Consider the following 101,408-nt stretch of genomic DNA (forward strand, 5'->3'; position numbering starts at 1 on the left):
CCCTACTTACAACCATTCGACTTACGCAAATTGGTACATACAAGCATTTTTTTTCGGAATGTCAAAAAATATCCAGACATTGCTGTAAGTTAGATTTTGTATGGTGTGGATGTTTTTCAGAGTAGAGGACAGTACTGTAGTGCTTCTTTCTGCCGCTACCGGCGTCTGGTGGCCCAGAGAAGAAATCCGGCTTCTACTTCCTGGTTCGTGTGTAAACATAACAACATGTACTTTATCGCTAGCGCGCTAAAAACATTGAGATTTTTATTATATCTTGTGAATCCATTCAATATGGTTGGTGTAAAGTGTAACGAAGAGGCGAGTTGTTTGTTTTGAAACAAAAGTGGAATAGATAGATAGATAGATAGATAGATAGATAGATACTTTATTCATCCCCGAAGGGAAATTCACTTTTCCAGCAGCATCCCTAAGCTGAGAACAATCGAAAATAACTGAGAACAATCGAAAAATAACACGGGAGCTGCAAGCTTGATGCGGTTGAGAAAATGGTTGGATCTCTTTTTTTTCGCCTAACTCTTCCAAAAGTAAGTTAAACTTTATTTATCTTTATAGTCAAGTCAAGTCATGTTTATTTGTATAGCCCTCAATCACAAGGATTCTCAAAGGCCTTCACAGACCATAGAATAGTACTATGCTTTATCATTCAGCCTGATTTGTAACGTTAGAGAGCTTATTATTTTATTAAATGTTTATTTTTTAGTACAAAACAATACAGATTACTTATAAAAGCCTTCAACATACTCATATAAACCTTAAACATACAAAATATAGCACTGAAGCAGCTTACGAACGATCGTAATTAGGGCAGCGTCTGTATACTAAAACCATGTGGGTTACTAAACTTAAAAAAAAAACATTAATTTTAAAAACGAAAAATATTGAAAAATAAACAACTTCTCTCTATGCTTCATCACTCTACCTCTCTCTCTTAAAGTGCCGCGCTAGATTCTTAAAAACGTTCTGCTGCTGTGGTTTATGGCCCAATTTATAAGTCATCAAAATGACGTACGGCCTTAAAACGTTCCTGTCAAATGAAAAATTCAGTTATGGAAAATTGTCAGTTATCGTGAGCTCTGCAGAGACAGAAATATTAAAGATTAAACTGTTTGTACAGTCTTGCTTAGATTTTGCAACAAAAGACAGGCTTTAGTTATTACTATAAATCAACTCTTTTCCTCCCGAGTCCTCACAAAAACAATATGAAATTTCGGGTTTGCTTTGGGCTCGGTCCTTCTAATCATTTTAATTGGGGGTCAGGACGGGTCTGGATTTTAGTAAAGGTCGGTCGGGCTGGATTTTCTTTAGGCCCAATCTTACCTCTGAGCCAGTGGTAATACTGCCACCTAGTGTCGCCAATGAACACCGGTGAGCTTTAATTTTACCAAGAAAAATGCTGGTCTTTGATCCTTTTGCACTGTTATGCAAGCATCATGACAAACATAGTCATCCATCGTCGTCCTTGTCATAACAACAATAAGAATATACAAAAGATGGATACAGAAGTGTTACAAACGCAAAAACAAATGAAAAAAAAAGAATTGAAGTTACCACAATAAGACATGCTTCAAAGCGGTTATGTTTGGCAAAAGCGCAGTTTTGCTGTCGGATTAAAAACCTTACAGTGAAAAAAGTCGTGCCCCCTCCAGGAATACAAAGCACAGTATTTAGTCACACAAAATCAACTTCGTCTCCCCGATTTTCATCTGCACCCAAAACAAACTGTCGAGGCTTAAACCGGCAGGGCAGCATTGGCGACCATTGTGTTGTGAAAGCTACCGGTGCTCCTCAAAGAGCATAAATGAAAATATAGATTTCAAATACAGCCATCTTCAAAACATCCGTGGTTGTCTTTCGTCATCAAAAGGTCGTCGTTTCAAAGTTAACGCGCCGCGCTGCCAGAATGACAGACAAAAATAAATACTTTGTGTCTTTTTTTTCTCTTACATGATCTTTGAAAACAAAGAAGCAGTAGACTGAAGGTTGTGTGGCTTTTTGCCACAATATAACACATGACATGTCCTGCCTTGCTTTTAGGAAATACTATACTCTTTGGTCAATATAGTCCTCCGTGTCTTATCCGTGTATGAATTCACAAATATGCATTTACATACACACTTATTATCGTGTAGTAAACTGGATATTTGTGCACGCTCTTTATGTATGAAGTTTCTCATAAAGGACTTTTTGCACAATACATTTGAAGTGAAAATAAATAGTGTTTAATTCGATTCCTAGTACCTCTTCTGAATTCATGTAAAAGCAAAACGAAGAAGTAAAGAAAAGTAGCCTTATGTACAGCGTTAAATAGTCTTTTGACACAGGCTAAAAGGCGTTTGTTTGAGAAACAGACTTTGCATCTTCCAAGAAGCCCGACAGAGGTAAGAAAAACCTTTCAGTTAGTTGTCGATGGCCGTCGGTCCGGGACGTTTTCTCTCCTGCGCTCAAAGTCCAAAACACGAAAGCCCCCCCCCCATCCTTGCTCGGGATTCAAGTAATGGCGTTTGGAGTCACCTTCCCTATTTGCTCACCCTGCGAGTCCTCGCTCGGTGGTGCTGTGTCCCTGCAGGAGCCGCTTCCTGTGGCCGCAAGCGCTAACTGTTGGGTGGGCCCTCGTTGAGGAAGTAGGTTGTCATTTCCCCTTTCCCTTTGACCTTGACCACGCCACGGCACTCCAGCACGTAGCCTTTGCTTACCAGGACCTGGTGGAGGTCAGTTGTTACCTGAGGAGCCCCAAAAATGAAGCAGAAGTAAATCATGCTGAAATATGAATAAAAGATATATAAGAATAGATCATGGCTTCAGGTGAGCATACAGTGGAACCTCGATTATCGAACGCCTCTCAGTTCGAACAAATCAGAGTCCGACCAAAGATTTTGAGAAATTCTTGCTTCGCTGTTCGGTCAAAAAATCGGAGTTCGAACGCCGGTAATGCGTGAGTGCGTACGCTAGGGTGCGATGCTGAGCGGCGTACGGGTGTAGATCGCTCTTTTCGTGACCAACTGTTATCGCGTGCGAACGTGCTTCGTTTTGCTTTCGCTTTTAATATAGGTGTACTAAGTGTTTTAGCCCCTAATTATGCCTCCGAAGAAAGTCAGTGCAAGCAGCAAAGTTGCTACAGGTGAAAAAAGAAAAGTAGTGCGTACAACTATTGCATTTAAGAAAGAAATAATAGCACCACCGTCCATCTGCGCCTTCTGCTGACCACCACAATGGTAAGAAATCCTATTCATTTCTTTATCCTTTTATTTTAATTTTTACACATTCATGTTAGCGTAATCTTTCGTACGGAGGATTACGATAACGCGAACGTATGATTAGCCTGGGTTAGCTTTGAGTTTACGTTAAACATTCAGTAAACATTCAGGGTGTTGGAACAGAGCCCAACATTCAGGGTGTTGGAACGGAGCCCCCTTTCCAATGAACCGCTCACCACTTGTTGTGGAGACCCGGGTGCTAAATGACTTGTAAACGACCTGATTTTTTTATTTTTACACGTTCATGTTAGCGTAATCTTTTGTACGGAAGATTACGATAACGCGAACGTACGATTAGCCTGGGTTAGCTTTAAGTTTACGTTAAACATTCAAGGTAAACATTCAGGGTGTTGGAACGGATTAAAACAATTTACATTATTTTTAATGGGAAAAATGATTTCGGTGATCGAACAAATCGTTTTTCGAACAGGGTTCTGGAACTAAGAACCGAGGTTCTACTGTATTAGGGGGCAGGATCAGATTATGCACTGGTCACATGTGCGGTTTTTATAAAAACGGTTTTTTTCTTTACTTCATGACTGTAAATTTTCACAGATACTCTTTTGTAGATATATATTTTTGATGTATTTCATTTAAATTCCTCATTGCTTTGTGGATCAGTCGATCGTTTCTGATGTGTGGGGTCAGACTTGTCATGATTACTTATTAATGGTTACCTGATTGGTTCCCCCTCCTATTTATGCTCAGTGCTCTCACTCGCCCTTTGTCAGCCCGTCGGCGAACCTCTGCTTTTGCAAGGCAAGCACTTTTGACTCTGACTCACGTCCGTCCCGTGTTTTCATCCGTATGACACTCGTCTGTTCCTGATTCCCAGTTTATCTCCGGCTATGACCCATTTTTGACCAACGATCACGTTCTGATCTGCCGTCCCGGCTAACGAGAAATTTTTGACCACCGACCACGCTCTGATCCCCCGCTATCGACACGTTTTTCCCGTTTCACCACGCTACGATCTCCCGCTCCGGGAGATCCACTTCCGCATTCCGATCCCGTGAGCGTCTTGCTTCCTTCATCCAGCGAGCACTGGATCGCTGGCGATTGTTTTTCCTCAATATCTCAATAAACTTGTGAGTAAATGTTACGCATCTGGGTCCTCTTTCTGTTCTGGTCCTGACAAGACTCGCGGTGTTTTCAGTTTTACTCTGTTTTGGATACGAGTAGAGCTCGGATGCTCGACTCAGCATTTTTATCAAAGAGGAACTAAGCTACTGTTAAATTATTTACCACACACACAACAATATTTTGCTTTTCATTCACCCCCTCTTCTGGTAATTGGTTTTTCACTTCATTGTTTCTTTAAAAGTAGGTGCACCGTTTGAGGTGCCCTTATAAAAGTTGTGTTAACAATGTGTTAACAATGCCCAACTGAGTCCAAAGAGCCCTTTTGCTTTATTTTCAACTGTGCCTATTTGCGAATAGCTTTCTATTAGTAAATCTGTTGAGGGTGGAACACATTAGGTAGGAGGAACGAGGAATGCGGGGGACTGCTGGTGCCATGCTTGTCCCCATTTTTCTTTTTTGTTTCTACTTGTTAGTGTGGCATGAAAATGGTGCAAGTAAGAGATGCCTTCAGTCCAAAACCCAACCCAAACCGCAAGAAAGGTGAACAAAGAATTTCACATACTTGCATGTGCATCATGACTGAACTGAATAAGGCTGCAATGATGACACAAGCCAGGAGATGGCAGAAGTGAGTAAAAAGTGCCAAATTCCTTTTAAAGTATTTTTGAATTTTAAATATTTCCTCACGCGTGGGGGAGGTCCCTGCTTTTGTAGCGAGTAGTTTGCTGGCTGATAGGAGCAGAAAAATGTTTGAAACTCTTTGCTGGCTGTCTGTAGCAATCCCTATCAGTGGCTGAATTTCCCTTTCTTCCCATTGCTCTCATGATTAGTTTTTATTGATTGCACCTATTTCCGAGTAGAAGACAGTGCTGTAGTGCTTCTTTCCGCCGCTACCGGCGTATGGCGCAGTGAGAGCTCACCCAGCATCCACCCGGAAGCAATGTTCCCTCTAATTTTCCACGGGTCTGAGCGTTCACACAAAGTCGGTGAGCAACGCTTGAAACAACAGTGAGCAACCATAATCCTACGTTTGGCAAGAAAATTAATGATCAAACATGTCCAAAACTTGACATCAAGTTACATTTTTCTGAGTTTCCGGCAATGCTAAATTATTTTTCTCTTTTGAATAAATTGACTCATGTACTATTGCAAAGGGCAGCACGGCGGCGCAGTGGTTAGCGCATGTGCGGCACAGTTCATGTCATGGGAACCTCCTGCGTGGGTTCAAATCCAGCTCCAGACTTCCTGTGCGGAGTTTGTATGTTCTCCTCCCACATTCCAAAAACATGCAATTCAGGTGAATTGGCCGGTCCAAATTGTCCCTGGGTGTGAATGGGCGAATGAGTTGTCTGTCCCTGTGTGCCCTGCGATTGGCTGGCAACCAGTTCAAGGTGTCCCCTGCCCACTGCCCGATGATTGCTGGGATGGGCTCCAGCACCCCCGCGACCCTACTGAGGATAAGCGGTGCAGCTAATGAGATAATGACGATTGCAAAGGTTGTACGGCCTACAAACGTCGTTTGTTCTTACAATTCTTTCACAAGATATCCATTTCTTTTTATTTCCTGATATATTTTGTCGCATAATATTAACATTTTTGGGGGCTTATTTAGTCGGTTGTAAGATACAGAACTGTACTTACTCAGAGTTTTTAGTGGAAGTACAATGTTGGCAACAAAATTCACTCGAGATAATTGGAAATTATTTGAATGCAACACAAACTTTTTCTTCTTTTTCCGTGTTTTTTTTTTAAATTACTTCAAAAAAAAATCTCATTGTGTTTGTTTTTACCGAGCTGTTACTTTTTTCTTTTGATTCTCTATTTACTCTTTTCCCTACATTTCTTTCTTTTCTTTTTTTCTCAGCTTTTCACTACTTTTTCATTTTTGTATTTTTTTCTTTTTTGTTCTATTCCCCCCTTCTTTTATGTCATTTTGTGCATAGTTTTACATATTTTTTGGTCATGTTGGGATCAAAGAAGCAAAAACAACCCCAAGAGCCGTTTAGGACCCGAAAGAGCCGGTTCCTTTTAGTGAGCCGAGCTGAAAAAGCCGGTTCTCGACCAACTCTACTAACTTTACTCAACTTCGTTCTACTCTGACTCGACTTCAAAATACCGCATTTAGGACACAACGTCAGGGGAACCCTTGTATTTTTACCTTCATGCACTGTAACTTTGACTTAAGTCGCTTCTTAATTAGTAATTTTGAGCCCTCATTTTTGTGCGCTGGCTCGATTTTCTTGTGCGTCGAGAATGTGCGAGCAGTGCGCAATTGCGCACACGCGCAGCTTAGAGGGAACACTGCCCGGAAGTAAAAAAATCCGCTTCCTCTTTCTAGTTTGTATGTAAACATACAATGCTACGTCAAAAAGTGTTCTAATAGCTTTCTTTGGTCCTTGAATACAATTATTCTCCTGAGAAAATCCTGTTGAACAAAACTATAAAAACTGACAGACATCTTATTCTTTTTTGTAGCAACAATTCTCAAATCTTTACAAAAAAGGACCCTTGACTGGTTATGAGCCAATCACAGGGTACATGTGCGACCCATTCTCAAGGTTTCTTCATTTTTCTCATGCTGAGGTTTGTCAGGGGATGGCATAATGCTAGTCTGTGCAGCCCTCAGAGACTTTTCATGATTAAGGGCTAAACAAATAAATTTGACTTGACTTCACCACATAAATAAGTATCAATCAACGTGAATGAAATAAAGATTCAGATGACCCACCTGTATGCAGTCTGGTACACCTGTGCTGTCCATTCGACTAGCCACATTGACCGTGTTTCCCCAAATATCATATTGGGGCTTTCGAGCACCGATCACGCCTGCTACCACCGGTCCAATATTCAAACCTAAGTATCGAATGAAGGGGAAAAAAATTAGCTGCTCTGCTATTGTTAAGAAACAATAAGTTTTGTTGTTCTTACCTATCTTCATCTGGAAGTTGTTAAAGGAATGCTCATTGATGTATTTCATTTGCTCCCTCAGTCTCATGGCGTAATCAGCCAGTGCAGTAATGTGGGTTCGGCCCTCCTTGTCATAAGTGGAGTCATTGAGTCCGGAGGCAGCCATGTAGGTAGAGCCGATGGTCTTGATCTTCTCTAGCTGTCTGTATTTCTCCTCACTGATAATCTGTGAATAAAGGGAACACAAAATCAGTTTGCTGTGCTACCGGATCTCGGAGTAAACTCAAATACAGTCATACCTCTATACAGACGCTCCCCTACTTACGACCATTTGAGTTACGGGAGACACGAACATTGTCGAAAAATATCCGGACATTGCTGTAAGTTATATTTTGTGCACCTTTTTCCAAGTAGTGTCATGATTACTGATGTGATTCACCTGTCAATCCCCTGTTGTCAGTCCGTCTGGGAACCTCGGTGTATACGAGGAAAGCCTTTTTCTACCCTGACTCCCACCTGTCCCGTTTTTGCTCCTGTCTGTCTCCGGCTACGACGTGTTTTGATCCTGACCACGTCTGCTCTCACGTTCTGGCTTACGACTCGTTTCCGACCCCGACCACACTTTGCTCTCCCAGTCCCAGCTACCGACCAGTTTTTCCGTCCCTGACACCGCCATCGCTCGCTACGGAAGATCCACTTCCATGTTCGGATCACAGAACGAATCCGAGAGCGACTTGCCTCCCGCTTCCAGCGAACACTGGATCGTGGGCGCAGCGTCACGCAATTGGGTCCTGTTTTCGTTCTGGTCCTGACAAGTAGAGGACATTACTGTAGTGCTTCTTTCCGCCGCTACCGGCAAGTGGTGCTGTGAGAGCCCACCCGGTATCCACCCCGAAGAAGAAATCCGGCTTCCTCTTCCTAGTTCGTGTGTAAACATACGACTGTATACTGTATATCCAGCGCGCTAAGAACTTTGACATTTTATCACTTAATAACTCGTGCATCCATTCAATATGGTTGGTGTAAAGTGTAACGTAGAGGTGCACCGTTTCTTTTGAGATGAAAGTGGAATAAGAACGCTTGATGCGGTTGAGAAAATATTCGGATCGCTTTTTTTCGGCCACTTTCTACCACAAAGGAGGAAGGCGCGTAACTCTTGAAGCTCATTTTCCAAAAGTAAGTTTAACTTAATTTTATCTTTATAGAGCATATTATTTCATTAAATGTTCATTTTTTTAGTACAAAACAATACCGGTTACTTATACAAGCCTTAAACATACTTATATAAACCTTAAACAGTCATTCCTTACAAAATATAGCACTGAAGCAATTTACGAACAAAGTCAACTTAAGAACGATCGTCCGGAATATATCTCGTTCGTAAGTAGGGCAGCGTCTGTGTACGAGCACCTCTAGATGCAAGCACTTTGATATACGAACGTTTTTAGAACTAAAATCTTGTTCGACATGCGAGTGAAAATCCAAGCTACCGCTCACCACTCGAGACTGCTCCCCACCAGCATAAGGTCCTCCCAGTTAGCCCATTCACTTCCCGCTATCAGTTATATCAAGCAACAAGTTTGTTTCCATTGTACTGTATCTCCTTTTTGGGGCTTTTTTTCATGACCTTAACCATGAATTCCGGAAAAGAAAATGGTAAGGTGTTTTCCGAGAAAAAAAAGAGTACGTCAATTGTAACAAATCAGGAAATAATAGACGCACAGTAGTGTTCGTGTGAGTGACCTAAATAAGCAGGGTAACCTGTCAACATCTACTTTTTGCACGCTTAGAAAACCGACCAAGGGGTAACTGTTCTTTCAAAATTGCGTACAATTATTCCTGACAAGAGAGGAAGACTTTTGTTAATGTAGATACACGACAAGGACCTAGCGGGAGATTACGTCACATAAAGCATAAGTGGCTGTCTGTTTGGACCTACAACTAGAGGCAGGTACAACCGAAATGGATTTCAAACCCAGCCAAGGCTGGTTTGAGAAATTTAAGAAGAAGAGTGGCATACAGGGGTGGCCAACCCGGCCCTCGAGAGCCGCATGTCCTGCATGTGTTTGGAGTCTCTGCTCCAATGCAGGTGATACCACTCACCTGGATCATTATCAAGCTGACCTGGTTGGCCACCCCTGGTTTTGGATGGGGGAGCAGCGAGTGAAGATTACAAAGGTGCGGATGAGTTTACGCAGCACTTCGCTTCAATAAAATGCAATAAGAAAAGTAAAAACGGTATGCCGTAAAAAAATGTTGTGTGTACGTTCATTTAGAGTTCCAGTAACTTTAATCTTTATGACCGTATTTTCCGCAATATTAGGCGCACCTAAAAGCCTTTGATAGCTGACCAGGCCTTGTAATACAGTGCGCCTTATGGATCAATATTGAGTCGCAATAGGTCTCGCAACTATGGTAAGCATCCGCCGACTCGATCTTTAAAATGTTCAGTGCATGCTGGGATACATTGGGATTTTTTTTCCGGCACTAATGCGTGTTTTGAATGTAAACATTTTACACGGTTGGACTCACGACACTCACGGATGTAAGGAGACAGGTTGCGTATGATCATCAAATTGTGAGCTACCCCAGGTTTTTAATTTTTGGGTATCCTGTTTCAGACTGATGGTGCTGATTCTGTGGTGAATATATTTTTAAATGGTCAGGACATATCTCAGGAGTTTAAGCTTTCCAATGATATGTGCCATGATGTATTTCAGTGACTGGTAACATCTTACAGACACCGTGTTTGAGACATCTATTTGAACCACAACGGTTAAATAAAGTTTGACTGACCTATCCGACCGTTCCTATTGTAGCGCCTTATAGTACGGTGCGCCTTATGTATGGAAAATATATAACAATAAAAATTGTCATTATTACCCGATTACATTTTTTTTAAACAAAGATTTACCGCACTCCAAACTTTCGTCAGCTCTCTAGGGTTCACGTGGATGCTTTTGGGAGGCTTTTTGCGGGTGCGCCTTATAATCCAGGGCGCATTATAGTGCAGAAAATACGGGATATACATTAAGTGCTTACGTATCATCAGCAGTCTCTCTTGCTGCGTCATTGTGCCCGTACCACACTTACACCTCCGTTACTGTCAGGACCAGAACTGAAACAGGACCCACTTGCGTGACGTTTACCACAAGTTTTATTGAAAGAGAGCAGCGCGGGACGCAAATCGCTCTCGTACTCGGATTGTGATCCGAACACGGAAGTGGATCTTCCGTAGTGAGCGATGGCGGTGTCAGGGGCGGAAAACTGGTCGGTAGACATGGTTGGGGTCGGAAACGAGTCGTAAGCCAGAACGGGAGAGTAGACGTAGTCGGGAACAAAAAGGGGTCGTAAGCCGGGACAGGAGAGCAGGGATCAAAACGGCTTGTAGCCGGAGACAAACAGGAGCATAAACGGGACAGTCGTCATGGTCGAAAAAGGCTTGCCTTATATACACGGAGATTCACAGACGGACTGACAACAGGGGATTGACAGGACTGGGTTCAAATACAGACTGGGAGCCAATCAGAACCCGTGGCAGTTGGTGCCAAATGAGCGGGCACAGCTGAGTCACATCAGTAATCATGACAGTTTCATCGGCTGTAGTTAATGCATTTTATTTCGCTGATATCATCTTATTAATCTTATTACTTTAATGTGTTTTCAGTGATCAGGAAAATGTGATTTATAGCTCTCTAGGGTTAACATGGATGCTTTTGGGAGGCTCAGGAACTGTCATGATCCGGAACTGGATCGGTACCCTTTTATTTTACGGAAAATGGGGACGTTAGGCAGCAGTCTGGCGTGGAATGATAGGAAGCCAGAGGCCGACGAGATCTATACCAATCGCCCGAGCAGATATCGGACAGATTGGGTTGATACTGGACAGGACGGGACAGACCGGATTGAAATTAAAGAGGACCAACTAGACGGGAACGAAACAAGAAACCGATATTAAACAGGACAAAATAAAGGGGAACAACACCGGAACGGAAATACCAACAGGGAACAGGACCGAGACAAAATCACATCTTACGGGGCAGAGGGTCGTTGACAGACTGACTAAAGGTGAGTGTGAGCACTGAGCTTAAATAGAAGGAAAGCCCATCCGTCAACGAGCCGCAGCTGGCGCCACACAGGTCGGGGCCAATTGGGCGCCCTGGCAACCATGAGAGGAACTGATTATTTGATTTTTAATCATCTCATATGGTAAAAATTTGCTCATCAATCTATTTGAGATACAAATTAGGCTCGTATTTAGAGGGACCAATGTATTGCAGATTCCTGCACCTCGTCAAAGTCGGCAATGATCTCGTTGAGAAGACGCAGACACTCCACTCCTTCGTTGTTGGCCTCCAGTTCAACGTAGAACTCGGAAAAATTGCTTATGGAGGCAAACATGACCGCCACGCACTCGCAGGACTGGTAGTAGAGCTCGTCATTACGCCGCTCGCGTGCCAAGAAGTGAGCGGCCACATCTTTCGGCAGAATATTGTGCAGGAGGCGACGATTATAGGCTTGGAGTTCCTCCATCTCCTCCTTTTCTTCAGTGGCCTGAAAATTGAAGTCCTATCATTACTAACATTCAATTTTCATATTTGCGTTTGGAACGTTTCACAATTTTTTCTTTCACAATCTACACAAGTCGACTGGAGACTCAATGGGAATGCATTTGAGACACAGACTGGTGACATTCTTAAATGTGTACCGTAAATTCCGGGCTATAGAGCGCACCTGATTATAAGCCGCACCCACCACATTTTAAGAGGAAAACCGATTTTGTGCTTACACAAGCCGCACCTGTATATAAGCCGCATGCGCCCGCATTAAAAAATGTAACACAAACACAAAATTAACCCAAACCCAACTTTAAGTCCCGCGATTGAAACTGAATGACCTTCATTAAAGCACACAGTCCGAAATTCAGAGTCGGCAAAATGAACGGAAAATGATACCGGTACTTAAGGTTTGATGCAGACCTACATATACATATTAAATAAAAACGAATTCAAGGTACGAACAACCATAACAGGGAACTCGGAGCCCTTCACAGTGTGAGTCGGGAGGAGTAGTTTCCCAGTTGAATTTAATTGTTTTGATTGTCATTGATGACAATATAGTGCACATTGTTACCTCCAAAAAGCAAAACTATTGCTGTGAAAGGCTCAACATAAGAACCCAGTGTTCTCGTTTGCCTGCGTCCCTGCGTCCTAGACGCATCATTTTTGCTCGGGACGCATCGTCTCAAATCAATGTGCGTCCCCGGGATGCAACTTTTTTGACACAAAATTGTCATTATTACCCGATCACTTTTTTTTAACAAAGATTTACCGCACTCCAAACTTTTCGTCAGGCAGATCCGGCAGATGTTGTTTTGGTCTCGCGGTTCGAGTTTTCGTCAGCACGCCGATCTCGAGTTGTGTAGTGAAAAGTCCGTCTATTTTTAGAGAGAACTCATTAAAAAGAGCCGGCTCTCAAACGGCTCACTTGCTTTGATGCATTATGTTACGAATTATGATGTTGTATAAAGAAGTTAAGAAAAAAAGGAAGTATAAAATGAGAAAATGAAAAAAAGACAGGTTTGTGGTTATCCCTTTAATCGGTATATTACCGACAATAATTTGATGCAGAAAATGAGTTAATAATTTGATGATTAAAACTGAATGAATGTATAGATTTTTATTATATATTTGTCGCCGATTTTACAATTTCAACCTCGATAACACAAAATTTTGAGGACCCATAGATCTCTGTTGGGACCCATAGATTTTTGAGTATGCGAGTCCCCGGGACCCATCACTTTTCAGAGGTAAAATGAACACTGAGAATAAGAATAATAAGTAATAATAATAAGTTTCCGTAATTTGTATTCTTCCTTGTGCTTTGTATCACTAGTTTTTGGTTGCACTACACAATACAGCGACATCAAGTGGTCAAATATGAAACAATGTTGCTTTAAAAACATATGGTTGCTGCCATTTCAAAAATACATACCTCTATTTTCTTTATTTCGCTTTTTGGTGGGGTCAATTTTGCACCTTTTTTATTGTAAACAATAAAAAACTTTTTTTAAATTATTAAAAAAATGGAGATATGTATGATGCTGGTGTATAGCACAAAACATGCTTTATTTTGCGTTCTGTCTGTTGTTCTGTGATTCTACGTATTTATATATCTTTGACTGTTGCTGTTGAATGTTGCTAATAGTTGAATTAATTTGTCTTAATTGTTGTTGATGTCTATGTACTATGTACTATTATTTTTTGACACTCCAAGATAAACATGTAATAAAGACAAGTTATTTCAAGTACCAAGAAGAAATCCGCAGGTTCGAGGGCGTTCTCCATTTGTGGTATGTTCTGCTATCTAAGATTCGATCCGGAGTCTCAGTCTAAGTGTTTAAATATATACTTGGCGCAGTGAGAGCTCACCCAGCATCCACCCGGAAGCAATGTTCCCTGTAATTTTCCTTACGGGTCTGAGCGTTCACACAAAGTCGGTGAGCAGCGCTTGAAACAACAGTGAGCAACCATAATCCCAAGTGTGGCAAGATAATTCATTATCAAACATGTCCAAAACTTGACATCAAGTTACATTTTGCTGAGTTTCCGGCAATGCAAAATTATTTTTCTCTTTTGAATGAATTGACAAATGTACTATTGCAAAGGTTGTACGGCCTACAAACGTCGTTTGTTCTTACAACTCTTTCACAAGATATCCATTTCTTTTTATTTCCTGATATATTTTGTCACATAATATTAACATTTTTGGGGCTTATTTAGTCGGTTGTAAGATACAGAACTGTACTTAATCATATTTTTTTGTGGAAGTAAAATGTTGGCAACAAGAATCACTTGATATAATTGGAAATTATTTGAATGCAACACAAACCTTTTCTTCTTTTTTCCGTGTTTTTTTTCCCTACTTTTTTTTAATTCCTTTAAAAAAAAGTCTCATTGTGTTTATTTTTTCCGAGCTGTTACTTTTTTCTTTTTGTTCTCTATTTACTTTTTCCCTACATTTCTTTCTTTTCTTTTTTTCTAAATTTGTCCTTCTTTTTTCTCTTCCTTTTGTTTCTTTTTTTCTCAGCTTTTCACTACTTTTTCATTTTGGTATTTTTTTCTTTTTTGTTCCTTAAAGTCATTTTGTGCATAATTTTACATAATATTTGGTCATGTTGGGATTAAAGAAGCAAAAACAACCCGAAGAGCCGTTTAAGACCCGAAAGAAGCCGGTTCCACAACAAACTCTACTAACTTTACTCAACTTCGTTCTCCTTCGACTCGACTTCAAAATACCGCATTTAGGACACAACGTCAGGGGAACCCGTGTATTTTTACCTTCATGCACTGAAACTTTGACTTAAGTCGCTTCTTAAGTAGTAATTTTGAGCCCTCATTTTTGTGCGCTGGCTAGATTTTCTTGTGCGCTGAGAATGTGCGAGCAGTGCGCAATTGCTATGTTGTAGTTTAAGGGTCTCCACAAGGGTGCCCCTAAAGACAGCTGAGGTGACTGCGGACCTGTTCAGAAAATAGCTCAGCAGTGCTGCGTCCTTGTAATTTTCTCGTAAATTGATTTTTTGGTGGTTGACTAAGTATATTTAACCCTACTCCCATGTTGCTCAGTGCATGCATTCTGAGCTATCGCACCAGCACTTGGACCTGGCTAATGCCATGTTTTACAACAGGGGTCGGAAACCTATGTCTCGTGAGCCATATATGGCTCTTTTTATGAGTACATTTGGCTAGGAGATAAAAAATGAAATTGTGCAATTTCTAAATATGATGCTCCATGTGGTGCTAATTAGCACACATGCAAAGCCAATTAAATGTTAGTGCAACTAAGGTTCGGTCAAGTATATAAAGGACACAATTTTACCTACAGTCTACAGTCAAGGTGTCACACCAACGGGGTCATTGTGGCTGTAAATCGCTAAATAATCTTTTGTATGGAAGCTCATGAAACAATCTATGTGCATTGTTGAGACACTTTATGATGAAAAGCCACAGATCACGCTTTAACCAGAAAAAACGTTTGACCAATTAGCTCCAGCAATGAACGGAGTACAATTTGATTGGGTGAGCGTTGGGAATGGGCGGAGTAATAGAATTCTTCCTTTCTCAGCACTGAAGATAGATACGTTGGTATCATTGTTTGCAGTATTTTGTGACATTTTTACAAAAGAACTTTGCTAACACCTTGTTTTGAAACCATTATTAAGGACAAAATGACTCTTAAGTAACTGCAGGAGGGAGACCAATTTAGTGCAGTATATTTATATTGCTATGTGACAGAGGCTGTGGCATAATTATTATTTCACAGATTTTATCAATTCGTCTGACTTGACACACTAAAATAATCAGGTTTGAGCGTGCATGCTGCAGGACACGCTAGTGCGCTCATCAAGGTGTGTGCTTGGCAGCATTGTCGGACATTGCTTAGTTAGCCAAAATCATCACCCATCCTTCCTCCTCCCGAGTCCTAACAATTAAAATGTGAAAATATGGGTTTTCTTTGGGCTTGGTCCCTTAAATCAAGTTAACTGGTCGGGCTTGGGATGGTTCAGGCTTTTAGACTGCGGGTCGGGTCGGGCTGAATTTTTTAGGACCGATCTTATTTCTAGGCTATACAAATAAACATGACTTTTTCCAGCACACAGTAATACCTGCAATTTCCACAGGAAGTCAAGGCGTGCTGTCGATTCGACCTGTTGAGCATGAAGGTACAACGCCAGCACGAAGACGGTGAGGATGACGGGCGTCATCACCCTCAGGGACACTTTGGTCACAACAAATGGGCTGCAAACAGGTAGCCATGTTACAAGGAAGCATGTTACACTCATCATGAAAAAGCGGATTTGCTGTATCTCACCACTGGTTTGTAGTTTCATTGAAACTCGACCTAATTTAAGAAGAAGAAAAAAGAAAAAGAAAATGAGTCTTGCGATATTAAAAAAATGCTTGTTTCACAGGGTTAATACTTACCATTGGGTGCTTGTTTCATTTAGATCGCTGCAACAAAAACATGTACATAATATAAAATTATTAGATGATATGTATTCACAAAATAGTTGGGATTTAAATGTAGATTTTAGTATAAAAATCTATAACTGTACTGGAGTAACAAGCAAAAGAATGAAGCCCTCTTCCTTATGTAGGACCGATCCTGTCATATGTAGAAGTAAATGTATAAATGAATAAATACTTACAAATACATGACATAAAAATACATGAACTCATTCATAAATCATGTAATACCTATTTATAACATATATGCCTTTTTTTCCATTTTTTGTATACCTTTGTCTTTCATTCATTTTGGTATTTTCTTTATCATGTGTTTTGTCATTTATTACGATATTTATTTTGATATTTATTAATTTTGTCATCTATTTCGTCATTTATTTATTTTGGTATTCATTTTGTCATGTATATTGTTGCATATTTTTCCGATTGGGCAGCACGGCGGCGCAGTGGTTAGCGTGTGTGGCACAGTTCTGAGGTTGTGGGAACCTCCTGCGTGGGTTCAAATCCAGCTCCCGACCTTACTGTGCGGAGTTTGTATGTTCTCCCCGTGCTTGCGTGGGTTTCCTCCGGGCACTCTGGTTTCCTCCCACATTCCAAAGACATGCATTTCAGTTGAATTGGCCGGTCCAGATTGTCCCTAGGTGTGACTGAGCGATTGAGTTGTCTGTCCTTGTGTGCCCTGTGATTGGCTGGCAACCAGTTCAGGGTGTCCCCTGCCCACTGCCCGATGATTGCTGGGATGGGCTCCAGCCCCCCCGTGACCCTACTGAGGATAAGTGGTGCAGCTGATGAGATGAGATGAGATGAGAAGAAATGAGATTTTTCCAAGTACTTTGTGCTTATTTTGTCATTTATTTTTGTATTCTTTTTGTCACATATTTTGTTGTGTATTAGGTCGTGTATAGTTTGTCATTTATTTCAGTATTTATTTCTTGTTCTATTTTTTTGTGTGTTTTGACATTTTTTTGTCTTATTTTAATTTAAGGATTCATTTTGTCATGTATTTGTCAATGGCAATGCAATTTGTTTTGCATTTTGTCATTTATTTATTTCAGTTTTTATTTTGTCATGTATTTTATGTAGGGCGGCAGTATTTTGTTATGTAGGGCGAAGTGGAAAACTCCAGTAAATTAAATACTTTTAATGATTTGGACTGAAGAAATAGGATATCGGTATGATCACAGTATCCTGCCTTGTGTATAATTCTTATTGCTCGTTTTTGGAATACAAAAAGAGGATGGGGTGAACTTTTGGAATTATTGCCCCAAATTTCTGCAAAGTACGTTAAGTGTGGCAAAACTAAAGAACAATATAATAAGTACAGTGCGTTATAATTTAAAAATCAAAACCTATCTGGCCCTATGTGAAACAATAGCCCCCTAAACCTAATAACAGCTTGGGCCACCTTTAGCTGCGAGAACAGAAATCAAAAGTTTACGATAATTAATAATGAGTCTTTCACAAAGCTGTGAAGGGATTTTAGCCCACTCTTCTTTGCAATAGTGTTTGTAGGGTTTTCTTCCGGTTTAAGGTCACAACACAGCATCTCAATTGGATTTAAATTTCGGACTTCAAAACTGGATTTTGTATGTGTGTTATTAAAATCAGGGCAGTCACGGCAGCGCAGTGGTTAGCGCGTGTGCGGCACAGTTCTGAGGTCATGGATTCAAATCCAGCTACCGGACTTCCTGTGCGGATGTTCTCCCCGTGCTTGCGTGGGATTCCTCCGGGCACTCCGGTTTCCTCCCACATTCCAAAAACATGCATTTCAGGTGAATTGGCCGGTCCAGATTGTCCCTAGGTGTGACTGAGCGAGTGAGTTGTCTGTCCCTGTGTGCCCTGCGACTGGCTGGCTACCAGTTCAGGGTGTCCCCTGCCCACTGCCCGGAGATAGCTGGGATGGGCTCCGGCACCCCCGCGACCCTACTGAGGACAAGCGGTGCAGATAATGGATGGATGGATGGATGTTTTTGTATGTGTTTGTCTTGCTGTCGGTCACCCCTCTTGAGGGCTATGACCAGGGCAGATAGATAGATAGATAGAATGCCCTCGTTGTATGTGAATAAGATTAAGGAGATATAAATATATTTTTTGTCTCCTAATTTTTTGTCTATTGAAGTGTGAGTCAACAGAGAGTGTTTCCAAAGACGATTACAGTGTACAGGCATGCACTAAACTACCGTATTTTCCGCACTATAAGGCGCACCTAAAAGCCTTTATTTTTTTCAAAAGCTGACCATGCGCCTTAAAATACAGTGCGCCTTATTTATGGAACAAAATTAATTCGCAAAGTCTTGCAACTAACTTGCCGCCGCCGACTAGATTTTCCCCCGAACGCCAAGTAGTCCGCGGTGTATGCTGGGATTTATTTCATTGGCTAACCAATGTGTCAATCATCATTTGAATGGATCACTATTGGCTAAAGTTATTCGGAGGTCAAGGGAAGGATCCTTTTTATCATTTACAGGCTGGCATTGGCTTGAACGGCAAAACAAAGCCTGCAATCGGCCAAAAAAGACGTGTCAATCATCAGTTGAATCGATCACTATTGGCTAAAGTTATTCGGAGGTCAAGGGGCGGATCCTTTTTATCATTTACAGGCTGGCATTGGCTTAAACGGCAAAACAAAGCCTGCAATTGGCCGAAAAAGATGAATGCGTATAGCACGTGGCTGACGGCATACAGAAAGCATTTTTTTCTATTCTGTATTTGTAACTATTTTATGCTCCTGGATTTACTACCCTCACGGATATAAGAGGACAATGGCTGCACATTATTATGAACACAACGACTTCGGTGAGCTACTCCGGGTTTTATATTGTCCCTGTATCTTGTTTCAGACTGAACTCGATGTTTCTGTGATAAGCGGTGCAGATAATGGATAGAATGGATTGTCTATTTTTAAATTAAACTCAATTCCAAGTGTTTATTGTCAAATGCACAGTAAAGTTGCTAGCGAAAAAGAAAATAGAAACTAAGGAATGGTTGGCATTTCTTAAATCCCAAGACTTCCGAATGATGGAACGATGCATTTGAGTGACATCGTACGGACACCGCATCCGCACGTGTTCTCGACACGTATTTGCGTCTTTGCAAGCTTTGGGAATGTTAAGGGGTAATAAGTTGGACTGAACTATCTGACTGTTTTGTCCACGTTCCCATTGTAGCACCTTATAATCCGGTGCGTCTTATGTATGTCAAAAATAGGACCAAAAACTATTTTTTCGGGGTGCGCCCTATAACCTGGTGCGCCTTATAGTGCGGAAAATACGGTAATTAAATTTCAGGTGAATTGGCCGGTCCAGATTGTCCCTAGGTGTGAATGAGCGAGTGAGTTGTCTGTCCCTGTGTGCCCTGCGACTGGCTGGCTACCAGTTCAGGGTGTCCCCTGCCCACTGCCCGGAGATAGCTGGGATGGGCTCCGGCACCCCCGCAACCGTACTGAGGATAAGCGGTACAGATAATGGATGGATGGATGGATGGATGTAAAACCTATGCGAGTGATAAATAAATGCAGAAAAACAGAAATCAGGTAAGGGGCAAATACTTGGGCATACGGCGGGATTGGTCCTTTTCATTCCCTTGTATGGCACTTACATGGCATTGGAGGTGACAAAGAGGTCGGCGTTGTCGAAGAGTGCTACTTGTGGCCACTCGACCAGCAGCAGGAAGGTGAGCTGGATGAGCAGCATCAGAGCCAACTTGCCGATGCTGCTGATCTGCAGGAACACTGAGCAGGCCAGTAGCGTCAGCAGCACGCTGTAGCTGAAGTACTGCCGCAAAAGAGCAGAGCTTCATCAGCTCAGCCATGCAAATGTGACATTTTCTCACACGCCGAAATCCGGGGCTCACCTCGGGAAATGGGCAGGAGGGGCCTTGACTGGGGCAAGACTCGAGACCCCCTTCAAAAGACACATTCAATAGGCGGATCACGCAGGGCGTCACCATAGCCGCCGAAGAGTTGGACTTCTCCGCCACACACTCCGCTAAGCTTCTGGTGTCACAAGCAAACTACAACCAAAGACACAAATGATTCCAGCGTGGCAGCTTTCTTTTTGAGGTGCGGCGTGTTTGGACCTTACCATATTGACGAAGGCAGAAATGAAAACGAGAATAATGCTAAACACTCCAACGAGAGTGCTGTTGGTACGCGACTGGACAATCTTCTTTGAAACTGTCTGCATTGCAGCAGGAAAGACCTGTCAGACAAACAAAAACCGACATGTCACATAAAATTCGTAGCAGAGAAAACGCATGAGGGTTAACTTCTTAAAGTAAACTGTATTCCAAGGCAGACAACTCTGAAAAGTTGCCTGCCCAGCCATAAAGTTGCCTGCCCCATTTTTCACAACTTAAAACACAATTAGACGATTCATCGCAAAAAAAAACATTGTTGCAAAGTATTAAGGATTGATAATCAGAATATATAACAGAACAACACTTTAAAATAATGTTTATTATAAATCTACTTATAACATTCATTGGATGTATATGACCTGTGTTTACTCATCTTCATTCATGCAATGTTTACGTTGCGTCGTCTGCTACAAACCACGTGAACTCCTCTTTCCACGATGCTTTCAATGTACGTTCACGTTTTGTAGCGTCATCAATTTTGTTAGCTTCTTTTGAATCTTTCTTCTGCGGCTGAGGTTTTGGCTTGATTCCCAACCTCTTATCGATTTTTTTTTGTTCATTGTGCGTCTACTTTGGAAAATGATATGCAAATGAGCGACCTTATAAAGCTCGGGAAAGTCCGGAAGCACAAAGTTATTGGATGCAGGCTTCTGATTGGGTGCAGAGTATGCAAATTGGCAAACGAACGGAAATTTCCAAACCGAACAAAGATTTCGGAATCGGAATAAAGCAAACGTTTGACTTTATTTTTATTTTCTTGAAAAAGTTGTCGGCCACCCGGGCGGAGACGTTTTGTCAGTTATACCCCCGATGTAAAAGATGCAAGACCCGGGTATACAGTATTTTGAATAACCACATTAGAGCTCTACTACCTTGATGCAAGAGTATATGGCACAGATGAAAAGGATGTTGGCCAGGATAATGAATATACTGATGTACATCCCCAGCATGACAGGAGTGCTGCAAAAAACAGAAAAGAAGATGTATCGTTATAAATCTCATTTTGATTGCCATTGGCTGTGTTGTTGTTGTTACCATTTATTTACTATCATATTGATTTAAATTTTATTTATTTTCATTGCGATCAAACAATAAGTGTTATGATGCAATAGTTACAAGATATTATGCATAATGAATTGGCTATTTCATAAACTTCTGAGTAAAAATTGCATCAGTTGTTGGGGTAAAGACGCATAAATACTTAGCTATAGAAAACATTAGCCATCACATTATGAAATAGTCTTTTATTTTGCTTAATTCAATTCAAAACCTGGATAATTGAAGCTTAACATATAACATTCTAAGGAAAATACTTTTGGGGTTGACTGATTACCGATGTGAATCACCTGTGCCCGCTTCTTTGGCGCCAACTGCCTCGGACTCTGATTGGCTTCCTGTCCCTATTTAAACCCACTCCTATTCGTCCCCTTTTGTCAGTCCGTCTGCGAACCTCAGTTAACACTAGGCAAGCCTTTTTCGACCCTGACTCCCACCTATTTTTTTGCTCCCTGGCTTCGACCCATTTTTGATCCTGATCACGTTTACTCTTCCGTCCCGGCTTTCGACCTCTTTTTGTCCCCGATCACGTCTACTCTTCTCTCTTGGCTTACAACTCGCTTCCGACCCCGACCACGTTTTTGCTCTCCTGGCCCGGCTACTGACCCGTTTTTCTGTTCCCGCCACCCCTTTTGCTCGCCACGGAAGATCCGCTTCCGCCTTTAGAGCGACCTGCTTCCCGCGTCCAGCAATCACCGGATCGTGGGCCCAACCCTTTCTCTTTCTTCCAATAAAACTTGTGAGAAACGCAACGTAATTGGGTCCTGTCTCCGTTCTGGTCTTGACACTAGTTTCATTTGCAGTGTGTTTAAATTGTGTCTATACAACTCTGGCATAACAAACAAAAACAGAATCCGTTTATTTCTGAAGATAAACACTCATATCTAATGTCAACATTTGTAAACCTCTCTTGAGACGGGTAAAAGTAAAGCAAACCAGTATGTTTATTTTAAGAGGTCTGCTCTAGGCCTCGCTCTAATCTGCATCTCACTGGATTTGGTGAATGGGAATGAACATGATGAGATTTTCTTTAGGATTGACAAAATTACAAATAGTACGCATTGGATAATTTAAATGAACATGCTATATACTTACTGTGGAAAAATAACAATCTGTATGAAAGATATAAAGCAGAATACTAGCAGAGTGCAAGCCACATAGCCACCAAATCGATCGTCCACCTTCTTGGAATACTGAAAAACAAAAAAAAATTGTTATGAGGAAGTGTGATTTAAAGATAATTAATTGCAGTATTTATTCGTGTATAACACTTTTTTTACCTAATAAAAAACTCACATTGTGCGTGCGCGCAATACATTAAGTTTCACGGTTCATCCCCGTATTAAGCTATCATGGAGTGAGGTAACAACTAAAAGGTGCCACAAGTTGGTTGACTCTATGTCACACAGATGTCAAGTCGGGTTAAGTCACATTTATTTGTATAGCCCTTAATCACAAAAATGTCTCAAAGGGCTGCACAGGATTACAATGACACCATCACCTGATCTTTAACCAACATTTGGGCAAGGAAAAACTCAAAACCTACAGCGTGAGGAAAAAAGAAACCTTGAAAAGGGGCCTCACAAGTGGTAATCCCCCTTCCAGGATGACCAGGGTGGAATAGATTTAGCATTGGGTAACAGTACACAAACATAGTGCAGTGATGTGAAGCAGTTATAAAAAAATGTGGTCTTGAACAATGTTCCCTATAATTTTCCACGGGTCTGAGCGTTCACACAAAGTCGGTGAGCAATGCTTGAAATGACAGTAAGCAACAGCAATCCCAAGTGTGGCAACTAAATCAATATCAAACATGTCCAAAACTTGACATCATTTTGCTGAATTTCCTGCAATGCAAAATTATCTTTTCACTTTTGAATGAATTGACTAATGTACGATTGCAAAAGTTGTAAGGCCTACAAACGTCATTTGTTTTTACAACAATTCTTTCACAAGATTTCCATTTCTTTTTGTTCCTGGTATCTTTTGTCACATAGTACAAACATTTTTGGGGGCTTATTCAGTTGGTTGCACGATACAGAACTGTATTTAAACACATTTTTTAGTGGAAGTACAATGTTGGCAACAAGATTGACTTCGTATAATTGGAAATTATTTGAATGCAACACAAACTTCTTCTTTTTCCCCGTTTTTTTCTAAAAAAATGTAATTCCTTTAAAAAAAAAATCTCGTTGTGTTTATGTTTTCCTAGCTGTTACTTTTTTTCTTTTCGATCTCTATTTCCTTTTTTTTCCTTTGTTTCTTTGTTTTCTTTTTTTCTGGCTTTTTTTCTGAATTTTTCCTTCTTTTTTCTCTTCTTTTTGTTTCTTTTTTCCTCAGGTTTTCTCTACTTTTTCATTTTGGTATTTTTTCGTTTTTGTTCTATTTCCACCCTTCCTTTGAGTCATTTTGTGCACAATTTTACATAATATTTGGTCGTGTCGGCATTAAAGAAGCAAAAACAAACTGAAGAGTCATTTGGGACCTGAAAGAGACGGTTCTTTTCAGTGAGCCGAGCCGAAGAAGCCGGTTCCTCGAAAAACTCTACTGACTTTACTCAACTTCGTTCTACTTCGACATTGACTTCAAAATACCGCATTTAGGACACAACGTCAGGGGAACCCGTGTATTTTAACCTTCATGCACTGTAACTTTGACTTAAATCGCTTCTCAATTAGCAATTTCGAGCCCTGATTTTTTTTAAACTGGCTAGATTTTCTTGTGAGCGGAAAAGCTCTGGGTAGTGCGCAATTGTGCACACACGCAGCTTAGAGTGAACATTGCGCTGGATAGATTTTCTTATGCGCTGAGAATGTGCGGGGAGTGCGCGATTGTGCACGCGCGCAGTTTAGAGGGAACATTGGTCATGAACCTAAATATTAGGATTACTAAATTCTACCTTTTTTTTGGAAATACAAAATAATTCTGAGTTAGTACAGTCAACAGAAGACACTGTTATTTTTTTTAAACACACCCCTTTGAACTATTTGCCCAATTGCACAGTCTTCAGAGAGCTCCTATTATGAGGTCATGGTATTGTTTGCTTTTTAAGAATATACTGCATCTACCGTTAACTTGTTTGGCATGTAAATATAAAAAATATACTAAAACCTGAGCTATTCTGGTTAGTCACATTGCACAGCTATTATTTTGAACAGCACTGTACAATGCTTGGTTTGTGCTGAGAATGTCATGTCCAGCATGGTCGCCGTGGCGACCGGCTGGCCCCGCCCCCTGGGCACCGGCTGTAGCAGATCGCCTAATTTGCGTGTGTGCTTCTTAAGGAGGGTTTTGGGTCTTGCCGGTGGCTGGTTCATTGCGTTTTCTGTTCTGCATTAATCTGTTCTGTTTGACTTGAGGAAACCTGTGTTTGCCTGTTCTGAGTAAAAGCCTGTTTTGTGAGTATTCCTAGTCTAAGTTCCTGTTTGCCTGTAAGCCTGTTTTTGTTTTGTTTTGTCCCTGAGTGTTGGACAACTTTTATTTTGCTAAATAAAAGTAACTGGTCGTTACGCGATCGAGTTCATCCTTCCTGCCTCCTGCCTCCGATCTGGTCCGGTCTCGTGACAGAGAAAAAGTAAAACCTAATTTTTTAGCATTTTTTAATTAAAAATCGGGGTGCTGAAAAGTGCAATATACACAAATAGATAAAGGTATGTTAAAAAGAAGGGCATCTGACCTTCTTCTCCAAACTTGAAGTTTGAAAGGTGAGAAGGAACTTTTTAACGTGATCTTTTCTAAGCTGATCGATACTGCGAGCGTCGATGGCTCGTCCAAGGAATTCATCCACCTCGTCCTCCGGGTTCATGGCCTCCTGAACCCCGCGGCTGAAAATCATACATAGTATGAGACGAGAAAAATAATGCAAACGCAAATTTGCAAGACTTACTTGTCTTTAGTGGAGGTTTCATCAATGCCCTAAATAAAAAACAGAAAAAAATAACTAAAGGTGAGAAAATGACTTTGGAAAAGCCTAGACACATTGAGGATACTTGTCATGATAACCGAATGGAATCACCTGTGCCCGCACATTTGGCATCTGATTGGCTCCCTGTCCCTATTTAAACCCAGTCCTGCCACTCTCCTGTTGTCAGACCGTCAACGAACCTCTGCCCCGCAAGACTTGGGTTTTGACTCGGTCCTGTTTCCTGTTGGTATTTCCTGTCCAGTATTGTTCCCGTTTATTTTGTCCTGTTTAATATCGTTTTACAGTTTAGTTCCCGTCTAGTTTGTCCTATTGAATTTCGATATCCTGTTTTTGTTCCCGTTTATTTTGTCCTGTTTAATGTCGGTTTCCTGTTTCGTTCCGGTCTAGTTTGTCCTATTCAATTTAGATATCCTGTTTTTGTTCCCGTTTATTTTGTCCTGTTTAATATCGTTTTTCAGGGCAGCATAGCGGCGCAGTGGTTAGCGCATGTGCAGCACAGTTCATGTCTTGGGAACCTCCTGCGTGGGTTCAAATGCAGCTCCAGACTTTCTGTCCGGAGTTTGTATGTTCTCCCTGTGCTTGCGTGGGTTTCCTCCGGGCACTCCGGTTTCCTCCCACATTCCAAAAAACATGCATTTCAGGTGAATTGGCCGGTCCAAATTATCCCTAAGTGTGAATGAGCGAGTGAGTTGTCTGTCCCCGTGTGCTCTGCGATTGGCTGGCAACCAGTTCAGAGTGTCCCCTGCCCACTGCCCGATGATTGCTGGGATGGGCTCCAGCACCCTCGAGACCCTCCTGAGGATAAGCGGTGTAGCTGATGAGATGAGATGAGAATATCGGTTTCCAGTTTCGTTCCCGTCTAGTTTGTCCTATTCAGTTTTGATATCCTGTTTTTGTTCCCGTTTATTTTGTCCTGTTGAATATCGGTTTCCTGTTTCATTCCCGTCTAGTTTGTCCTGTTTAATTTCGATGTCCAGTTTTGATATCAATCCTGTCCCGTCCTGTCCGGTATTGACACAATCTGTCCGATATCTGCTCAGGCAATTGGTATCGATCTCGTCAGGCCTCTGTCTTCCTGTCATTCTACGCCAGACTTCTTAACGTGCATGACTCCCCATTTCCCGTAAGATAAAAGCTCGTGTGAGAAACGTCACGCATCTGGGTCCTTATCCTGTTCCGGTTCATGACAATACTAGACTACTGTAAAATACCACTAGATCTATAGTCATGAATATATAAACTTTTCAGTTATATTAGTATTCACATTATTCATTTGGTTTTAGTTCATACACTTCATGATTATCTGTGTACTTGAGTGAGGCGTTTACTTATGGTTTTATGTCTGAACTCTCAAATGTCCCATGTCTTTATACCTTAAAAATATTGCCCCACGAGTTTCACGATGCTTTTTCAGGCAAACATGCTTTTTGGAAATATTCCAGAGTATATTCTGTCGTTTTTTTATTGATTTTATCTGTGTTTTGTTGTAATTTAGAAGATCTCAACGGAACTACCGAAATCCCTTGCCGTATCGCAATTTACTTACAGCTTCGCTCCTTCGTGGACTTTGATCGCGCATCGTGTTCTGCATTCTGATTGGCTAAACAGAGGATGACGCTTTCAATCGGCTACAAAGTTAGACTTCTCGACCCGCTAAACTTGCTCTGGAGTCACATGCGGGTCTTTGGCGCTCCCTAGTGGCCCACTGGCGCTTATTCCAATATGCTTGATAATGGAAAAATATAGGGGTTGCTGTAGGACAGAAGTCGTTTTCCACCCCCCTTTTGGTGCCTGCAAAGTATTGTGTAAAGTATATTGGATCGCACCCTTAGTCTATACAGTTGAGCTATAAAACGGAAAAATTAAATAAAAAATTTAAAGTTGAAAGTATAGAAGTTATTTGTTAAAAAAACGTTCATAAAGTACATAATTTTTATTTATTAAACAAATACTAGCTGCAGCTTGTTGACAGATTGGCTTCCCTTCTATTTAAGCTCAGTGCTCTCACTCTCCCTTTGTCAGTCCATCAACGAGCCTCTGCCCGCCAAGATGTGGGTTTTGACTCTGTCCGGTTTCCTGCCTGCGTTTCCTGTCTGGTATCGTTCCCGTCTATTTTTATCCTGTTTATTATTCTCTCCAGTTTTCATTAACGTCTAGTTCGTCCTGTTTAATTTTGATATCCTGTTTCAATATCAATCATGTCTGTCCTGTCCTTTTTGTCCTGTATCTGCTCGGGCAATTGGCATCGATCTCGTCGGTCTCTGGCTTCCTGTCATTCCACGCCAGACTGCTGCCTAACGTGCATGACTCCCCATTACCCGTAAAATAAAAGGCTTGTGTGAGAATGTCACGCATTTGGGTTCTCCTCCTGTTAACTTGAGCCTGTTAATTGGGTTTGTTCTTGAGTAATAAACAAATAACAAGAGATTACTTTTGCTTCAGTTTGAGAGTTTGCATTAACACGAAAGTAGTCAGTTGAGACTGTTGGTAAAATACTGACCATTTGTCTGAATACTTTGGAATCTTTGGCCCTGGAGAAAGTTCTGTCGGGGACCCAGCGTCGCATCAGCGCCTCATTTGAGTTGGCTCTCGTTCTCTGCATCTTCGCCATCATCGCTTTTTCTTCCTTCTGCTCCGACAGAAAAACAAGAGGGCTTTACCAACTGTTAGCATACTGAGAATAGGGGTGGGCGATGTGATGATATTAAATCGTGAAGGACTTCAATGAGATGGTGATTTCTGAAAATTGAAAGATCATTTTCAGTCTTAGTCTCTAGGGCCTACTGCATTCTGTTCTGGCAGTTCCTGGCTTGGAATCAGCGCATATGTTCGCAAACGCAGCCGCATCAGCAAATAGCAATGGTTTGTTGGCTGGTTTCATTTTAGCCGCTAGCATTTTTTCAATGTTAAAACATTTTTAGCAGGTAATGCAAGGGTTAACTACAGATGCCAGCATTGTGGACACTGCATCCGGAAATTTTAATGTAAAACCATGCAAATTTTATTTAAAAAATATACTTTTGAATCCTGTTCAAACATTTTCTGTCAAATGTTTTTCTTTAAGAAAAACATGAAAGTAAAGTGATAATTCAGTCCGGCTTAAATACTTAAAGGGACGGTGTGTAATATCCAGTGCTTCATAATGGTACAAAAAACTCTCATTGATTTGAATACAGGCAAAAATACATGAAATATCATACCAATGTTAATTTTTATAAAGAAAATCATAGTTCAAGAAATTTGTGTTTCATTGACATGGTGCAATCCCCACATAGAAGTCGCCGCCAGATTTGTCCGGCATTTGGCTGCTATGCTGTGCTATGTGGCACTGTTTTTTTATCCACATTAGCAGTGTCTGAAACTCATGACAAAATTTACAGGACACCAGGGCAGACAACTCTAAAAAATAGCCTGCCCGGCCATAAAGTTGTCTGCCCCATTTTTTCACAACTTGAAACGCAATAAGACGACTAATCACAAAAAAAACCATTGTTGCAAAGTATTAAGGATTGATAATCAGAATATATAACAGAACAAAACTTTCAAATTAAGTTTATTATAAATCTACTTATAACATTCATTGCATGTATATGACATTGCCGTTTTCCATCTGCCATCAGTATGTACCTGTATTTACTCATCTTCATTAATGCAATGTTTGCGTTGCGTCGTCTGCTACAAGCCACGTGAACTCCTCTTTCTACGATGCTTTTAATGTACGTTTACATTTTGTAGCGTCATAAATTTTGTTAGCTTCTTTTGAATATTTCTTCTGGGGCTGAGGTTTTGGCTTGATTCCTAACCACTTCTCCATTTTTCTTGTGTTCTCTGTGCGTCTATTTTGGAAAATGATATGCAAATGCACGACCTTATAACGTTCGGGAGAGTCCGGAAGCACGAAGTTATTTGATGCAGACTTCTGATTGGCTGCCGAGTGTGCAACTTGCCAAACGAACCGAAATTTTCAAACCAAAAGAAGAGTTCGAAATCGGAATAAAGCAAACGTTTGATTTGAAAGAAAAAAAAAAAAAAAAAAAACGAAAGATTGTTTTTTTTTTTTTTAAAAGTTGCCAGGCCCCCGGGCGGAAATATTTTGTAAGTTGTACGCCCGACGTAAAAGATGTTTGCCCCATTATTTCAGACACTGACATTAGACAGAACAGTGCCACAAAGTGGTCAAATATTACACACTGGAGCTTTTTAGAATCGTGATAAACTCGGAATTTTGTTTTTAAAAACAATCACGGTATGACACATATGCCCACCCCAAAATGCAAGGCATTACTTTAATAATTTTGCCCATCATTAATGCTATGAGTCAGGGGTTATTGACTAATATCTGTGTCTGAAATAACGTCTTCCCGGATGCACGGGGCATGCATCTTTTACGTAGGGCGTACAACTTACAAAACGTCTCAGCCCGGCTGGCCGACAACTATTTCAAGAAAAAAACAAAACAAAACAAAAAAAAACCCGAAAGATTATCTAAAATCAAACGTTTGCTTTATTCCAATTTCAAAATGTTCATTCCGTTTGGAAATTTCGGTTCGTTTGGCAATTTGCATACTCGGCAGCCAATCAGAAGCCTGCATCGAATAACTTCGTGCTTCTGGACTTTCCCCAGCTTTTCAAGGTCGCTCATTTGCATATCATTTTCCAAAGTAGACTCACAGAGGACACAAGAAAAATGGAGAAGTGGTTAGGAATCAAGCCAAAACCTCAGCCCCAGAAGAAAGATTCAAAAGAAGCTAACAAAATTTATGATGCTATGAAACGTACATAAAAGCATCTTGGAAAGAGGAGTTCACGTGGCTTGTAGCAGATGACGCAACGCAAACATTGCATGAATGAAGATGAGTAAATACAGGTACATACTGATGACAGATGGAAAACAGCGATGTCATATACATGCAATGATTGCGATAAGTAGATTTATAATAAACTTAATTTCAAAGTGTTGTTTTGTTATATATTCTCATTATCAATCCTTAATACATTGCAACTTTTTTTTTTTTTCTGCGATTAGTCCTCTTATGAAATTATCTGCATTTATATAGCACTTTTCAAGTCAATGACTTCCCAAAGCGCTTTACATTGTGCTTCACATTTCCCAATAGCGGTTGTGATCTCTGCAGCCATGTAAGGCGCTAACCTGCTTATTGGGGGTATTGGGGGTTCAGTGTCTTACCCAAGGACACTTCGGCATGTAACACGGACAAGCCGGGATTCGAACTGGGATCCCTTAATCCTAAAACGATCGCTCTACCTCCTGAGCTACTGCCGCTCAAGTTGTGAAAAATGGGGCAGGCAAGTTTATGGCTGAGCAGGCAACTTTTCAGAGTTGTCTGCCCTGCTGTCCGGTAAATTTTTGTCATGAGTTTCAGACACTGCTAATATGTTCCAAAAATAACATATTAGTGATTGGCTGTTATAATTTTCTCTGAAATTTGACACCTTATTTTATTTTTTTGCCCTCTGTCTGTTTGACTTTGACACCCCTGGTGTAAATCAATGGAAAGGTCTTTACGACATGAACAAACTGAAAGCTGTTATATATCTTAAGACCTCTCTACAACATCTCCTGCACCCAGGGTTGGGTAGGGTTACTTTAACTTGATTACTATCAATTACTTTTGAATTACTCCAATACCAAATATGCTAATAAAAGACAAAAGAAACTAAATATGGATAAAATGACTAAATTTTGTGCAGGCTTACAGTGACGGAATACATGTAACGGCAAAAATGATGTTGGCAAGCTGTTTGGATTTATTTTCATTTTGTTTCTGTCGCATTTTATGTTAGTCCTGCCGGAGATCAAAGAGATCAAAGCCAGGAGAGAAAGCTTACCACGTGTTGTGAGTCATCATTTTATTCATATTTAGTTTCTTTTGTTTTTTATTAGCATATTTTGGTATTGGAGTAATCCAAAAGTAATTGAAAGTAATCAAGTTAAAGTAACCCTACCCAACCCTGCCTGTACCATATGTTAACAATACAACTTTTGCACACCCCATTGAGCTGCTTTCAAGCACTGACCCGTTTTTGGCTGCAGCCAAGGACCAGAAAGGTCTCGATGCTGTTCTCCTTTAGATACGCATTGCGCTCTCCTCCAAAGCCCGGCTCCACTTCGTAGTCCCCATTAAGATACTGCAAGGTGGCCTTGGTGATGTGGATGCGTCTAAGAAAAAGGGGAATAAGGATCAGGTTTCCTAAACAAAGCAAATGGTGATTATTCCGGCTACCCTGCTTTTCCTCCCGCTTCCATGTGATTTGCCAGCGTGACATCGTTCGACCACACGTCAAACTGCCACTTCCTGAGTCCTAAGACACCGCAGTGGACACGTCCGCTGTGGATGCCGACACGCATGTTGACGTTAACTCCCGTGACCTCGCGCACGAGCCTGAGGATGCAAAGACGAGAAGGTCAACGGGATTCGTTTCCCCGCTGCGAAATAAAAACAAGTGCGGAGATGGGGCTCTGTACTCACGAGATGGCCTCGATCATGTCCACGCCCATTTCTACGCAACAGTGGGCGTGGTCCGCTCGCGGTTCAGGAAGCCCAGACACACAATAGTAACAATCACCCAAAATTTTAATACGCAGACAGTGGTTTTCCTGAAAAAATGAGAAAAAAAACCTTTAAACATACTGTACACATTCACAAAAATCACATTTCTAATCCGTGGGCAAGAATCTGTTGACATGTCCCTATTTGTATTAGCGCAATACATCAAATGAATTTGATTATTCGAAATTTTAAGATTGAAAATGTACTAATTTAAGACAATCCTTATTTACGTAGTGTAATATAATTATTAACCACTAATTTGAAGTTCTGCAAAGGCTAATAATAACAATTCCTTTAAATTATCTTTACATTTAAAATGAGTTACTGTAGTCTGAACTTTTTTCCCAGGATGCTTTTTAATACAGACGCTCCCCTACTTACGACCATTCCGAAAAACGGTAGATACGAACATTTTTTTGAGATGTTGAAAACTATCCGGACCTTGCTGTAAGTTAGATTTTGTAATGTGTGCACCTTTTTCCGAGCACAGGACGGTACTGCAGTGCTTCTTTCCGTCGCTACCGGCACGTGGCGCTGTTTTTCAACACAAGGATACTGCTGGAAGTGCGAATTTCCCTATGGGGATAAATAAAGTATCTATCTATCTAACTATCTATCTATATCAAGTGTTTCTTTGAGTTTTATACTGCATGTTATGCAGTCAAATACAGTTTAATTGCAGGTCTGAAAGGTCATTTATTTATTTCTAATTTCTCTTTTGTGGGATAGGGTTATGTTTTCCTGTTTTGATGTCAAATATATCTTTAGCAGCTTCGACTTCAGCCTATTCCCTTTGGGAAAATGTTCATCTGCTATATCATTGTATTGGCACAGCTGGTTTTGTGCAAATATTCCGTTGCTTGTTTTTGTTAATTAGTTGTTGCCGTGGTTTTTTTGTGCTGTGTTCATACATAAAGCCACGGACAAATATTTAGCAGACTACTATTCCTACCACCCTACGTGAATTGAATTACTACGATAACACTCTACCATGATATTATGACCGAGTTAACACAGACAGAATTAGGGATGTCTGATAATACCGCTTTTTTCAGACCGACACGAGTTTTCAACAATACTGTAATACAAATCGTGGATAGCGATGAGTACATTTATAATATGGGAATTAAAACAGAGACTTATTGATCCAACATAAATGTGACTAATAACTGTTTTCTGGTTCAGTGATCCTTCGCTATAATGAGGTTTAATTTTCCCCGTTTCACTTCTTCACGATTTTGCTGACTTGCTAAAAAGTACCAAAGATAGTAGTTTATGTTCATGAATAAATACATATTTACATTACAGTACTTTTATTTGTTAAAGGACTGCTTGGGCTTGTGAAAACGTTTTGTTCTTTGATCGCATTGTATTTTATTGAATAATTATTGAAATAAGAAATAAAGGTTACTAGTTTACGGATTTCACCTATCACGGATTCAATTTGGAACCTGACCTTGCGATAAACAAAGGATTACAGTATTTTATTTTCGATATTCAAAAAAAAAGGATTTTAGACACACAATCGAAATAATTTCTAAAAAATACATCAACCAGTTTTTAGAAATATTGCCTGATATCCGAATAAATAGTATTCATACAAGACCATCCATGGAAAAATATATATTTTGAAATTACCATTATTTAGACATCAGTCTATATAATGGTAATTTTTAGAAATTGTTTCTAGGACAGGAGAGGACAGGAGAAAAGAAAAGAAAAGAAAAAAGAAGAAAAGAAAAAAGAGAAGCAAAGAGAAAAGAGAAGAAAAAAGAGAAGAGAAGACAAAAAGAGAAGAGCAGAGAAGAGAAGAGAAGAAAAAAGAGAAGAGCAGAGAAGAAAAGAGAAGAAAAAAGAGAAGAGAATAGAAGAGAAAGGAAGAGAAGAAAAGAGAAGAGAAAAAAGGAAAAGAAAAGAATAGAAAAGAAAACAAAAGAGAAGAGAAGAGAAGAGAAGGTCTTTATTGTCGTTACACAAAGTGTCAATGAAATTCAAAGCTGCCCCATATAGTGCACATATACACATAGAATTTAAAGGGACATAAAATTTAAAAGTAACATATAATTTAAAAGGAGGGCAATTACCAATATTTTTAAAAAAATTATAATAATCCACTCCTCACTAAATGTGAAATTATTCTAGGCTTTGTAAAAACAGACGTAAACTTTAAAATGTTTCGGCTAAGAACCAAGTGAGTGAGGAGCATTACCGAAGCCAGCTTGTCGAAACGGGCGAAGAGTTCATTAAGTGTCATGACCAATTCCTGAGCCGTGCACTGTGAAGCCAGGCTGGTAAAACCCTCGATGTCAGCAAAAAGAATACTGAGGACACAAACATATGTGGTACTGTTAACATTCGAGTTTAGCAGGAAACATCAGGTTTGAAAAAATGTAGGCTGGAGCATTGGAAACTCACAAATGTATATTATAGACATGGGATTGGGAACCTTTTTGACTCAAAGTGTCATGTTTACTGATGAGAATCACCTGTGCCCGCTCCTTTGGCGCCAACTGCCTCAGACTCTGATTGGCTCTCTGTCCCTATTTAAACCCACTCTTTTCTGTCACCTGTTGTCAGTCCGTCTGCGAACCTCACTGAATACTAGACAAGCCTTTTTGACCCTGATTCCCACCTGTCCCGTTTTTGCTCCCGTTTGTCTCCGGCTACAACCCGTGTTGATCTTGACCACGTTTTTTCTCTCCAGTCCCAGCTATCGACCTGTTTTTCCGTCCCCGACACCGCCATCGATCGCCACGGAAGTCCCAGAGCGACCTGCTTCCTGCTCCCAACGATCACACGATCTTGGGTGCAACCCTTTCCTGTCTTCCAATAAAACTGTGAGAAACGTAACGCCATTGGTTCCTGTTTCCGTTCTGGTCCTGACACAAAGTGCTAATAAGGAAATTATGAAGATTTTTTTTCTTTTTTTCCTTGCATATTCTTTCGCTCAGTGACATTCAATGGTTTAAATATAAAAAATGATTATATGAAATAAGAATAATGCCTGGGCACGTGTCCCATATCAACAAATGTCCGACTTAAAACTTGGCTCAGATAAGTTTATTCTCTTAAAACCTTTGGACACCTGCAAAGGAGATTGCACGGGATGCCTTTCTGATATTTTGATTATCATATCTTACTGTTTTCGGTTGTTTTGACTGTTCTCACTGTCTACCTTGTTGTCATTATCGGCCCATCCTGTTGCGGTTCTCTGAGTTGGTTTCGTAACCTCGGAGATTTAACAAAAAGAAAGGGTTCAAGGGAGGGCTTTTAGAACAGGTTTTCCTATCTGAGGTTTGTGCTCTTTTCTGTTCTTCTTGCAAGTTCAAAATTCATTGATGTCTTCTCTCCTTATTTTGAGTGTCCAATAAACTATAACCGTATCAATATGAACAGTCAAGATGAACCTCAACAATCTTAAAGGGACACACTTGAATTATGTTGGCAAAAAAATAGACTAATTCCTCCTCTAGAAGGGCCTCATAATTCTTTTCAGGCGTCACTGCAGTGATTTGTATTTACAGTGCATGCCTTGTGGAAAAGGGCAGCTTGCCGTTTTCCTCTGTGCCCCGCACATTTGAGGAAATTGACAACCAAACCCCAATTTATAGTACATGTTTGATACTTGACGCCATTGGCGCTGCGCCATTTTCCTCCAAAAAGTTCCCTTTAAACACCTGATGCCATAGGCAAAATGCCGATCGCCAGAGGCATTAAGCGTGGTTAGTTTTAGACTGATACATTAAACAACAAATTATATAAATTTATTACAGTTCGGGGTCCAAGTCGAGTCATGTTTACTTGTATATCCCTTTATCACAAGGAGTCTCAAATGGCTGCACAGACCACAGATTATTGCAAACTACAGACTATTGTTACACAATCCCCTGATCTAACACCAACATCAGGGCAAGGAAAAACTCAAAATCTCAAAATGAGGTTCATGAAGAAACATTGAGAAGAGACCGCACATGAGGTAATCCCCCTTCCAGGAAGACCAGAATGCAACGGATGTTGCAATGACAAATAATAAACAGATATTATCAACGTGAAAATATAGGTTATTCATAAGCTATCAAATAGAATGAAGAGTAAATTTGCCTTCAATAGCAAATGACTGCAGTACATTGGCTAGGTGCTGTAACTGAATATGTACCAAGGTTCTTCGTCTTTGGGGATTTTCCTTCTTTGGCGGATGCTTATTAAGTATTCTCTCACTTGTGTTAAACAGGCTGCACTCCACTAAGCCTCGCTATCCTCTCTCTTTCATTATTTTGTTATCCATCATATCAGACCATCTGTCACGTCTTGCATCATCATGCAAAAAGGCTAAATCAATCAAGGAAAAGGAAAGGGAATAACGTCTTCACGTTTCGGGACTGACCTGACATTGTCGTGTTTCTGGATGTAGATCTTATGAAACATCATGTCTTCCTTCTTGGCATTGATGTCAGCCTTCATCTCCATGGCAACATGCCTTGGCAGCACTGAGAGCAACAGACGTTCCTGGGAAACATGTAAAAAAAAAAATGAAACAAAGTGCAGACTGCATCACACTCTGGTCATCTCTGACGGACAGTTTGGGTTTTCAAAAATGAATATGAATGACAAGGGCTCATTTGGGACCACTGTGCTGTAAGTTCAGGTTTTTAGTGTGGACCACAGATAATCATTGGAAAATTCTGACATACAGTGGCTTCCGAAAATATTTGGCCCCCTTGAACTTTGTGACCTTTTGCCACATTTCAGACTTCAAACATCAAGATATAAAACTGTAGGTTCATGTGAAGCATCAACAATAAGTGGGATACAATCATGAAGTGGAACACACTTTATTGGAAATTTAAAAAAAAAAATTAACGAATAAAAAACAAAAAAAGCGGGTTTTGTAAAATTATTCAGCCCGTTTACTTTCAGTGCAGCAAACTCTGTCCAGTGAGGATCTCTGAATGATTCAATGTTGATCTAAATGACTAACGATGATAAATGGAATCCACCTGTGTGTAATCAAGTCTCTGTATGTATGCACCTGCACTGTGATGGTATCAGAGGTCTGTTTAAAGCGCAGAGAGCATCATGAAGAACGAGGAACAAACCAGGCAGGTCCGAGATACTGTTGTGGAGAAAATAAAGCTGGATTTGGGTACAAGAACAAAAACCCCAAGCTTTAAACATCCCAAGGAGCACTGTGCAAGCCATAATAATGAAATGGCAGGAGTATCAGACCACTGCAAATCTACCAAGATCGGGTCGTCCCCCTAAACCTTCAGCTCATACAAGGAGAAAACTGAGATGCAGCCAAGAGTTCCTTGATCACTCTTGATGAACTGCAGAGGTCTACAGCCGAAGTGGGAGAATCGGTCTATCGGACAACAATCAGTCGTATACTGCACAAATGTGGCCTTTATGGAAGAGCGGCAAGAAGGAAGCCATTTCTTAAAGATATCCATAAAAATTGTTGTTTAAAGTGCCACAAGCCACCATGGAGACACACCAAACATGTGGAAGAAGGTGCTCTGGTCAGATGAGACCAAAATCGAACTTTTTGGCAACAATGCAAGATGTTATGTTTGGCCTAAAAGCAGCACAGCTCATCACCCTCAACACACCATCCCCACAGTCAAACATGGCGGTGGCTGTATCATGGTTTGGGCCTGCCTTTCTTCAGCAGGGACAGGGAAGATGGTTAAAATTCATTGGAAGATGGATGGGGCCAAATACAGGACTATTCTGGAAGAAAACCTGATGGTGTCCGCAAAAGACCTGAGACTGAGAAGGAGATTTGTCTTGAAACAAGACAATGATCCAAAACATAAAGCAAAAGCTACAATGAAATGGTTCACCAAAAAACATATCAAGGTGTTAGAATGGCCAAGTCAAAGTCCAGACCTCAATCCAATTGAGAATCTGTGGAAAGAACTGAAAACTGTTGTTCACAAACGCTTTCCATCCAACCTCACTGAGCTTGAGGTCTTTTGCAAGGAGGAATGGGCAAAAATATCAGTTTCTTGATGTGCAAAACTGATAGAGACATACCCCAAGCGACTTGTAGCTGTAATCGCAGCAAAAGGTGGCGCTACAAAGCATTAACTCAATGGGGATGAATAATTTTGCACACCCACTTTTTCGTTTTTTATTTGTTAAAAAAGTTTTAAATTGCCAATAAAGTGTGTTCCACTTCATGATTGTGTCCCACTTGTTGTTGATGCCTCACAAGAAATTACAGTTTTATATTTTTATGTTTGATGTCTGAAAATTATGTGACCCAATTCAGAGCTGGGTCGAATCTAACAGGAATCTTGCTGAGTCTTGTTTCGATGTATTAGCTAAAATGGGAGACTCGAGACTTCAGTACTCGGGCTGCTGAATTTATGACTTGTGACGTGATCACCAAAGCCTTCTTCTTTAATGTAAACCCAAGTAGATTTAAATGTCATACCAAAACATTATTAACGCATTAACACAGGATCAGAAATGTTAAACTTGGTATCCTAGTAAGCGCACTAAGTCCCAATACTCAAAAACAATGAACTCTAAGACAGGTGCAACATACGTCGGTTTACAACAGCAAACGTTGTATAATGAGTCTTATTTTCCTCTTTTTTTTAATTATTATTTTACTCTGGTGAATAAAGTACCGTAAATTCCGGACTAGAGAGCGCACCTGATTATAAGCCGCACCCACCACAATTTAAGAAGATAACCGCTTTTGTACTTACACAAGCCGCATCTGTACATAAGCTGCATGCGACATGTAACACAGTCACAAAATTATCCCAAACCCGACTTTGAGTCCCGCGATTATAACTGAATATAAAGTACACAATTTAAAAACCACAGCCGGCAAAATTAACGGAAAATGATACCGGTACTTAAGGTTTGATGCGGACCTGCAGAGTCCGGGTCCCGTTGAAAGTAAAGTAAAAAAAATGTATATTTCCAAAGGTAAGGGAAAAATATATATCCACTATTGTCCGCTGCGTCCACAAACACGTCTCACCTTTATTCCACTTCCCCTCAGCCCCCGTTGTTTTAGCCCCTTCTTTTTGATTCGCCCGTGGTAAACATATCAGAATAAGTCTCTAAAATAAATACATTACAAAAATATACAATTGCAAACACATATTATACATGGTTACACATATTTACAAAGAAAGAGGGTACACCGAGAGAGTTTTCAAAGCTTTAATAATAACTTTTATCCCAAACCGTGCCTGTGAAGGGTAGCAAAACGCTACTAGAAACACGCTCGCAACACAGTAAACGGGTCTGTTAAAAAAAATATATGGTACTTGTAGAAATCACAGTAAACCGTCCTCTTTTTCCTCCATATATCTGATGTCATCAAAGTCGTCTTCCCCAGTATGGGTAAGAGTCTTTGTCATATAGAAGTCGCCCCCACGCTCCCTTATTCAGAATCACGCTAGCAACACACTCGCAAAGTAAAGTTTACGTGCAGTAGCCCTGTTTCCTTCTTTATCGGACTGCTCGATTGCTTTTAGCTTGAAAGCTGCGTCATGTGCCTTTCTTATTGCAATTTACATGGTGAGAATATGTCTACACTAATTTAAATTGTGCACAAGCTAAGAAGTTGCAGTCTTCCTCGGCGCATATATTCCACCGGTCTAAATCTTACCTTTTGTACTCGAGCGCCGCTGGCGACTGTTAGAAAAATTACATAAATTGGCCGCATCGCTGAATAAGCCGCAGGGTTGAACGTTTGGGAAAAAAGTAGCGTCTTATAGTCCGGAATTTACGGTAAACACAATATCTCACAAATTGGATTGTTTTTTTGTTTTTTTAAACAAGACACCTTGATCATCAAAATCTGCAAATGATAAATACAAAAAAAGAAAGCTCATATTCACAGTTTCAACGCGTACAACACGTAATTGTCAAGACCTGAACAATGGGTAGACCCAATCGCGTAACGTTTCTCACAGGTTTATTGAGATATAAGGGAAAGGCAGCGCCCGCGATCCGGTGCTCGCTGGACGCGGGTAGTAAGCTGCTCGCAGAATCGGAACATGTTCCGAATGCGGAAGTGGCTCTTCCGGAACGGGAGATCGTAGTGTCGTAGATGGAAAAAGAGGTCGATAGACGGGACAGGAGAGCAAAACGTGGTCAGGATCAAAAACGAGTCGTAGCCGGAGACAAACGGGGAAATCAGGAACGGACGGGTGGAAAAAAGCGGGGCCGACGGGAGTCAGAGTCAAAATTCTTGTCTTGCAGAAACAGAGGTTCATTGACGGACTGACCACAGGCGAGTGAAAGGACTGGGCTTAAAAAGGACGGGGAACCAATCAGGAAGCCAGCAGCGGCTGGCGCCAAACGAGCGGGCACAGGTGATGTTAATCAGTCATCATGACAGTAATACAGCAACGATGTAGCTTCAGCGAAATAAAAATTCAAGGGGTGCAAATTGCGTAGGGAAAATGTGCAAGTTTATTGACTTGAAGTGTTGTGTGTGCATGAATGAATAAACGTCATGGAATTTTGAAAAGTTGAGTAAATGCTAACTTTCAAAATCTATGAAAAAATAACATAATTGAACATTATTTAAGCATAAATGAAAAATTGGTTTTAATATCCTCCACACTAATCATGCAATGCAAATCAGTGTATCTGGCATCGTGGGTAAAATTAGTGAGACAATGAGATAAAAACGAATGCATTTTCATGTGTCATCTGTTTAACTGGTGGTCTAGTGATAAAGTCTCTGCGCTCTCACTGCTGCGACCTGGGTTTGATTCCCCTTGCATTCAAAGTTATGGAATTTAGATCAGCCCACATTTATTGACTTATCAAGCATTGCACTAATTCATACCATGAGTGTATGAAGAGCCAATGGTTATACATGAATTAACACAGTCTTGTCTCAATTTTATGCGTTTTATGTATGAAATTTATAGGACAAAGCACTATTTTTTGAGGGTGTACCTCATAAAAAAAAAGTTTATTATTTTTGTCTAAACATTTTTCAGGCAATATATCCTTTTATCTATCGTAGGGCGGCATTAGCTCAGGAGGTTAGAGGGCTCGTCTTGGGATCAAGAGATCGCAGGTATGTTTCCCGGCTCCTCCACGTTATATGTTGAAGTGTCCTTGGGCAAGACACTGAATCCCTAATGCCCCCAATAAGCAGGTTGGCGCCTTGCATGGCTGCACGGCCGCTATTGGTGTGTGAGTGTGTGTGAAAGGGTAAGTGTGAAGCACATTGTAAAGCGCTTTGGGAAGTCTTCATTGACTTGAAAAGCGCTATAGAAATGCAGACCATTTACCATTTATAAAACATTTTTTAAAAAGCCATAATAATCACCTGTTGCTGGTTCTCCCTCTGCAGATGTAGTCTGGCCTGGATATAACCTCTCGTCTCCTGGAAGGCTTGTCTCTGAGATACCTCGGCTGGGTAGTGCGTGCAGATTCCGATGATATTGGTGCAAAGAAAAATGAGGACGTTTGCACTCACCTATAGAGACAAAAGTTTTTCAATCAGTATTAACTCGGTATTCCCCAATTCTTCTGAGCACACTTAAAAAAAATCCTGAGGTAAACTGTCAATTGAAAAAGTGTAATAATAAATTCCCCAGATTAGTTTCATTCTTTTAAAAGCTTAAAATATTAACACATCAACCATCCTTTCAGTCATCATCCTTCCGATCTCCTCTTTCTTCCACTCAGTCGCTTTACTTCCACATCCTCTCACATTTAGTGACCCTATAACTAGGGTTTGCGAGACCTTTCGGTCTTCCGCCCCACTTTCTTTGCCTTGCTGTCTCTTAGGGGGTAGAGATAGAGAGGAGAGAATCCCCAGTCCCCTCGCTCCTTCCACTTTAATCGCCTCTTATGACACGCAGCGGACCACGGTGGGAGAATTCTCTTACCTCTCACGAGGAGAGGAGATATTAGATAATATTACAGTGTAATGATAGACCACTAGATGTTGCTTTATTGTGCAGTGCAACCAAACACAAATGCTGCAGAGCACAACGAATATTATAAACTCAAAAAGACCAAACCGCACCATTGTCTTCTCATTTTTTTTAGCCTAGACTTTTAGAAAGTTTTTGGGGACCTGTAGCAGTAAGATGGCGGACAATCACGTCAGTTCCCTCTAGGTGAGCCTCATGATAGTTCATGTATTTTTCCTTTTTATTCAAAAGAATATTGTTTTTTTCCCAATGAATTAAGTTTTTTACCACAAGGAGGCCTCCCTTTAAAATCAGCAAAGTTATGTGAAAGATTTTTACTTTATTTGATATATTTTATTATTCCTGAAGTGCAATCTTGGACAGCTTTAGCAAACAAAATAAGTTATTAAATATACTCTCCTACCTCATGGGCAGATAATTAGGATACAACAAGAAAAATAAAGTAGTCATCTGCTGCCACCTACTAAAATGGTTGAAAGTTATAGTTACTTGGCTGCATTGTTCCCTCTAAGGTGCCGGACCTGAGCAAAGGCCCGACCTGAGCAAAGGCCCGACCACCAGCGGACCCCACCTCCATGCCTGGCTCCAGAAGGGGGCCCCGGGAACCCGCGAAATTGTGAACCAATGTTTTTTCTCTACATAAGGGATCTTCTTATCTACGTTTTGTCTGGCCCCTCACCTAGAACCTGTTTTCCATAGCTCCTTGGATCATTGGGACACACAAACTCCTCCACCACAATAGGTTAAATATGTTATGACCAAAAGAACATGATCCCGGATACAAGTGGCTGAAGTTTCCTCCGCAGGGTGTCTGGGATCTCCCTTAGAGATAAGGTGAGAAGCTCAGTCATCAGGGAGGGACTCTGTGTAGAGCCACTGCTCCCCCACATTCAGAGATGCCAGTTGAGGTGGCTCGGGCATCTGATAAGGATGCCTCCTGGACACCTCCCTCGGGAGGTGTTCCGGGCATGTCCCACCGGCAGGAGGCCCCGGAGGCGACCCAGGAAACGCTGGAGAGACAACGTCTCTAGGCTGGCCTGGGAACGCCTTGAGATCCCGTCGGATGGGCTGGAGGAAGTGGCTGGGGATAGGGACATCTGGGCTTCCCTGTTAAGGCTGCTGCCCCTGTGACCTGGCCCCGGATAAGCGGAAGACGATGGAAGGATAAATGGAGGTTAAATATCGCAAGTGTTCTACTCTGGATGCAAAAATTGTCAACTGGATGCCAAAGATAGAAAAAAATGTTTACAGGTTCACTTATATACCGTATATTCCGGACTCTAAGCCGCTACTTTTTTCCCAAAGTTCAACCCTGCGGCTTATTCAGTGATGCGGCCAATTTATGTAATTTTTCTAACGGCTGCTAGCGGCGCTCGAGTACAAAAGGTAAGATTTAGACCCCTGGAATATATGCGCCGAGGAAGACTGCAACTTCTTAGCTTGTGTACAAATTAAATTAGCGTAAACTTACCCTCATCATGCAAATTGCAAAAAAAGCACATGACGCAGCTTTCAAGCTAAAAGCAATCGAGCAATCCGATAAAGAAGGAAACAGAACAAACAGCACGTAAACTTTACTTTGCGAGCGTGTTGCTAGCGTGTTTTGGATCATGTTTTAGAATAAGGGAGCGTGGGACGACATCTATATGACAAAGTTTCTTTCCGATACTGAGGAAGACAACTTTGATAGCGTCAATTATAAGGAAGAAGATGAGGACGGTTTACCATGATTTATAAAAGTACGGTATATTTTTTTAACAGACCCGTTTTCTGTTTAGCGAGCGTGTTGCTAGTAGCGTGTTGCTACCTGTCACAGTCACGGTTTGGGATGAAAGTTATATTATTATTTTTAAAGCTTTGAAAACTCTCTCGGTGTACCGTCTTTCTTTGTAAATATGTGTAACCATGTATAATATGTATTTGCAACTGTATATTTTTGTAATGTATTTACTTTAGAGACTTATTCTGATATGTTTTCCACGGGCGAATCAAAAAGAAGGGGCGAAAACAATGGGGGCTGACGGGAAGTGGAGTAAAGGTGAGACATGTTTGTGGACGCTGTGGACAATAGTGGATATATATTTTACCCACCCTTACCTTTGAAAATATGGACTTTTTTTACTTTACTTTCAACGGGACCCGGATCGGGTTTGGGTCACTTTTGTGATTGTGTTTCATGTTTTAATGTGGGCGCATGCGGCTTATATACGGGTGCGGCTTGTATACGTATAAAAGCAGTTTTCCTCTTCAAATGTGGTGGGTGCGGCTTATAATCAGGTGCGCTCTATAGTCCGGAATTTACGGTAATATCTTCCAGACACATTGTTTTTGAAACCATGGCACTTTTGATGTATCGGATTCCTTTGTATTCAATTTGTTAATTATCTATACAAATAGCCTTTGAAATTTGAGCAGCCAAAGTATGGTATCAAATTTCCATTGCATCGCTAGTAAAGCATCATTTCCTCGACATATCGTCTTCATGTTTGCAGAATAAACGTGATACTCCCCATTCAACAATCTACATGAAAGGCTGATAAAGATTAAAGAACTAAAAATAATGAAGGGGGTGGCTGTCCAGATGCACACTGGAGAAACAAACATTATCAAAGACGTTCTGCCACTCTGGCCCGTATCATGTCAATTCAAAGTTAAACAAAACAAAAATGGGAATCTCTATGCTTGAACGTGAGAATAACATTCTTTGCCATGAAAATAAAAATATACACAAATGTTGTTTGTGGCGTATTCACACTTCACAATAACATCTAGGTAGAAAGGGAAAAAAATGTATTCAAGTACAGTGGAACCTCGGTTCTCGACCATAATCAGTTCCAGAACCCTGTTCGAAAACCGATTTGTTCGATCACGGAAATTATTTTTCCCATTAGAAATAATGTAAATCGTTTTAATCCGTTCCAACACCCTGAATGTTTACCTTGAATGTTTAACGTAAACATAAAGCTAACCCAGGCTAATCGTACGTTCGCGTTATCGGAATCTTCCGTACGAAAGATTACGCTAACATGAACGTGTAAAAATAAAAAAATCAGGTCATTTAGCACCCGGGTCTCCACAACAAGTGGTGAGCGGTTCATTGGAAAGGGGGCTGCGTCCCAACACCCTGAATGTTGGGCTCCGTTCCAACACCCTGAATGTTTACCGTAAACATAAAGCTAACCCAGGCTAATCGTACGTTTGCGTTATCGTAATCTTCCGTACGAAAGATTATGCAAACATGAACGTACGCACTCACGCGTTACCGGCGTTCGAACTCCGATTTTTTGACCGAACAGCAAAGCAAGAATTTCTCGAAATTTTTGGTTGGACTCCGATTTCCGAGGTTCCGCTGTATACCTTTTTATGCCAGAAACTAGGACAGTATCTTTTAAGTAAGTGAATACAGTAATCAGTCCTTTTTCGCTGAAGTTACTCCCAAAAAACAAACCTGCGCAGGTAAAATTCATGACATAGTAACCTAATATTTTTAAACTATTATCATACAATTAAATACTCTTCAATATATTGAAATCAAAGATGAAAACCTTGTCATGAACCAGAGCCGGGTTCAGGACCCAAACGTGTGACGATATTCAAACAAGCCTTTTATTTTACGGGAAATGGGGAGTCATGGACATTAGGCAGCAGTCTGGCGTGAAATGATAGGAAGCCAGAGGCCGACGAAATCGATACCAATTGCCCGAGTTGATATCGGACAGATGGGGTCGATACCGGACAGGACAGGACAGACAGGATAGATAGTGAAACGGGATATCGAAAATAAACAGGACAACCTGACGAGAACGAAAATTGGGGAAAATAATAAACAGGACAAAAAAAGACGGGAAAGAAACTGGAAAACAATATTAATCGGGACAAAAATAAACGGGAACAATACCAGACAGGGGATACAAACAACAAACAGGACCGAGTCAAAAGCCACGTCTTGCGGGGCAGAGGGCCGTTGACGGACTGACAAAGGAAAAATGACAGCACTGAGCTTAAATAGACGGAAACCCAATCTGTCAATGAGTCGCAGCTGGCGGCACATTTGTTGAACAAATAAAAGTACTGTGTAAGATTTATATTTTTTTTTCCCGCATATGTTTCAATATTTTAGTCATTTTATACCTTTTTTTGCATTCATCAAATGTTTCAAACATCAACGCTGCAATTTATAATTGCAATATTTTGAAAGACCACATCAAAATTGTCTTTATATTGTAACATGCCGTAAACGCAAAAAGATGAGAAATCAGGACATTTTATATACAGAGATATGTAGAATGTTGTGGTGATTCATAATTCACAGTTATATTAGAAAAAGAAAATGCAACAAGTATTTTTTAAAGAATAAGTTTATAATATACTCTTTAAAAACTGATTGTGTTCAAATTGAGCGTTTTAACAGGTATTGAAGTAAGTATTTATACTATTGTGTCATGATTACTGATGTGACTCAGCTGCTTTGGCGCCAACTGCCGCAGGTTCTGATTGGCTCCCGATCAGTATTTACATCCAGTCCTGTCTGTCCCCTTTTTACAGTCGGTCTGCAAACCTCAGTTAACAATAGGCAAGCCTTTTTCAACCCTGAATCCCATCCGTCCCGTTTTTGCTCCCGTCTGTTCCCCTGCTTTGACCCGTTTTTGATCCTGACCATGTCTACTCTCCCGTCCTGGCTTTCGACCTCCTTTAGTCCCAGACCACATCTTCTCTCCTATTCTGGCTTACGACTCGCTTCCAACCCCGACCATGTTTTTGCTCTTCTGTCCCGGCTACTGACCCGTTTTTCCGTCCCCGACACCGCCAATCCCAGTATCAGAGCAACCTGCTTCCCACATCCAGCAATCCCCGGATCGTGGACACAACCCTTTCTCTTTCTCAGTAGCCTAGATGGTAGTGTGCCCGCTTTGAGACTGGGAGGTCGCTGGTTCGCGCCTCAGCCGAGTCTTACCTAATTGGTAAAATGGCGGCGCCCTCTGTTGGCTGCGGCTGCATCGGCTCGCTACAACGGGTCAGGTGTATCGACATTTCGTTCTGTGTACATTGTTACAAAGAATGACAATACAAAGGAAATTATTATTATTATTATTATTATATTAATACTTGTAAGAAACGCAACGCAAGTGGGTCCTGTCTCCATTCTGGTCCTGACACTATTGAGTCTACCGGGTAGAACTATAATAGGTGTAATTTAGATTATACATTTTTTAAAAAGGTAATCAATAATGTAAATTACCTATAGACGATTTTACAAGACAATTTATGATTAAAATATAAACTGTAACTGTTCTGTAGCTTTTTTTGGGTTTCAGTGTTGTAACTATATTACATTAAATAACCTCTGTGAGGACAAGCAAAGCATAAAATGGACGAATGAATCATCAACTGTACTCCCAGAACCTTAAGAGTTCAAATGTGGTGAACAAAAAAACCCAAAACTTGGTCTTAAAAACGTTTATGAATCAATCCTTCTAACAAAGATTCAAACATTGATCTAACACACAGGTGTCCAACAGGCAGCCCGCGGGCCAGATCAGGCCCGCTAAGGGATTGAATCCGGCCCGCGAGACAACACTCAGAGAAGCGCAAGAGATAAACAAGCTGCAGGTTGAAATATGTCAACTTGATGTTGCCAAAGCCAGGTGCCTCGAACAAAGACACTGTACTTGTATTTATTTCTCTCTCTCTCTCTCCCTCTCTCTCTCTCTGTCGCTCTCTTTATTTTCCACCCCTTTTCTCCCTCTCTGTGTCTCTCTTTTTCTCTTCCTTTGTTGCTCTTTGTCTCTTTCTCTCTCTGTGTCTTTTAACCTCTTTTGCTCTAACTTCCTTTTTTCCTTTACTCTCTTTTCTCTTTCTCTCTTCATACCCTTCGTGCTTTCTTTTCTCTTTTCTCTCCTATTTCTCTTTGGATTTCTTTCTTCCTCTCCCTTTATATTCCCCCTCTCTCAGGAGTTTCTATCTTTTGTTACTCACGCTCTCTCCCTCTCTCTCTTTTTCTTTCTTTGTCCTGCCCTGTCTCCTTTTCCCTCCCTCTTTCTTTTATTTCTTTATCTCCTTATTTTCTCTTTGATCTACTAGTCCGGCCCCCGACAGAATGTTTGTTCTATCGTGTGGCCCCCCGAGTTAAAATGAGTTTGACACCCCTGATCCAACACAACAGAAAATAGTTCGCTACAAGAAACGTACCGTAAATTCCGGAATATAAGCCACTACTTTTTTCCCAAACCTTCAACCCTGCGGCTTATTCAGTGATGCTGCCAATTTATGTAATTTTTCTAACAGTCGCCAGCGGCGCTCGAGTACAAAAGGTAAGAATTAGACCGGTATATGCGCCGAAGAAGACTGCAACTTCTTAGCTTGTGCACAAATTAAATTAGCGTAGACATATCCTCACCATTCAAATTGTAAAAAGAAAGGCACATGACGGAGCTTTCAAGCTAAAAGCAAACGAGCAGTCCGATAAAGAAGGAAACAGAGCTACTGCACGTAAACTTCACTTTGCGAGCGTGTTGCTAGCGTGTTTTTGAATAAGGGAGCGTGGGACGACGTCTATATGACAAAGTCTCTTTCCCGTACTGGGCAAGACGACTTTGATGACGTCAGTTATAAAGGGGAAGATGAGGACGATTTACCGTGGTTTCTACAAGTACGGTATGTTTTTTTAACAGACCCATTTGCTGTGTTGCGAGCGTGTTTCTAGTAGCATTTTGCTACCCTTCACAGGCACCGTTTGGGATGAAAGTTATATTATTAAAGCTTTGAAAACTCTCTCGGTGTACCGTCTTTCTTTGTAAATATGTGTAACCGATGTATAATATGTATTTGCACCTGTATATTTTTGTAATGTATTTATTTGAGATACTTATTCTGATATGTTTTGCGATTTAAAAAAGAGGGGCGGAGCAAACGCGGGCTGACGAGAAGTGGGGTAAAGAGAGACCTGTTGTCGCGGCGGACAATAGTCGATATATATTTTTCCCACCCTTACCTTTGGAAATATAGACTTTTTTTCCTTGGATTAGGCAGGCACCCGGACTCTGCAGGTCTGCATCAAACGTACCGGAATCATTTTCCATTCATTTTGCTGGCTATTGTTTTTGGACTGTGTACTTTATATTCAGTTACAATCGCGGGACTTAAAAACGGGTTTGGGCTAATTTTGTGATTGTATTACATGTTTTAATGTGGGCGCATGCGGCTAATATACAGGTGCGGCTTGTGTAAGTACAATATCGGTTTTCCTCTTAAAATGTGGTGGGTGCGGCTTATAATCAGGTGCGCTCTATAGTCCGGAATTTACGGTAATACTTTGTTGGCTAAAGGTCACCCAACATGAGTGGAGAAGGAGAAAGGGTAAAAAAAATAGAACATAGAGGATGAAGTTGATGACAGCTATCAAGTGGCAATAAGCAGGATGTAGAAGGAAAAAGAGAGGGAAAAAAACAGCATGAATGAGTGATATCTGCAGAGGACAGATTTAGGCCGCAGTGACATGAGGCAGATGGCGCTCACTTCTGCTTACATTTGACTCGCTCTTCAAGCAAAACACAACAACTAGGAGACCAAGAGTGCTTTTGTCTGTTTTATGCAGGTAGCTTGCTGCAAAAGATAAAAACAACAAAAAATGTTTTCGTTTCTGGCAGGCCTCCCCTTTGGAAGAAGAAATCCCCCCTCCCCCTGAAAGATCACATAATATTGGTGGGGACAAAACAACAATTGCTTCTCCTCGTATTTCTTGAAAATAATAATAATTTTGTTTACGTGGTTATCATATTTCTGCTTTCCATTTTGCATCACTTTAAACCATGGGACCCATTGTAAAAAAAATCAGTAAAAACAATACAGTATTGTATCACTGACTCTCAAAGTTTTAACAAAGCACACAATATGCCAAACTGAACTACGCAAGGGAAAGGCTTTGAAGGAAGTAGCTCAGCCAATAACTTACCTGTATTGTGTCAATGCCATGAACCAAATCAATGGCAGAAAAGCCTTTTATAAAACACCATCCGATTGTCACGACAAGAACAGAATCAGGACCCAAATGCGTAACGTTAACCACAAGTTTATTGAAAGAAAGAGGAAGGGCAGCGCCAGCGATCCGGTGCTCGCTGGACGCGTGAAGCAAGCCGCTCACAGAATCGGATGGTGTTCCGAATATGGAAGTGGATCTTCCGGAGCGGGAAATGGCGGATTCGAGGACGGAAAAACAGGCCCATAGCTGGGAAAGGAGAGCAAAAACGTGGTCGGGGTCAAAAAACTGGTCTTAGCCGGAGACAAACAGGGAGATCAGGACCGGACGGGTGAAAAAACGGGTGCAAAAAGCGGGACTGACGGGAGTCAGAGTCAAAGTGCTTGCCTTGTAGAAACAGAAGTTCGCTGACGGACTGACAACAGGAGAGTGAAAGGATTGGGCTTAAAAAGGACAGGGAACCAATCAGGTAGCCCGCAGCGGCTGGCGGCAAACGAGCGGCCACAGGTGATACTAATCAGTCATCATGACACCGATACCAAACAGGCAACCTATAGACGTAACTCGTCATATGGACAAACACTGCATTTTTATTCCTCCTCTCCACCGTCCATCTGCGCCTTCTGCTGACCACCAGAAAAGGTAAAAAATCATTTTCTTTATCCTTTTTTTATTTTTACACGTTCATGTTAGCGTAATCTTCCGTACGAAAGATTACGCTAACGCGAACGTACGATTAGCCTGGGTGACATTTATGTTATTTGTGTCTTAAAGGTAAACAAAGGTAAACATTCAGGGTGTTGGAACGGATTAAAACGATTTACATTATTTGTAATGGGGAAAATGATTTCTGTGTTCGAACAAATCGCTTTTCGAACAGGGTTCTAGAACGGATTATGGTCGAGAACCGAGGTTCCACTGTATATGGAATATTACATAATTACGTCACAAAAGTAGATGCTATTTCCACTGGATATAGCCGGACGGCCTACTGACCAGTCGGGACAAGACCAAAGCCTAATCCTTACATATCAAAATGGCTTTATGTAAGTGCTGTTCTTATCTAGGCAGAATAAGGGGGCATTGAAGCAATTCATTGTATATTAAAATGCATTGTTTCCACGAAAAGCCTCAATCTACAAAATTTAGGTTTAATCAGAGATCAACTCACAGAGGCCAAAGACATAAAATACACATTCTCTGGCGTCAAAGCTTTTGATTCCTTATTCTGGACATGAGGGGTGACGGTTGGTAATGGATTTTTTTTTCATGCGCTTGTTCATGAACCTTTGTCTATGGCTTTGGTAAGGAGGGGTTTCAATTAGACCTAAGATTTATGGCCCGAGCCCGAACCCAAACCCGAACCCGAGGCAATTTCGGGCCGGGTCGGGCCTGAAATGTCAGTCATACGGTCGGGTCGGGTCGGGTTCGGTCCTGCTTTTTTTTTTTTTTTTTTTTTTTTTTTTTTTTTAAATTAATTAATAATTATAAATATATGTTCATTAAAAATATATACTTAAACTATGTATGGATACTAGACCAAGGAATACTTGTTGTTGACTTTTCCATCCGCATTAACAAACGCATTTTGTAAAATACGATCGCGCTTTATTGTTTAAATAAACGCGTTATATAGACTAGAATCTCCCAATTATTATAATTAGCTCGCTTTATTTTGTTTTAAAGCGTATTATATAGAATACGATCGCTTTTGTCGGAAGCGTACATTGACGTTGGTGACATTTTCATCCGCGTTAAAAAACGCAATTTGTAGAATACGATCGCGCTTTATTGTTTAAATAAACGCGTTATATAGACTAGGATCTCCCAATTGTTATAATTAGCTCGCTTTATTGTTTTAATAAGCGTTTTATATAGAATACGATCAGGGGGAGGGGGAATTTGCATAGGAGTCGGAAAAGGGCACAACACGTCAACACCCCCTCAATGAAAGTGCTGCGCTAAAATCTTAAGGACGTACTACTACTGCTGCTGTGGATTATGGCCCAATGATCAAGTCGTCAAAATGACGGACGCCCTTAAATGTTTTCGCTACCTCAAAAAAAAAAACCCGTCAATGACAGATTGTCGCTTAATGTAACATCTGCAGTGCAGACACAGAAATATAAAAGATGTAAATGTTTATACAGTTTTATTTAACTTAGGCCTAGATGTTGTAACAAAAGGCAGAGTTTAATTTGTTATCATAAATCACCCCTCCTTATAAATAAAATATGTAATTTCGGGCCCCTTTCGGGCCGGGCCAGCAAATCCAGTTAATTAGTCGGGCTCGGTCTGGGTCGGGTTTAATACCCCTCGGGCCTGCGTCGGGCTCGGGTGCTTTTTTTTGGCCCGATCTTACCTCTAGTTTCAATAAACTAAATGAAAGTTTCAAGCATTTAATCAAACGCTTGGATTGGAAACACAAACATCCTTTTTATGCAATCCGTTTGTTCTTCACATGGTCCATCATATTTCGGAGCCGTTCCGGAACGCATCGTTCACTAAGTCCGTGCCCTTTTTTTCCCCCTCTTTTGTCGCCAAGCACACATACAGCAGGTGTTTGGACAATAAGGCTTGTCATGGCAGCAGGGTTGGGTAGGGTTACTTTAACTTGATCACTTTCAATTACTTTTGGATTACTCCAATACCAAATATTCTAATAAAAGACAAAAGAAACTAAATATGAATAAAATTACTAAATTTTGTGCAGGCTTGGGGAGTAACGGAATACATGGAACGGCAAAAATGATGTTGACAAGCTGTTCGGATTTATTTTCATTTTGTTTCTGCCGCATTTTATGTTAGTTTTGCCGGAAATCAAAGAGATCAAAGCCAGGAGAGAAAGCTTACCACGTGTTGTGAGTCATCATTTTATTCATATTTAGTTTCTTTTGTCTTTTATTAGCATATTTGGTATTGGAGTAATCCAAAAGTAATTGAAAGTAATCCAGTTAAAGTAACCCTACCCAAACCTGCATGGCAGCATATCAAATCTAATGTTCAGCAAAGAAGTGATGTAAATTTATTAGAACAAGAATAGACTTTATTGTCATTGATCACAGTGTAGTTTACATTGTTTACAACAAAATTAGACGTCTCTCCAGGGTAAACAAGTAATAACGGACATTAAATAAAGCCAAACAGTGGGGAGGGCGCAGAAGTCAATAACCACCAAAACAAGTATTTTAGCGGCTGGTTACATTGTCTCTGAGGAGAGTCAGAAAAGCGCAAAGAAATGCTGATCACCACCAAGTGCACCGCGGATCGGGTCCGGAATGAGACTAAGGCAGCATTGGGAAAGAAACCAATAGCGAGGCTGCATGTCCGACCGACTGCGGCTAGGCTAGATCACAACGCCAGATTTGTTGAATTGTTGAAAAACATGGCAACAATTTCAAGCATTTGGAAGCACTTCAAGTATTTATTTAATCCCTGAAAACACAGTAAAATTCAAGCATTTTACCTGGTTTCCAGTACCCGTACGAACCATGAATATTGTTTTCTTGCTATGCCAGGCAATAGATGAATAAGATGTAGGTTTATTTATTTGTACATCTAATGGCGCCTCACAGGACCGGAACTAGCCAAACGTCACTGGTTAAAATCCATAATTTTAGTATAAAAATCTTTGGACACTAGATGAATAAAGCCACAGGATGTGCATTTCAAATGGAAAGAAAAACTTCTTTTTAGTTATATATGCAAAGATAACTCTGTCACATGGTTTACTTTAGCAGACCTGCTTTACTTCTTCTCTGATGTCAGCTCAGAAGCTGTATTCATGCAAGCTGAGCGGCATTGAAAGTCTGTCCTGCTCGAGTGAGTAAGCTGTGATGCCGATTTGAAATGCAATTCTCGTTCACTCACCCACATGCGTATTTTTCACATTCCTATGCAAGGTTCTGCGCAGTGTGGGTCTGAAACTCACACTTGCAAAATCTTTAAATTGTCATTGAGGCAGCGCAGCTTTCACTTAGCAACTATCACCCACATTCCACAGCTTTCCTCTAAAGACTTGTTGCACCCCATTCTGGATTCAGGGCCTGTGAAGAGCAGGGACGGTCAAGGGAGAAAGGTGAAGTGATGACTGGCGTTGGTTAATAGACAACCCATAGCAAAAAGTATGGAATCAACAGTCTTGGGCAAGCCCTCACTCAGACATTTTATTCTTTATAAAAAACCATGATCACAAACATGAAACAATCATAAGGTCACTCCAAAGTGATACATATTGGCATTCAGAAACACTAAAAGAAATTAAGAAAAAACATTGCAATGGTCGGTAAATGTTACATTTATAAAGCAAGTGCAGGGAAATTAATATGGAATCAGTGCATTTTGAGTAGAAAATAAGGACACACCCAGTTGATTTCCTTTCCTTAATTGGGAACCTGGCTTAGATTAAGTCTGCTCGTTTGTCAGCGGTTAAAAAAAAACAATGCAGTTTACACACCTTGGAGGGCTTACGGACTAAGTGGATTGGAAAGAACCATGGCTCCAACAAAAGAAATGTCTCCGGAGACCAAAGACAAGATTGTTAAACTGGTTGAAGAAGGTAACTCTACTCGTATAGATGTGGGCTGTTTATCTGTGTCAAAGATTTGGACCAAGTACAAACAGCATTGGAAGGTTGTTAAATTCAAGCGTACTGGTAGCCCAAGGAAGACTTGTCGGCGTCAAGACAAACATCTAAAGGCCATGTCTTGAAAACAGAAAATGCACAACACAAATGAAGAGGAAACGGGAGGAAGTTGGGGTCAATCGATCCGACAGCATTGTGAAAAATTACCTTAAGGAAATGGGATTTTCATATAGGAAAGCTAAAAGGAAACCATCGTTGACGCTTAAATAGAATAGAACAAGACTGCAATTAGCTAAAGACAGGCAATCATGGACTGTGGATGACTGGATGAAAGTTATCTTCAGTGATGAGTCCCAAATCTGCATTGGACAAGGTGATGATGCTGGAACTTTTGTTTGGTGCCGACGACTGCCTAAAAGAAACATCAAAATTCCCACAGCCCTTAATGATATGGGGCTGCATGCAAAGGCACTGGGAAAATGGCTGTGGTAAAATTTGCAGTAAATGCACAAGTTTACATTTCACATTTTGACCAGCTTTCTTATTCCTTCAATTGAAACAATATTTGGGATAATGAACCCATTTTCCAAGATGACAATGCATCATCCCACAGAGCAAAAACTGTGAAAGCATTCTTTGGAGAAAGACGCACCCAGTCAATGTCATGGCCTGCAAATAGCCGAAAACCCGTGGTGGAAATTGAAAAAAAATGTCCACAGCAAAGCTCCGACCTGCAAAGATGATCTGGCAAATGCAATCAAAGAGAGTTGGCACCAGATTGATGAAGAACTGTTTGTCACTCATCAAGTCCATGTCTCAGAGACGGCAAGCTGTTATAAAAGCCAAATGTGGTGCATCTAAATAATAGATATGTTTTGATTGTTATTTCTTTGTCTTTTTTTCACGATTCCATATTTTTTTCCTCAGAATGGAGTTATTCCATGTTTTTTCCCTGTGCTAGGTCAATAAAAGTAACATTTACTGACCACCACAATTATGTTTTATTCATTTCTGTTCAAACTATCCATCCATCCATCCCAGAGATGCGAGAGCCCAACTCAGAGTCCTCCGGCTCTGCTTCCCCAGAGGAAGACGTGTATTCAAACTATGAAGACTCAAAATTACCTTTACTTGTGCAGCCTTGAGTACCTTTAGTACTCAAGTGCGGTAAGATGGCTGATAATAATGCTTGTTCCATTTAGGCGAGCCTGTTATGTAAAATAAATACAAATTTCTAGACCGACCAGTATTTTTGAAAAATGCACAGTCATATTATAGTTCATTCATTTTTGCAATGTATTCATTTTTTTACCATTAGGAGGTGTTAAATTATATTCTGTACCTTTAATAGGCAATGACTTGAATATAGTGTGCTTACACCATCTGGATTTAAGTGGAACACTGAGTGAAGCACAATGTAGAGAGGTAACATGTATGTAATGTGAGCACGGTCAGCAATGAACTCGGACAGGGAGCTGTTGTTTTGAATAGGTATTTCTAAAAATTTGATAAATTTCTGTAGGCTTACAAACTTTGGTTGACATTGTATGTTTAAGAGGAAATAAGCATTAGATAGGGGGGCAACCTGTTGTTAAAAACTGGAAAACACATGATAATGTTCGAATAGTTTCAGCATTTTTTCAGTGTCAATATTGATAAGTAAAATATCTAAATTCCTAATTGGTGGTGTTATCAAAACCAAAATAGCAACAGAAATGCTACAACAATGAAGACAATCTATGCATCAGTTCCCTTGTATATCAGTGTTCTGGTTTGCCCGCGTCCCTGCGTCCTAGACGCATCATTTTTGCTGGGGACGCATAGTGTCAAATCAACGTGCAACTTTTTTGAGACAAAATTGTTATTATTACCCAATTACTTTTTTTTTTTTAACAAAGATTTACCGCACTCCAAACTTTTCGTCAGGCAGATCCCCCATTGTTGTTTTCATCTCGCGGTTCGAATTTTCGCCGATCTCGGCAAACGAGATCTCGTTTCAAGATTACGTCATTGTTGTGGTGCTTGTCGTCGAGTGAAAGAGAAGTATGCCTCCGGAAAAACGGTTAGTATTAGGCGCAAATCAACACAAAATTGGTAATTTCTTCAGTGTCAGTAATAAGTCGAAACATAATGCAGAGAGAAATAATAACGGCATTAATTCCGGCATGAAAAAGCAGCGGAGAAATTATTCAGAAGATTGCGGAGGCAAGGAAAACACGTGTGTTGAAGCTAACGATTCGACGAAAGAAAAACAAAAGAAAACTCCTAGCATGAAAAGGACTTTTCTGCCAAAATGGACTAAATTATATTCCTGGTTACACTATGTGGAGGACGATAATGTATTGGACCTTGAGAAGGCATTACAACAGTGGCAGGACAGCAAACCAAACTGAAAAATCTGAAGTGATAACTACTTTGTATTACCAATTAACTGTGATGATTAAAACTGAATGAAAATATAGATTGATTTAATTATTTCAGCAATATTATTTTGTATAATGTACAATATTGTTGTGAACTGAAAAATCTTGAAGTGATAACTGATTTGTATTACCAATAAACTATGATGATTAAAACAGAATGAATATATAGATTTATAGTATATATTTGTCGCTGATTTACAATTTCAACCTCGATAACACTAGATTTTGGGGACCCATAGATCTCTGTTGGGACCCATAGATTTTTGAGTATGCGAGTCCCCGGGACCCATCACTTTTCAGAGGTAAAATGAACACTGGTATATACAGGATAGAACCGTGAGGAGGAAAAATCTAAGTGATCAAAGGAGAGTTGAAAATCAGCAGTGGCTAATGTTGCTGGTCTTTGAACGTGACACAAACCTGCAAACATTGGCTTAAACTTTAGTGACTTTAGCCAGACCCTCTTGTTTCCAGCTGGGAATTGTCACAGACTTTAAAAAACTATAAATAATGTCGTTGTGTAAATATGAGTCAAGAGAACTATATTGCAATATTGTGACAGAGACAGCTGTTGAGAATCATCGGTAACTCTTTTAAACAGAGTGCTGCTTTTGCCGTGGCTGAGCAGGTTCCACCCTATCTTTGCTGTGTTGGTCATTTAAGTCCATAAGCCTTCATTTCATCTAGTGGATATTCCCCCACCTCCTCCCATGCCTAGATGTCACATGAGAGAGTCTGTGCGCCATGCCAGGCATCTGCTGAGTTTGTGTACTCAGCTCCGGCCTCTTGTCTAAACTGGGCGCTCACAGGCCTTATCACAAATTACCAGAACTGCACTCGATAACGAGTCAAGCCCCGCCTTTGCACTGACTATGCAGCTCCAGGCGGTTTGTGCATGCAGCAGCTGAGAGGAGAAGATGAATAAATGAAACCCGCCTAATAACATATTACTTAAACCATCTGATCATTCTCAAAATATGGGCCAATGGACACTGAAATTAAGCTTTCAACTGAACTTGATTGGCTTTAATGAATATTGGGGTCAATCAATTATTTTAAGTAATTATAGATTAAATAATCTGAAGAGACTATTTCATTTAGTAGAGGTCAACCCAAAGGGGTTTCTGATAATACTATGTTGTATGGGCTGCTACTAATCTAAGTAAAGCATTTTGAAGCATTTCAATTAAAAATATAATAATAATAATAATAATAATTTCCTTGTATTGTCATTCTGTGTAACAATGTACACAGAACGAAATGTCGATTGCACCTGACCCGTTGTAGCGAGCCGATGCAGCCGCAGCCAACAGAGGGCGCCGCCGACCACTTTTTAAGTCTTAGGAATGACTCGGCCGGGGCGCGAACCACCGACCTCCCAGTCTCAGCATAATCCAGCGTTTTTCTATCCTCCTATGTGGGCGGCTATTATGAGAGCTGGTGTAAACCAGGGATCAGGAACCTTTTTGACTCAAAGAGCCATGAATGCAGAAATATATAAGAAAAAAAAATCAATGAAAGCCAAACCTTATGTTTTTAAAGATAAATTAAACAAAGCTGCTAAGCCTCATCTCTGTTAATGATTTTATAAAAAACAGCTTGTTTCAAATTTGATATCCTATGAATAGTAATAATTGTTTATTATATTAAAATATATGTATATCCCGGTATTAACTCAAAAGCAGATAATATTAATATAAAAGTAGAAAAAATAGTCAAGTGCGTTAAATGATACCCAAGATGTGCTTCAGCGTGTTTGGCGAGAGCTGGATTGACCAATGCCGTGTCTTAGGCGAGGCACATATTGAATATTGGTGAAATCGTTCACATGCTTTTGAATGTCTCATTCAGATTTTAAACCTTATGATCTTCAAAATTAGCAGTTTTAAATTTAATTTGTCATAATCATGTGCTTTCTAGAAATATCTCTCAAAAGACTACATAATATAATCAGAAAAAACACGTTCGTTCGTTAGCTCAAAGTTTGTCACTGACCTTACGAGAAATCGTTAACCTTAGGCCAAAATGAAGCTAAAATCCAAATGCCAGTAAGTGTACTCCTAATTGAAGTGGTAATCAGGGTTGGGTAGGGTTACTTTAACTGGATTACTTTTAATTACTTTTGGATTACTCCAATACCAAATATGCTAATAAAAGACATAAGAAACTAAATATGAATAAAATTATGACTCACAACATGTGGTAAGCTTTCTCTCCTGGCTTTGATCCATTGATCTTCAATTTTCTGAACCACGTATGCTCATGAGGGTCTGTTGATCCTCAGTAGGGTCACGGGGGTGCTGGAGCTCATCCCAGCCATCTCTGGGATGTGGGCAAGGGACACCCTCAACTGGTTGCCAGCCAGTTGGAGGCAGGGTTGGATAGGGTTACTTTAATTTGATTACTTTCAATTGCTTTTGGATTACTCCAATACCAAATATGCTAATAAAAGACAAAAGAAACTAAATATGAATAAAATTATGACTCACAACACGTGGTAAGCTTTCTCTCCTGGCTTTGATCTCTTTGATCTCCGGCAAAACTAACATAAAATGCGACAGAAACAAAATGAAAATAAATCCAAACAGCTTGCCAACATCATTTTTGCCGTTCCATGTATTCCAAGCCTGCACAAAATTTTGTCATTTTATTCATATTTAGTTTCTTTTGTCTTTTATTAGCATATTTGGTATTGGAGTAATCCAAAAGTAATTGAAAGCAATTCAGTTAAAGTAACCCTACCCAACCCTGGTGGTAATAGACAATGCCTTGATTGAAAGGTAACCTTTTATACACTTCTGTCATTCTTAGCAATGTTTAATCAGCTTTCCTTCTAACAGAAGATGAACCATGATTGGTTACTAGTTGAGCCCTGGTCAACATTGATGTTATTATAACTCGTCTCCAACTGTGCAAATGGCTGCACCCAGGGAAAGATTAAAAAAGGTGGACTTTGGCCTGTTACTTAAATCACATAATTAAAATATTGTGCTTGGATTAATGCATGCCTGTACACTGTAATCGTCTTTGGAAAAACTCTCTGTTGACTCACACTTCAAGAGACAAAAAATTAGGAGACAAAAAATATATGTATATCTTCTTAATCTTATTCACATACGAGGGCATTCGATCCATCTATCTATCTACCCTGGTCATATCCCTCAAGAGGGGTGAACGACAGGAAGACAAAACATACAAAAACAAAGAAAATTAAAAAAGGAAAAAGTAGCAAAAAACACACACAAACATTTTTGGACCATGGCTAACCCAAATGCCCAAACACCCAAACAAGTTAAGCACCTCGGCACCTTCCGGATGAAACAGGACACCAGAAAGCGGCCATGTCACTTGGGTCAGGGTGACACAACACACTCTTCGGTTCAACAGCAGGGCCCGACTGCTTTCACTGGTTTACCCCTGCCGCATCATACGGGTGCCCTGCCCATCCCTTAGAACGCGTCTAAACATCCCACTATCCCTTAACAACACCTTTCCACTCATTCCTATCACCAACAACGAGGGCATAAAAGGGTTGAATCACAATCCCTGCTGAAGCTCTGACGCGTAGTCCCAACCTGATTTCAAGTGATTTTCACGTCACCACCATTGCCAAAACCAAAACCTATGCCTTTCCATATAAAGGCTGTACTCTTTTTAAATTAATACCCAAGAACGCAATAACTACTAAAGGTCGACCGATTATCAGGCAGGCCAATTATCCGCTATCGGCACAGAATTTGGCGGATATCTGTATTGGCATTTTTGTTTACTCAACGGACCGATTATATATATTGAAAACGGTGTAAAAAAAATTACGGAGCCGTTTAGGTTTGTATGTACCTTTGTACGAGGTTCTAGTAAACCTGATTTTATTCGATGCACTGTTTTTGGTTTGAGTGAAAGATTATTCATGTTATTTGTGTTGAAATTCTAATTTTTCTACTATAAAAGGTTTCACAGAGCTATTTAGGTTTAATTTGCATTATAACATTCTCTTTTTCTTTTTGTAGGTGTGACTGAATGAGTGAGTTGTCTGTCTCTATGTGCCCTCCGACCAGGGTTGTGTAGTGTTACTTTAACTTGATTACTTTCAATTACTTTTGGATTACTCCAATACCAAATATGCTAATAAAAGAACTAAATATGAATAAAATTACTAAATTTTGTGCAGGCTTGGGGGGTAACGTAATACATGGAACGGCAAAAATGATGTTGGCAAGCTGTTTGGATTTATTTTCATTTTGTTTCTGTCGCATTTTATGTTAGTTTTGCCGGAGATCAAAGAGATCAAAGCCATGAGAGAGAGCTTACCACGTGTTGTGAGTCATAATTTTATTCATATTTAGTTTCTTTTGTCTTTTATTAGCATATTTGGTATTCGAGTAATCCAAAAGCAATTGAAAGTAATCAAGTTAAAGTAACCCTACCCAACCCTGCCTGCGAAAGTTGAGGGTGTCCCCTGCCCACATCCCAGAGATGGCTGGGATGAGCTCCAGCACTACCGTGACCCTACTGAGGATCAACCGACCCTCGTGAGGATACGCGGTTCAGAAAATTGAAGATCAAAAGATCAAAGCCAGGAGAGAAAGCTTACCACGTGTTGTGAGTCATAATTTTATTCATATTTAATTTCTTTTGTCTTTTATTAGCATATTTGGTATTGGAGTAATCCAAAAGTAATTGAAAGTAATCAAGTTGAAGTAACCTACCCAACCCTGCCTCCGACTGGCTGGCAACCAGTTGAGGGTGTCCCCTGCCCACTGCCCAGAGATGGCTGGGATGAGCTCCAGCACCCCCGTGACCCTACTGAGGATCAACCGACCCTTGTGAGAATAAGCGGTTCAGAAAATGGAAGTATTTTAACCATCGTGTGCATCTGTGTTACGTCTTTCAGGTTGTTTGGCGGGGATAAAGGAGGGGATTCTATTGTCCTATTGTACACTGCATGTTTTTATACGGCACTTTGAATGGCAATTTAATTCATGAAAAGTGCTTTAAAAATAAATGTGATTTGATTCGATTATTCCCAGCTTTGAGAAGTGACACGCTGAGGGGTCCCGGCTTTGTTAAACTCCTAACCACACATTACACTTGGCAACCATGCACGTGTGACTTCTGTGGAGAGAGTGTGACTACTAAATTGTTATCCCACTGTACTTGCCAATGTGCTTTCACTTAAGCTAATGTCAAACACTCAGTAAAAAGGTTGAAATGTAAACTCAAAAAGCCTTTTGGAATGTCCTCTTTCCCCATTAAAATCTTAGTTTATTTCAATTTCTATTGTAATCTGCAAGTTTCAATATTGAATATTTGACAGGTGGAAAAAAACAGTTTGATGATAAAAGTACTGTGTTTTCACGACTATAAGGCGCACCGGGTTGTAAGGCGCACCCCCCAAAAATAGTTTTTTGTCCTATATTTTCCATACACAAGGCGCACCGGACTATAAGGCGCTACAGTGGGAACGTCAACAAAACAGTCAGATAGTTCAGTCAAACGTATTAACCCCTTAACATTCAAACAGCTCGCAAAGAAGCAAATACGTGTCTTGTTCTGTTTTTATTTTAATGTTCGAAATAAAGTTTTCATTCATTCATTCCACATATCATTAGGAAGGGTAAACTCTTGGTGTGGTGGGATTCAAGAAATGCCAATCATTTCTTTGTTTCTATTTTATTTTTCGCTGGCAACTGTGTGGACAGCAAAGTAAGAATTGAATTGTGCAGGGAATTCTTCTTGAGCATATGACAATAAGCACTTTGAATTGAATTGAATTGAATTTAAAAATAGACTCATCACAGAAACATCAAGATCAGACAGGAACAAGATACTTGGAAAATATAAAGTAGCTCACCAAAGTCGTCTTGCAGCCATCACATTCTATAATAATACGCAACCATGGTCCTCTTACAGCCATGAGTGTAGTAAATCCAACCGTGTAAAATATTTAGACACTCCAAAACACGCAATAATGCCGACAAAAGAAAAAATCCGCCAATAAGCATCTGCATCGATGAACGTCCCTTGTTGCTAGCTGTCTGTTTAGCCCCATAAATCCTGTTTACAAATACAGACTACAGGAGTAAAAATGTTTTCTCCTGGTCGTAGAGCAACCAAACATGTGATTCACATCTTTTTCGGCCAATTGCAGGCTTTGTTTTGCCCCGCTTTAGCCTACACGAACCTGTAAATGCTAAAAAAGACTGGCCTCCTTTACCTCCGAGTAACTTTAGCCAATAGTGACCAATCCCAACGATGATTGACACATTAGTTAGGAAATGAAACGCCGGTATATATATCCTAGCATTCACCGCGGACTACTTCGCCTACTGGGGGAAATCTAGTCGGCAGCTGCTTGCCTTAGATGAGAGACCTTGCGACTTAATATTGATCCATAAATAAGGCGCACTGTATTATAAGGCGCGTGGTCAGCTTTTGAAAAAAATAAAGGCTTTTAGGTGCGCCTTATAGTCGTGAAAATACGGTACATGTGACTGTCGGGAGTCAAGTCAAGTCTATTGCAAACTACAGACTGTTGTGACACCATCCCCTGATCTTACACCAACATCAGGGCAAGGAAAAACTCAAAAACCTCAATGTGTAATATTTAACCACTTACTGTCGCTTTATAGTCGAGCAACCAAAAACGAGTGCTTTAAAGCACAAAGAAGATTACAAATTATGGAGATTTAAAGTGACCGAATTGCACCATTATAATTCAAATGTCTTTGCCCAGCCCTTCACAAAGGTTTTGTTTTTACTGGTACCTGTAGCAGCCAGATAGCGGGCAATCATGCCGCTCCCTATGGGTGAGACTTCCATCCATCCATTATCTACACTGCTTATCCTGAGTAGGGTCGCAGGGGTGCCCGAGCCCATCCCAGCTATCTAGGGCAGTGGATAGGGGACACCCTGAACTGGTTGTGGGTGAGACCTATGTTATCAAATTTCTTGACGTAAGAGTGTTTAAAAAAAAAAAAAAAAGTTTACTGTGTATGATCAGGCATGAAAATGGGTCAGGGCTTAAAAAGGTGAGAGGATGTGGAGAAAATAACTGAAATTATTGGTGTAAAGAATAGAATAGAATTGTTTTTTATTGTCATTGATATCAAGGTTGTGAAACATTATATGCAACGAGATTAGACATGGTACTCCAGGATAAAACAATTTTTAAAACATTAAAGAGAAAAAATATCAAAGACTATGAGGATAAATAGGCAAAATAACTAATTACAACTGGCCAAAGTTGTGATAATGAAACAATGAAAAAGAAAGCATTGTAACAGTAATGCAATGAAATTAAGAACAATATAATTTAGCAGCAGCAAATTTTAAAAAAACAATGTAATTCAAAAGGTATATATTTAGCATAATCTGCACCCCTCATTTTTTTATTTTGAAACCGGTACAAAATTGACTTTCTCAAACTTGTCATGATTACTGACTAGCATCACCTATGCCCGCTCATTTGATTGGTTCCCTGTCCCTTTTTAAGCCCAGTCCTGTTACTCTCCGGTTGTCAGTCTGTCAGCAAACCTCTGTTGTTACAAGGCAAGCATTTTGACCCTGACTCTCGCCTGTCCCATTTCTGCACCCGTTTTTTTCCACGTGTCTGTTCATGATCTCCCCGTTTGTCTCCGGCTACGACCTGTTTTTGATTCCGACCACGTCTGCTCTCCTGTCCCGGCTCATGACCCGTTTGATCCCGACCATGTTTTTGCTCTCCTGTCCCGGCTATCGACCTGTTTTTCCGTCCCTGACACCGCCATCTAAGCTATGAAAGATCCACTCCCGTATTTAGATCACGATTCGATTGCATAAGCGGATTGCTTCCCGCATCCAGCGAACACCGGACCGCGGGTGCTGCCCTTTCTCTTTTTATCAATAAACTTATGGGTAACGCTACACATTTGGGTCCTGATTCCGTTCTGGTTGTGAAAAATCTAAGCATTAGCAGCAAGTCAAGTCATGCGGGCGGCATTAGCTCAGGATGTAGAGTGTTCGTCTTGGGACCAAGAGGTCACAGGTTCGATCCCCGGCTCCTCAGTGTTATATGTCAAAGTGTCCTTGGGCAAAACACTGAACCCTAATGCCCCCGATAGCAGGTAGTTGCCTTGCATGGCTGACGCTGCTATCGGTTAGTTAGTGTGTAAAAAAGGGAAAAGCATTGTAAAACACTTAGGGAGGTCTTCATTGACTTGAAAAACGCTATATAAATGCAGACCATTTACATTTACATTTATTTGTACAGCCCTTAATCACAAAGAGTCTCAAAGGGCTGCACAGACCTCAGATTATTGCAAACTGCAGACTACACCGTTCCCTGATCTAAAACCTGCATGAGGGCAAGGAAAAACTCCAAAACCTAGACATGAGGAAAATGAAGAAACCTTGAGACAAACATTTTTTAATACATGCGGCCATGAATCAAATTATTTAACGACAACTATTAACACAATTCCTGTCCTGATTACCAATGTGAATCACCTGTGCCTGCTCCTTTGGCGCCAACTGCCTCGGACTCTGATTGGCTCCCAATCAGTACTTGTACTCACTCCTTTCTGTCCCCTTTTGTTAGTCCATCTGCAAACCTCAGTTAACACCAGGCAAGCCTTTTTCGACCCTGAGTCCCACCTGTCCTGTTTTTTGCTCCCGTCTGTCCCCCGGCTTTGACCCGTTTTTGATCCTGACCACGTCTACTCTCCTGTCCTGGCATCTGTCCTCTTTTTGTCCCCGACCACGTCTACTCTCCTTTCTTGGCTTACCACTCGCTTCCGACACCCCGACCACGTTTTTGCTCTCCTGTCCTGACTACTCACCCGTTTTTTCGTTCCCGTCACCGCCATCGCTCGCCACGTAAGATCCACTTCCGCGTTCAGAGCAACCTGCTTCCCGCGTCCAGCAATCACCGGATCGTGGGCGCAACCCTTTCCCTTTCTTCCAATAAAACTTGTGAGTAACGCTACGCAAGTGGGTCCTGTCTTCGTTCTGGTCCTGCCAATACCAACATCAAATTTGCAATGCATTTATGTCATGTCCTTCAAAGTTCGAATCATTATCAGATACACCAAGATAGATATTGACACTGCGTTTATTCATATATTTCAGGACAACTTTCTGTTTTATCCGTTCTTTAAAAAATAGTATGATCAATAGATAAAACCTAATGGACGTTACATGTGAATAAATACAGTACTCCTGCCTGCATGGGCTTCATTAATTTTAATTAAGACGCACCACCTCATTTGCATTTCTGGAAATTCACTCTGGGAAATCTCACAATACCACCTTCTCCACGGCTATCCATACAATTCACGAAGGTCACCCTTTTGTTACTTGTCATGTTTATTTGTATAGCCCTTAATCACAAAGAGTCTCAACGGGCTGCATAGACCACAGATTATTGCAAACCACAGACTATTATTACACTATCCCCTGATCTAAAACCTACATGAGGGCAAGGAAAAACTCAAAAACCTCAACGTGAGGAAAATGAAGAAACCTTGAGAAGGGACCGCACATGAGGTAATCCCCCTTCCAGGATGACCAGGCTTTTTATAATACAGTGGAACCTCGGTTCTCGACCTTAATCCGTTCCAGAACCCTGTTCGAAAACCGATATGTTCGATCACCGAAATCATTTTTCCCATTAAAAATAATGTAAATCGTTTTAATCCGTTCCAACACCCTGAATGTTTACCTTGATTGTTTAACGTAAACATAAAGCTAACCCAGGCTAATCGTACGTCCGCATTATCGTAATCTTCCGTACAAAGGATTACGCTAACATGAACGTGTAAAAATTAAAAAATCAGGTAGTTTACAAGTCATTTAGCACCCGGGTCTCTACAACAAGTGGTGAGTGGTTCATTGGAATGGGGGCTCCGTTCCAACACCCTCAATGTTGGGCTCCGTTCCAACACCCTGAATGTTTAACGTAAACTTAAAGCTAAACCAGGCTAATCGTACGTTCGCGTTATCGTAATCTCATGAAAAGGATTTCTTACCTTTGTGGTGGTCAGCAGAAGGCGCTCGCACACCTCCTTCATATTTGTCTATAACTTCTTTCTTAAATGCAATAGTTGTACGCACTACTTTTCTTTTTTTTCACCTGTAGCAACTTTGCTGCTAGCACTGACTTTCTTCGGAGGCATAATAAGGGGCTAAAACACCCGTACCGCCGCTCAGCATCGCACCCTAGCGTACGCATTACCGGCGTTCAAACTCCGATTTTTTGACCGAACAGCGAAGCAAGAATTTTTCAAAATTTTTGGTCGGACTCCGATTAGTTCGAACTGAGAGGCGTTCGAAAACCGAGGTTTCCACTGTAGTTCATGTATTTTTAAACATTATTCAAATCACTACTGTTTTTCTTAATGAATTAAGTTTTGGGGTTTAAGACCCCTGAATAATACACAATGTCCCTTTGAAGCACATCACGAGCCGTGATTATCAAGACCACATCCGCTGTGTGGATTTCTCTTCCTCGACTCTTGACCACCCCCACTCGTATAACCCATGTTTAATTATGGAGAGTCTCATTATTGCTGCGGCGGGGGCGGCAAAGCCGCGGAAAAACTGGGAGCCCTCAGTCACACGTGCTTGGTCATCTTTATTCCAACTGTGGGATTGCTGTAAAAACATACGTGTTTGTGTTTTCTTTCCACGTATTTTCTTTGGTAAGGGTGAAGTGACAATTGCAAAATTGTACACTCATCAAATGGACGGGGTCTCGGCAGCTTGAGTCATATCTGTTTCCATAGCAACCACTGGACCCACTGAGCCCAAGCACAGAGGGAGACACTTATAGCGATGCTGTTTATTCCCCATCATTCTCAGAAGTGATGCTGAACTGGTACTTCATTTGCAGCCTTCTGATTGGTTCAGTGACTAGTGGTTGCGGAATGTGTGTATAATGTGCGTGTGTGTTTTGCTGTACGTAAGCATTGTCAAATAACATTTTTAACGGCAATTTTTTTGCAGGTCAATCATTGGAAAATGAGACATTTATTTTATTGTACGAAAACCATATGAACATTTGTGGAACTGTTTTAAGGTATCAACTGTTTTTCTTCATTTATTAGTTACAAATATGTCAAAGTCAAGGCCCTTGGGCCACATCTGCCCTTGAGACGTTCTTGATTCATTATTGTATAATACATTAGGTATCGTTGTGTATTTTTTCTCAGTGTACGTTACTTCACCTTGCACTTTATTTTATTGTACATTAGTGAATGAGACAAAAATGCTTTTTTTTCCGATTGTACCCAGTACTCCAGTCACTCCTGGTCAGTCCGTCAGTGAACCTCCGCATACGCAAGGCAAGCACTTTGACTCTGGCTCCCGTCTGTCCCATCTTCATCGGTAGCCTACTCGTCTGCTCCTGATATCCCGTTCATTTTCAGCTATTGACCCGTTTTTGCCCATTTTACCATGCTCCGAATCTCCCGCCCCAACAAATCCACTTACTTTTTCGATCACGCTCCGATCCCGTGACCTGCGTGCTCCTCTTGTCCAGCGAGCACCGGGTCTCTGGCGTTTTTTTCCTCGCACCTGACTTCCTCGATATCCCAATGGACTTATGTGTGAAACGTTACGCGTTTGGGTCTACTGTTTGTTCTGGTTCTGACAGATGGGGCCTTAATAATACTGAATTATTTCAATTAATGTTCATGTAATGTGGATTTTTATATAAAAAAAATGTCTTGATAAGAAAATATTTCTTTATCTATCTGAAACATATTTGTTAGTATTTTGTTATATGCGTCAGTTTAAATTTTTTCAACATTCGATCAGTCCGGCCCTCGGCTTGTAGCTCATTTCTTTGATTTGGCTCTTCTATTCGTTTGAGTGTGTCGCCCCTACTTCACCAAAATATAAGCAGTTTCTCTTTTTGTCAAGCTTTAAAACTCATCCTTAAACTATTCTTTATTCTCTAGCCGTTCACTCAGCATGAAACTCAGTTTTTAAATGTTTACGATGTTTTACAATTGTATTCATTACACTTTTTACTTAAGTGTTTGTGAATCATGCTGTTAATTCAGAATTCATAATGTACCTGAATTATAATGATCTGCAAATATTTATACTTACTATTAAATTGAAAAAAAAAAGAGTTACTTAGTTACCAGATTTTATTGACTTTACACCACTTTGTATGTGACAATGGTTGTTTTACTATAACATACTATGCCAGGTTGCCATGTGTTTCACGCTTCATTATAGGCGAAAACTTTTGGCTGCTCATCAACGCAATGGAAAGCTAACTTGACAACATAATAGCAAAAACATCCATCCATCCATCCATTATCTGCACCGCTTATCCTCAGTAGGGTCGCGGGAGTGCTGGAGCCCATCCCAGCTATCTTCAGGCAGTGGGCAGGGGACACCCTCAAGCCAGTCGCAGGGCACAGAGAGACAGAAAACTCACATGCCCATTCACACCTAGGGACAATTTGGACCGGCATGTTTTTGGAATGTGGGAGGAAACTGGAGTGCCTGGAGGAAACCCATGCAAGCACGGGGAGGACATGCAAACTCCACACAGGAAGGTTCAATCTCATGACCTCAGAACTGTGCCGCACACGCGCTAACCACTGCCCTGCCGTGCTGCCCTAGCAAAAACATGTTTGTTTTTTTCAATTCTGGTCGCTCGCTGTATATTTTAAAAAATCATTAGGTGACTAAATCCCCCAGTCCCAGACCCGAATACTGAGTACCAATCAGGGAAAAATTGGGCACCCCGTCTTAAGTATGAATCAGACAGGGATTGAATCCTCATCCAGCAGTTTCAGGGCAGACCATGTAGACCAGTAAGAGCCATAAAGGCAAAAAAAAAAAAAAAATGTTTTTTTTGAGAGAGCCATACCATATATTTTAGAAGAAAATTTAACAAAACTGCCAAGCTTGCTCTCCAGACGAAAGCCAATGCTTCAGCACATTTTATTTAACTGTGTGATGTTTGATGAACTGATGAAATCTATAACATAATAATAATGCCAGAGCTTGTGCCCCATATCCAGGGTTGGATAGGGTTACTTTAACTTGATTACTTTCAATTACTTTTAGATTACTACAATACCATATATGCTAATAAAAGACAAAAGAAACTAAATATGAATAAAATGACTACATTTTGTGCAGGCTTGGGGAGTAATGGAACACATGGGACGGAAAAAATGATGTTGGCAAGCTGTTTGGATTAATTTTCATTTTGTTTCTGTCGCATTTTATGTTAGTTTTGCCGGAGATCAAAGCCAGGAGAGAAAGCATACCACGTGTTGTGAGTCATCATTTTATTCATATTTAGATTCTTTTGTCTTTTATTAGCATATTTGGTATTGGAGTAATCCAAAAGTAATTGAAAGTAATCAAGTTAAAGTAACCCTACCCAACCCTGCCCATATCAATATAAACATACCACTTAAAATATGTTTCCCTCCAACAGTTACTTAAATATGTTGAGGCTCATTTCGACTGTCATTTCTGTCCTAAAAATGGTTTCAAAGCAATGTGCGTCCAACATTATTTTGTAAAAATGTCACAAAATACTACAACAGAGGATACCAATGTATTAACCTCCAGTGCAGACGCTGTGCAAGGAGAAAGAGTGCGCGCACCCATTGTTAAGCTCCTAGCGCGAAACCAATCAAATTGCTCGAGGTTCTTTGCTAGAGCTTCTAGGTTTGTTGTTTCAAAAAATGAGCTTCCATATATAGGATTATTTAGCGATTTACAGCCAAAACAGGGTCTGTCGTTGTAATACCCAGACTGTAAACTGTAGTTAAATGTCATGTACAGCACGGTTGTCATGGCGCCCAGCTGGCCCCGCCCCTTGACACCGGCTGACCTGCATTTCCTGATTACTCCTATGGGTACTTAAACACGCCTTTTGGAACTGCCCTTTGCCAGATCGTTGTTTACCCTTGTTGAAAACCTGTTCATGCCTGTTTGATACCTGTTTATTCATGTTGTGCTTGTTGGACTTTGTTGCACTTCGGTGTAACATTCTGAGTGATTCCTGCAAGTTCTGTTTAATCCCGTTAAATGCCTAGTCTGTAGTTTTGCTGGCATTTGAGCCTGCTTTGTTTTGTGTTTCGTCCGTTTGTGTGTTGGACAACTTTTCTTTCTCAATTAAAGTGACAGATCGTCTACGCAAATGAGTTCCAACTCCCTGCTTCCCGACCCGCTTCGTGACAGTTAAAACTGTGTCCTACATATACTGGACGGAACCCATTGTACGTGGATATTGACTATGCTTCGCACGTCAGACAATTGGCCCCTTAATAATAGATTAAGTTGTTGCGCATATTTTTTCTTTCTCTCCAAGCCATAAGTACTCATGAAAAGAGCCATATACGGCTCACAAGCAAAAGGTTCCTGACCCCTGATGTAGACACCCCGTACCTATGGTAACCAATGTTCCCTCTAATTTGCCACGGGTCTGAGCGTTCACACAAAGTCGGTGAGCAACGCTTGAAACAACAGCGAGCAACTATAATCCCAAGTGTGGCAAGATAATTAATTACCAAACATGTCCAAAACTTGACATCAAGTTACATTTTGCTGAGTTTCCGGCAATGCAAAATTATTTTTCACTTCTGAATGACTTGACTCATTGGTACTATTGCAAAGGTTGTACGGCCTACAAACGTAGGAAACAGAAACCAGAAAGAGAGAGACAAAGAATGGGAGACAGGGAATGAGACGGACATACAAAGAGAGAGACAGAGAACTAAAGAGACAGCGGGAAAGAGATAATTAGAGAAAGAGAGAGAGAGAAAAAAAAAGAGAGAGAGAGAGCATGATAGAGGGACAGAGAGATAAAAGACAAGGAGAGACAGAGGGGGAAAGTGAGAGAAACAGATAAAGAGAGAGAGACAGATGGAGTGAGACAATGAAAAAGACAGAGACAGAAAATGAGCGAGAGAAACAAAGAAAGAAATAGTGAGAGAGACAGAGAATGAGAGACAGATAACAGTGAGAGACAGAATGAGAGACGGATAGCGAGAGAAAAAGAGGATGAGAGACAAGGGATGAAAGACAGGGACAGACAATAAGAGAGAGAGATTATAGAAAAGACAGACTACAAGACAGGCAGAGAAGTAGAGACATTGAGCGAGAGAGAATAAGAGAGACAGATAACGAGACAGAAAAAGAGCTACAGAGGGGGGAGGAAATGAGAGAGACAGAAAAAGTTAATGAGAGACAGAGAATTAGACAGACAACACGAGAGTGAGAGACAATGATAGAAACAAAAAAATGACAGAAATAGAGAATGAGGGTAAAAATCATTCAAGCATCGACTTGACATGCATCAGTCAGCACCAATCCTACTTATGTGAGCCAGTTAAAAAGCTACGTAAACCACACAATTTATTTATATGGGAAACGACAAAATAGGGAGAATATCTGATTCCGGGGTGATGGCACTGTCTTGGCGAGTTCTCCCGCCCTTCAATACAACGTTTTCCTCTCTAGCTGTACACTTGACACTTGCTCCACTGGGATGCAATTCTCCCATCTTGATGCATAATACCCACAGGAACATTTCAACACCGGTCGCATCTGTGAAGCTGTGAACAGCTGATGGGATTGACACAGAGTAAAGTTGACGGTGGATTTTAACACCGAACCAACACCTTTGTGGAGTTTTCAGCAACTCTTGGATTTATTAGAAGTAGAAATACATCGAGAATTACTTTCCCTCAAATGATATTGGCTCTTAACCGAGTCAAGGTGAGAGCTTTGATACAATAGGCCGTACATCCAGAGTAGATTTTTTTAGACAAGAATACCACATTTCAAGTATGATAGAATAAACAAAAAAGCTATGATTCACTACTTACTATCATCCATCCATCCATCCATTATCTGCACTGTTTATCCTCAGTAGTGTCGCGGGGGTGCTGGAGCCCATCCAAGCTATCTTCGGGCAGTGGGCAGGGGACACCCTGAACTGGTTGCCAGTCAGTCGCAGGGCAAACAGAGACAACCATCCACTCGCTCATTCACACCTAGGGACAATTCGGACCAGCCAATTCACCTGACATGCATGTTTTTGGAATGTGGGAGAAAACCGGAGTGCCCGGAGGAAACCCACGCAAGCATGGGTAGAACATGCAAACTCCACACAGGGGGTTCGATCTCATGACCTCAGAACTGTGCCGCACACGTGCTAACCACTGCGCGGCCGTACTGCCGTACATTTCAGGTCTTTTGCTCTGCAAATGTTCAGATTCAGATTCAGATATACTTTATTGTCATTCTAGTACACGTGTATACAGAACGAAATGTCGATACATCTGACTCGCACAGTTTCCTTGAATGTGCCGTTAAGAGGTTTTAAAACCTGACTCTCCGAACCGAGGACTGTCCTACCTGCCACATCAGTTCACAGTATTTGAAATTTTAGTTACATGAGCGTTATCGTTAAGCTCATTAGGGGGCGGCAGTAGCTCAGGAGGTAGAGCGCTCGTCTTGGGATCAAGGGATCCCAGTTCGAATTACATGTCGAAGTGTCCTTGGGTAAGACACTGAACCCCTAATACTCCCAATAAGCAGGTTAGCAGCCTTACATGGCTGCAAGACCGCTATTGGGAAATGTGGAGCACATTGTAAAGCGCTTTGGGAAGTCATTGACTTGAAAAGCGCTATATAAATGCAGATTATTTCATTTCTCATTACCGTGCAGTGTCACAGTGATGCAGATAACTAAGTGTCCTATACAGTGACGTGTTACGCAGGCTGCTGATTTATTTGGGGATTTTGACTTATTTACATTTTTTTCTGTTAATCTTTAAAACATGTTTAATCAGAGCAATGTGTTAGCTCCACAATGTGACACACCTATTCACATTGGCAGGGGCAGGGGCATGTTTACCCCCATCCCCTCTGTTGATAGTTCTACCCCAGGTGTTGCTACTCATAGGGTAGAGGCGGGGCGGCAGTAGCTCAGGAGGTAGAGCGCTCGTCTTGGGATCAAAGGATCCCAGTTCGAATCCCGGCTCGTCCGTGTTACATGTCGAAGTGTCCTTGGGTAAGACACTGAACCCCTAATACCCCCAATAAGCAGGTTAGCGCCTTACATGGCTGCAAGGCCGCTATTGGGAAATGTGGAGCACACTGTAAAGCGCTTTGGGAAGTCATTAACTTGAAAAGCGCTATATAAATTGCAGATCATTTCATTTTCATTTCATTTCTAGTGTAGGCACCCATAACGCCAGCCTACCTTCACCTCAGGTCAGACCCACATCTACGACAAATCCCACGAGTGACATTTCTATTAACGTGCTTCTATCAATAGAATGTTATGGTGTGAATAGAATTTCTCATCACTGACACTTACTCCTCTTGCCATCTTCATTGTGTTTTGTTAATTTAGCAGAAACCAACATCAAAATTCTCTTTCGGTACCTTAATCTCAGTAAAATGCCCACACAAACAAATAACCATGTTTCTCAAGCGTTTCTGCATGTTTGTGTGTGGCTGGTTGGGTGTGTGAGCTTTGCACAACGGCTAATTTGTTTCAGATGTGTGGTCGGAGGAAAGCAACAATACTAGCGGAATGATTAACTTAATACATCACCGACTGTCGTGAAATGTTGCGGGTTTGGTTGATTGTAAGCATGCTATTAAAATCCTCAAAAATTTAGGGAGATAAAATGCCGGAATAGCTTAATATGTACATAAAACAATGAGATTAAGTAACCATCGCTGATAGCAGTGTCTGAAACTCATGACAAAAAGTTCCCAGACACCAGGAACCAGGAACGCCATAAAGTTGCCTGCCCCATTTTTCCCAACTTGAAACAAAATAAGACAACTAATCGCAAAAAAAACATTGTTGCAAAGTATTAAGGCTTGATAATCAGAATATATAACAGAACAACACTTTCAAATTAAGTTTATTATAAACAGGGTTGGGTAGGGTTACTTTAACTGGATTACTTTCAATTATTTTTGGATTACTCCAATACCAAATATGCTCATAAAAGACAAAAGAAACTAAATATGAATAAAATTATGACTCACAACACGTGGTAAGCTTTCTCTCCTGGCTTTGATCTCTTTGATCTCCGGCAAAACTAACATAAAATGCGACAGAAACAAAATGAAAATAAATCCAAACAGCTTGCCAACATCATTTTTGCCGTTCCATGTATTCCGTTCCTCCCCAAGCCTGCACAAAATTTAGTAATACTGTCAATCTGTCACGGTTGCCCATTACCCTCAATTGCTTATTGATATCTGACTGCAGTCCTCAGTGTCTGGTATCGATCTCGTCTGTCTCGTCCTGTCTGGTAGCTGACTGCAGTCTCCAGTATCGGGTATCAATCCCGTCTAACTTGTCCTGTTTGTTATCTGACTCCAGTCTCCTGTGTCTAGTATCGATCCCGTCTGACTCATCCTGTCTGATATCTTGCTACAGTCTCCGGTATCGATTCCGCCTGTCTCATCCTGTCCGATTTCTTGCACCAGTCTCCAGTGTCCGGTATCCATCCCGTCTGTCTCGTTCTGTCTGAAATCTGACTCTAGTCTCCTGTATCTGGTATCGATCCTGTCTGTCGTCTTGTCCGGTATTGACCTCGCCTGTCCGGTATCTGCTCGTGTGTCTTGTATCGATCCAATCCTGGCTGTCCCGTCCTGTCCGGTATTGACCCCGTCTGTCCGGTATCTACTTGTGTGTCCTGTGTCGGTCCGATCCTGTCTGTCCCGTCCTGTCCGGTATCTACCTCATCTGTCTGGTATCTCCTCGTGTATCTGGTATCGATCCTGTCTATCCCGTCCTGTCTGGTATCGACCCCGCCTGTACGGTATCTGCTCGTGTATCTGGTTTCGATCTCGTCTGCCTCTGCCTTCCTGTTTTCCCGCGCCTTACTTCTATGTCTCACTTCTTCCCCCCAGCGATCGCCGAATCACTGGCGTTTGTGTTCACGCGCATGACTGCCCCATTCCCGTAAAATAAAGCTTGTGTGAAAACGTTACGCATCTGGGTCCTGCTCTTGTTCTGAAACAATTAAGGATAGATCATAGTTTATGCTTTAAAAAAACATGAACATGCTACCGTGAATGAATTTTTAGACATTTTCGACGAGCGGTGTGCCTTGAGTACTTTTGATGGAAAAAAAAGCATAGGTTGGTTTGAATTAGGTTAAGAAACACTGTACTCTTCCAATAGATTATTCATATTGATGCCCTGGGACCATGTCAAGACAATTGACTCAAAGGTTAGTATGTAAGCTAACAAAATAAAAACATAATTGAAAACAACACGAGAGAAAAAAATTGGTAAAATAAATACAAAAAACAAATTCAAAACTGAACTTGTGTATACAGTAATCCCTCGGTTATCGCGGTTAATGGGGACCAAAACCACCCGCGAAAAGTAGCGACACCCCTTCAAAAATGCTCAAAAAAAGACAAATGGGGTCGATACCGGACAGGACCGGACAGCCAGGATCGGACCGACACAGGACACACGAGTAGATACCGGACAGACGGGGTCGATACCGGACAGGACGGGAGAGCCAGGATTGAATCGATACAGGACACACGAGTATAAACCGGACAGGCGAGGTCAATACCGGACAAGACGAGACAGACAGGATCGATACCAGATAATTTTTTTATTTTTTTTTATTTCATTATTATTATTTTTTAGACCCGGTTAATGGGGACCGAAACCACCCGCGAAAAGTGAAAATCTGCGAAGTAGCGACGCCCCTTCAAAAATGCTTTCAAAAAATAAAAATTAAAAATAAAAAATAAAAATTGTATTTTATTATTATTATTTTTTAGACCCGCAAAGCTCTGAATCCGCGAACGGTGAACCACGAAGTAGCGAGGTCCCACTGTATATATATATATATATATATATATATATATATATATATATATATATATATATATATATATAGACTATTATCATTGTCACTATCAACCAATAATGTTGCTGTCGTTTGATTTCCACACCCACCCTTTAGGGCCGATGTACTTATAGAAACTTAAGAGGTATAATAAAAAGAAAGGAATCAGGGGAGGCATTTTAGAACAGATTTGGAATTTGGCATTGTGAGGGTTTCTGTACAGTCCTCTCCTGTTCTCCTTGTTCAAAATTCATTGATGTCTTCTCTCCTTATTTTGAGCGTCGACTAAACTATAAACTTATAAACAATTAAAATAATACACTCACATAATAATAAACATATGTGCATCAAATAAACTCCTCCACTGTCACTTTGACATCAATTAAATTAAATGTTTCACAACCTGTCCTCAGGGCAGCACGGCGGCGCAGTGGTTAGCGCATGTGCGGCACAGTTCATGTCTTGGGAACCTCCTGCGTGGGTTCAAATCCAGCTCCAGACTTCCTGTGCGGAGTTTGTATGTTCTCCCCGTGCTTGCGTGGGTTTCCTCCGGGCACCCACATTCCAAAAACATGCATTTCAGGTCATTTCAGGTGAATTGGCCGGTCCAAATTGTCCCTAGGTGTGAATGAGCGAGTGAGTTGTCTGTCCCCGTGTGCCCTGCAATTGGCTGACAACCAGTTCAGGGTGTCCCCTGCCCACTGCCCGATGATTGCTGGGATGGGCTCAGCACCCCCGCGACTCTACTGAGGATAAGCGGTGCAGCTAATGAGATGAGATGAGACAACCTGTCCTCGTCATTCTTTTTACTGTATACGACTTTTCTCCTATTTGTTAAACCTCACAATAAGCATTAACAAGCTTCCACAGATACCTATTCATTTTAACCCAAGCGAAATGCAAAGCGAAGATGAACCATCAACTCCGACAAAAACCAAGTAGAGTTAATGAGTGAGCTTAGAAAGAGGAAATAAACAAGGTTGAAAAGCCTTGATTAATGACACTGTAAAACGCTGCCTCATAGCACATAAGTGGCCTTAGGAAAACACACGGCACTGCTGAGCCAAAGTTATCTCACAAAATTCATTCTCCTAACAAAGGCAAACATTGTTGAAGTGGGTGATGGATTGCACTACAATATACAGAGTTCCCATGAATGCACCTCATATGGCTCTTTTGATTAATTAATGGATAAATGCCCCAGATAAATCGGATATGACTTTTTTAGGCTATAAAAGGCAGATCATCAGATCAGAATTGGAAATAGTTATAATACTATAATCCCAGCCTCTGCCCTCCCACTTTCATCCTCCCTTCCCCTTGGAAAAACAAACCAACATTTTTCTTGAGGGTCTTCAAGGGGAGTACTTCGTAGTACACCCCCAACTGTCATAAAAGCCTTTTGCAAGCATCATGACAGCTCCCTTTGGTTAAGCCTCATGTTATGTAAAATAAATACAAATTTCCCGATCTAAGAGTATTTAAAATCAAGAGATTATGATTGCCGAGTCTCGATCAAAGCTTTTTCCGGTGCAGAACGGCGAAAAAGACGATGATAAAGACTATGGATAATTCGGCTACATTTTAATCGGCAAAACTTTGTTCACATAAAAATTTCGGCGACCCAAAAAAAAAAATAGAAATTTTTAGAAATCGGTAGACGTTGCTCTCAGATCGGTAGGCGGGAGAATCTTAGCCAAATCGTAGTCTCCCGACCAAATCGGGAGACTTAACAAGTGTGAAGGTTGCCCAAGGTCTAACGCACCCGCGCCCCCTTTTGACAAAGCTTTACGCCCCCCTTTGATAACCACTGCTCTAAATAAAGATTTCCAAATATAAAATTTTATTTGTCATGTAATTCAAGTTAAAGTCTCCAGTCTAGTTGAATTCGAGTCACAAGTTAGGTCAAATAAAGTTACAAATGTAAAGTAAGCTACTTTTAGTTGTGTATTTCTCAGACTCATATGCTATGAACCTAATTTGTTTAACCTGTTTTTCTATTCTTAATATACAAGTAATCATCACGCACACACACACATAGTCACGTTTCAAAGATCCATGTTTTCAGTCTATTTCCATTGTTTGTAATACGTTTTCAATGTATTTCCATTGTTTGTAATGTAACACGCATGCACATGCGTGACCTTTCAATAAATACGCCTACTGGAACCGGATGTAGTCAGAACGGCCCGGGCAGCCAAACAAGATGGCTGGCCGGCCGAGCTCCTACATCTGCGCAGTAGTTTTAACCCTTTTTTATGCCTTTATCTGAATACTTTTGTCAGCAATGAGTTTATATCTTTATAAACTTCACACCCATCTCTGGTGTTTGCTTAAAAAGCTACAGTAGACATATTCATACTAAGATTATCAAGCATGTTCACAAAACACCATAGCTCTATTTTATTTTTTTTAAAGCACACAGCAGACTTATTCAATTAGCTGTTTGCTACCACATGCAGCCTAAATTCAACCAGTGTGGCTAGGCCCACTAAATACTGAATAAATGATGTCAAAATATGCCGGGAGCATTGCAGACCTAGCTACAGTGTTTGACAAAGTGAATGCAACACTGTAGTCTTGCATTAGTCTCTCCACATTGATTTCGATCAGCAGCTAGTGGTGCTAGAAAGACAACGTTCAATATAACGAATCGAGAGTATTTTTAACAATGACACATTAAATGGAGGATAAAACCCTTACCCTCGAAACATTCAAATTAAATTATCTGAATAAATGGTAACCGTTGGTGAGGTCTTCTATTCTGGTCCATATATATTACTTCATTAGAAATTGTGTCTCTACGGATTTTGTCATTGATTAACCCTGTCATGTAGAGAACATAACCTCGTTATTACAGATGTTTATTGGCATTGCTGTATTTAACATGGATGTAGAAGAGGCAGTCTCCTTTTAGCCTTTAAAATTGATGCTCTAACTAAGTGCCCTTTAAAATGATTTATAAAGACAAAAGACTGGATGTCGAAGAATGCATCTTTTTAAAACTGGAAATGTCTAACTGCAGTTTGACACAAGGTGTTAAGAGAATACAGTGGAACCTCAGTTCTCGACCATAATCCGTTCCAGAACCCTGTTCGAAAACCGATTTGTTCGATCACCGAAATCATTTTTCCCATTAAAAATAATGTAAATCGTTTTAATCCGTTCCAACACCCTGAATGTTGGGCTCCGTTCTAACACCCTGAATGTTTACCTTGAATGTTTAACGTAAACTTAAAGCTAACCCAGGCTAATCGTACGTTCGCGTTATCGTAATCTTCCGTACGAAAGATTACGCTAACATGAACGTGTAAAATAAAAAAAAGGATGAAGAAAAGAATTATAAATAGGATTTCTTACCTTTGTGGTGGTCAGCAGAAGGCGCAGGCAAGATCAGCAATAGTTGTACGCACTACTTTTTTTTTTTCACCTGTAGCAAATTTGCTGCTTGCACTGACTTTCTTCCGAGGGATAATTAGGGGCTAAAACACTTCGTACACCTATGTTAAAAGCGATAACAGTTGGTCACGAAAAGAGCGATCTACACCCGAACGCCGCTCAGCATCGCACCCTAGCGTACGCACTCACACATTACCAGCGTTCGAACTCCGATTTTTTGACCGAACAGCAAAGCAAGAATTTCTCGAAATTTTGGGTCGGACTCCGATTTGTTCGAACTGAGAGGCGTTCGAAAACCGAGGTTCCACTGTATTTCAATTTACTTGATATAAAAAAAAAAATTCATGAAATAAATATACTTTCCACGCAGTTTTACACTTACTTCTCATACCAATTTTGCATTAAGATTCAGCATTCCACAATTACGGTAACAAAAAATACATTTTAAAGTGATTCAATTTTTCTCATGACATTACAGATTTCTTAGAAAGCCATTTCATGAACACGGCATCATACCAGCATCAAACATGATATGTCCTTAAAAATGTTCGCTGGGAAAAAAAATCCATGGACCACTGGTGTATCTGACCGACACAATTCAAACTTGCTTGAAGGCAGGATGTGTAGCTATGATGTAATACAATAAGCGCATAAACAAACCAAACACAAACAGCAGAGGACAAATGCGTAAAACGTACTATAACTTCTGTTCTTGGAGAATTACCCACAGTTTGCTTTTACAAAGAATAACAACAAGAGTTGACAACTAATCTCAGCTGGTCGAAGCAATTTGTATGTTGCTCTCATCATCTTGATCAGTTGCTGCGATTAGTCAAAACACAAGTTTGGTAGTCACAAATTGCAGCAGCGTCCAAACAGCTTGAAGTCTCCTGAACAATGTCCGGCCTTTCCCGTGTTAACTACAATGAGTTAGTCCCAGATCTACTTTGTGGAGAATTCTGAGCAGTGAAGTGCAATAGCAATCTGGCTATAGCCAAGTTACCTATCTGGGACAGGTTTGGTTTTTGGACAACCTTGGAATAAGACTTTGCATGGTCAAAGCTGCTATCCCTGGATTACAAACTTCATTACAAAAAGTGGTGCAACATTTTCCATAAATGTGTTGTGCAACTAGATGCAGGAGATTAAAAGAAAACGAAATATAAATGTGATTACTGAGGCTATCAGGGTTGGTATTTAAGTCAATGTCTGGTTTGGTTTTGTGAAAATTATTAGTTGGTCATGATGGTTATGGACTGTACATCCTCAAATCTTATACTTGTTTGATGTCAATGCTGAAAAGACGAAAACGAGCAACTCTTACACTAAGAACTGACTTAAGGACTTGGTTGTTCTTAGCACTCAATAAACAGCATCGCTGTTGGTCACAGCTGAATAGCACACTTCAATATTTTACGAGTCAGGAATTGATTGTACTCAATCGACACACTTCTTGACAATCATTTACACACTTGAATTATTACCCTGACGTCCATTTTTTGTATTTATTTCTTAATATAAATGAAAAAATATATAATTGAACTTCATTGTAATGTGCTTTTAAATAAAGGTAACCAGCTTTTTCAAAAGTCATTCAAAGTTTTTCGTTCATGCTTCTGTATATTCTGAACACTACTGCTTAAAATTCACTTTAAGAACTATGAGACGAACTGAATAGCATCCTGAATCTACACCTTTCAAGTCAGTTTGTACTATAACCATGACGAGCAAAGTGTGCAGTGTAATCAAATATCAAGCCTGCTTACCTGTTTCCAGAGAAATTTGTCCTCCTGATTGATCTGCCAGGTTGTGATTACGTGTATGATGGATAGGACAGCTCCGCTAAGCACCGCCGCCCTCATCCTCACAGGCAAGAGGGTGTAGATGATGTAAATAAAAAACACAGACCACCAGATGCCTTCTGAAGCACTTCGGGGTGCCACCATGAGCACCCCAAACACTTGGACTGACACCAAGACGCCGATGACCAGATAGCTGACCATCCACATGTAGTCCTGATGGAAGCCGTTGCGGTTACACACCACCATCAGCGCCATGAAAAGTGCCATTGCCACGGACAAGGCGGACGAATAAGCCACGTGAGGGGGCGCATGGACACAGTGGAAGGTCAGCATGATGCCGCACACAATCACCAGGACCCCCATCAGCATGGTTAAAGAGCTCTGGTTGAGCCTGAAGAAGTATCTCTGGTATAAGCGTTCCAGTTTGCGGGACTGGAACTTTTTTGATTGGAAAACCCGCACGACCCTCAGCCAACAGTCGGCAGCTGTCACTACACCAGCTGCCCCATTGGCGCTGTCGTCTCCCATGTCGCCACACCCTCCTTTCCTTCCCTTAAGCTCTCCGTCTTCAAAGTCCAAGTCCACTGATTTCAGCCCCACCCCTTCCCTGTGGGGCATGGCTCTTTTGCCATAGTGATCTTCCTGCCATCCGCAACGGGCACCAAAGTTGCTTCCGCCGCCCATGGCCCCTGCCATCCCTCCACGGTGGTGCTGGTGGAGGGGGGCACCGGAGGGAGGCTCCATTGCATCTGGATCCCGCAGACAGCTCATGTAACGTGGGTTGCAGAGAGACGAGCCTCCCCTCCGTTTGGACTTCTTGCCATTGCGTTCACCCCACGCAGTCTTGCGGTCATCCACTCTGGCAACTAGGAAACCACTGAACCAGGACATTCTGTGCAGACAAAGCAATCCAAAGACATATTGGTATGATTCAAGATCATTGTGAATTCATTTTGTGTCTTACCTGTTGGGGTTCCGGTACATGTCCCCGCCCTTTCCTTCGAAGCTGGTTCACTCATTTATACGAAGTAGGGAAGGAGGGTGCGGGTGCTCAGAGCCACAAAACAGAGCTGCACGCTTAGAGTGACTAGATCAGGTCAAAATGCTGCAAAATTCCGGATAACCGTCGCTGAGACAAGATCAAAGCAACAAGGTTGTCTGCTGTCAGGTCTATCTCCTGGATTTTCCATGGGTCTACAAAAGAAATATATACAAAGAGCAAGAGTTATTCAAATATTTAAATTCTGTGGTTACGTCGAGAAAAAGTTTTGGGCTGAGAAAGGTTATCACTTCTGCTGACGGTTGTATATGCAACGCAGTGTGCAGTTTGCATCATCTAATTGGGCCTTTTTAGTAATCAAAATAATAGCTCTAATTTCGGTCCAAAAATCAGGACTAGTGAACCCACCAGTCAGTAACAAGGATTCACAATAATAATTTCGACGTTATGAGGTCACAGTCATCAGCATGTTAAAAAAAGACCTGATAATTAGTCACCCAAAGCCACGCCATAACATTCAATCAGCCGACACAGTCTTAAAAAGTATTCAAGCGCTTATGTCCCTCATTCTAATATGTGGATATTAAGGCAGCCCCGAGCATGGTTTAGGAAGATGAGCGCTGCCAGTCTGTACTATCGCTAGACACACCACAGTAACCGGTACACTAAGACCCTGGTGGTTAGGGGCTTCCGTGAACTGTGAACGGCGCAGTTGTGATTGTATGGGTTTCCGAACACGAGTAAGTACGGTAAATTTAGGTTTATTTATAGATTTCTTTTGTGAAACTCCTTCCTGTGTTAGTGCTTCAATGCCTATTTAATTTAGAATACAGCTCTGATTGCATTTGTTAATTAAGATTGACAGAGGATAGCTGTGGACGCAGTTCGCAAAGAAGTGTCTCAATCGCGGCACCATGTGTTACATTTCTGTTCTGGAAACACGAATAAAAATGCAAAAAATATGTAGGTGGATTCTTAATGTTTTGTACTCCTTTTCCATCACTAGCATAAATGTGTAAAGAATATTTGATTGATTGACTGATTGTCTGATGACTGATTGACTGATTGATAGTCTTTCCAACACTGCTTTTTGGAGACATTTACCAGTGCTGTATATTCTCATCTCATTAGCTGCAACGCTTATCCTCAGTAGGGTCGCGGGGGTGCTGGAGCCCATCCCAGCTATCTTCGGGCAGTGGGCAGGGGACACCCTGAACTGGTTGCCAGCCAATCGCAGGGCACACAGGGACAGACAACTCGCTCGCTCATTCACACCTAGGGACAATTTGGACCGGCCAATCCACCTGAAATGCATGTCTTTGTGTGCCCAGAGCAAACCCACGCAAGCACGGGGAGAACATACAAACTCCGCACAGAAAGTTCGGTAGCTGGATTTGAACCCACACAGGAGGTTCCCAAGACCTTGGAACTGTGCCACACATGCGCTAACCACTGCGCCGCCGTGCTGCCTGTGCTGTATAATGTTGATTTTGACTGTGACTTTGACACAGGGTAGGATATCGGGATCATACTAATATTTTATTCCTGCAGTCCAAATTATTAAAAATAAAGCCCATCCCAGCCATCTCCAGGCAGTGGGCAGGGGACAGCCTGAACTGGTTGCCAGCCAATCGCAGGGCACACAGGGACAGACAACTCACTCGCTCATTCACACCTAGGGACAATTTGGACCGGTCAATTCACCTGAAATGCAGCACAGGGAGAACATACAAACTCCGCACAGGAAGTCTGGAGCTTGATTTGAACCCACAACAGGTTCCCATGACATGAACTGTGCCGCACAAGCGCTAACCACTGCGTCGCCGTGCTGCCCTGTACTTCACGTGAATATATAAAAAAAATAATGAATGGGGGGGGAACATGAACCTTGTCCCTTGTAAACTTGTCCTTTTAAATGTGTGCAGTTATATTTATGCAGTGTGTTATACTTTGCACTGCCATAAAATAAAATAAATCTAGCTTCTTAGTACCTAACTCGCATTTGGTATCAGGCCTGCATTTGGATCTCCATTTTAAACCAAAGACCAGGCTGTGTTGATCAGTGTTGGTAGGTCACAACAACTTAATTTTTTTGGGTAATGAGTATGCGTTATTAATAACATTTTAATTACATTAATCAAATTTTGTAACTCAACTGTCATTACAACATGGTGCATTACTCTGCTACTTTTTAAAGGCAGATCACAGATTACCTTTTTTTCTGTTCTTTTACTGTTTCCTCTTTGATCTTGAAGTCGCATACAATCCTCGATACGCCAGCAACACAATGCTAATCACAAAGGATGGGAGTGTTTATATCTACGTACAAAATAAACTTACACACAGTTACTGTGCTGCCGTCTCAAGCACAGAGTAAGAGGCCGCATAATTACTCCCAACTCATATTTTGATATTCTCTCTATTGTATATACTTGTATCCAAGCCATATTTATAACAATTCAATAAAATATTGAATTAAGGAGGTCAGTGAAAGGTAGGCAGCATGTGAGGGAAGGGAAGTGACTTTTACAGGGAGAACAAAATCAATGGGGCAAACGTGAGCACAGTAATTATGGGAAGAGTGCTTTGTGATTGTAAAATTATTTCTACAATACACCATGCCTGGAGATTAAAAAAAAAACATCTTGAACAATGCCAAGAAATGGAGAAGGAAAACTTAGAGTAGTTTGAAGACAGAAGGCAAAATGTATTGGAAGGTCTCAGCTTTGACTGCTGTCACTGTCTTGTACCACGGACAGACTGAAGAAATATTTTCTTCCTCATGCCATGAGGCTCTTTCACTCCACCCGGCAGAGTAAAGGCCCACATTAAACCACACCACCTACATTGCATATTACCGAACTTTATTGCAATGTGTATTCTGTGTAGCACTATCTAGATACTCTATATAACACGCTACAGTGGGTATTAGCTTGTCACGTTGGGTATTTGTATATTGTATTCTTTTTGCTTTATTATTGTATTGTTCTCAGCGCAGGGATGCTGCTGGAAATGTGAATTTCCCTGCGGGGATGAATAAAGTATCTATCTATCTATCTATCCATCTATCTATATTGTCAGTTTGCAAGCGCTCAAGATTGTTTAAGGCAAAAAATAGGAAGGCTTAACCGCTTCCATAGGATGTTGTTCACATTTTCTTCTATTTCTTTTATTATGTGGCTGTTTCTAGGCAGTTTTAAAGGACAGCTTCAATAAGAGATAATTGTAATTTGTAGCTGGATAGTTACTTTCATAGTAAAGTGCTACTTTTGGGTGTCAGTACCACAAATACTTTTTAGATAAGATAAGTAACTAGTAACTGTAACTAATTACTTTTTTTCTAATAACAGGCCTAACACTGGCAGTGATACTGTATTTCTGCAGTCTTTTCTGTGCCTCACTGGCTTTTGGTGTCAGGCCTGTCTGCAGGTCTGCATTTTGTACCAAGGACTAGGGCTGCACGATTAACCGAATTTGAATCGATATTACGATGTGACGTCGTGCGAAAGTGTAACCGCAAACTACTGCAGTTTTTCAAGGATTCATAGTTCCAGTTTGTTTTTGGATTGACATAGTGTTTGGCCAATAAAAATGTCACATTTCATGGTTTTAACAGCGCCGGCCAATCAGAAACAGGTTTTTAATGTCACCAACCGATAAAGGCGAGGCAAAGTCTGAAAGACGTGTGTGCATGACTCTGATATGCTGGTGTAAGCTGCAAGTCAGTCATGCAGTGCGTTCACAAATGGCCACCAAAACAAACGCCGCAGCTCGTGGCTTTATTCATTCATTCATTCATTATCTGCACCGTTTAACCTCAGTATGGTCACAGGGGTGCTGGAACCCATCTCCGCTGTCTTCGGGCAGTGGGCAGGGGACACCCTGAACTGGTTGCCAGCCAGTCGCAGGGCACACAGAGACAGACAACTCACTCTCACACCTAGGGCCAATTTGGACCGGCCAATCAACCTGACATGCACGATTTTTGGAAATGGGAGAGGAAACCGGAGTGCCCAGAGGAAACCAATGCAAGCACGGGGAGAACATGCAAACCCCACACAGGAAGGTTCGATCTCATGACCTAGGAACTGTGCCACACACGCACTAACCACTGCTCCGCCGTGCTGGCTCGTGGCTTTTGTGACTCATTATATTGAAAATAAATTCATTAATTAAATCGGACTCCAGGGAATACGCAAGGAAAAGCAGATCACCAGCGAGTGCTCCCTGGATTTGTATTGTGTCCGGGAATAGACTTGAGGTGGCGTCGGAAGGGAAAGCTAACAGCTAGGCTAACAACTCTTAAGCCGCCACTGTGTCTCGTCAGCAACACCAGATCCATTACCAATAAAGCGGAGGACTTGGAGCTACTACTCATAAAAAACTGCTACATTTGTGACCAGGGTTGGGTAGGGTTACTTCAACTGGATTACTTTCATATACTTTTAGATTACTCCAATACCAAATACGCTAATAAAAGACAAAAGAAACTAAATATGAATAAAACTACTACATTTTTCATTTTGTTTCTGTCGTATTTTATGTTTTAGCTGGAGATCAAAGAGATCAAAGCCAGGAGAGAAAGCTTACCACGTGTTGTGTGTCATAATTTAATTCATATTTAGTTTCTTTTGTCTTTTATTAGCATATTTGGTATTGGAGTAATCCAAAAGTAATTGAAAGTAATCCAGTTAAAGTAACCCTACCCAACCCTGTTTGTAACCCTTCTATTTCAATCATCACAAAGACCTTGCAGAAGTCGCGGGGACCCGACTCTAGCGTGTAGCTTGCCAGCCTCTTAATCGTGTTCTTACACTTAAAGGAATAGGCCTCCAATTTTGTTGTCCTTTTGTTTAATGACAATAAAGACCATTTATTTAACTGCAATTCCGTTTTTATTTGTACATCTATAGTTGATATTTTGTTACAGTCGTATGCTCTCTGTCTCTAAGTACGTCATCTTAAGTTATGTTTGCTTGTCACTATGTTTATGTCCTTCCTGAGAAGAAAAAAACTTAGCACAGGAAATGCATTTTTCTTTTAAAATCAAAAAATCGCTTTAAATTTGCAAAATAGGTCTGAAAAAAGGCAATTACCGTATTTTCCGCACTATAAGGTTATAGGGCGCACCCCCAAAAAATCGTTTTTGGTCCTATATTTTCCATACATAAGGCGCACCGGATTATAAGGCGCTACAATTGGAACGTCGACAAAACAGTCAGATAGTTCAGTCAAACTTATTACCCCCTTAAAATTCCGAAAGCTTGCCAAGAAGTAAATACGTGTCTCAGACATGTACGGAAACAGTGTCTGTACGATGTCACCAATCACTCAAATGCATCGTTCCGAATATCATTCGGAAGGTTAAAGTCTTGGGATTCAAGAAATGCCAAATATTTCTTAGTTTCCATTTTATTTTTTGCTGGCAACTGTGTGGACAGCAAAGTAAAAATTTAATTGTGCACGGAAACGGGGTTCTTTACTGTCCATATGACAATAAACACTTTGAATTTAATTTAGTTTAAAAATAGACTCACCACAGAAACATCAAGATCGTTCTAAAACAAGATACCGGGAAAATATAAAGCCGCATAGCTCACCTAAGTTCTCTTGCAGCCATCACGTTCAATAATGATACGTAACCATGGTCTTCTTACAACCGTGAGTGTAGTAAATCCAGGGGAGTAAAATATTTACAAATACAGAATAGTAAAAAATGTTTTCTCTATGCCGTAGTGCAACCCAACGTGTGATTCACATTCATCTTTTTCTGCCAATTGCAGGCTTTGTTTCGCCCCTTTAGCCTATGCGAGCCTGTAAATGATAAAAATGATCCGCCCCCTTTACCTCCGAAAAACTTTAGCCAATAGTGACTGATTCAAATTATGATTAACACATTGGTTAGGAAATGAAAGGCCGGTATATAAATCCCAGCATACACCGCGGACTACTTCGCCTTCGGGGGGAAATCTAGTCGGCGGCTGCTTGCCTTAGTTGCAAGACTTTGCGACTTAATATCGATCCATATATAAGGCGCACTGTATTATAAGGCGCATGGTCAGCTTGCAAAAAAAATAAAGGCTTTTAGGTGCGCCTTATAGTGCGGAAAATACGATACTGTCTTTTCCAAAATCGTGCAAACCTACTAAGGAACAATCTGTGTTGATGGAGCGAAAGTAGCATTTCCTCGCTACATCTTGCAGGCCTGCGCCTTCTCCTGCACGACCGAGGCCCAGTCGACACCCCCTCAATCGACCAGTTTCAAGGAGACACCCCCTCCTCCCTTCTACCTTCCCGGCTTCCTACCTCCTCACTCCTGCACAAGGTCGACCTGCTTGGACCCGCTGCAAGCTTGAGTTCGCTTTGGAGGGAGGAAGGGATGTGGGCGGGGTGAGGGATAAGTGAGGGCTGACTATTCCTAAGTGTCCTTTTTTTAAAACCGGACTGTCGCTACATTGGCGCTAACATCACATCACACACTCGCGCGCACACTCATTCATCAAGCTGACCGTTCTATTTCTGACGTGATGCCCATTCCAGCCCGAGCATCTTCATCTACCTTCCAGATGTTCTGAATCATCACGCCATTTGCAAGGGGGACCGAACCCTAGTCCTGGTGTAATCCGGTCAAGTCAAATGCAACGGTGTGATGTAAATTGGGGAGATGCACAGGCCGTGCGCGTGGGACCGCATTCAAGCAGCGTAGGCTTCTTGTTACATAACAGCATGGCCTATGTGACAACCATAGCGGGGACCATTCGGCCAAGCTCGCCTGTGGAGCCACACAAACACGCCGCTCGCAGAAATTGATTTCACCATTTCGATTCGAGCGCAGCAATATTGTCGCACATTCCTGAGCATCATTCTGCAAATGCAATTCATTCATGGTCTATAAACTGCACTAAAAGGACGTCCAGTTAGTGATTTGGGACTTTTTTTCTTTTCAACAGGAAAAACTGCAATAGCGCGCCTATCATGGGAAAGAGAGAGGAAAAAACAAGGGCGCAGGCGAATGTCCAAAGCGGTTTATGTTGTTATTAGCGTCAGGGTGGGAGTCATGCACCGGCCGCGTCTTCTTTACCAGAGAGCAGCAGCAGAATGGCGGCCCCCAGCTATGTCATTCACTCCGTTTTGACGGCGAGACGACAAACGGTTGAGGACGACATCTTCGTGGTCGTGTGTGCGTAATTGACATTTAATGCACATGTCGCTCTCTCATACTGTTTGGAAAGAGACGAGAAGCAAGACGAGGGACTCACCGTGATCATCTAAGCGACTGCAGCCGATTCGACGACCAAGTCGCAGTGAGCGTCCCGTGTTGAAGACCATTTAAGGGACAAGCTGATAACGGATAGTGCCGTTACTTTGTGCTTCTTCTCCAGTAATGGTTTTGCTCCACTCCCTTGCATCTCCTCCCCCATGACCCTCTCCGGTTCCGAGCACCGCTGTCAAGACCGAGGAGGCAAAAGTGGGCATCGAATCACACTTCCGGGTGCTGAGCCTTCTAAAATAAAAGCATGGCGTTATCGTTTGGACGTCAAAACAAAATGCCCCCCAAATACTGACCGGATTTTCAAATAAATCAATTAGATTATTGCCAAATTGTAAAATGCGTGCTTCAATTGTGTCTTTAATGATGATGTTGAGTACAGTGGAACCTCGGTTCTAGACCATAATCCGTTCCAGAACCCTGTTCGATCACCGAAATTATTTTTCCCATTAGAAATAATGTAAGGCAGCACGGCGGCGCAGTGGTTAGCGCATGTGCGGCCAATTCATGTCTTGGGAACCTCCTGCGTGGGTTCAAATCCAGCTCCAGACTTCCTGTGCGGAGTTTGTATGTTCTCCCCGTGCTTGCGTGGGTTTCCTCCGGGCACTCCGGTTTCTTCCCACAAAAACATGCATGTCAGGTAAATTAGCCGGTCCAAATTGTCCCTAGGTGTGTATGAGCGAGCGAGTTGTCTGTCCCTGTGTGCCCTGCGATTGGCTGGCAACCAGTTCAGGGTGTCCCCTGCCCACTGCTCGATGATTGCTGGGATGGGCTCCAGCACCCCCGCGACCCTACTGAGGATAAGCGGTGTAGCTAATGAGATGAGATGAGAAAAATAATGTAAATCGTTTTAATCCGTTCCAACACCCTGAATGTTTACCTTGAATGTTTAACGTAAACATAAAGCTAACCCAGACTAATCGTACGTTCGCGTTATCGTAATCTTCCATATGAAAGATTACGCTAACATGAACGTGTAAAAATAAAAAAATCAGGTTGTTTACAAGCCATTTAGCACCCGGGTCTCCACAACAAGTGGTGAGCGGTTCATTGGAAAAGGGGCTGCGTCCCAACACCCTGAATGTTGGGCTCCGTTCTAACACCCTGAATGTTTACCTTGAATGTTTAACGTAAACATGAAGCTATCCCAGGCTAATCGTACGTTCGCGTTATTGTAATCTTCCGTACGAAAGATTACGCTAACATGAACATTTAAAAATTAAAAAAAGGATAAAGAAAATAATTATGGATAGGATTTCTTACCTTTGTGGTGGTCAGCAGAAGGCGCAGGGGGGCGGTGGGGAGAGGGTCAGACACTCGCACACCTCCTTCATATTTTGCTATTATTCCCTTCTTAAATGCAATAGTTGTACGCACTACTTTTTTTTTTTCACCTGTAGCAACTTTGCTGCTTGCACTGACTTTCTTCGGAGGCATAATTAGGGGCTAAAACACTTCGTACACCTATATTAAAAGCGAAACGAAGCACGTCCGCACGCGATAACAGTTGGTCACGAAAAGAGTGATCTACACCCGTACGTCGCTCAGCATCGCACCCTAGCGTACGCACTCACGCATTACCGGCGTTTGAACTCCAATTTTTTGACCGAACAGCGAAGCAAGAATTGACAAGTAATTCTATTCTAAAACCAAGCTTAAACCTGGGGTCAGCAAACTCTAGCTCTACAACCACATGTGGCTTTTTAAAGGGTTCCTGCGGATCCCTGAAAAGTATTAAAAGGCATTGAATACATGATTCTAAAGATAAGGCCTTAATTAGCATTTAAATGTCTTACATCCAATTTTTGAAAGTCTTAAAATATAAATGTCACGGTTGTTATGGCACCCAATTGGCCCCGCTTGTGTGGCGCCAGCTGTGGCTCATTGACAGATTGACTTTCCGTATTTTTAAGCTCAGTGCTCTCACTCTTCCTTTTGTCAGTCCGTTGACGAACCTCTGCCCCACAAGATGTGGGTTTTGACTCTGTCCTGTTCCCTGTTGGTATTTCCTGTCCGATATTGTTCCCGTTTATTTTGCCCTGTTTAATATCGGTTTCCAGTTTCGTTCCTGTCTAGTTTGTCCTGTTTATTTTCAATATCCTGTTTTGATATCAATCCTGTCTGTCCCGCCCTGTCCGGTATCGACCCCATCAGTCCGATATCTGCTCGGGCAATTGGTATCGATCTCGCCAGCCTTTGGCTTCCTATTATTCCACGCAAGTCTGCTGCCTAACGTGCATGACTCCCCATTTCCCGTAAAATAAAAGGCTTGTCTGAGAAACGTCAAGCATTTGGGTCCTGATCCTGCTCTGGTTCATGACAGTAAACGCATTAATAGTATTCGTATGTGTTTGAACTAAAAATATTTAGAACAATTATCAAATATCTCTTTATTTTAAATGCACTGATTTACTTTTGTGGCAACATCATGTGACAACAAAACAGTGATGTGGTTTCAGTCATACCTTTGAGAGCAGACGCATGTCTTTGGTCTACCCAGAATACATATACAGTAACAACTTCGGACAGATACGTTTACTTTGGACCATGAGGAAGTGTAAAGTTAATGAGAAGTGGCTCCGAAAAACGTTTTTTCCCGTGGCAAAAAGTTGTGCTTGGTAATGTGTATGAGGCAGAATGCATTTGTGCAAGAAATACAGTGGAACCTCTTTTTTCGAACACCTCTCAGTTCGGACAAATCGGTGTTTGACCAAAAATGTAGAGAAATTCTTGCTTCGCTGTTCGGTCAAAAAATCGGAGTTCGAACGCCGGTACGCTAGGGTGCGATGCTGGGCGGCGTACGGGTGTTTTAGCCCCTAATTATGCCTCCGAAGAAGGTCGGTGCAAGCAGGACAGGTGAAAAAAAAACAAGTTGTTCGTCCAACTATTGCCTTTAAGAAAGACATAATAGCTAAATATGAAAGAGGTGTACGAATTTCCGATCTTGCTAGTGAATACAGCATGGCTAAATCTACTATCAGTACGATAGTAAAGAATAAGGAGGCTGTGAAATTGAATGATGCGGCTAAGGAAGTTAGCGCTATAAGCAAGCAACTGCCGCAAGTTTTGGAAGAGGTTGAAAAACTTTTGATGATTTTTCTCTCCCCACCGTCCACCACAAAGGTAAGAAATCCTACTCATAATCCTTTTTTTATTTTTACACGTTCATGTTAGCGTAATCTTTCGTACGGAAGATTACGCAAACGCGAACGTAAGACTAGCCTGGGTTAGCTTCATGTTTACGTTCTTGGTAAACATTCAGGGTGTTGGAACGGATTAAAACGATTTTACATTACTTTTAATGGGAAAAACGATTTTCCGTGATCGACCAAATCGGTTTTCAAACAGGGTTCTGGAACGGATTATGGTCGAGAACCGAGGTTCCACTGTATTTGTGTTTTTAGTTTGTTACAATTGTGTGTGTGTGTTTTTTGTCGACTTAGTCAAGTCCAGTCAAGTCATGTTTATGTATAGCCCTTAACCACAAGGAGTGTCAAAGGGCTGCACAGACCACAGATTATTGAAAACTACAGACTATTATTACACCAGGATGACCAGGCTGCAATTGATGTTGCATTAACAAACAATCCACAGACATTGGCAACATGAATTATAGGTCATTCATAAGCTATAGAAAAAAGGGGGCGTTTAAGCTTGATTTAAACAGTTCCACTGAGGTTGTGGGTCGAATCTCAGGGCGCAGAGCATTCCACAACACAGGGGCCCGAATGAAGAACGCTCTCAGACCAGGTCTTAAATTTGATATCAAAAGGCATGAACAAAGACTTAAAATGTCTTGAATATAACTTGCCTGAAGTCAAAGTCAAAGACAGCTTTATTGTCAATTCTGCAGCACAGAGAATTAAAATTGTGTTTCTCTCAGCCCTCAGTGTCTAGAAGATTAAAAAAAACACTATACTAGGACACACTACACTAAGACACATGTGTAGACAGTACGACACATACAGTAAATAGACAGTGCGGACACATAAGTCATAAAGTGCATATGGTGCCTTGTAAACCAAAATCCTGAGTTGCGCAAATGTACATGATTGTGCAATGAACAAGGTTAGCTTATCCCTCTTTAGTGCTGCCCTTGTGGCTCGATTTTTAAGAAACGTTTAGAAAATGGAAAAAGATGGGGTAATAAATGTATTTGGTGTGATGATTTTCTTTAGATTAAAGGGACTGGGTGTAATATTTAGTGCTTTTTATTCCGAAAAAAACCTTAATTCAGTAAAGAAAACATTTATTTGAATAATAGGTAAAAAACATTAAATATCATCCATCCGTCCATCCATTATTTGCACGGCTTGGAACCAATGTTCCCTGTAATTTTCCACGGCTCTGAGCGTTCACACAAAGTCGGTGAGCAACGCTTGAAACAACAGTGAGCAACCATAATCCCAAGTGTGGCAAGATCATTAATTATCAAACATGTCCAAAACTTGACATCAAGTTACATTTTGTTGAGTTACCGGCAATGCAAAATTATTTTTCTCTTTTGAATGAATTGACAAATGTACTATTGCAAAGGTTGAACGGCCTACAAACGTTGTTTGTTCTTACAATTCTTTCACAAGATATCCATTTCTTTTTATTTCCTGACATATTTTGTCGCATAATATTAACATTTTTGGGGGCTTATTTAGTCGGTTGTAAGATACAGAACTGTACTTAATCACATTTTTTAGTGGAAGTACAATGTTGGCAACAAGATTCACTTGATACGATTGGAAATTATTTGAATGCAACACAAACTTTTTCTTATTTTTTCCGTGTTTTTTGCTACTTTTTTAAAATTCCTTAAAAAAAAAGGCATTGTGTTTATTTTTTTCCGAGATGTTACTTCTTTCTTTTTGTTCTCTATTTACATTTTTTCCTACATTTCTTTCTTTTCTTTTATTCTGGCTTTTTTCTAAATTTTTCTACCTTTTTTTCTCTTCCTTTTGTTTCTTTTTTTTCTCAGCTTTTCAGTACTTTTTTCAATTGGGTACTTTTTTCTTTTTTGTTCTACTCCCCCTTCCTTTAAGACATTTTGTGCATAATTTTACATAATATTTGGTCATGTTGGGATTAAAGAAGCAAAAACAACCTGAAGTGCCGTTTAGGACCCGAAAGAGCCGGTTCCTTTTAGTGAGCCGAGCCGAAGAAGCCGGTTCTGACAAACTCTACTAACTTTACTCAACTTCGTTCTACTTCAACTCAACTTCAAAATACCGCATTTAGGATACAACGTCAGGGGAACCCGTGTATTTTTACCTTAATGCACTGTAACTTTGACATAAGTCGCTTCTTAATTAGTTATTATTAATTTTGAGCCCTCATTTTTGTGCGCTGGCTATACTTTCTTGTGCGCGACGAATGTGCGAGCAGTGCGCAATTGCGCACGCGCGCAGCTTAGAGGGAACACTGCTTGAAACCCATCCCAGCTATTTACGGGCAGTGGGTAGGGGATATCCTGAACTGGTTGCCATCCAGTCGCAGGGCACACAGAGACAGACAACTCACTCAATCATTCACACCTAACGACAATTTGAACCGGCCAATAAACCTGAAATGCATGTGTTTGGAATGTTGGAAGCACGGGGAGAACATGCAAACTCCAAACAGGAAGGTTTTTCCTGAACTATCATCTCATCTCATCTCTCATTAGCTGCACCGCTTATCCTCAGTAGGGTCGCAGTGGGCAGGGGACACCCTGAACTGGTTGCCAGCCAACCGCAGGGCACACAGGGACAGACAACTCGCTGGCTCATTTACACCTAGGGACAATTTTGGACTGGCTCAAAATGAAAGAGGATATGCTATTTTAGTACACACAAAATAATCAGTGGCAGCTCCTGTCTTTCAAATAACACACATGATTGATGATTTTGAAAATACAGCCCAACTGCCGTGTATGTTTCAGAATTGTGTGAGACGGATAATATATGTGATAGAATATTGATTATGAGGTCACTAAGGTAAGTTGGTTTAGCCTTGGCCGCTTGTCGTAAGTGACATGTCGGAGGATGGAGGAGGTCTAGCCCAGGGAGTAATTTATTGTAGAACCACCACTGATTGAACTAAAATGAAAGGTCAAAAACTAGGCCAACCCTGATCTTTTTAATGAAAACAAAGCCACTATCCATCCATCCATTATCCATCCATTATCTGCACCGCTTATCCTCAGTAGGGTCGCGGGGTGCTGGAGCCCATCCCAGCTATCTCCGGGCAGTGGGCAGGGGACACCTTGAACTGGTTGCCAGCCAGTCGCAGGGCACACAGGGACAGAGAATTCGCACGCTCATTCACACCTAGGGATAATTTGGAACGGCCAATTTACCAGAAATGCATGTTTTTGGAATGTGGGAGGAATCCGGAGTGCCCGGAGGAAACCCATGCAAGCACGGGGAGAACATGCAAACTCCTCACAGGAAGGCCAGTAGCTGGATTTAAACCCATGACCTCAGAACTGTGCTACGCACGCGCTAACCACTGCCCCGCCGTGCCGCCAAAGCCTGTATCCACTGATGCTTATTATCAGAAAATAATTGTGATTCATTTTTGTACAAAATCAAGTAAGGAAAAGTACTAACACAGTGATCAGAGATAATCTTATATATATATATATATATATATATATATATATATATATATGTATATATATATATATGGGAAGGAAATTACACTTTCCCCAGGTAGTCCAAACTTCCTTGAGGCCAGACATTGTGATTTGGTCAGAAGACACCCAAAAGATCATCCTGATTGAGCTAACTGTACCGTGGGAAGATGGACACAGCGAAGCCCATGAAAGGAAAAACACCAAATATCAAGAACTGGTCCAATAGTGCAGGGACAAGAGATGGCAGGCCTAGCTATTCCCAGTGGAGGTTGGGTGCAGGGGCTTCCCAGCACAGTCTGTATGGGACACATTAACAGCTCTGGGAATAAATGGAAGGGAGAGGAAGGCAGCTGCCCATAGGGTGGAGGAAGCCGCGGAGAGAGCCTCTTGCTGGCTCTGGAGTAGGAGAGAAGAGTTTAGCTGGGGACCAGGAGAAGATGGGCAGTGACTGTTCTTCACTGCTGGTCCGGCCCGCCAACTCGAGGGTGTTGTGGTTCAGGGTCAAAACGCCCAGTGACAGTTGGACACCACTTGATGACATCTCCTGGTTGAAGGCTACAGTCACTGTTTGAGCGACTGCAAAGTTAGCACTGATTAGAGGTGTATGTAACAGTATATATATATATATATATATATATATATATATATATATATATATATATATATATATATATATATATATATATATATATATATATATATATATATATATATATATATACATGTATGTAATATTATATTATATATTGTGCCATGTATGTTCTACAACAGACACCATCTAATTTTCCATTATCAAACATTTTTTTGAAGTGCCTGGGAGCCACTGCATTGCACCAAAGAGCCGCATGACTCTCCAAAAGACGCCTGTTTTTTTAAGTTATTGAACCATTGAAAAGAAGTCCAAAACTTGATATACCCTGATCTTTTTAGTTAACATCATGCCAATGGCATCTGATGTTTTTTTTTATATGAACGTATTTGTGATTCATTTTTGTACCAAAATATGTCAGGAAATGTACTAACACAGTAATAAGAGCGTGCAATTTAAAAAAAAAAAACTTTAAAGGGACATTGCATATTATTTACCACCTCCTAGTGGTAAAATTAATCAACAAAATTATTTATTTGAATAATAAGTAAAAATACTTGAAATATCACAGATTTTTTTTTTATCCACCTGTTTTTTTTTTTAACTTTAAACAACAACAAAAAAATCTTAACTCACGACTAGTATTTCAGTCTAGGGCTCCATTATCTTGAAGGGAGACTAATTCCTTTTGCTTGAATAAACCATTTAAACGATTTCATTAGATTTCCATGTTTTGGTAAAAGTTTGCCAGTTTCGGTTTATTTTTCTATATTCTGCAGACGGATTGTGTTTTGCATGTAAGAGTGGAGTGTGCGGTAACATCTACCGCTTTTTAATGTCAAAAATGTGGCATGGTTAGTAAGGCTGGGCAAAAAAAATGGAAAAAAAATCATGCAGTTTGAGTCTCCATAGTTTGTAATCGTCCTTGTGCATCGTAGCACGTGTTTTCGGTTGGACTACACAATACAGCAAAATCTAGTTGTCAAATATTACACAGTTTGCCTTTAATTTATTAGCGTAATTTTCCACAGAGAAAATTGCTAGCATCCACAGTCCTCTGTCCATGTACAATAATATAATCACAATTCAACTCACCGATATTTACAATTTATTGACGTTTTATTGGTTTTAGGCTAGGAAAGCTCTAATTTTGAAAAACAGCTTCACGAACATTCTCTCAAAGTATCTCACATTAGATATTTGGCGCTCAGCCATGCTCGCCTCCGCCCTGCGCGCTTTCATTTAGGAAGGCGGCACTCCCTCTACTGGTGAAAAGAGTTTCTGCAGTGTTCCGTTGCCTCACGATGTATATCCCCATCTCTAGTTTAGGGGTCGACAGGGTTGGGTAGGGTTACTTTAACTTGATTACTTTCAATTACTTTTGGATTACTCCAATACCAAATATCCTAATAAAAGACTAAAGAAACTAAATATGAATAAAATTATGACCCACAACACGTGGTAAGCTTTCTCTCCTGGCTTTGATCTCTTTGATCTCCGGCAAAACTAACATAAAATGCAACAGAAACAAAATGAAAATAAATCCAAACAGCTTGCCAACATGATTTTTGCCGTTCCATGTGTTCCGTTACTCCCAAAGCCTGCACAAAAATTTGTAATTTTATTCATATTTAGTTTCTTTTGTCTTTTATTAGCATATTTGCTATTGGAGGAATCCAAAAGTAATTGAAAGTAATCAAGTTAAAGTAACCCTAACCAACCCTGGGGGGGGCAACTATTTCGAGTCTCAGACCACATTGGGTTAAAATATTTGGCCAGGGGGGCAATCTGGGAGACCTATCATTGTCCCTGTATTAAGCATTCCATTCGATATTTTGTTTTAAAGTATTACTGTAGTTGTACTTTTAATTTTTTTTGTAGTATTTCTGCAATCAGATGTTTGCAGTATGTCTTTAGTTTTTTTAGCACTTTTTAGTATTTCAGCAGAAGTATATTTGTACTATTTCCAGAGTAGTTTTTCTGTGTTCTTTTTGTCATATTTTGTAGCATTTTCATAGTAGATTTTTGTAGTATATCTGTAGTACTTTTGTTGTGTTACCGTAGTTATATTTTTGTAGTTTTTCTGTGTTATTATTTCTGTATTTTGTTGTTTCAATTCCTAGTTCTCCAATCCCTTAACCGCAAGGGTCTTCAGGGTAGCAATAAGATCACAACTCTGGACAGCTTTCTCCACTGTTGAGAGTTCCTGGCCTGTTTTTGGGTCGTGATCCTCCAGATGGATTTAAGTGAGGAAAGTGTTGCTTTGGTTTGAGCTATCCTGGCCATTATTTCTGGTTGTGACCCCTCTTCTGATATGACAGCTCCAAGGTGATGTTTGAGCTGATACCTAGTGTCACAAGACCAAACCAGATCGGAGGCAGGAGGCAGGAAGGATGAACTCATTTGCGTTAACGATCAGTTACTTTTATTAGGGAAATAAAAGTCGTCCAACACTCAGGGACAAAAACAAAAACAGGCTTACAGGCAAACAGGAACTCAGACTAGGAATACTCACAAAACAGGCTTTTACTCAGAACGGGCAAGTACAGGTTTCCTCAAGTCAAACAGAACAGAATAATGCAAAGTAATGCAATGAACCCGCAACCGGCAATCCCCAAAACCCGCCCTTAAGAAGCACACACGCAAATTAGAAAATCTGCTACAGCTGGTGCCAAGAGGGCGGGGCCAGCCGGTCGCCACGGCGACCATGCTGGACATGACACCTAGAGGATTGTTGGTTATTGCTTTTGTTTTTTTCTGTGCTGATTTCCCTCCCATACTGGCTGTCCGGGCGATTGGCCAGATCTTAGCTGTGTCAAAGATTTGGACCAAGTACAAACAGCATCGAAAGGTTGTTAATGTCAAGCGTACTGGTAGGGCAAGGAAGACATGTAGGCGTAGACAAACAACTAAAGGCCATATGTCTTAAAAACAGAATGTGCACAACAAGACAAATGAAGAGGAAATGGGGGGAAGTTGGAGTCAATGTATATGACAAAACTGTGCAAAATCGCCTTAAGGAAAGAGGATTTTGATACAGGAAAGCGAAAAGGAAACCATTGTTGATGCTTAAACACAAAAGAGCAAGAGTGCAATGGGCTAAGGAGAGGCAATCATGGACTGTGGATGAAGGTTATCTTCAGAGATGAGTCACAAAACTGCATTGGACATGGTAATAATGCTGGAACTTTTGTTTGACGCCGTTCCGATGAGATTTACAAAGAGGACTGCCTAAAGAAAACATCAAGATTCCCATAGTCCTTGAAGGCATGGGGCTGCCTGTCAGGCAAAGGCACTGGGGCAATTACTGGGGCAATAAATGCACAAGTTTACCTTGACATTTTGGACAGCTTTCTTATTCTTTCAATTGAAAAATGTTTGGGGATAATGTACCCAATTACCGAGATGACAATGCATCACTCTTGGAGAAAGATGTATCCAGTCAATGTCATGGCCTGCAGATCTCAAACCAATTGAACACCTGTGGTGGACATTGAAAAATCTTCAATACAGCTGAACAGCCCACATCTTTGGCAACTATACAGGTAGAGTTACCTTCTTCAACAAGTTTAACAATCCTGTCTTTGGTCTCAAGAGACATTTCTTTTGTTGGAGCCATGATTCTTGCCAATCCACTTAGTCCATAAGCCCTCCAAGGTGTAATAACTGCATTGTTTTTATTAACCGCTGACAAACAAGCAGACTTATTCGAAGCCAGGTGCCCAATTAAGGAAAGGAAATTGACTGGGTGTGTCCTTATTTTAAACTCAAAATGCACTGATTCCATATCTATTTCCCTCAATCTATAAATGTTACATTTACCGACCATTGCAATGTTTTTTCTTAATTTATTTTCGTGTTTCTGAATGCCAATATGTTGCACTTTGGAATGACCTTACGATTGTTTCATGTTTGTGTTTAGGCTTCATATCTACAGAATAAAATGTCTGAGTGAGGGCTTGGCCAAAACTGCTGAT

At 40.9% G+C, this 101,408-nt stretch overlaps 1 protein-coding gene across 1 annotated transcript; it reads right to left on the reverse strand.

Annotated features, from left to right (window-relative positions):
* Nucleotides 1-491: 491 nt before the first annotated feature.
* Nucleotides 492-90,432, reverse strand: LOC148368742 (adenylate cyclase type 6-like). The gene is made up of 24 exons (XM_088330774.1): nt 90,225-90,432; nt 82,930-83,159; nt 81,930-82,857; nt 41,301-41,450; nt 36,366-36,487; nt 34,191-34,302; nt 31,901-32,028; nt 31,655-31,813; nt 31,449-31,590; nt 27,910-28,038; nt 25,371-25,399; nt 25,161-25,308; nt 22,580-22,677; nt 21,301-21,388; nt 20,374-20,490; nt 20,144-20,302; nt 19,889-20,064; nt 16,250-16,276; nt 16,137-16,166; nt 15,931-16,063; nt 11,556-11,819; nt 7,287-7,491; nt 7,087-7,211; nt 492-2,741 (listed from the first exon to the last, which is right to left on the reverse strand). Exons 2-24 carry the CDS (start codon nt 82,947-82,949, stop codon nt 2,613-2,615), a joined length of 3,618 nt encoding a protein of 1,205 aa, XP_088186900.1. The 5' UTR covers nt 82,950-83,159; nt 90,225-90,432; the 3' UTR covers nt 492-2,612.
* Between the last annotated feature and the right edge of the window lie 10,976 nt (nt 90,433-101,408).

The sequence above is a fragment of the Urocampus carinirostris genome, chromosome 3 (assembly GCF_059441175.1).
Source record: "Urocampus carinirostris isolate Australia breed hairy pipefish chromosome 3, RoL_Ucar_1.0, whole genome shotgun sequence".
In the NCBI taxonomy this organism is placed as follows: Eukaryota; Metazoa; Chordata; class Actinopteri; order Syngnathiformes; family Syngnathidae; genus Urocampus; species Urocampus carinirostris.

Excerpts from the sequence above, each read along its gene's own strand:
- LOC148368742 (XM_088330774.1), bottom strand. The coding sequence starts at position 82,949 with ATGTACCGGAACCCCAACAG. Across the intron at positions 36,488-41,300 it reads AGAGGGAGAACCAGCAACAG|GAACGTCTGTTGCTCTCAGT; the intron begins GTGATTATTATG and ends CATGTTTCCCAG. Across the intron at positions 20,065-20,143 it reads CCTCCTGCCCATTTCCCGAG|TACTTCAGCTACAGCGTGCT; the intron begins GTGAGCCCCGGA and ends CTTTTGCGGCAG.